Source organism: Ranitomeya imitator, chromosome 2, assembly GCF_032444005.1.
Source record: "Ranitomeya imitator isolate aRanImi1 chromosome 2, aRanImi1.pri, whole genome shotgun sequence".
Classification (NCBI taxonomy): Eukaryota; Metazoa; Chordata; class Amphibia; order Anura; family Dendrobatidae; genus Ranitomeya; species Ranitomeya imitator.
Genome location: NC_091283.1, coordinates 149,361,277 through 149,472,094, shown reverse-complemented (window position 1 = coordinate 149,472,094; position 110,818 = coordinate 149,361,277). Strand labels below are relative to the sequence as shown.

General features: G+C 45.9%; 1 protein-coding gene across 7 annotated transcripts; it reads left to right on the top strand.

The window, feature by feature from the left end:
- The first annotated feature begins 39,515 nt into the window (after positions 1–39,515).
- SEC16A (SEC16 homolog A, endoplasmic reticulum export factor) lies at positions 39,516–100,835 on the top strand. Of its 7 annotated transcripts, none has more exons than XM_069747470.1 (33): positions 39,516–39,652; positions 51,956–54,372; positions 55,069–55,500; positions 55,769–55,905; positions 56,385–56,446; positions 56,530–56,665; positions 56,758–56,953; positions 57,036–57,213; positions 57,281–57,423; positions 57,738–57,799; positions 58,426–58,564; positions 60,452–60,691; positions 60,897–60,994; positions 61,403–61,484; positions 62,686–62,803; positions 71,559–71,670; positions 75,880–75,985; positions 76,070–76,210; positions 78,072–78,185; positions 78,282–78,483; positions 86,956–87,189; positions 87,334–87,419; positions 88,130–88,177; positions 88,267–88,416; positions 88,809–88,886; positions 90,409–90,468; positions 90,588–90,708; positions 90,932–91,069; positions 91,400–91,491; positions 92,315–92,374; positions 93,725–93,784; positions 98,591–98,677; positions 99,971–100,178. In XM_069747470.1, the coding sequence occupies exons 2-33, from the start codon at positions 52,003–52,005 to the stop codon at positions 100,037–100,039; spliced, it is 6,351 nt and encodes a 2,116-aa protein (XP_069603571.1). In that variant the 5' UTR covers positions 39,516–39,652; positions 51,956–52,002; the 3' UTR covers positions 100,040–100,178. The 7 variants fall into 7 exon arrangements, with proteins under 7 accessions (XP_069603571.1, XP_069603570.1, XP_069603564.1 ...); XM_069747469.1 differs by having other exon boundaries at positions 55,066–55,500; XM_069747463.1 differs by having other exon boundaries at positions 51,956–55,500; positions 99,971–100,835.
- Positions 100,836–110,818: the final 9,983 nt, after the last annotated feature.

Sequence of the window (110,818 nt, the reverse complement as noted above, 5' to 3'; positions counted from 1 at the left end):
ATGATTCATTATACTTTATGATAACGGTAAATTTAGATCAATATGTTTTGTGTTTCTAAAAAAAAAAATCAGAAGTTTGACAAATGTAAAAAAAAAAAAAAATTGCAATTTTCAAACTTTGAATGATTACCCCTTTAACCCAGATAGTCATCCCATACCAAAACATTAATAAATAACATTTTCCTCATGTTTTCTGTAAATCAGCACCATTTGTAAAATGTTATTTTATTTTTATCAGTGTTTTAGGTTTCAAAATGTAGCAGCAATTTTTCATTTTCCCAAGGAAATTTACAAAATTATTTTTTTAGGAATCTATCCATGTTTGAAGTGATTTTGGGGGTCCTATATATTGGAAAACCTCCAAAAGTGATACCATTTTAAAAACAGCACCCTTTGACATATTGAAAACTGAAGTCAGGTAGTTTATTAACCATTGAGGTGCTTTTCAGGAATTAATGCAAAGTGACATGGCTGGAATGAAAAAAATATTTTTACCACCTAAATGTCAGTAACTTCTGAACAGATTACTACAGCCAGCAGACTCCAAGGCCATTATTTGGTCGTGAACAGCCATGGCAAACATCAGGACCACACAATTATGTTCTCAGGATGCTGATGGGGATCAAGAGGAAGCCCCCACACTGTTAACCATTTATGTGATGTAGTCACTATTGACAACAGCAGCTAAGGGGTTAAACATATGGACGGTGCCAACACTGATGGTGGCTAATACAGCAAGTTGTCAGCTATAATGTACAGTCAACAACTGCTGGATTGTCTCCTGTTTGGGGATGCTAGTCTCTTATAGCTCAGGTCACTAAAAAGACGTATTGGCAGTTAAGGGGTTAAGAAGCCCTCCTACTCTGCACTCATCTGTATTAAGTGCACCTGTTTGAACTCACTTATTTGTATAAAAGACACCTGTCCACACAATCACATTCCCACCTATCCATCATTGTCGAGACCAAAGGGCTATCTAAGGACAAAATTGTAGACCTGCACAAGGCTGGGATGGTCTCCAGGACAATAGGCAAGAGGGTTGGTGAGAAGGCAATAACTGTTGGCACAATTATAAGAAAATGGAAGAAACACAAGATGACTGTCAATCTTACTCGGTTTGGGGCTCCATGCAAGATTTTGCCTCGTGAAGTAAGGATGATTCTAAGAAAGGTCAGGAATCAACCCAAAATCATGCAGGGCACACATCTCCCTGATCATGCCAGCACATGTCCAGGCCGGATTGAAGTTTGCCCTTGACCAACTAGTTGATCCAGAGGAGGCCTAGGAGAAGGTCATGGGGTCAGATGAGACCAAAAAAGAACTTTTTGGTCTCAAATCCACTCGCCGTGATTGGAGGAAGACGCAACATGAGTAAAACCCCAATAACACAGTACCAACCGTGAAACATGGTGGGTAAAACATCATACTTTTTGGGTACTTTTTTCTGCAAATTGGATAGGATGACTGCATTGTATTGTAGGGAGTATGGATGGGGCCATGTATTGCAAGATTTTTGCTAACAACTTTGTTCCCACAGTAAGAGCATTGAAGCCGTCTTGGCTGGGTTTTCCAGCATGACAATGACCCAAAACACAGCCAATTCAACCGTAAGAAGCATTTCAAGTTCCTGGAGTGGCTTTAGCCAGTCTTATCCAGGATGGCACATCAATGCGAGCTGTGGCAAGAAGGTTTACTGTGTCAGCGTAGTGTCCAGAGGCGCTACCAGGAGATGTGGAGGAGGCCGTAGGAGGGCAACAACCCAGCAGCAGGACCGCTACCTCAGCCTTTGAGCAAGGAGGAACAGGAGGAGCACTGCCAGAGCCCTACAAAATGACCTCCAGCAGGCCACAAACGTGCACGTCTGCACAAACTGTTAGAAACCGACTCCATGAGGATGGTCTGAGTGCCTGACGTTCACAGATGGAGGTTGTGCTCCCAGCCCAACACCATGCAGGACGATTGACATTTACCACAGAACTCCAGGATTGGCAAATTCGCCACTGGCGCCCTGTGCTCTTCACAGATGAAAGCAGGTTCACACTGAGCACATGTGACAGACGTGACAGTCTGGAAACACCGTGGAGAGCGATCTGCTTGCAACATCCTTCAGCATGACCGTTTTGGCAGTGGGTCAGTAATGGTGTGGGGTGGCATTTCTTTGGAGGGCCGCACAGCCCTCCATGTGCTCGCCAGAGGTAGCCTGACTGCCATTAGGTACCGAGATGAGATTCTCAGACCCCTTGTGAGACCATATGCTGGTGCGGTTGGCCCTGGGTTCCTCCTAATGCCGGACAATGCCAACCTCATGTGGCTGGAGTGTGTCAGCAGTTCCTGCAAGGTGTAGGCAATGAAGCTATGGACTGGTCCGCCCATTCCCCAGACCTGAATCCGATTGAACACATCTGGGACATCATGTCTCGCACCATCCACCAACGTCACGTTGCACCACAGACTGTCCAGGAGTTGGCGGATGCTTTAGTCCAGGTCAGGGAGGAGATCCCTCAGGAGACCATCCGCTGCCTCATCAGGACCATGCCCAGGCATTAAAGGGAGGTCATACATGCACATGGAGGCAACACACACAACTGAACATCATTTCCTTGTCTTGAGGCATTTCCACTGAAGTTGGATCAGCCAGTAATTTGATTTTCCACTTTGATTTTGAGGATCATTCCAAATTCCAGATCTCCATGGGATATTCATTTTGATTTACATTGATAATTTTTATGTTTTATTGTTCTCAACACATTCCACTATGTAATGAATAAAGATTTGCAACTGAAATATCTCTTTCAGTGATATCTAGGATGTGGTATTTTAGTGTTCCCTTTATTTTTTTGAGCAGTGTATAATACAGGATGTAACTCAGGATAAGTACAGGATAAGTAATAATATACCATATTTTCTGGTGTATAAGACGACTGGGCGTATAAGACGACCCCCAACTTTTCCATATAAAATATGGAATTTGGGATATGCCCGCCGTATAAGACGGGGGGTCATCTTATACGCCCAGTCATCTTATACGGAGTGTGGTTCCCAGGGTGTGGAGGAGAGGAGACTCTCCTTCAGGCCCTGGGATCCATATTCATGTAAAAAATAAAGAATAAAAATAAAAAACATGGATATACTCACCCTCGGACGGCCCCTGGCTGACAGCGCTGCTAGCGTCTCCCTCCGTTCCTGAGAATGCAGTGAGTGAAGGACCTTTGATGATGTCGTTGGTCAGGTGACCGGTCACCTGACCGCTCAATGACCGCGACGTCATCAAAGGTCCTTCACTCACTGCATGAATATGGATCCCAGGATCCTTTTACATGAATATGGATCCCAGGGCCTGAAGGAGAGTCTCCTCTCCTCCAGACCCTGGGAACCACATGCCGACATCCAGGATCGCTCCCTGCACACGCCATACTCGGCGTATCAGACGACCCCCGACTTTTGGGACAATTTTTAGGGGTCAAAAAGTCTTATACGCCGGAAAATACGGTATTTACACAGTGACTGCACCAGCAGAATAGTAAGTGCAGCTTTGGAGTATAACGCAGAATGTAACCAGGGCTGGCGTTGGGGGCAGGCAGCCACCTAGAGCCCCAGCACCTCCAGGGCTCACAGCTGCAATGGAGCCACTGAGCAAAAGGGGCCCGACTCTGTCGCCACCCCCCATCACGCATTCAACTAATAGGCATCACAGATGCCGATACAGTTGAAAGCAGTGATGGAGGAGAGAGCTGTGACGCTCCCTAACTCATCACTCCCCCTCTGCCTCCGCGTGTGTCAGCAGTGGAGCTGTTGAGACGCTGAGATGCTCTGCAGAAGTCAGAGCAGCAAGAAGACAAGGAGGAGAAGTATTTGTGTGTGTGCTGCACGATACTGTGTGTGGGGGGACTGCACTATATTGCGTTGTGAGTGTGTCTGCTACACTACACTGTGTGTGTTTGTGGGGGGTGCTGAATTATACTGCGTGTGTGTGTAGTGGGCTGCATTATGCTCCGAGATGCTCTGCAGAAGCCAGAGCAGCAGGACAAGGAGGAGAGGTATGTGTGTGTGTGTGTCTGCTGCATGATACTGTGTGTGTATCGACTGCATTAGACTGTGTGGGGGCTGCACTATACACTCAACCACGTAGACGGACATGTGGTGCGTCTCTTCAGACCACAGCATGTCTATTTATCTTGCAGAGATGTGAGTCTCCGCAAGGTAAATTTCACCTATGTATTGGACACGGTGAATCCACACGGTTCAGTGATCACATGCGGATTCACCTGCGTTCAATAGGCGGCAGCAGACATGTGCTTCTCCCAAACCGCTACCAATTACTGAATGTGTGCACCTACCCTAGAGAGGCTGGGAAACGAGTCGAACAACTTCAATATTGTCGATCACACTCATTTACTGGCCTGAACTTAGCGCTTGTAAATACAACAGAAAAGTTTCTGTGTGATGGTGCAATATGTGACCATTTGGAGCCCCACTTTAATCTTTTGCCCAGGGCCTCACTTTGTGTAAAACCGACCCTGGATGTAACTCAGGATCAGTTCAGGTTTAGTAATGTATGTACACAGAGAATGCACCAGCAGAATAGTGAGTGCAGCTCTGGAATATAATGCAGCATGTACCTCAGGATCAGTACAGGATAAGTAATGTCATGTCAGTAGGGTCTTATTTAATATGGGTTTTACAACTTCAGGGGGAGATTCTTTGTGAAGTTGGTATTATATTCTGCACTTGTTGCATACTTTTTCCTTTTTTGTTGTGTTGACCGTTCGTTGCTCACTGACCACTTCCTGCTTTTTGATCGATGGGGTGAGCGATGGGTTGGGATTTAATTTTTTACAGCACTAATATGCTTTCTAAGCAGTGTTGTTTTATGTCAGATTTATATCTATTGCTCTTGCGAAACATTAAGAAATCCATGCCTTTCTATACATCCATTAAGAGCAGATTCTGATCTATTTTTTGCTTACGGGATGTAACAACTGTTTGTGGGGGCCATCAGTGACCTGGAGCCCCCAGCTCCCTAACCCAAGCTGTGAGTTTTGCCTGGCTGGTTATCAAAAATACAGGGGATTCCACGCTGGATTTTTTATTTATAGCACAGGCAGCGGGTGATGAATACTCCCATAAACCACTGCCTGAACTCACTGTTATTAGCAGCAGCAGGTGTAGGCTGATGGGAGTAATAGTCCCATCAGCCGCCGCCATCAGATGACTATAATTCATCTTTCTCCTCACGCTGATCGCCGGCAGAACACGGGAGAATTATGAGAGCCGTCTTCGGCACCGGGGAACAGCGCTTACTGGACCGCTGTTTCTCAGGCGCCGATGCATGTGGTACTGATGCGGAACATGGGCGCCACATGTGTGCTGCAAGTATTGGGCTACTTTCACACTAGCGTCGGTACGGACCCGTCGCAGTGTGTCGTACCGACGCATACTGTGAAATAAAATCACAACGGGGGCAGCGGATGCAGTTTTTCAACGCATCCGCTGCCCCATTGTAAGGTCTGGGGAGGAGGGGGCGGAGTTCCGGCCACGCATGCGCGGTCGGAAAAAGCGGAACCGACGGACAAAAAAACGTTGCATGGAACTTTTTTTTGTCCCGACGGACTGCAAAAACACGACGCATCCGTCACACGACGGATGCGACGTGTGACAATGCGTCGCTAATGAAAGTCTATGGAGAAAAAACGCATCCTGCGGGCAACTTTGCGGGATGCGTTTTTTCTCCAAAACGACGCTAGTGTGAAAGTAGCCTAATACAGACACTGACATCTCCGGTACCATTGTTTTCCGGTAATGGAAAAAAAAGGACGAGTTATTACACTGCATGCAATCATTCCAGGTGTTAAGCACTGTTAACTCTACCCTGCTCCTGGATAAATGGGCTAAATCTCCTTGCAGGGATGCAACAAAGTTTATACCATGTGATTCATTACATGTATGATGCGCTTTCGCCCTCTAGTGGCCCCAGTTAGTTCTGCACTTCTACCAGGAACCAAGGATGATCCTGTTGCGATTTGATGGTTTATGATGTCCCTGCAGGGAAGAATGAGCATATGAGTCCTGCTGATGCCCTGGATGCAGCTGCAATACAAAAGGCCGTCAGCTGCATGTAGTGTTTCAGGAGAAGAGTGTGATGATCTTGTGGGAGAAAGTGACCTGGCTGTTGAAGTTATCCAGAAAGCCTGATGTAGTAAAGGTGGGTCACACATCCATGTCATATAGACCAAGCATCTGACCTCATGTAATTGCTGAATTTTCCTTTTATGTTCAGCCCTTTTGCCCCCCCCCCCCCCCCCCCTCCCCGAAGTATTACACTGGGAGCAATAGGGCCATAAGTATCACTTCTGGCCCCTTCCCCAGTGTATAACCTCCAGCCCCCCGCCATGCCATCTGTCTTTACTAATATGACAGAATAACCGGTGGTGCAGAGCTCACTGATATCAGCAGGTCTTGTAATAGAAGCCACCAGGGTAACATGTCTGTTAATGACATAATTATTGGCCTGATTCTTCCGCCATCACCTATGAGTGATATTAGTTAGAGGTGGAAGGAACCACAGCAACTCTGCCACAAACTCGACACCATGTAACATTACAGAGCAGGGGGCCGAGAGCTGAGGAGCAGAGCGTAGAATAATCACCAAAGCTCTGCTGACCCCATGACTTCAGAGTCCAGACCTCCTCTGGGATTAACATTAGCACAGACACTGCCCTCCCGCCAGGAGCTGCACGCAGCCATACATCACCAAGCACAAGGCCGAGCATCAAATGGAGAGATGTAAAGCCGCCACCCCTGGACTCTGGAGGAAACGCATTCTGTGTAGTGAATCACACTTCTCTATCAGCGTATGGTGGACAAGATTAGGAGAACATTACCCGCCTGACTATATTTTGCCTGCTGCTCAGTTTGGTGGAAGAGGGATATTGCTTTGCGGTGTTATCAGGGATTGGCCCCGGCCGCTTAGTTCCAGTGATGGGAAATCTTAATCTTCAGCCCAAAACATTATGAACAATTATAGCTTCTGGTTTTGTGGGAACATCTGATAGGAGGCCCTGTTCCCCATAACTATGCCCTGTGCACAAGCTCCATACTGACATGAATGGTGGAAGATCATGAGTGGACGCACAGAGTCTGGACCTCAGGCCGTCCAAGAATGGAGATTGTGAGCCTGGCCTCCCCCAACATCAGGGTCTCACCTCACAAATGCTCTTCTGCTTGAAGTGAATTTGTGTCCCCATAAACACCTCTAGGATCTTGTAGAAAACCTTCCCAGAAGAGTGGGGGGAACTGCGATATCTGCAGATGGAGACTCCATATTTCGTGATTCCTTAAGGTACCGTCACACATAGCGACGCTGCAGCGATACCGACAACGATCCGGATCGCTGCAGCGTCGCTGTTTGGTCGCTGGAGAGCTGTCACACAGACAGCTCTCCAGCGACCAACGATCCCGAGGTCCCCGGTAACCAGGGTAAACATCGGGTAACTAAGCGCAGGGCCGCGCTTAGTAACCCGATGTTTACCCTGGTTACCATCCTAAAAAGTAAAAAAACAAACGCTACATACTTACCTTCTGCTGTCTGTCCTCGGCGCTCTGCACTCCTCCTGTACTGGCTGTGAGCGCCGGGCAGCCAGAAAGCAGAGCGGTGACGTCACCACTCTGCTTTCCGGCTGACCGACGCTCACAGCCAGAGCAGGAGGAGAGCAGAGCACAGCGCTGGAGGACAGACGGCTGTAGGTAAGTATGTAGTGTTTGTTTTTTTACTTTTAGGATGGTAACCAGGGTAAACATCGGGTTACTAAGCGCGGCCCTGCGCTTAGTTACCCGATGTTTACCCTGGTTACCAGCAAAGACATCGCTGAATCAGTGTCACACACGCCGATTCAGCGATGTCTACGGGTAGTCCAGCGACGAAATAAAGTTCTGGACTTTCTTCCCCGACCAGCGATCTCCCAGCAGGGGTCTGATCGCTGCTGCCTGTCACACTGGACGATATCGCTAGCGAGGACGCTGCAACGTCACGGATCGCTAGCGATATCGTCTAGTGTGACAGTACCTTTACCCACACATGAGGACAGAGGGCGCACACATGGCACACAATCACATTTATATGATGCCGAAGTTGGTTTCTTATTTGTCTAGTTTCATTAGTTTCATATTCTGCAATTTTTTGTGTTTGTTACAGGTTTAACAACAAAAATCAAAATTCACAATAATAAAATACAATGCAGTGGGGTGCCCTGGTGTGAATACACTTAAAGAGAATCTGTCACCCCCAAAATTCTCTTATCATCTGTGGCCACCGGCATCAGGGGCTTATCTACAGCATTCTGCAGTAATTTGCTCTGCCCTCAACAGGGCAGATAAAGTACGTCTGCGAAGGAGCCGTGGCAGGAAGAGGACGTCATCGTATGAAGATGGGGGGCGCTGGACTGGACCGCAGCAGGACCACCCCTGGGTGAGTATAATATAACCTGTTTTTCTTATCTTTCAGGTGACATCGGGGGCTTATCTACAGTATTACAGAATGCTGTAGATAAGCCCCTGATGGCGGTGGAAGCAGCTTATAGGCGAAATTTGGGGTGACAGATTCCCTTTAACCCCTTAATCCCATTGGACGTACTATCCCGTCAAGGTGACCTGGGACTTAATTCCCAGTGATGGGATAGCACGTCCAGCGCGATCAGCTGCGCTGACGGGGAAGCGCGACCGATCGCAGCCGGGTGTCAGCTGACTATCGCAGCTGCCATCCGGCACTATGTGCCAGGAGCGCGGTCACGGACCGCCCCCGGCACATTAACCCCCGGCACACTGTGATCAAACATGATCGCAGTCATCCGGCGGCATAGGGAAGCATCGCGCAGGGAGGGGGCTCCCTGCAGGCTTCCCTGAGACCCTCGGAGCAATGCGATATGATCACGTTGCTCCAAGGGTCTCCTACCTTCTTCTCCCTGCAGGCCCCGGATCCAAAATGGCCGCGGGGCTGCATCCGGGTCCTGCAGGGAGGTGGCTTACCAAGCGCCTGCTCAGAGTAGGCGCTGGTAAGCCAGGAGCCCTGCTTGTCAGATCGCTGATCTGACACAGTGCTCTGCAAAGTGTCAGATCGGCGATCTGACCTTATAACATGATGCCCTCCCCCCCGGGGCAATGTTATAAAGTACAAAAAAAAAATATTTAGTTGTGTAAAAAAAAAAAAAAAAAAATATTTAGTTGTGTAAAAAAAAAAAAAAAAAGAAATTCCTAAATAAAGAAAAAAAAAATATTGTTCCCATTATTATCATACCGCCGAACAAAAAGTGGAATAGCACACGATCAAAAAGACAGATATAAATAACTATGGCACCGCTGAAAACGTCATCTTGTCCCGCAAAAAATGAGCTGCCATACAGAGTCATCAGCGAAAATATAAAAAAGTTATAGTCCTCAGAATAAAGCGATGCAAAAATAATTATTTTTTCTATAAAATAGTTTTTATTGTATAAAAGCGGCAAAACATAAAAAAATATAAATGAGGTATCGCTGTAATCGTACTGACCCGAAGAATAAAACGGCTTTATTCATTTTACCAAAAGCGAAACGGTATAAACTCCCCCCCCCCCCCACCACAAAAAAAAATAAAAAATTCATGAATAGCTGGTTTTTGGTCACACTGCCTCACAAAAATCAGAATAAAAAACAATCAAAAAATGTCACGTGCCCGTAAATGTTACCAATAAAAATGTCAACTCGTCCCGCAAAAAAACAAGACCTCACATGACTCTGTGGACCAAAATATGCAGAAATTATAGCTCTCAAAATGTGGTAACGCAAAAAAATATTTTTTGCAATAAAAAGCGTCTTTTAGTCTGCGACGGCTGCCAGTCATAAAAATCAGCTAAAAAACCCACTATAAATGTACATCAAACCCCCCCTTCATCACCACCTTAGTTAGGGAAAAATAAAAAAAATGTATTTATTTCCATTTTCCCATTAGGGTTAGGGCTAGGGTTAGGGTTAAGGCTAGGGTTAGGATTACATTTACGGTTGGGATTAGGGTTAGGGATGTGTCAGGGTTAGGGGTGTGGTTAGGGTTATGGTTGGGATTAGGGTTAGGGGTGTGGTTGGGATTAGGGTTAGGGGTGTGTTTAGAGTTACCGTTGGGATTAGGGGTGTGTTTTGGTTAGGGTTTCAGTTAGAATTGGGGGTTTCCACTGTTTAGGCACATCAGGGCTCACCAAACGCGACATGGCGTCCGATCTCAATTCCAGCCAATTCTGCGTTGAAAAAGTAAAGCAGTGCTCCTTCGCTTCCGAGCTCTCCCGTGCTCCCAAACAGGGGTTTACCATAACATATAGGGTATAAGCGTACTCAGGACAAATTGAACAACAACTTTTGGGGTCCAATTTCTCTTGTTACCCTTGTGAAAAAAAATTCTGGGGGCTAAAAAAAACATTTTTGTAGGAAAAAATGATTTTTTATTTTCATGGCTCTGCGTTATAAACTGTAGTGAAATACTAGGGGGTTCAAAGTTCTCACAACACATCTAGATAAGTTCCTTGCGGGGTCTAGTTTTCAATATGGGGTCACTTGTGGGGGTTTTTACTGTTTAGGTACATTAGGGGCTCTGCAAACGCAATGTGATGCCTGCAGACCATTCCATCTAAGTCTACATTCTAAATGGTGCTCCTTCCCTTCCGAGCCCTGCCATGCGCCCAAACGGTGGTTACCCCCCACATATGGGGTATCAGTGTACTCAGGACAAATTGGGCAACAACTTTTGGGGTCCAATTTCTTCTGTTACCCTTGGGAAAATACAAAACTGGGGGCTAAAAAATAATTTTTGTGGAAAAAAAAGGAATTTTTATTTTCACAGCTCTGCGTCATAAACTGTAGTGAAACACTTGGGGGTTCAAAGATATCACAACACATCTAGATAAGATCCTTAGGGGGTCTACTTTCCAAAATGGTGTCACTTGTGGGGGGTTTCAATGTTTAGGCACATCAGGGGCTCTCCAAACGCGACATGGCGTCCTATCTCAATTCCAGTAAATTTTGCATTGGAAAGTCAAACGACGCTCCTTTCCTTCCGAGCTCTGCCATGCTCCAAAACAGTGGTTTACCCCCACATATGGGTATCAGCGTACTGAGGACAAATTGCACAACAACTTTTGGGGTACAATTTCTTCTGGTACCCTTGGGAAAATTAAAAATTGGGGGCGAAAGTTAATTTTTGTGAAAAAATATATTTTATTTTTACGGCTCTAGATTACAAACTTCTGTGAAGCACTTGGTGGGTCAAAGTGCACACCACACATCTAGATAAGTTCCTTAGGGGGTCTACTTTCCAAAATGGTGTCACTTGTGGGGGGTTGGTTTCAATGTTTAGGCACATCAGGGGCTCCCCAAAGCAACATGGCGTCCCATCTCAATTCCAGCCAATTTTGCATTGAAAAGTCAAACGGCGCTCCTTCCCTTCCGAGCTCTGCCATGCACCCAAACAGTGGTTTTCCTCCACATTTGGGGTATCAGCGTACTCAGGACAAATTGCACAACAACTTTTTGGGGTCCAATTTCTTCTCTTACCCTTGGGAAAATAAAAAATTGGGGGCGAAAAGTTCATTTTTGTGAAATAATATAATTTTTTATTTTTTACGGCTCTACATTATAAACTTCTGTGAAGCACTTTTTGGGTCAAAGTGCTCACCACACATCTAGATAAGTTTCTTAGGGGGTCTAATTTCCAAAATGGTGTCACTTGTGGGAGGGTTTCAATGTTTAGGCACATTAGTGGCTCTCCAAAAGGCTTCACCCCACCCCGTGGCTACGATCGCTCTGATTGGCTGTTGAAAGTGAAACTGCCAATCAGAGCGATTTGTAATATTTCACCTATTATAACTGATGAAATATTACAATCCAGCCATGGCTGATGCTGCAATATCATCGGCCATGGCTGGAAACACTGATGTGCCCCCCCCCCCCCCAAGCCACCGATCAGTCCTGCACACTGCCCCGCTCCCCTCCGTCCTGTGCTCCGCTCCCCCCGTGCTCTTGTCCACTCCCCCTGTGCTCCAAACCCCCTGTGCTCCGATCCAACCCCCCTGCACTCCGATCCACCCCCGTGCTCCGATCCACCCCCCGTGCACCGATCCACCCCCCCATGCTCCGATACAACCCCCCATGCTCCGATCCACCCCCCCGTGCTCCCCCCCACCCCATCATACTTACCGATCCTCCCGGGGTCCGTCAGTCTTCTCCATGGGATCCATGGCGGGCGCATGCGCAGTGCGCCCGCCGAATCTGCCGGCCGGCAGATTCGTTCGAAAGTGCATTTTGATCACTGAGATATAACCTATCACAGTGATCAAAATAAAAAAAATAGTAAATGACCCCCCCCTTTGTCACCCCCATAGATAGGGACAATAATAAAATAAAGATTTTTTTTTTTTTCCACTAAGGTTGGGGTTAGAACTAGGGTTAGGGTTAGGGTTTCGATATGTGCACATGTATTCTGGTCCTCTGCGGATTTTTCCGCAGCGGATTGGATAAATCCGCAGTGCTAAACCGCTGTGGATTTATGGCGGATTTACCGTGTTTTTTCTGCGCATTTCACTGCGGTTTTACAACTGCGGTTTTCTATTGGAGTAGTTGTAAAACCGCTGCGGAATCCGCAGAAAGAAGTGACATGCTGCGGAATGTAAACCGCTGTGTTTCCGTGCAGTTTTTCTGCAGCATGTGTACAGCGATTTTTGTTTCCCATAGGTTTACATTGAACTGTAAACTCATGGGAAACTGCTGCGAATCCACAGCGTTTTCCACAGCGTGTGCACATACCTTTAGAATTAGGCTATGTGCACACGGTGCGGATTTGGCTGCTGATCCACAGCGGATTGGCCGCTGCGGATTCGCAGCAGTTTTCCATCACGTTTACAGTACCATGTAAACCTATGGAAAACCAAATCCGCTGTGCCCATGGTGCGGAAAATACCGCGCGGAAACGCTGCGTTGTATTTTCCGCAGCATGTTAATTCTTTGTGCGGATTCCGCAGCGTTTTACACCTGTTCCTCAATTGGAATCCACAGGTGAAATCCGCACAAAAAACACTGGAAATCCGCGGTAAATCCGCAGGTAAAAAGCAGTGCCTTTTACCTGCGGATTTTTCAAAAATGGTGTGTAAAAATCTCACACGAATCTGCAACGTGGGCACATAGCCTTAGGGTTAGTGTTGTGAATTCTGTGGCAGAGCTCCCTCCTGTGGTCACAAGTGGTACTTCGGCTGATTCTCTCTGTGAGCTTCCGTTGGTGGAGGAAAGTGGTACTGCGGCTTCTGAGTTTCCTTCCTCAGGTGATGTGGTGAAGTCGTTAGGTGCTTCTCTATTTAACTCCACCTAGTGCTTTGATCCTGGCTTCCAGTCAATGTTCTAGTATTGGACCTGTTTCCTCCTGGATCGTTCCTGTGGCCTGCTGCTCTGCATAACTAAGTTCCTCTTTGCTATTGATTGCTGTTTTTTTCTGTCCAGCTTGTCAATTTGTTTTTTTCTGCTTGCTGGAAGCTCTGGGACGCAGAGGGTGTACCTCCGTGCCGTTAGTTCGGTACGGAGGGTCTTTTTGCCCCCTTTGCGTGGTTTTTGTAGGGTTTTGTGTTGACCGCAAAGTTATCTTTCCTATCCTCGCTCTGTTCAGAAAGTTGGGCCTCACTTTGCTAAATCTATTTCATCTCTACGTTTGTCTTTTCATCTTCACTCACAGTCATTATATGTGGGGGCTGCCTTTTCCTTTGGGGTATTTCTCTGAGGCAAGGTAGGCTTATTTTCTATCTTCAGGCTAGCTAGTTTCTCAGGCCGTGCCGACTTGCATAGGCAGCGTTAGGCGCAATCCACGGCTGCCTTTAGTGTGGTTGGAGAGGATTAGGGATTGCGGTCAACAGAGTTCCCACGTCTCAGAGCTCGTGCTTGTTTTTTGGGTTATTGCCAGGTCACTGTATGTGCGCTGACCTCTATGTCCATTGTGGTACTGAATTACCTTCCATAACAGGTTAGGGTTAGAATTAGGGTTGTGGTTAGAATTGTGATTAGGGTTATGGCTACAGTTGGGAGTAGGGTTAGGGGTGTGGGGGGGGGTTAGTGTTGGAGGTAGAATTGACGGGTTTCCACTGTTTAGGCACATCAGGGGTCTCCAAACGCAACATGGCGCCACCATTGATTCCAGCCAATCTTGTATTCAAAAAGTCAAATGGTGCTCCCTCACTTCCGAGCCCCGAAGTGTGCCCAAACAGTGGTTTACCCCCACATATGGGGTATCAGTGTACTCAGCACAAACTGCGCAAGAATTACCGGGGTCCAATTTCTCCTGTTACCCTTGTGAAAATAAATTGCTTGGTAAAACATCATTTTTGAGGAAAGAAAAATGATTTTTTATTTTCACAGCTCTGCATTGTGTTATGAAAGGTAATTCAGTACCACAATGGACATAGAGGTCAGCGCACATACAGTGACCTGGCAATAACCCAAAAAACAAGAACGAGCTCTGAGACGTGGAAACTCTGTTGACCGCAATCCCTAATCCTCTCCAACCACACTAAAGGCAGCCGTGGATTGCGCCTAACGCTCCCTATGCAACTCGGCACGGCCTGAGAAACTAGCTAGCCTGAAGATAGAAAATAAGCCTACCTTGCCTGAGAGAAATATCCCCAAAGGAAAAGGCAGCCCCCACATAAAATGACTGAGTTAAGATGAAAAGACAACCGTAGAGATGAAATAGATTTAGCAAAGCGAGGCCCAACTTTCTGAACAGAGCGAGGATAGGAAAGGTAACTTTGCGGTCAACACAAAACCCTACAAAAACCACGCAAAGGGGGCAAAAAGACCCTCCGTACCGAACTAACGGCACGGAGGTACACCCTCTGCATCCCAGAGCTTCCAGCAAGCAGGAAAAAACAAATAGACAAGCTGGACAGAAAAAAAACAGCAACAAATAGCAAAGAATAACTTAGCTATGCAGAGCAGCAGGCCACAGGAACGATCCAGGAGGAGACAGGTCCAATACTAGAACATTGACTGGAGGCCAGGATCAAAGCACTAGGTGGAGTTAAATAGAGCAGCACCTAACGACTTCACCACATCACCTGAGGAAGGAAACTCAGAAGCCGCAGTACCACTTTCCTCCACCAACGGAAGCTCACAGAGAGAATCAGCCGAAGTACCACTTGTGACCACAAGAGGGAGCTCTGCCACAGAATTCACAACAGTACCCCCCCCTTGAGGAGGGGTCACCGAACCCTCACCAGAGCTCCCAGGACGACCAGGATGAGCCATATGAAAGGCACGAACAAGATCGGGAGCATGGACATCAGAGGCAAAGACCCAGGAATTATCCTCCTGAGCATAACCCTTCCACTTAACCAGATACTGGAGTTTCCGTCTAGAAACACGAGAATCCAAAATCTTCTCCACAATATACTCCAACTCCCCCTCCACCAAAACCGGGGCAGGAGGATCAACAGATGGAACCACGGGTGCCACGTATCTCCGCAACAATGACCTATGGAATACGTTATGTATGGAAAAAGAATCTGGAAGGGTCAGACGAAAAGACACAGGATTAAGAACCTCAGAAATCCTATACGGACCAATAAAACGAGGTTTAAACTTAGGAGAGGAAACCTTCATAGGAATATGACGAGAAGATAACCAAACCAAGTCCCCAACCCGAAGTCGGGGACCCACACAGCGTCTGCGATTAGTGAAACGTTGAGCCTTCTCCTGGGACAAGGTCAAATTGTCCACTACATGAGTCCAAATCTGCTGCAACCTGTCCACCACAGTATCCACACCAGGACAGTCCGAAGACTCAACCTGCCCTGAAGAGAAACGAGGATGGAACCCAGAGTTGCAGAAAAACGGTGAAACCAAGGTAGCCGAGCTGGCCCGATTATTAAGGGCGAACTCAGCCAAAGGCAAAAAGGACACCCAGTCATCCTGATCAGCAGAAACAAAGCATCTCAGATATGTTTCCAAGGTCTGATTGATTCGTTCGGTCTGGCCATTAGTCTGAGGATGGAAAGCCGAGGAAAAAGACAAGTCAATGCCCATCCTACCACAAAAGGCTCGCCAAAACCTCGAAACAAACTGGGAACCTCTGTCAGAAACGATATTCTCTGGAATGCCATGTAAACGAACCACATGCTGGAAAAACAATGGCACCAAATCAGAGGAGGAAGGCAATTTAGACAAGGGTACCAAATGGACCATCTTAGAGAAGCGATCACAGACCACCCAAATGACTGACATCTTTTGAGAGACGGGAAGATCTGAAATAAAATCCATAGAGATATGTGTCCAAGGTCTCTTCGGGACCGGCAAGGGCAAAAGCAACCCACTGGCACGAGAACAGCAGGGCTTAGCCCGAGCACAAATCCCACAGGACTGCACAAAAGTACGCACATCCCACGACAGAGATGGCCACCAAAAGGATCTAGCCACTAACTCTCTGGTACCAAAGATTCCAGGATGACCAGCCAACACCGAACAATGAACCTCAGAGATAACTTTATTCATCCACCTATCAGGGACAAACAGTTTCTCCGCTGGGCAACGATCAGGTTTATCAGCCTGAAATTTTTGCAGCACCCGCCGCAAATCAGGGGAGATGGCAGACACAATTACTCCCTCTTTGAGGATACCCGCCGGCTCAGATACACCCGGAGAGTCGGGCACAAAACTCCTAGACAGAGCATCCGCCTTCACATTTTTAGAGCCCGGAAGATATGAAATCACAAAGTCAAAACGGGCAAAAAATAACGACCAACGAGCTTGTCTAGGATTCAACCGCTTGGCGGACTCGAGATAAGTCAAGTTCTTATGATCAGTCAAGACCACCACGCGATGCTTAGCTCCTTCAAGCCAATGACGCCACTCCTCGAATGCCCACTTCATGGCCAGCAACTCTCGATTGCCCACATCATAATTTCGCTCAGCAGGCGAAAACTTCCTGGAAAAGAAGGCGCATGGTTTCATCACCGAGCAATCAGAACTTCTCTGCGACAAAACAGCCCCTGCTCCAATCTCAGAAGCATCAACCTCGACCTGGAACGGAAGCGAAACATCTGGTTGACACAACACAGGGGCAGAAGAAAAACGACGCTTCAACTCTTGAAAAGCTTCCACAGCAGCAGAAGACCAATTGACCACATCAGCACCTTTCTTGGTCAAATCGGTCAATGGTTTAGCAATACTAGAAAAATTGCAGATGAAGCGACGATAAAAATTAGCAAAGCCCAGGAACTTTTGCAGACTTTTCAGAGATGTCGGCTGAGTCCAATTATGGATGGCTTGGACCTTAACAGGGTCCATCTCGATAGTAGAAGGGGAAAAGATGAACCCCAAAAATGAAACCTTCTGGACACCAAAGAGACACTTTGATCCCTTCACAAACAAAGAATTAGCACGCAGGACCTGAAACACCGTTCTGACCTGCTTCACATGAGACTCCCAATCATCCGAGAAGATCAAAATGTCATCTAAGTACACAATCAGGAATTTATCCAGGTACTCTCGGAAGATGTCATGCATAAAGGACTGAAACACTGATGGAGCATTGGCAAGTCCGAATGGCATTACTAGATACTCAAAATGGCCCTCGGGCGTATTAAATGCAGTTTTCCACTCATCGCCTCGCTTAATACGCACAAGATTATACGCACCACGAAGATCTATCTTGGTGAACCAACTAGCCCCCTTAATGCGAGCAAACAAATCAGATAATAATGGCAAAGGGTACTGAAATTTAACCGTGATCTTATTTAGAAGGCGGTAATCTATACAAGGTCTCAGTGAACCATCCTTCTTGGCTACAAAAAAGAACCCTGCTCCTAATGGCGACGATGACGGGCGAATATGCCCCTTCTCCAAAGACTCCTTCACATAACTCCGCATAGCGGCGTGCTCAGGCACAGATAAATTAAACAGTCGACCTTTTGGGAATTTACTACCAGGAATCAAATCGATAGCACAATCACAATCCCTATGCGGAGGTAGGGTATCGGACTTGGGCTCATCAAATAAATCCCGGTAATCAGACAAGAACTCAGGAACCTCAGAAGGGGTGGATGACGAAATAGTCAGAAATGGGACATCACCATGTACCCCCTGACAACCCCAGCTGGACACAGACATGGATTTCCAATCTAATACTGGATTATGGACTTGTAGCCATGGCAACCCCAACACGACCACATCATGCAGATTATGCAACACTAGAAAGCGAATAACCTCCTGATGTGCAGGAGCCATGCACATGGTCAGCTGGGTCCAGTACTGAGGCTTATTCTTGGCCAAAGGCGTAGCATCAATTCCTCTCAATGGAATAGGACACTGCAAGGGCTCCAAGAAAAACCCACAACGCCTAGCATACTCCAAGTCCATCAAATTCAGAGCAGCGCCTGAGTCCACAAATGCCATGACAGAATACGATGACAAAGAGCAGATCAAGGTAACGGACAGAAGAAATTTTGACTGTACCGTACCAATGGTGGCAGACCTAGCGAACCGCTTAGTGCGCTTAGGACAATCGGAGATAGCATGAGTGGAATCACCACAGTAGAAACACAGCCCATTCAGACGTCTGTGTTCTTGCCGTTCAACTCTGGTCAAAGTCCTATCGCACTGCATAGGCTCAGGTTTAAGCTCAGGTAATACCGCCAAATGGTGCACAGATTTACGCTCGCGCAAGCGTCGACCGATCTGAATGGCCAAAGACATAGACTCATTCAGACCAGCAGGCATAGGAAATCCCACCATGACATCCTTAAGGGCTTCAGAGAGACCTCTTCTGAAAATAGCCGCGAGCGCACCTTCATTCCACTGAGTGAGTACAGACCACTTTCTAAATTTCTGACAATATACCTCTATCTCATCCTGACCCTGACACAGAGCCAGCAAATTCTTCTCTGCCTGATCCACTGAATTAGGCTCATCGTACAGCAATCCGAGCGCCAGGAAAAACGCATCAATATTACTTAATGCAGGATCCCCTGGCGCAAGGGAAAATGCCCAGTCCTGAGGATCGCCACGCAAAAAAGAAATAACAATTCTCACTTGTTGAACTGGATCACCAGAGGAGCGGGGTTTCAAGGCCAGAAACAGTTTGCAATTATTTTTGAAATTCACAAACTTGGCTTTATCACCATAAAACAAATCAGGAATAGGAATTCTTGGTTCTAACATAGGCTTCTGAACCACCAAATCTTGAATCTTTTGTACATTTATAACGAGATTATCCAATGAAGAGCACAGACCCTGAATATCCATGTCCACACCTGTGTCCTGAACTACCCAAATGTCTAGGGGAAAAAAAAAGGCAAAACACAGTGCAGAGGAAAAAAAATGGTCTCAGAACTTCTTTTTTCCCTCTATTGAGAATTATTAGTACTTTTGGCCTCCAATACTGTTATGAAAGGTAATTCAGTACCACAATGGACATAGAGGTCAGCGCACATACAGTGACCTGGCAATAACCCAAAAAACAAGAACGAGCTCTGAGACGTGGAAACTCTGTTGACCGCAATCCCTAATCCTCTCCAACCACACTAAAGGCAGCCGTGGATTGCGCCTAACGCTCCCTATGCAACTCGGCACGGCCTGAGAAACTAGCTAGCCTGAAGATAGAAAATAAGCCTACCTTGCCTCAGAGAAATATCCCCAAAGGAAAAGGCAGCCCCCACATATAATGACTGTGAGTTAAGATGAAAAGACAAAAGTAGAGATGAAATAGATTTAGCAAAGCGAGGCCCAACTTTCTGAACAGAGCGAGGATAGGAAAGGTAACTTTGCGGTCAACACAAAACCCTACAAAAACCACGCAAAGGGGGCAAAAAGACCCTCCGTACCGAACTAACGGCACGGAGGTACACCCTCTGCGTCCCAGAGCTTCCAGCAAGCAGGAAAAAACAAATAGACAAGCTGGACAGAAAAAAAACAGCAACAAATAGCAAAGAATAACTTAGCTATGCAGAGCAGCAGGCCACAGGAACGATCCAGGAGGAGACAGGTCCAATACTAGAACACTGACTGGAGGCCAGGATCAAAGCACTAGGTGGAGTTAAATAGAGCAGCACCTAACGACTTCACCACATCACCTGAGGAAGGAAGCTCAGAAGCCGCAGTACCACTTTCCTCCACCAACGGAAGCTCACAGAGAGAATCAGCCGAAGTACCACTTGTGACCACAAGAGGGAGCTCTGCCACAGAATTCACAACAGTGTTGTAAACGTCTGTGAAGCACTTGGGGGTTCAAAGTGCTCACCACATATCTAGATAAGTTCCTTGGGGGGTCTAGTTTACAAAATGGGGTCACTTGTGGGGGGTTTCTACTGTTTAGCCACATCAGGGTCTCTGCAAACGCAACGTGACGCCCGCAGAGCATTCCATCATAGTCTGCATTTCAAAACGTCACTACTTCACTTCCGAGCCCCGGCATGTGCCCAAACAGTAGTTTACCCCCACATATGGGGTATCACCGTACTCAGGAGAAACTGGACAACAAATATTGGGGTCAAATTTCTCCTGTTACCCTTGGGAAAATTAAAACATTCTGGGCTAAATAATTATTTTTGAGGAAAGAAAACGTATTTATTATTTTCACAGCTCTGCGTTATAAACTTCTGTGAAGCACTTGGGGGTTCAAAGTGCTCGCCACACATCTAGATAAGTTCCTTTCGGGGTCTAGTCTCCAAAATGGGGTCACTTGTGGGGGGGTTTCTACTGTTTAGCCACATCAGGGGCTCTGCAAAAGCAACGTGACGCCCGCAGAGCATTCCATCAAAGTCTGCATTTCAAAAGTCACTACTTCCCTTCTGAGCCCCGACGTGTGCCCAAACAGTGGTTTACCCCCACACATGGGGTATCAGCGTACTCAGGAGAAACTGTACAACAACTTTTGGGGTCCAATTTCTCCTGTAACCCTTGGGAAAATAAAAAATTCTGGGCTAAAAAATTATTTTTGAGGAAAGAAAACATTTATTATTTTCACGGCTCTGCGTTATAAACTTCTGTGAAGCACTTGGGGGTTCAAAGTGCTCACCACATATCTAGATAAGTTCCTTTCGGGGTCTAGTTTACAAAATGGGGTCACTTGTGGGCGGTTTCTACTGTTTAGCCACATCAGGGTCTATGCAAACGCAACGTGACGCCCGCAGAGCATTCCATCATAGTCTGCATTTCAAAACGTCACTACTTCACTTCCGAGCCCCGGCATGTGCCCAAACAGTAGTTTACCCCCACATATGGGGTATCACCGTACTCAGGAGAAACTGGACAACAAATATTGGGGTCAAATTTCTCCTGTTACCCTTGGGAAAATTAAAACATTCTGGGCTAAATAATTATTTTTGAGGAAAGAAAACGTATTTATTATTTTCACAGCTCTGCGTTATAAACTTCTGTGAAGCACTTGGGGGTTCAAAGTGCTCGCCACACATCTAGATAAGTTCCTTTCGGGGTCTAGTCTCCAAAATGGGGTCACTTGTGGGGGGTTTCTACTGTTTAGCCACATCAGGGGCTCTGCAAAAGCAACGTGACACCCGCAGACCATTCCATCAAAGTCTGCATTTCAAAACGTCACTACTTCACTTCCGAGCCCCGGCATGTGCCCAAACAGTGGTTTATCCCCACATGTGGGGTATCAGCGTACTCAGGAGAAACTGGACAACAACTTTTGGGGTCAAATTTCTCCTGTTACCCTTGGGAAAATAAAAAATTGCGGGCTAAAAAATCATTTTTGAGAAAAGAAATTTTTTTTTTATTTTCACTGCTCTGCATTATAAACTTCTGTGAAGCAGTTGGGGGTTCAAAGTCCTCACCACACATCTAGATTAGTTCCTTTGGGGGTCTAGTTTCCAAAATGGGGTCATTTGTGGGGGATCTCCAATGTTTAGGCACACAGGGGCTCTCCAAACGTGACATGGTGTCCGCAAATTATTGGAGCTAATCTTCCATTTAAAAAGCCAAATGGCGTGCCTTCCCTTCTGAGCCCTGCCGTGCGCCCAAACAGTGGTTTACCCCCACATATGGGGCATCAGCGTACTGAGGACAAACTGGACAACAACATTTGGGGTCCAATTTCTCCTATTACCCTTTTCAAAATAGGAAATTCCAGGCTAAAAAATCATTTTTGAGGAAAGGAAAATTATTTTTTATTTTCATGGCTCTGCGTTATAAACTTCTGTGAAGCACCTGGGGGTTTAAAGTGCTCAATATGCATCTATATAAGTTCCTTGGGGGGTCTAGTTTCCAAAATGGGGTCACTTGTGGGGGAGCTCCAATGTTTAGGCACACAGGGGCTCTCCAAACGCGACATGGTGTCCGCTAACAATTGGAGCTAATTTTCCATTCAAAAAGTCAAATGGCGCGCCTTCCCTTCCGAGCCCTGCCGTGTGCCCAAACAGTAGTTTACCCCCACATATGAGGTATCGGCGTACTCGGGAGAAATTGCCCAACAAACTTTAGGAACCATTTTATCCTATTGCCCATGTGAAAATGAAAAAATTGAGGCAAAAAGAAATTTTTTGTGAAAAAAGAAGTATTTTTTTTCATTTTTACGGATCAATTTGTGAAGCACCTGAGGGTTTAAAGTGCTCATTAGGTATCTAGATAAGTTCCTTGGGAGGTCCAGTTTCCAAAATGGGGTCACTTGTGGGGGAGCTCCAATTTTTAGGCACACGGGGGGCTCTCCAAACGTGACATGGTGTCCGCTAAAGAGTGGAGCCAATTTTTGATTCAAAAAGTCAAATGGCGCTCCTTCCCTTCCAAGCCCTGCCGTGCGCCCAAACAGTGGTTTACCCCCACATATGAGGTATCAGCGTACTCAGGACAAATTGGACAACAACTTTCGTGGTTCAGTTTCTCCTTTAACCATTGGGAAAATAAAAAAATTGTTGATAAAAGATCATTTTTGTGACTAAAAAGTTAAATGTTCATTTTTTTCCTTCCATGTTGCTTCTGCTGCTGTGAAGCCCTGAAGGGTTAATAAACTTCTTGAATGTGGTTTTGAGCACCTTGAGGGGTGCAGTTTTTAGAATGGTGTGACTTTTGGGTATTTTCACCTATATAGACCCCTCAAACTGACTTCAAATGTGCGGTGGTCCCTAAAAAAAATGGTTTTGTAAATTTCGTTGTAAAAATGAGAAATCACTGGTCAAATTTTAACCCTTATAACTTCCTAGCAAAAAAAAATTTTGTTTCCAAAATTGTGCTAATGTAAAGTAGACATGTGGGAAATGTTATTTATTAACTATTTTGTCACATAACTCTCTGGTTTAACCCCTTATTGGCATCGGACGTACTATACCGTCCGATGCCGGCTCCCCTGCTTTGATGCAGGGCTCCGCGGTGAGCCCGCACCAAAGCCAGGACATGTCAGCTGTTTTGAACAGCTGACATGTGCCCGTAATAGGTGCGGGCAGAATCGCGATCTGCCCGCACCTATTAACTAGTTAAATGCCGCTGTCAAACGCAGACAGCGGCATTTAACTACTGCTTCCGGCCGGGCGGCCGGAAATGACGTCATCGCCGACCCCCGTCACATGATCGGGGGTCGGCGATGCGTCTCCATTGTAACCATAGAGGTCCTAGAGACCTCTATGGTTACTGATTGCCCGTCGCTGTGAGCGCCACCCTGTGGTCGGCGCTCACAGCACACGTGCAATTCTGCTACATAGCAGCGATCAGCAGATCGCTGCTATGTAGCAGAGCCGATCGTGCTGTGCCTGCTTCTAGCCTCCCATGGAGGCTATTGAAGCATGGCAAAAGTTTAAAAAAAAAGTTTAAAAAAATGTGAAAAAAATAAAAAAAACATAAAAGTTTAAATCACCCCCCTTTCGCCCCAATCAAAATAAATCAATAAAAAAAATATCAAATCTACGCATATTTGGTATCGCCGCGCTCAGAATCGCCCGATCTATCAATTAAAAAAAAGTATTAACCTGATCGCTAAACAGCGTAGCGGGAAAAAAATTCAAAACGCCAGAATTACGTTTTTTTTGTCGCCGCGACATTGCATTAAAATGCAATAACGGGCGATCAAAAGAACGTATCTGCACCGAAATGCTATCATTAAAAACGTCATCTCGGCACGCAAAAAATAAGCCCTCAACCGACCCCAGATCATGAAAAATGGAGACGCTACGAGTATCGGAAAATGGCGCAATTTTTTTTTTTTTTTAGCAAAGTTTGGAATTTTTTTTCACCACTTAGATAAAAAATAACCTAGTCATGTTTGGTGTCTATGAACTCGTAATGACCTGGAGAATCATAATGGCAGGTCAGTTTTAGCATTTAGTGAACCTAGCAAAAAAGCCAAACAAAAAACAAGTGTGTGATTGCACTTTTTTTGCAATTTCACCGCACTTGGAATTTTTTTCCCGTTTTCTAGTACACGACATGCTAAAACCAATGATGTCGTTCAAAAGTACAACTCGTCCCGCAAAAAAATAAGCCCTCACATGGCCAAATTGACAGAAAAATAAAAAAAGTTATGGCTCTGGGAAGGAGGGGAGCGAAAAACGAACACGGAAAAACGAAAAATCCCCGGTCATGAAGGGGTTAATAGAATAAAAATTCAAAATGTGAAAATTGCAAAATTTTCACCAAATTTCCGTTTTTATCACAAATAAACACAGAATTTATTGACCTAAATTTACCACTAACATGAAGCCCAATATGTCACGAAAAAACAATCTCAGAACCGCTAGGATCCGTTGAAGCGTTCCCAAGTTATTACCTCATAAAGGGACACTGGTCAAAATTGCAAAAAACAGCCAGGTCATTGAGGTCAAAATAGGCTGGGTCATGAAGGGGTTAAGTAATTTGTGTGACATATCTCTGTGATTTAAGGGCATAAAAATTCAAATTTGGAAAATTGCAAAATTTTCAAAATTTTCCCCAAATTTCCATTTTTTTTCACAAATAAACGCAGGTAATATCAAAGAAATTTTACCACTGTCATTAAATACAATATGTCTCGAGAAAACAATTTCAGAATCACCGGGATCCGTTGAGGCGTTCCAGAGTTATAACCTAATAAAGGGACAGTGGTCAGAATTGTAAAAATTGGCCCGGTCATTAACGTGCAAACCACCATCGGGGCTTAAGGGGTTAAAAGCAGCTAAAAAAAAAAAAATAATACAACTGCCATGAAAATGGACATCAAAGTGGGCACCGAAGGGCATTATTGAAAGGGTTAAATGACTTTGGGCCACTGATTTTACAATGCAGACACAAAGATATTGAAGCCCCGCATCTACTTCATTTCAATAAGTAACTGGTGCCGGCGCCAGGGACGTCAGGCTTGTGACCGCAAGTATGTGATTTGCAAACATGCAGTCACGTGCTGCATAAATGGAAGAGGCCGTGCTCAATTCAAGTGCATAGAACGAGGCCGGACACGTCTTGTCAGAATGTGGCCGCAAGTATGCAAATCACATACTGGCACCGGCACTGGAAAATGCTCTCAGTGAGCAGTACGAGTGATGGGAGGATTCATAAATCTGTAGTCACATAAAGTAGCTTAAGACCGGACAATCCCCTTTAGACCTTAAAACAAACTAGTGGGCTATTTTCTCACTTTCATGATAGATCTAATGCCCAGAACTAATTTGGACCAGGCTGCAGTGACCTAAGTTTGATGTGGGGCATAACTATGTAATCGTGGTGTGAGATCAGTGGCCCAAAGTCATCTAACCCCTTAAAAACACCAGTTACTTATTCAAATCTGGGAGAATTGGCTTTTTGCCCACTATGATGCAAGTTCTCATGCCCAGAACGCATTTAGGAGCCAGGCTGCAGTGACTTTATTTGATGCGGAATACCACTATTTTTGTCATGGTCATGTGAGACCAGTGGCCCAAAGTCATTTAACCCTTTAGAAAAACAAGTTACTTATTCAGATCTGGGGAAATTTACTATTTGGCAACTTAAATGTCAGCTCTAATGCCCAAAACAGTTGAGCCAGGCTGGAGTGACATGAATTGGATGCGTGGCATGTAATGTGAATTCAGTGGCCCAAAGTCATTTAACCCCTTGTAATGTGACTGCCGGACACAAAATAGATGGGAGATACGTATCACAGAGGTGCATGTCCTCTGAGATATAAACCTGGAGTAATGCTCTAGTACACATAGTACTAAGAGGGGTTAATCGGCCATGTTAGGGTGAGGTGTTATTGTGAGCAGCCAATGAGTTAGGATGGAATGGCTGCTTAAAATATCTTCACCCCTGGGTGTGGTTTACATTGTAAAATGGGACGTGTTTATCACACACATGGTTCTGTGTGTGGAGGTGTGTAGACCTCCAGCACTGAATGCCTTTACTAAAGGACTAAGAAGTTGAACTCTAACTCAAGCCGACAACCCCGCATTATTGAATGGACTTTTTACTTTATGTTTCACTTTGTGAAGGGTTTTATTTTAGTCTTCCTGTGATGTGGTTTATGAGGACTGAAATAAACCAGCCGGACTTTTAACTCCTTTCTGACATATGACGTACTATTCCGTCGAGGTGGTATGGGCCCGTATGACCACCGACGAGATAGTACGTCTAACGCGATCAGCCGCGGCCGATCGGGGCCGGGTGTCAGCTGACTGTCGCAGCTGCCATCACGGACCGCTCCTGACACATTAACCCCCAAAACACTGCGATCAAACATGATCGCAGCGTTCCGACCGCACAGGGAAGCATCGCGCAGGGAGGGGACTCCCTGAGATCCTCGCAACAACGCGATGTGATCACGTTGCTCCGAGGGTCTCCTACCTTCTTCTCCCTGCAGGCCCCGGATCCAAAATGGCCACGGGGCTGCATCCGGATCCTGTAGGGAGGTGGCTTACCAAGCTCCTGCTCAGAGCAGGCGCTGGTAAGCCAGGAGCCCTGCTTGTCAGATCACTGATCTGGCACAGTGCTCTGCAAATTGTCAGATCAGCGATCTGACCTTATAACATGATGCCCCTCCCCCCCCCCCCCCAACGGGGGAATGTTATAAAGTGCAAAAAAAATATTTAGTTTTGTAAAAAAAAAAAAAAAAAATTCCTAAAGAAAAAAAAAATATTGTTCCTATTATTATCATACCGCCAAACAAAAAGTGGAATAGCACGCAATCAAAAAGACAGATATAAATAACCATGGTACCGCTGAAAACGTTATCTTGTCCCGCAAAAAATGAGCAGCCATACAGCGTCATCAGCAAAAAAATAAAAAAAGTTATAGTCCTCAGAATAAAGCAATGCAAAAATAATTATTTTTTCTATAAAATAGTTTTTAAATATTTACACGTGTAAAAAATAAAGAAAAATTTTTTTTGTTCCAATAAATACATTTGTCTAAATAAAAAAAAATCAATAAAAGTACACATAATTAGTATCGCCGCGTACCTAACGACCAAACCTATAAAGCTGTCCCACTAGTTAACCCCTTCAGTGATCACCGTAAAAAAAAACGAGGCAAAAAACAACGCTTTATTATCATACCGCCAAACAAATAACACGTGATCAAAAAGAGGGATATAAAAAAACATGGTACCGCTGAAAACGTCTTCTTGTCCCGCAGAAAACGAGCCGCCATACAGCATTATCAGCGATAAAATAAAGTTATAGTCCTCAGAATAAAGCGATGCAAAAATAATTTTTATTATATAAAATAGATTTTATCGTATAAAAAGCACTAAAACATAAAGAAATATGAATGAGGTATCGCTGTAATCGTACTGACCCGAAGAATAAAACTGCTTTATCAATTTCATCAAACGTGGAACGGTATAAACACCCCCTCAAAAGAAATTCACAAATTGCTGGTTTTTGTTCATTCTGACTCACAAAAATCGGAATAAAAAGCGACCAAAAATGTCACGTTCCCGAAAATGGTACCATTAACCCCTTTCTGACCTTTGACATACTATCCCGTCGAGGTGACCTGGGCCTATCTGACCCTCGATGGGATAGTACGTCACAGCGATCGGCTGCGCTCACGGGGGGAGCGCGGCCGGGTGTCAGCTGCCTATCGCAGCTGACATCCGGCACTATGTGCCAGGAGCGGTCACGGACCGCTCCCGGCACATTAACCCAAGGCACACTGTGATGAAACATGATCGCAGTGTGCCGGTGGTATAGGGAAGCATCGCGCAGGGAGGGGGCTCCCTGCGGGCTTCCCTGAGACCCCCAGAGCAACGCGAGGGTCTCTTACCTCTCCTCCCTGCAGCAGGCACGGATCAAAAATGGCCGCGGCATCCGGGTCCTGCAGGGAGGGAGGTGGCTTACGAAGTGCCTGCTCAGAGCAGGCACTGTGAAGCCTGCAGTGCTGTAAGTCAGATCGCTGATCTGACAGAGTGCTGTGCAAACTTGTCAGATCAGCGATCTGTGATGTCCCCCCCGTGGGACAAAGTAAAAAAGTAAAAAAAAAAAATTCCTAAATAAAGAAAAAAAAATTATTCCCATAAATACATTTTTTTACCTAAATAAAAACAAACAAACAATAAAAGTACACATATTTAGTATCGCCGCGTCCGTAACGACCCAACCTATAAAACTGTCCGACTAGTTAACCCCTTCAGTAAACACCGTAAGAAAAAAAAAAAAGCTTTATTATCATATTGCCGAACAAAAAGTGGAATAGCACGAGATCAAAAAGACAGACATAAATAACCATGGTATCGCTGAAAACGTCATCTTGTCCCGCAAAAAACGAGCCACCATACAGCATCATCAGCAAAAAAATAAAAAAGTTATAGTCCTCAGAATAAAGCAATACAAAAATAATTATTTTTTCTATAAAATAGTTTTTATCGTATAAAAGCGCCAAAACATAAAAAAATTATATAAATGAGGTATCGCTGTAATCGTACTGACCCCAAGAATAAAACTGCTTTATCCATTTTACCAAACGCGGAATGGTATAAACGCCTCCCCCAAAAGAAATTCATGAATAGCTGGTTTTTGGTCATACTGCCTCACAAAAATCGAAATAAAAAGCGATCAAAAAATGTCACGTGCCCGAAAATGTTACCAATAAAAACGTCAACTCGTCCCGCAAAAAAACAAGACCTCACATGACTCTGTGGACTCAAATATGGAAAAATTATAGCTCTCAAAATGTGGTAACGCAAAAAAATATTTTTTGCAATAAAAAGCGTCTTTCAGTGTGTGACGGCTGCCAATCATAAAAATCTGCTAAAAAACCCACTATAGAAGTAAATCAAACCCCCCTTCATCACCCCCTTAGTTAGGGAAAAATTAAAACATTAAAAAAAATGTATTTATTTCCATTTTCCCATTAGGGTTAGGGCTAGGGTTAAGGCTACAGTTAGGGTTGGGGCTAAAGTTAGGATTAGGGTTGGGGCTAAAGTTAGGGTTTGGATTACATTTACGGTTGGGAATAGGGTTGGGATTAGGGTTAGGGGTGTGTCTGGGTTAGAGGTGTGGTTAGGGTTACTGTTGGGATTAGGGTTAGGGGTGTGTTTGGATTAGGGTTTCAGTTATAATTGGGGGGTTTCCACTGTTTAGGCACATCAGGGGCTCTCCAAACGCGACATGGCGTCCGATCTCAATTCCAGCCAATTCTGCGTTGAAAAAGTAAAACAGTGCTCCTTCCCTTCCAAGCTCTCCCGTGTGCCCAAACAGGGGTTTACCCCAACATATGGGGTATAAGCGTACTCAGGACAAATTGGACAACAACTTTTGGGGTCCAATTTCTCCTGTTACCCTTGGGAAAATACAAAACTGGGGGCTAAAAAATAATTTTTTGTGGGAAAAAAAAAGATTTTCTATTTTCACGGCTCTGCGTTATAAACTGTAGTGAAACACTTGGGGATTCAAAGTTCTCACAACACATCTAGATAAGTTCCTTGGGGGGTCTAGTTTCCAATATGGGGGTCACTTGTGGGGGGTTTCTACTGTTTAGGTACATTAGGGGCTCTGCAAACGCAATGTGACGCCTGCAGACCATTCCATCTAAGTCTGCATTCCAAATGGCGCTCCTTCCCTTCCGAGCCCTCCCATGCGCCCAAACAATGGTTCCCCCCCACATATGGGGTATCAGCGTACTCAGGACAAATTGGACAACAACTTTTGGTGTCCAATTTCTCCTGTTACCCTTGGGAAAATACAAGTCTGAGGGCTAAAAAATAATTTTTGTGGGAAAAAATGTTTGTTTTATTTTTACGGCTCTGCATTATAAACTTCTGTGAAGCACTTGGTGGGTCAAAGTGCTCACCACACCTCTATATAAGTTCCTTAGTGGGTCTACTTTCCAAAATGGTGTCACTTGTGGGGGGTTTCAATGTTTAGGCACATCAGTGGCTCTCCAAACGCAACATGGCGTCCCATCTCAATTCCTGTCAATTTAGCATTGAAAAGACAAATTGCCCTCCTTCGCTTCCGAGCTCTGTCATGCGCCCAAACAGTGGTTTACCCCCACATATCGGGTATCAGCGTACTCAGGACAAATTGCACAACAACTTTTGGGGTCCAATTTCTTCTGTTACCCTTGGGAAAATAAAAAATTGGGGGCGAAAAGCTCATTTTAGTGAAAAAATATGATTTTTTATTTTTACAGCTCTACATTATAAACTTCTGTGAAGCACTTGGTGGGTCAAAGTGCTTACTACACATCTAGATAAGTTCCTTAAAGGGTCTACTTTCCAAAATGGTGTCACTTGTGGGGGTTTCAATGTTTAGGCACATCAGGGGCTCTCCAAATGAGACATGGTGTCCCATCTCAATTCCAGTCAATTTTGCATTGAAAAGTCAAACAGCGCTCCTTCCCTTCCGATCTCTGCCATGCGCCCAAACAGTGGTTTACCCACACAAATGGGGTATCAGTGTACTCAGGACAAATTGCACAACAACTTTTGGGGTCCAATTTCTCCTGTTACTCTTGGTAAAATAAAACAAAATTGGAGCTAAAGTAAATGTTTTGTCAAAAAAAGTTAAATGTTATTTTTTTTTTTTAAACATTCCAAAATTCCTGTGAAACACCTGAAGGGTTAATAAACTTCTTGAATGTGGTTTTGAGCAACTTGAGGGGTGCAGTTTTTAGAATGGTGTCACACATGGGTATTTTCTATCATATACACCCCTCAAAGTGACTTCAAATGTGATGTGGTCCCTAAAAAATGGTTTTGTAAAATTTGTTGAAAAAATTAGAAATCACTGGTCAACTTTTAACCCTTATAACTTTCTAACTAAATAAATTTTGGTTCCAAAATTGTGCTGATGTAAAGTAGACATGTGGGAAATATTATTTATTAACTATTTTGTGTGATATCACTATCTGATTTAAATTAAAAGTTTGAAAATTGTGAAATTTTCTAATTTATTGCCAAATTTCAATTTTTTTCACAAATAAACGCAAGTCATTGGCTCTGTCCTAGGACCCTTACTCTTCTCAATCTATACACTCGGCCTGGGACAACTCATAATGACACTCAGATCTACCTCTCTGGCCCAGATGTCACCTCTCTGCTCTCCAGAATCCCAGAGTGTCTATCGGCCATATCTTCCTTCTCCTCTCGCTTCCTCAAGCTCAATGTGGACAAATCTGAACTCATTATCTTTCCTCCATCACGCATATCTTCCCTACCTGATCTATCTATCAAAATAAATGAAATCACAATTTCCCCTGTCCTCAAAATCCGCTGCCTTGGAGTAACCCTTGACTCTGCCCTGTCCTTCAAACCGCATATCTAAGCTCTCGCCATTTCCTGTCGCCTCCAGCTCAAAAATATTTCCAGAATCCGTCCTTTACTCAACCCACACTCTACCAAAATGCTCGTGCATGCCCTCATCATCTCCCGCCTCGACTACTGCAACATACTCCTCTGTGGCCTACCTTCTAACACTCTCGCACCCCTCCAGTCCATCCTTAACTCTGCTGCCCGCCTAATTAATCTCTCTCCTCACTACACTCCTGCTTCACCTCTTTGCAAATCCCTTCACTGGCTCCCAATTTCCCAAGGTATCCAGTTTAAATTACTAACACCGACCTACAAAGCCATCCATAACCTTTCTTCTCCGTATATTTCCACACTAATCTCTCAATATCTTCCCTCACATAATCTCCGGTCCTCCCAAGATCTCCTCCTTTCCTCCACGCTTATTCGCTCCTCACTCAATCGCCTCCAAGACTTCTCCCGAATATCACCCATCCTCTGGAATTCAGTGCCCCAACACATCCGGTTATCCACTACTTTTGGATCCTTCAAAAGAAACCAGAAAACCTACCTCTTCAAGGAAGCTAACAGCCTGTAAAGACCACACGGCCACCTCAACACCATTGGACCTACTGCAACCCTCGACCTACTGTCTCCTTCCCCATAATCCTGTAGAATGTAAGCCCCCAAGGGCAGGGTCCTCTTCCCTCTGTACCAGTCTGTCATTGTTAGTACTGTAAGTGATATTCGTATTTTGATGTAACCCCTTAATGGTGCTATATAAATAAATAATAATAAAAAAGGTCATATCAAAGATATTTTACCACTAACATGAAGTACAATACGTCACGAGAAAACAATGTCAGAATCATCAAGATCCGTTGAAGCGTTCCAGAGTTATTACCTCATAAAGTGACAGTGGTCAGAAGTGTAAAAATTGGCAGGGTCAGAAAGGAGAAAACAGGCTGGGTCTTGAAGGGGTTAAATACATTAACATTTGACCAGCTTGATTTTCCAGAAATTATCTGCGCCTCCAACAACCAATGTGCGAAAATTTTGAACGGACCAACTAGTAGTATATTAATGGTGGGTACATATCTGTATTCGGGGGAGACATGTATGTATACAATATATGTGACCTTCTTATTTTCAGGGCTGCGACGATCATTGTGACAAGAGTGGTGGCTGGGAGATGTCGACATGAAGGTCTGACCAGATGGAGAAGAAACAGGAGAAAGCGGCTCTAATCAGACGAGACATCAGCGGTAAGTGCCTGGAGTTAGATATTATTCTATATCTGCACTGTGTGAGGTGGAGTGATGTTTTTTTGTTAATTCCTTTATTCTACACTAGATGGTGGCCCGATTCTAACGCATCGGATATTCTAGAATATGCATGTCCACGTAGTATATTGCACAGCCAACGTAGTATATTGCCCAGCCACGTAGTATATTGCCCAGCCACGTAGTATATTGCCCAGCCACGTAGTATATTGCCCAGCCACGTAGTATATTGCCCAGTGACGTAGTATACTGTTATGATCCGGTGGTTAGGACAAATAATGGACGAGCTCTGGGACGTGGGAACTCTGCTGACCGCAATCCCTAAACCTATCAAAACACACTAGAAATAGCCGTGGATTGCGCCTAACGCTCCCTATGCAACTCGGCACAGCCTAAGAAACTAGCTAGCCCTGAAGATAGAAAAATAAGCCTACCTTGCCACAGAGAAATTCCCCAAAGGAAAAGGCAGCCCCCCACATATAATGACTGTGAGTAAAGACGAAAATACAAACACAGAGATGAAATAGATTTAGCAAAGTGAGGCCCGACTTACTGAACAGACCGAGGTTAGTAAAGGTTAGTTTGCGGTCAGCACAAAAACCTACAAAAGACCACGCAGAGAGTGCAGGGAAAAATACCTTCCGCACCGACTCACGGTGCGGGAGGCGCCCCTCTGCGTCCCAGAGCTTCCAGCAAGCAAGGCAATATTGACAAAAGCAAGCTGGACAGAAAATATAGCAAACAAGCAAAATAGCACAGAGGAACTTAGCTTCTGCTGGAGCAACAGGAACTCAGAACGATCCAGGAGCGAACTAGAGCCATAGTACAACATTGACAGCTGGCATGGGGCAAAGATCTAAGTGGAGTTAAATAGAGCAGCCCACTAACGAATTAGCCTCGTCACCTGTGGAAGGAAACTCAGAAACACCCACAGGCACCAGAGAAAGTCCATGGACAGAACCAGCCGAAGTACCATTCATGACCACAGGAGGGAGACTGACAACAGAATTCACAACAGTATACAGCACAGAGCCACGTAGTATATTGCACAGCGACATAGTATACAGCACAGAGCCACGTAGTATATTGCCCAGCCACGTAGTATATTGGCCAGTCACGTAGTATATTGCCCAGCCACGTAGTATATTGCCCAGCCACGTAGTATATTGCCCAGCCACGTAGTATATTGGCCAGTCACGTAGTATATTGGCCAGTCACGTAGTATATTGCCCAGCCACGTATGTCACAGGTTAAAAAATAAAAAATATACTCACCTTCCGAGGGAGCCCTTGTAGTCATGTCGCCTGTGTGCAGTGCACTCGGCAGCTTCTGGTCCCAGGGTTGGTAGCGCAGGACCCGTGATGACGTCGCGGTCACATGATGTGATAAGGTTGCGATCACATGACCGTGACGTCATGGCAGGTCCTTGTTGCATACCATCCTTGCCACCGGAACCTGCCACTTGCATGGAGCGGTTACCGGAGCGTCGCGAGGAGCGGGAAAGGCGGTGGAAAGTGAGTATATAATGATTTTTTATTTTTTTAATTATTTTTAACATTAGATCCTTTTACTATTGACGCTGCATAGGCAGCATCAATAGTAAAAACTTGGTCACACAGGGTTAATAGCGGCGGTAACGGAGTGAGTTACCCGCGGCTTAACTCGGTCCGTTACCGCTGGCATTAACCCTGTGTGAGCGGTGACTGTGGGAAGTATTGAGCAGGCGCCGGGCACTGACTGCAGGGGAGTAGGGAGGGACTAATCGGACTGTGGCTGTCGCTGATTGGTCGCGGCAGCCATGACAGGCAGCTGGCGAGACCAATCAGCGACTTGGATTCCATGACAGACAGAGGCCACGACCAATGAATAACAGGGACAGAGAGAAGGACAGAAAGACGGGAGTGACCAATAGACAATTATATAGTAGATTCTCACACTTGTGCGAAATGTCTGTGTGCTTCCAGGATTTTTTTATCAGATGGCACACTTACTCAGAGTTTTATAAGTCCATTCACACATACATGAAAATCATGGATCTGAGAATGAGATCTGTGAGGGTCAGAGAATGTTTTGTTCTGATCCGATTTTGAGGATCAAAATAGGACATGCTCAATGCATCTGTAAAAGCATCAATACATATTGGTTGTCCTTGACTATGCTACGTGGTACCCAGAAGCGGTTCCCCTAAGAAACTCCTCAGCCAAAAGTATAGCCAGTGAGTTGATCCACATCTTTGCCTGAGCAGAAATACCAAGAGAGATCCTGACAGACCAAGGAACACCCTTTATGAGTAATGTGATGCGGGAACTGTGTAAGGCCTTGCAAATTATAAAACTGAAGATGTCAGTTTACCATCTGGCTAATCGTTACTCGGACGTGTCCGCTCTTTGCCAGTCGTTACACTGGCTGCCCATTCATTACAGGATACAATTCAAAGTACTTGTCCTCACCCACAAAGCTCTCCACAGTGCGGCACCCCCATACATCTCCTCCCTCATTTCTGTCTATCGGCCTAACCGACCACTGCGCTCTGCAAACGACTTTCGACTAACCTCTGCACTAATCTGTACCTCCCACTCCCGACTCCAAGACTTCTCCCGTGCTGCGCCAATCCTCTGGAATGCTCTACCCCAAGATATTAGGACCATACACAACTTGCATAGTTTTAGGCGCTCGCTCAAAACTCATTTGTTCAGAGCGGCCTATCACGTTCCCTAATCAAACTCATTTTATGTTTGTGTGTGTAGCCCATTCAGTATCTCCATCTACCCCCCACTCCCTGAAGATGGCTGGACCATCATTGTAAATACATCATTGTAAATACACACCTGTACTTTGTATCTCCCCACCTCATTGTAGATTGTAAGCTCTCACGAGCAGGGTCATCTTATTTTGTCTTATTTTGCTTTATTACTGTATTGTTAACATTGTTACCTATGACTGTTGTGTTTGAAACTGTTAAACTGTAAAGCGCTGCGGAATATGTTGGCGCTATATAAATAAAGATTATTATTATTATTATTACCATCCATAGACAGATGGCCTTGTGGAGGTTTAATAAAACCTTGAAGAGTATGTTTAAGAAGGTCATAAAAAAGGATAGTCAAGACTGAGACTGTCTCCTCCCATATCTGTTATTCTCTATCCGAGAGGTGCCATAAGCCTTTACCGGATTTTTTCAGTCTTATCTCCTATATGGCTGACATCCGCGGGGGCTCCTTGATATAGCGAAAGAAACCTGGGAAGTCGAAGTCACGCCCTACCAAAGCATCATTGAGCTTGTCACCTAGATGCAGGAGACGGTTGCGACTGTAATGCCCATCATAAGACAACATCTCCTCCAGGCCCTAAAGACTCTATTCCGGGTCTATAAGTGGTCAGCCAGGGTGAGGCAGTTCTGCCACTGTGGCCGAGTCCTCACACTTATTCCAACGGTAGAGAGTACGTTTTTGGACAAATGGCAAGGACCCTATGAAGGAGGTAGAAAAGCTGGGTAAAGTGAACTACAAGGTTAATCAACCGGGAAGGCGTAAGCCGCACCACGTCTACCACTTTAATCTTATCAAACCATGGCACGACAGAAGGGTCAAGCCAGAAGGGAACATTAAAGGTGTCACAACAGCAGAGACGCTGTTGAATGCCCAAAAACAGCAGTGTCGGGAATTCTTGTAGCAGAACCGGGACACATTCCCATATTTGCCGGGGTATACAGATGTCATAGAACACGAGGTTTTGACTGAACCCCATGTGCGGGTGAACGTGAAGCCCTACCGAATTCCTGAAGCCTGCGAGAACTGATCTCCAAGGAAATGAAGCATATACTGAATCTCAGAGTCATTGAGAAATCTAAGAGCGGGTGGTCTAGCCCAATTGTCCTTGTTCCAAAAAACAATGGAGAATAGAGATTCTGTAATGATTATCGGAAGCTGAACGAATTCTTCAAGTTCGAGGCATATCCGATATCGCGTGTCGATTATCTGATCGAGAGACTTAGAAGTTGGACTCTAACTCAAGCTGGCAAACCCACACCATGGTATGGACTGTTTACTTTATGTATCACTTTGTGCTAGACAAAGGCTGTATTTGAGTTTTCCTGTGATGTGTTTTATGAGTAGAGATGGGCAACCCGAAAAGTAAAGTTCGGCATCCGTACTGAACACCTACTGATCGGGCATGGACACTGAACATGGACTTCACCAGGCAGTCCATATTACTGTTCGGGTTCAGACCCCTGAACACCGAGTGTCTGTCGCGCTGTCATATGCATGACAGCGTGGCAAACACTGCATCTGATTGGTGGTAAAATAATCACCACCAGACAACCGTGGTTCCCACACTGTCAAATTACAGCGTGAGCCCGCAAATATGATCAGAGGTATAAAGTTTACCTCCTGTCACTGGTGTCGGATGATGAAACTACTGCTCCCATCAGCCAACACCTGCTGCCACTAATAACAGTAAGAGCAGGCAGCAGCTGATGGGAGTATTCATCAGCCGACGCCTAAGCTGTAATTAAATAATAAAAAAGGCATGGGTTCCCCTGTTTTGTTTTTATAACCAGCCAGGAAAAATTCACAGCTGGGGGTTGAAACTTTCAGCTGTCAGCAAGCCTGGTTATCAAGAATAGAGGTGTCCCCATGCTGTATTTTTTAATTATTTAAATAAATAATATTAAAAAATGGCATGTGGTCCCGCTCATTTTTGACAACCAGACAAGCTAAAGCAGACAGCAGGGGGCTGGTATTCTCAGGGTGGTAAGAGACCATGAATATTGGATCCCCCCCAGCCAATAAATAGCAGGTCACAGATGCCCTGAAAAGGCGCATCCATTAGATGTGCCAATGCTGGCGCTTTGCCCGGCTCTTCCCACTTATAATGTAGCGGTGGTAAGTGGGGCTCATATTTGTTAGGTTGATGACACCTTTGTATTTTCAGGTGACATCAAGCCAACAAATTACTATTGGAGAAGTGTCTATAAGACACCCATCCATTACTAATCCTATAGTTACAGTATATGGTAAATAAAGACAGAGCTAGAATAAAGTATTTTATGTGAAATAATACAAACACTTTTACTTTTTTTAATTAAAAATAAAAAACACAGTTATACTCACCTAAAGCCTAATTCCACTGAATTATAAGACACCCATCCATTACTAATCCTATAGTTACAGTATATGGTAAATAAAGACAGAGCTAGAATAAAGTATTTTATGTGAAATAATACAAACACTTTTACTTTTTTTAATTAAAAATAAAAAACACAGTTATACTCACCTAAAGCCTAATTCCACTGAATCCCAAGTCTCCTGTAATAAAACAAAAGTAAAAAACAAGAATATCCCTCACCTGTCCGTTGTTATGTCTCATGCTGTAATCCATGTCTTGGGGGTAAACAGTTTTCAACCTGGATGGTGCCAAGATGCGATCGTCCAGGCTGAGAACCACTGGCGAATGATCTGTTGCGAGCGCAGCATCAGTGGCTAGCTGTGACGTCATCAAGATTACTGACGATCCCTGAGGCTGCGTTCCCAGCCGGGCTGAACTGCGGTGACCTTGATGAGATCTCTGCTAGAACCGTCAGAAAGTCTCATGGTGCAGAGGCGAGTTCACTGGGAGACTTTCTCACCGAGGTCACCGTATTTCGGCCTGGTTAGGAAAGCAGCCTCAGTGACCAGCAGTAACCTTGATGACACCACCGCTAGTCGCTGATGCTGCGGTCGCAGCAGCTCATTCACCAGTGCTCCTCAGCCTGAATGGTCATGTACATGACAGTGTCCCCCATTCAAGTGAATAAGGTATGGGTTAGGGCCCGTGTACTGTTCTGGTACCCACACCTGAAGTTTTTGTAACTGATCGGCCGAACACGAACATCCAGGTGTCCGCCCATCTCTATTTATGAGGACTGAAATAAAACAGCCACACTTTTAAATAGAAAAGGTGAACCTCATATTGTTCCCAAGTGAGTAGCATTGTTACACCCTGAAAAACACCAGTTACTAAGTAACTGGTGTTTTTCAGGGTGTAACAATGCTAGTCAAATCTGGGGAAATGGGCTATTTGCCCACTTTGGTGCCAGTTCTGATGCCAGAACCTGTTTGGGCCAGGCTCCCGGGTCCTGAAATAGATGCATCGTTATCTGTGTCTGCAGTGTGAGATCAGTGGCCCAAAGCCATCGAACCCCTTCAATAACTGATGAATAAGAAACCAGCTTTAGCCCCGAATAAAAAAAAACTTCAGCGTCGTCACATAATTCATTCGATATTTTAATATGATTTTTCCTGACAAAAATACAGATTGTACTGAATATTGTGTAGCATGATCTAACCTTGCCGGACGAGGTGGACATATTCACGTCTTATCGTGCTGGAACTTGAAGTTCTAATCTTTAGCAGCGAAAAAGCGCAGCTCAAGACGGCGATTACCTCAGAAACCGACGCCAACAACATGGCCGCCGGCCGCTGAGTGGCGACACAATGTAGATGTGGACGACACCCACCTCCTCGCCCAGATCTCAGTCATGTTCCGGAGTCTGGTGACGTCATAACGTAACGTGTTCTGACGTAGGAATGTACACGTCGGCGAGCCGGATATCCAAGATGGCGGCTCTGCCGACTTCAGCTTAGTTCGTTCGCTGCCGGTAGACGGTGAGCGGAGCCGTTGACCTGTGCCGGCCGAGCTGAGGCCGCTGGGACTACAGGTGAGGGGGAGCGGGGAGCGCAGCGCGAATATGGTCTGTGTGCGGTGCCGGGTATAAATATTGGAGGGGGGGGGCTCTGTGTGATGTGTGGTCCCGGTTATGAATATTGGAGGGGGGGACCTATGTGTGATGTGTGGTCCCGGTTATGAATATTGGAGGGGGGGGGGCTCTGTGTGATGTGTGGTCCCGGTTATGAATATTGGAGGGCGGGCTCTGTGTGATGTGTGGTCCCGGTTATGAATATTGGAGGGGGGGACCTATGTGTGATGTGTGGTCCCGGTTATGAATATTGGAGGGGGGGGGGCTCTGTGTGATGTGTGGTCCCGGTTATGAATATTGGAGGGGGGGGGCTCTGTGTGATGTGTGGTCCCGGTTATGAATATTGGAGGGGGGGCCTCTGTGTGATGTGTGGTCCCGGTTATGAATATTGGAGGGGGGGACCTATGTGTGATGTGTGGTCCCGGTTATGAATATTGGAGGGGGGCCTCTGTGTGATGTGTGGTCCCGGTTATGAATATTGGAGGGGGGGACCTATGTGTGATGTGTGGTCCCGGATATGAATATTGGAGGGGGGGGGCTCTGTGTGATGTGTGGTCCCGGTTATGAATATTGGAGGGGGGGCCTCTGTGTGATGTGTGGTCCCGGTTATGAATATTGGAGGGGGGGGGGGCTCTGTGTGATGTGCGGTCCCGGTTATGAATCTTGGAGGGGGGGACCAATGTGTGATGTGGTCCTGGTTATAAATATTGGAGGGGGGGGGGGCCCTCTGTGTGATGTGGTCCCGGTTATAATTATTGGAGGGGGGGGGCTCTGTGTGATGTGCGGTCCCGGTTATGAATGTTGGGGGGGGATTTCTGTGTGATGTGTGGTCCCGGTTATGAATATTGGAGGGGGGCCTCCGTGTGATGTGCGGTCCCGGTTATGAATATTGGAGGGGGGGGGGCTCTGTGTGATGTGGTCCCAGTTATGAATATTGGAGGGGGGGGGGGCCTCTGTGTGATGTGTGGTCCCGGTTATGAATGTTGGGGGGGGATTTCTGTGTGATGTGTGGTCCCGGTTATGAATATTGGAGGGGGGCCTCCGTGTGATGTGCGGTCCCGGTTATGAATATTGGAGGGGGGGGGGGGCTCTGTGTGATGTGTGGTCCCGGTTATGAATATTGGAGGGGAGGTTCTGTGTGATGTGTGGTCCCGGCTATAAATCTTGGAGGGGGGCTCCGTGTGATGTGTGGTCCCGGATATGAATATTGAAGGGGGGGGGCTCCGTGTGATGTGTGGTCCTAGTTTTGAATATTGGAGGGGGGGCTCTGTGTGATGTGTGATCCCGGTTATAAATATTGGAGGGGGGGCTCTGTGTGATGTGTGATCCCGGTTATAAATATTGGAGGGGGGGCCTCTGTGTGATGTGGTCCCGGTTATAAATATTGGAGGGGGGGGGGGGCCTCTGTGTGATGTGGTCCCGGTTATAAATATTGGAGGGGGGGCTCTGTGTGATGTGTGGTCCCGGTTATGAATAATGGAGGGGGGCCTCTGTGTGATGTGCGGTCCCGGTTATGAATATTGGAGGGGGGCCTCTGTGTGATGTGTGGTCCCGGTTATGAATATTGGAGGGGGGGCTCTGTGTGATGTGCGGTCCTGGTTATGAATATTGGAGGGGGGGACCTATGTGTGATGTGTGGTCCCGGTTATGAATATTGGAGGGGGGGGGCTCTGTGTGATGTGTGGTCCCGGTTATGAATATTGGAGGGGGGGCCTCTGTGTGATGTGTGGTCCCGGTTATGAATATTGGAGGGGGGGCCTCTGTGTGATGTGTGGTTCCGGTTATGAATATTGGAGGGGGGGACCTATGTGTGATGTGTGGTCCCGGTTATGAATATTGGAGGGGGGCCTCTGTGTGATGTGTGGTCCCGGTTATGAATATTGGAGGGGGGGACCTATGTGTGATGTGTGGTCCCGGTTATGAATATTGGAGGGGGGCCTCTGTGTGATGTGTGGTCCCGGTTATGAATATTGGAGGGGGGGACCTATGTGTGATGTGTGGTCCCGGATATGAATATTGGAGGGGGGGGGCTCTGTGTGATGTGTGGTCCCGGTTATGAATATTGGAGGGGGGGCCTCTGTGTGATGTGTGGTCCCGGTTATGAATATTGGAGGGGGGGGCTCTGTGTGATGTGCGGTCCCGGTTATGAATCTTGGAGGGGGGGACCAATGTGTGATGTGGTCCTGGTTATAAATATTGGAGGGGGGGGGGGGCCCTCTGTGTGATGTGGTCCCGGTTATAATTATTGGAGGGGGGGGGCTCTGTGTGATGTGCGGTCCCGGTTATGAATGTTGGGGGGGGATTTCTGTGTGATGTGTGGTCCCGGTTATGAATATTGGAGGGGGGCCTCCGTGTGATGTGCGGTCCCGGTTATGAATATTGGAGGGGGGGGGGCTCTGTGTGATGTGGTCCCAGTTATGAATATTGGAGGGGGGGGGGGGGCCTCTGTGTGATGTGTGGTCCCGGTTATGAATGTTGGGGGGGGATTTCTGTGTGATGTGTGGTCCCGGTTATGAATATTGGAGGGGGGCCTCCGTGTGATGTGCGGTCCCGGTTATGAATATTGGAGGGGGGGGGCTCTGTGTGATGTGTGGTCCCGGTTATGAATATTGGAGGGGAGGTTCTGTGTGATGTGTGGTCCCGGCTATAAATCTTGGAGGGGGGCTCCGTGTGATGTGTGGTCCCGGATATGAATATTGAAGGGGGGGGGCTCCGTGTGATGTGTGGTCCTAGTTTTGAATATTGGAGGGGGGGCTCTGTGTGATGTGTGATCCCGGTTATAAATATTGGAGGGGGGGCTCTGTGTGATGTGTGATCCCGGTTATAAATATTGGAGGGGGGGCCTCTGTGTGATGTGGTCCCGGTTATAAATATTGGAGGGGGGGGGGGCCTCTGTGTGATGTGGTCCCGGTTATAAATATTGGAGGGGGGGCTCTGTGTGATGTGTGGTCCCGGTTATGAATAATGGAGGGGGGCCTCTGTGTGATGTGCGGTCCCGGTTATGAATATTGGAGGGGGGCCTCTGTGTGATGTGCGGTCCCGGTTATGAATATTGGAGGGGGGGCTCTTTGTGATGTGCGGTCCTGGTTATGAATATTGGAGGGGGGGGCTCTGTGTGATGTGTGGTCCCGGTTATGAATATTGGAGGGGGGGCTCTGTGTGATGTGCGGTCCTGGTTATGAATATTGGAGGGGGGGACTCTGTGTGATGTGTGGTCCCGGTTATGAATATTGGAGGGGGGGCTCTGTGTGATGTGTGGTCCCGGTTATGAATATTGGAGGGGGGGCTCTGTGTGATGTGCGGTCCTGGTTATGAATATTGGAGGGGGGGACTCTGTGTGATGTGTGGTCCCGGTTATGAATATTGGAGGGGGGGCTCTGTGTGATGTGCGGTCCTGGTTATGAATATTGGAGGGGGGGCTCTGTGTGATGTGCGGTCCTGGTTATGAATATTGGAGGGGGGGGCTCTGGTGATGTGTGGTCCCGGTTATGAATATTGGAGGGGGGCTCTCTGTGATGTGTGATCCCGGTTATGAATATTGGAGGGGGGGCTCTGTGTGATGTGCGGTCCTGGTTATGAATATTGGAGGGGGGGACTCTGTGTGATGTGCGGTCCTGGTTATGAATATTGGAGGGGGGGCTCTGTGTGATGTGCGGTCCTGGTTATGAATATTGGAGGGGGGGACTCTGTGTGATGTGCGGTCCTGGTTATTAATATTGGAGGGGGGGCTCTGTGTGATGTGCGGTCCTGGTTATGAATATTGGAGGGGGGGGCTCTGGTGATGTGTGGTCCCGGTTATGAATATTGGAGGGGGGCTCTCTGTGATGTGTGATCCCGGTTATAAATGTTTGAGTGGAGGGTCTCTGGTGTAATCTGTGGTCCTGGGTATAAATCTTAGGGGAGTTTGTGTGTGTGATGTGTGGTCCCAATTATAAAACTCAGGGGGTCTGTGTGTGTGAGATGTACGTTCTTGGATAAAAATCTTCATGGGTCTGTGTGTGTGAGTGATGTGCGGTCCTGAGTATAAATCTGGGGGAAAGCTCTGTGTGGTCCTGGGTGTAAACCATTACCCGGGTTTGTGCATGTGATTTGTGGTCCTTGATGTAAATCTTAGGGGGGTTTGTGCGTGTCATGTGTGGTCCCGGGTGTAAATCTTGGAGGGGGGTCTCTGTGTGATTTGTGGTCCCTGGTGTAAATCTTAGGGGGGTTTGTGCGTGTCATGTGTGGTCCCGGGTGTAAATCTTGGAGGGGGGGTCTCTGTGTGATTTGTGGTCCCTGGTGTAAATCTTAGGGGGGTTTGTGCGTGTCATGTGTGGTCCTGGGTGTAAATCTTCGGTGGGGTGTGTGTGTGGAGTTTCAGGTATAAATTTCAGGTTGTTGTCTGTGTGTGATGTGTGGTCCCAGATGTAAACCTCAGGGTCTGTGGTCCCGGGCGTAAATCTCACTTGGGGCAGAGGTCTGTCTGTGTGTGATGTGTGGTTCCAGGTATAAATCTGAGGGGGTCTGTGTGTGATGTGTGGTCCCAGGTATAAATCTGAGGGGGTCTGTGTGTGATGTGTGGTCCCAGGTATAAATCTGAGGGGGTCCGTGTGTGATGCGTGGTCCCAGGTATAAATCTGAGGGGGTCCGTGTGTGATGTGTGGTCCCAGGTATAAACCTTAAGCTATGTGCCCACGATTCTCTGCGTTCCATTGAACGAAGGTAAATCCGCGTGTGTTCACTGAATCGTGCAGATTTATTGCATTCAATACATTCTATTGATGAAATTTCTGTTGACTAGGGACATGAGAAATTGACATGCTGCCGTATGGAAAGTCACGCCGCTTGTCAGTTTCTGCGGGTGATCCGCAAGCGCGCATAGTGGGCATGGGATTTCTTGAACTGTTGACCCCCCCCCATATTTACTGATGCTTCATCAGGGCTGTGGCCTTAAGATCAGGATGATATTGTTGCAAATGGGACTTTTCAACTAATCTGTCATGTCCTGTTAACTCATTAGTGGCTTGTGTCCTTGCAGGATGCTTTGTAGTTTACATCTGGGAGATGAGAACCTGACCTGACTTCTCCCAGCTGAGGGTCTGTCACAGTGTAGACGATCCTCTGTCACCTGAAGGCGTCTTGTCATGATTGTTTCTTACAGTGTATCAGTATAGACCATCATTTTTTATCTCACTGGAAACAATTGTAACAAACCCTCAACTATGAGATGCATGAAGTGGAAACCATGCAAAATCTCCATTAACTGACAGTCAGCAGAGATCTTTAACATTTAGTTAAAAATAAAGTTGAAAATGACAATTTTTTTATTTTATTTTCCCTTTAAAGTTTGTGCGCCCCTAAAAATACATTTTGCATATAATTTTTGGTATATCTGGTTTACTCTACAAAGACCTCTAAAATACAAATGCTTTTCCTTCCGGGAAGTGGGCGCTTGTCTAACAGTCCTTAGAGTGGAGAACAGAACATGCTGGTACATGTAGTCCTGGTGACAGTCTGGGGGTCATGTGATCTGCTCTGGCTGTGCGTCCTCTCAAGCTGATATGATCTCTGGCTGTTTGCTCGTTGACGTTTGCTGTTCCACGTCAGTTGCAGCTCCTTTATTTGCTTTCTACATTTCATTTCATCTGCAGAATTCGTGCTTGTGTTGCTTTTCTGCAGGCGATGTCCTTGATGTCTGCAGTCGATGGTTTCCCTGGTGTTAGGTGGCACTATGGGAAGACCATGTAATGAGGCCTGGTGATCGGTGTCACATCCTGGTCGGATAAGGAATCGCGGGGAGTGATTGTTTGCACAGTGGGGCCAATGCTGCTCTGTTCTGCTTCCCTCACTCCTGGACTCTCGCGCTGTGGCTTGTGTAAAGGTACCGTCACACTAGACGATATCGCTAGCGATCCGTGACGTTGCAGCGTCCTGGCTAGCGATATCGTCCAGTGTGACAGGCAGCAGCGATCAGGATCCTGCTGTGATATCGCTGGTCGGGGAAGAAAGTCCAGAACTTTGTTTTACCCCTCGCCACGACAGCACCCTACAGGAGAGAGGGATCCGCCCCACAGGAACAGGAAACCTACAGAAAGATAAAAGGGGGCGGTCCGCCTTTCCTCCTCAGTTTAGGTTTCCTGTTCCTGCGGGAACGACAGTACGCTAAGAAGCTACAGACATACCTAGGCATGTACGCCGCCTGTGCAGTATCTGCGGAACGGCAGGGGCTGCAGCCTGGAAGCAGCGTCGGGGGAGTTCCGCTAGACGGCTCCCTCCTCTTCTGGGAGGCATACAGATGGCCGGGTCCGGAGAAAGCCGCCCGGCATCTGCATTATGCGGCGGCTCCAGCGTGATCCTCGCCCGGCGGAGGGTGAGTGGCAGGAGTTCCCTGCATGGCGGTCCGGAGAAGGCCGCACCGCGAGCGCTGTCCGCTATTAGTAAGTTCACCCCGGAAGTAGATGCTAAACTTCCGGGGTAAGCAGGCCGAGATCAGCGGTGGGGGTGGCGCGAGTTCGCGCATGCGCAGCACCGCTACAAAAAAAAAAAAAAATGGCGCTCTATTTAAGCTGGCTAACCACTGTTACCTGCGATGCAAGATGTCATCTCCAGGTGCCATGGATCTTGCAGCAGGAGAACCAGTTCCTACCAAGGACCGCTCCAGCAGAGGATCATCAGATGCCGATCGAAAGAGCGACACTGTGGATAAATCCAAAGGATCTCGGCCGTCTGATCCGGTAATAAAAAGCTTCACTGGGTGAGTTTATAAACTCTGCCTATTAAGCTGACGCTGTCTCCCTCCTTTCTCTCTCTTTCTCCTTCTCTCGCTATGTCTTAATTTTGACCAGGCCAAAAAACGGCAAAAAACTAAACATAAGGAATGCGCCTTATGCAGCCAGCCCCTACCAGACACATACCCCAAAAAACTCTGCAAAGATTGTATAGCAGAAACCATACAAGGAGCAGCGGTGTCCATTACGGACTTACGCGCCATTATAAGGGAAGAGTTAAAAACTATGTCACAGGATAAATCACAAAAAAGTAAATCCAAAAGGCCAACGCCCTCATCAGACTCTGATAGTGAACAAGCTGTACTCTCAGATATCTCTATAGCCTCTTCATCATCATCATCATCATCATCATCATCATCATCATCAGCTTCGGAAATTGAGGGACGTTCATGTTTCCCCTTAGAAAGTGTGGATAATCTAGTGAAATCAATAAGAGACACTATGGGGTGTGAGGAGACAAAGGGCGCACAAACCACGCAGGATATAATGTTTGCGGGTTTGGCGGAGAGAAAAAGGAAATGCTTTCCAGTTATTTCAGCAGTAAAAGCATTAATAAAAAGAGAGTGGGAGAAACAAGATCAGAGAAGTTTTTTGCCCTCTGCGTCAAAACGGAAATACCCGTTTAGTGACGATGAGTTACTTACGTGGACCAAAATCCCTAAGGTTGACGCAGCTGTTGCCTCTACCTCTAAGCCATCCACATTGCCTGTTGAAGACGCGGGATTACTCTCAAACCCTCTAGATCGCAAAGCCGAGTCGTCCCTTAAAAGATCCTGGGAGGCAACTACAGGCATATTTAAGCCAGCAATAGCAAGCACTTGCACCGCCAGGTCAATGCTCATCTGGATTGACCAGCTAGACCAAAGCATTGAGAATAAAATGTCACGGGAAAAATTACGAGCAGCTATTCCCTTAATACGAGGTGCAGCAGCCTTTATGGCGGACGCGTCTGCAGATTCTCTCCGCCTAGCGGCTAGATCCGCAGGTCTGGTAAACAATGCAAGAAGGGCATTATGGATGAAGAGCTGGAAAGGGGACGCACAATCAAAATCTAAGATATGCGCAATCGCATGTGAGGGTGAGTTCCTCTTTGGCAAAACCTTAGACGACATACTCAAAAAGGCAAAAGACAGGAAAAAGGCTTTTCCTGATACATCTATTCCCTTTTATAGGAGAGCCTTTAAGAGAAGGCCATTCGGCAAGAGAAGGCAGACGGACAGGTCGACAACATGGTTCCCTAAAGAAGATAAACAAAGAGGTACCATGTTCAGAAGACCCAACCCCCCAAAAGACAGCAAATACTAAGGATATAACCATTCCAGTAGGGGGCAGATTAAAATTTTTCACTCCCCAGTGGGAAAATATTACAACTAGTTCGTGGATTTTAAATATAATCAGAGATGGAATAAAATTACAATTCTCTCGCTTTCCCCACGAATCGTATATTATAACATCTCTCAGCTCGCCTATACAACAAGAGGCCCTGGAGAGTGAAATCCAAACCCTATTATCAAAAGGGGTTTTAGTCCAAGTTCCGAAAGGACAGGAGACTAGAGGATTCTATTCTCCTCTATTCTTAATTTCCAAACCCGATGGTTCATTCAGAACAATCCTAAACCTCAAAAAGCTTAATTCATTTATTAAAAATGATACATTTAAAATGGAGTCTATAAAATCCACCATAAAATTACTTTTTCCAAACTGTATGATGGGGGGCATTGATCTAAAAGATGCTTACTACCATCTCCCTATCCATGACAGATACCAGAAGTTCTTCAGGGTAGCGGTGGCAATCAAAGGCAAGATTTGTCATTTTCGGTATGCAGCCATGCCCTTTGGCCTTTCTACAGCGCCAAGGATTTTCACCAAAGTGATTCTAGAGGTGATGGCTTATCTTCGTCAAAAAGAGACATTAATTGTGCCCTACCTGGATGACTTTTTAGTCATCAGGAACTCATTTTCTCAATGTGCTGACCGTTTAGCTCATGCAGTTTCATCTCTACAGGATCTAGGTTGGATAATCAATATCGACAAATCCAGACTGACTCCACTATCACTTCAAGCGTTTCTGGGGTTCCATCTAGACTCCATAACTCAAAAATGTCTGCTCCCTCAGGTAAAAATCTCACTCATCAGACATAAAGTCACAACAGCAATAAATAATCCACAAATGACCCTAAGAAAAGCCATGTCATTACTGGGATCTCTTATTTCCTGTATACCTGCAGTCCAGTGGGCACAATACCATACCCGGACACTGCAGCACCAAATCCTCCAAGAGGAAAGACGGTTACTTAGCTTAAATGTAAGGATAACATTGTCCCAGGAAGTTTTATCTTCTTTAACGTGGTGGCTGGATTCTAACCATTTGATGAGTGGTTTTCCATGGGTAATAACACCATCTCATATTATAACCACTGACGCCAGTCCTCATGGATGGGGCGCTCATATGGGGAATGATTTTTGCCAAGGGTTATGGGACACTGAAGAATGCCACAACTCATCTAATCTGAAAGAACTAAATGCAGTAAGATACGCCTTATGTCATTTTCTCCCACAGCTCCGGGGAAAAGACGTTCGAATCCTTTCAGACAACACCACCACAGTGGCTTATATAAACAGACAAGGAGGTACTCAATCAGAGACTCTGATGTCTTCCGCTGGGAAAATTCTGGATTTGGCAGAAAAACATCTATTATCCCTCACTGCAGTTCACATAAGGGGGAAAAACAACCAGCAGGCAGACTTCTTAAGTCGACATACCCTAAGGCAGGGAGAGTGGTGCCTAAGCCATCATATCTTCAAACGGATAGTATCCCTATGGGGTTGTCCGCAAATAGATCTCTTCGCCACGAGACAAAACAGGCAAGTCCAGAAATTTGCATCCCTATCGTTAGCAGATCATCCGGACGTTCTAGACGCTTTCCAAATCCCTTGGCAATACAGTCTAGCATACGCCTTCCCTCCGATAATATTGTTACCACAGGTCATTCGGAAGATCAGGGAGGATGGAGCGAGAGTTGTGCTAGTAGCACCATTCTGGCCCAAAAGGCCATGGTTCTCATGCCTACAAGCCATGTCGGTTTCGGACCCTTGGGTCCTCCCCTCGACACCCAATCATCTCTTCCAGGGTCCGTTTCTCCACCCCCAGGTGGACAATCTCCATCTGACGGCCTGGAATTTGAGAGGCAGATGCTAAAATTAAGGGGGTTTTCCGAGGGACTAATTGACACACTCCTCCAAAGTAGAAAACGCTCTACTACGAAAATTTATACAAAAATCTGGAAAAAATTCCTACAGTTCCATAAATCTCCCAACACATCAGAAATTCCGATACAGTCTATCCTGGAATTCCTTCAAAAAGGGAGGGAACTAGGTTTAGCTGTAAATACGTTAAAAGTTCACGTATCAGCACTAGGAGCCCTCTATGGCCATAACATTGCAGGAAATAGATGGGTATCCCGATTTATCACGGCTTGTGAAAGGATAAATCCTGTTAATATACCTAGAATTCCACCCTGGGATCTAAATCTAGTTCTACAAGCCCTAACAGATCCTCCATTTGAACCAATAGATTCAGTATCCATTAAATATTTATCACTTAAAACTGTCCTTTTGGTAGCACTGACTTCAGCTAGGAGAATCAGTGACATCCAAGCTCTTTCTATAGATCCACCTTTCCTGCTAACTTTTCAGGATAAGTTGATTCTTAAATTAGACCCTTCCTATCTTCCCAAGGTAGCGAAGAAATTCCATAGGTCACAAGAAATAGTCCTACCCACCTTTTTCAGTAACCCTTCCACTCCTGAGGAATGTAAATATCACACTCTAGATGTTAAAAGAGTAGTTTTAAAATACATTGAAAGGACCAGTAGCTGGCGACAGTGTAGGGCTCTGTTTATATCCTTTCAGGGTCACAAGAAGGGTCATGCAGTCACAAAGAGCACCCTATCCCGGTGGATCAGGGAGTCTATCACATTGGCTTACTCCGCGAGGAAAGAAAACCCTCCGGAAGGCATAACAGCGCACTCTACCAGAGCTATGGCATCCTCCTGGGCCGAAAGAGGAGACGTCCCAATAGAAACCATATGTAAGGCGGCAACTTGGTCAGATCCTTCTACCTTCTATAACCACTATAGGCTTGACCTATCGTCAACTTCTGACCTAGACTTTGGCAGGACTGTCCTCAGCACGGTGGTCCCCCCCCTAGGTGATGGTCTCTGAAAGATCTCCTGTAGGGTGCTGTCGTGGCGAGGGGTAAAAAGCCGGATTACTCACCGGTAATACTCTTTTAGTGAGTCCACGACAGCACCCTCTTACATCCCTCCCTAGGTTAATATAGTACTAACTATTGAGTAAAATTCTTTTAATCATACATGAGCAAATGAGTTTGAAAATGAAATAAATTATATTTGCCTAATACTGGCGGTCCTCCAGGTACTCTGAAATCAAAACTGAGGAGGAAAGGCGGACCGCCCCCTTTTATCTTTCTGTAGGTTTCCTGTTCCTGTGGGGCGGATCCCTCTCTCCTGTAGGGTGCTGTTGTGGACTCACTAAAAGAGTATTACCGGTGAGTAATCCGGCTTTTCGTCGCTGGATCTCCCGCTGACATCGCTGAATGGGCGTGTGTGACGCCGATTCAGCGATGTCTTCGCTGGTAACCAGGGTAAACATCGGGTTACTAAGCGCAGGGCCGCGCTTAGTAACCCGATGTTTACCCTGGTTACCATCGTTAAAGTAAAAAAAACAACCACTACATACTTACCTTCCGCTGTCTGTCCTCGGCGCTCTGCTTCTCTGCTCTGGCTGTGAGCACAGCGGCCGGAAAGCAGAGCGGTGACGTCACCGCTCTGCTTTCCGGCTGCCCGGCGCTCACAGCCAGAGCAGAGAAGCAGAGCGCCGGGGACAGACAGCGGTAGGTAAGTATGTAGTGGTTGTTTTTTTTACTTTAACGATGGTAACCAGGGTCAACATCGGGTTACTAAGCGCGGCCCTGCGCTTAGTAACCCGATGTTTACCCTGGTTACCAGCGAAGACATCGCTGAATCGGCGTCACACACGCCCATTCAGCGATGTCAGCGGGAGATCCAGCGACGAAACAAAGTTCTGGACTTTCTTCCCCGACCAGCGATATCACAGCAGGGGCCTGATCGCTGCTGCCTGTCACACTGGACGATATCGCTAGCCAGGACGCTGCAACGTCACGGATCGCTAGCGATATCGTCTAGTGTGACGGTACCTTTAGTCGTGGACGAAACCGTTCTCTTTCCAGATAGTCATGGCAGACACGATATGTTTACTGACCATACAGGCCTGGCCACAGATTGGTGCTCCAGTCCACATCTTGCCCACTACCCGGCCTTCATCTTGAACTCATAATTCTCAGAGATGGGTCTGGTATAATCCTGTAATGACAGGTCAAAGAGGCCTCGCCCTTCGTGTGTGCCGCGCATGAGCCATCATTACTGTACTATTTACCATCTTGTCTTCTCCACAGGGCAGTATCCTGACATTTCCATTAGAAGATCATTACTAGAGAGGAAAATGCAGCCGCCACCTCCTCAAGCTGGTCCTCCGGGGATGGGGGGACCTCCTCGCATTGGAATGACCACTACCAATCAATACTGGCGTAGGAGAACTCCTACTCCGTCAACAGTAGCGCCCCCACCAGTGCAACCAGTCACAGACCCTTTTGCTTTCGGCAGAATGACCCCCCAAAATATTCCACCAACAAATACACCTAATGCTACCATTATGTCAGCACCAAATCCACCAACGTCGCTGTACCCCCAGTCTGCTGCTCCTCTGAACTCATCTCTTGGTGACGGAGGTCAAGTGTTACCGGTGTCTTCATCTCAATCCTTGGGAGCTGTTGCCATGTATAGCAATGTGTCTGCTCCTTCAGTACCAATTGGGCATTTTACAAATAACCTGGCTTCACCCCCTATCAGTCATCCTGCTGTTTCATCCCTGCAGAACACAAACAGTGGACTAGATAACACCAATGCTCCTGCACCGGGCCGATCTCACAGTATCCAAGGCGTTCATATGGAAATGAATAGCAGCAGTAATGCTCCTCAATTACAGTCTCAGCAAACCACTGTACCATGGTCCTCGTCCCCGGCCACCCCACCTACCTCCACACAGAATGTCCCTGCTACTCAGCAATCGACTCACACTGCGCCCTATTACTCCCCTCCATACTTAGAAGTTTCACACTTGCCTCCCCAGACCAGTGACCCTGGATATTTTTCTGCACCACAACGGACACCAACAGTAACTTATCCTCTTGGAGGTGGATCAGGTCAAGTACAGCAACATAACATACCGCCATACGGAAGCCTCATGCCAACGGATTACACACATAACCAGAATCCAGAACACAACAGCTGGTACAGCCGTTCATATCCGGATCCACTTAATCAAGCTCCTCTGCCCAATCCCAACACCATACAGACTGGAGCACCATTCTCTGCACCAGAAAACAGACCCCAGAGCGAGCCGGCAAGACCTATAGGGCAAATCAGCAGTGAGACAGATTCTGGGACCATATCCATGTTCTTCAAAGGAGATGAAGCTGAAAATGTGGAGATCCCTTCCACAGACAAGCAGCACAGGCCTGGACAGCAAGCTGTGGATGCAACTTGCTACCAGAGCCCCGGCTACCAGGGGAGCTTGCATCCATTTACTGTCCCACCAGGTGTCCCTAGTGTTGCCTCACCTTTACATCCTAGTGCTCCTAACCCTCAGCAAACTTCATTATCCCAAAGTGCCAGTGGTTTTCATGATCCTCCTGTCCCGTGGAAACCCGAGAATCAACCTGCAGAGGCCAAAGCGCCTCCAGAGCTCCCGTATGATAATGTGGAGAACATAGAATGTGTACAGAACCTGGAAGTTCTTCCCAATGAGGCCCCTAATAGCAGCCTATTTTCTACTGGCGTAAGCCCCGACACCTTTAGATACGGACCTGTACTTGGTTATGCTCTACCCAAGAATCCGGTGAACCACACTGAAGGAGGCACAAACCTGGAGGCTCCTGGCGCGACACCTCGTCCTGTCAGATCGGATAGCGTATCTTCTAGTTACAGTAACTTAAGTCATAGAAGTTTGCCTGCTTCGGCAAGACCTCAGGAGCCAGAGGGCACCTTTATTCAGAAGGAGAGTGGAAGGCTTGAGAATGAAAACAATAGTTTCTTCAAGCAGATCGATTCCTCACCGTTGTCTGGAGATGTTTCTGTTCATGGAATGTCGCAAAATGCCCACCATGGAAATCTATCTCAGCCGCTCACACCAAGTCCACCAAAACCTACCGGGATCTTTCAGGCGAGTGTCAACAGCTCCTTCGAGCCCGTCCGTTCTCATTCAGGCGTTAAAGCTACAGATATCAACAAGTCGAAAGTAGTCAGCGATGTCAAAGAGAACCAAAAGCTGCCGCCAGCTTCTTCTCACAATGCAGGGCTGGCCGCTTCTCCTGGGAATTTGGAACTACCACCCGATAATCTGGAAACCATATTTTCGGGTAAAACTAACGCTGAGGTTTGTGCTGTAAACAGTGGACACCAATTTCCAGGAGGATCCGCGCTGGATAACATATCACTACTGCTAGAGAAACGCCCATCCTCCAGAGCACATGGCTCAAATAAGAAGTGTGAGAGTCCCGCTACCACACTGTGGGCACAAGGAGAGCTGCCCAATTTTGGAGGGAATGTCCTTCTGGCCCCTCCAGCTCCTGCTGTTTATGTACCTCCTAAATCTCAGACTGAAGTCATTCAACCCCCAGAGGAAGGGTCATTGGAGGTTCAACATGGCAAGCCCGACCCGAGCCAGTTCTCGGTTTCACCCAAGGAGCACGTTTCTTCTGAAAATCTAGAGAACCCTCCAAAGATCGGGGACGATGAACATTCTCAGTCCCAGGCAAGTTCCGGCTATGCCAGCCTGTTGTCCTCTCCACCTACTGAAACCTTACAGAATCAGCCTGTTTTGATTGCTCCACCTAGTAAAAGCTATAATCTGGCGCAGCCTGTTAATTTTTCTCTATCTTTACCCAATCAAGTAAAAAGCCTTAATTCTGCTAAAGACTACTCCGCTGACAAGCTGCTTCCTGCTGGCGGTTTTGCTGCAGATCAAAGTGCTGTATCTTCTCTCGTTCCTCCTCTTAAGCCGCCCCCATCCTCTAATCCAGCTCATAAATTCCCAGCCGGTATTGAGCCTTTCTCTGCCTCTCTCCCCAATCATCATCAGAACGTGCTGCTTTCTTCACCATCTAATCAAATCCCTCTTAATTTAGCAACTGAAAATCATAAAATTAAGACTGAAAGTGTCACTGAGCCAACATGTAAGGGTCCGCTCCCCAGCTCTGGGTCACATTTACGCATGGGTAATGAAGCTGGAATGTATGTGCCTCCGGTCAGTAGTAATGGCTTCAAATTAGAAAATGCTGGTGCACTTGATTTCACCGTTCCACGCACACCTGCCAATCACAGCATAAATGGGCCGACATCCTTACCAAGTAGACCTCCAATAGCAGGGCCCCTCTATCCCGGTCAGACCACTGTTCTCCCAAATTTTCAGCCCGGGTCTGATTATAACAAACAGGTTTTTTACCAGCAGGTTACTAAAGATGTTCAGCCCCAAGCTGCAGTTGAGATGTCGCAAACTGGACCAGGGTCTCCTCCTGAATACATGACTCCTGCGTCACAGCCCCAAGCGCAGACCATCGCAGGTAAACCTGCTTACCCCCAGCAAACAGATGCTCATGTGCCGGGTCCTCCAAACGCTGCCGGCCTTCCTTACAGCGGGCCTGCAGAGCCGGGAGCAAAATATGGTCCTCCTGAACAGCCACCATATCCTAGTCAGCCTGCGACTGGCATATCTGCACCTGTCAACTTTGCCGGGTATCCCGATCCATCAAGACCTCCCGCCTCTCATACTCCTCAGCAAGCAGATCCATACTATTATTACAGAGGTTATGGCACATACCCCACACCGTACCAGCAGCCTTACCCACCTGCGGATCCCCGAGCTCCTCATCTGTACTACCAGGTAAAACTCTAGGCAATGTGCGGCATTTCAAGGGATGGCCTACTTTATGTGAATGCATTTTATAGTATATCCAGGGTATAATATACCAGGTAGATGGGTCTATATATACATGTATAGAGATACTCACGAGAGCAGCACCCTGTAAGCCATGGACCTATATCACGACTTCTATGATAGTATCAGTCAGTTACCCTGTTATATTACGCTGATAACTGTATATGAATTAAGAGTAAAAGTGGCACTCTTATTCAATCATTTCTCCATGCAGGACCCCTACGGAGCTTATGACTCAGCATACAGACAGTACAGCAACTCCAGCTTTGCAAACTCCGGAAAGTACCCATACCAGGAACCTGAGCGGCCCAGCTCTAGGTCCAGTCACTGCTCAGATCGGCCATCTTCAAGGTTTGTTTCTTATTTTTTTTTTTTCTACAATTCATGTAATTTAGATTGTGAGCCCCATCAGGGACAGCGATGATAATGTGTGCAAACTGTAAAGCGCTGCGGAATATGTTAGCGCTATATAAAAATAAAGATTATTATTATTAAAAGTGGTATCCGCAGGATATGCCATAAATGTCTGGTAAGTGCCACCCACATCTGTCTGAAGAACGGGGTCTCCTTACCCAACATGCATGTAGAGGGGGCGCATGTGCGCAACTTTCTGCAATGACTTATACTGGAATTACTAAAATGGTGGAGCAAGCCACCATTAGCTATTTTCTGAGCTCCATAGAAGTCACTGGGGAGACCTGCAATGCCGTATTTGTGTTTATGGTGGAACGAGACTGCCCCTTTACTCCTCCATCTGATATCTATGGCGTTCCACTTGTGAGAAATAATGACACTTGCTATATCACCATTTTCTCATTTCTGGCTTTCAGGCAGGGCTACAATGCTCCAGCCAGTTACTATGATTATTACCAGAGTCAATATGAATATGGAGGTGAGTGGTGTAATCTCATTTATAATGACTGTATTCTAGATACCAGAAACTAAACAGGTTTTTTTTTTTGGTTTTTTTTACAGACCCTACCAGATGGGATCGGTATCCTGGAGCCTATGACCCTGGATACAGGGACCCTCAAAGTAGTTACTGGAGCTATATGTACGGTAGCCGTGAGGATACCTATAACAGGAAGGTTCCTTATGCGTACCCAAGCAGGTAGATACCACTCTAAGGACAGCAATATGGACTCCATGAGGTTCTGCTGCATCTACTGATGGACAGCTCTCACCCACCCCTGTCCCCTATAGATATGCGTATGAGGATCGCTGGCAGTACGACCCTCGCTATGTTGGTGGATTTGATGATGAGCCTGATGCTCAGAGAGATCTTACAAAGGATGACTTTGATCGGCGCAGTGTGCACAGTGATCATTCATCTCGCAGCATACACAGCGAGCGCAGCGCCCACAGCCGCCGCAGCAGCTTCAGTTCTCGCTCACAGCAGGTGACCTTCCATGAATACTTCCTTTTCCTCTTCCGGTAAAGCACCCAAGCTTTGAATATTTAATGTGACTGTCTTTCTCCAGAGCCAAGTCTACAAAAGCGAACAGGACTTAACAGCTAATGCCTACGGGGGCCAAATGCCCAATCCCCCACTCGATGATTACTCCTATGGCATGTATCCTAATGACTACACCCAGCAGTCACTGGAGAGCTACAAGTACGGTTACCCGGCCAATAGTGAGTGGCAGCCAGTGGAACAAGGTGAGCGCTCCCTATACCTCTACACCCTGACCTCAAACAAGTGGGATTAACCCTTGTCTGTCCACAGTCCCTTCCAGGTCATTGACTCCAGAGAAGTTCGGGAGCCCTCATGTATGTGCAAGGTTTGGTTCTGGTGGACATTTAATTAAAGTGCTTCCCAATTTACCCTCTGACGGGCAGCCAACATTGGTGGAGATCCACAATATGGAGGTGAGAGGTCAAACAAGAAAATTCATTTCATCTGATGTAATCATTGAATGGGAATTCTATAACAAAATCCTGAATGCCAAACCTTGGCTGAATGGAAAGTTCTGCTATAGACTATAGTTTTAAGTCCTTGCTATTTTCAAAATATCTGCTTGCTGTCAATGATTGGAAAACACAGAACTGGATACAGTAGAGAGACGACAATGTGATAGACATGTTTCCATCTTGGATCCACTTCTGACCAGTTACTAACTTTCCACCAGCAGTCTGCTCCTATATACTAATGGGATTTTCTTCTTTTTTTTTTTTAATCCCAGATTATCATGCAGAACAGCCCGGAGCAGGAGCACATGAGGGCTTTCCCTGGACCTTTGGTGAAGTAAGAATCTTGTCACCTCCATTAAAGAAGTTGTCCCTTCTTTTTCTTTGATGACTTATCCCTAGGATAGGTCATCAGTGTCTGATCTACCGGAGTCCGACACCCGATAACCCCGCGGATTAGCTGTTATCGGTGATGGCGACCACTAACCGGAAGTGCTCGCTTGCGGAGCTGGCCCTCTTCTGATAGTGGCCACCACAGTGTACTGCACATGCACCTATTGATTTGAATAGGGGGCGGATGTGCAATACCAGTCCTCAGCCACTATCAGAAGACAGAGCAGCTCGGCAAGTGAGTACTGGCGGTCGCCGACACCGATATCGGCTGATCAGGGGGGTGCCGGGTGTTGACCCCAGCCGATCAGACATTGATGACCTATCTTTATGATAGGTCATTAATGTAAAACTATTGTGCAACCTCTGAAATGAATCTTTGACAAATGCTTGTAGAATAAAGGGATTAAAAAATGAACTTCAGCGGCATAGGTCAGCCGTTAGCCATGAATAAGATCATCAGGACGGAGAGGGTAAACTTGTGTCGGCCCCTTGCCTTATATGCAGGTGGTTATATCCGTTTGTGCCTGTTGTTTGGAAAGTTACCGCTCACAGATCTTTCTTAATCTGCAGAGATGAAACTCACAAAGTTGATGTCATCAATTTTGCACAAAATAAAGCCAAAGATTGTTCCCAAAATGAGAACTTGCTAGACCAGGAGTCTGCGCGTCTGTTGTGGGACTTTATTGTTCTCATGTGCCGGCAAAATGGGGTGAGTAGTTCTGACGTTGCAAGTCAGCACGAAGGCTTCAATGATGCATCATGTGTAGCTGCACCTATCTCTGCACGGTCTGCGTTGGGCATGTGGCTGCACATCTCCCTGCCCAGTCTCCTTGGCCCGTGGGGACTGCGTGTACCCCATGCACGGTCTCCGTGGGGGCTTCGCGTACCTCGTGCACTGTCTCTGTGGGGGCTGCGCATACAGGGGTCGCGCTCCCATGCTGAGCTTTATGCTGTGCATTTTCTGCATGATCCTAGCTGATTGATGAAGAGTATTTGTTGATGTTGAACTGCAAGTCCCAGCATGCTCTGAAGACCAGCACACTTCTAACAACCCCTGTATGTAGTCGTGATAGAGATGGGCTCTATTGTATCCATGATGAATGTAGCTCTGTGTCGGAGTCGTGGCTACGGTACAGCTATGCTAACCAAGCTGATGGCAGAGACAGAATATCACTGTAGACTGTAATCCTGGGAGGGCAGGGTGCTCTCCCCTTTGGTCACTGTTATTTTGTTTATTGTAATTTCTATTTTATATGTAAATCCCTTTTCACATGTACAGCAGATGGGAATCAATAGTACTCTAAAAATCTATATATATATGTATCTATGTGTGTGTGTATATGTGTATAAATATATATATTTATTTATATTATGTCTAAGGGGTACTTCTGTCTGTAATGGAAATCCCGCGTCGTTCATTGGTCTAGGCCGCGACCAGTCAGCAACGGGCACAGTCCGGCCGAGAATTAGTCCCTCCCTACTTCCGTCCAGTCAGTGCCCTGCACCCGCTCCATACTCCCCTCCAGTCAGCACTGACACAGGGTTAATGGCAGCGTTAACGGACCGCGTTATGCCGCGGGTAACGCACTCCGTTAACGCTGCTATTAACCCTGTGTGACCAAATTTTTACTATTGATGCTGCCTATGCAGCATCAATAGTAAAAAGATCTAATGTTAAAATAATAAAACAAAAAAACCTGCTATTCTCACCTTCCGTCGTCTGCCAATGCGCGCACGGCTGCCGCCAGCTTCAGTTTCCAGATATGCATTGCGAAATTACTCAGAAGGCTTAGCGGTCTTGCGAGACCGCTAAGTCATCTGGGTAATTTCGCAATGCATCGCTGGGGACGGAAGCTGGCGGCAGCAGCGCGCGCATCGGGACAGCTTTGCTGGATGCCAGCGGGTGAGTATATAACTATTTTTTATTTTAATTTTTTTTTAACAGGGATATGGTGCCCACACTGCGATATACTACGTGGACAGTGTTATATACTACGTGGGCAATGTTATATACTGCGTGGGCAGTGTTATTTACAGCGTGGCCTGTGTTATATACTACGTGGCCTGTGTTATATACTGCGTGGCCACTGTTTTATACTGCGTGGCTGCTATATACTGCGTGGGCAGTGTTGTATACTGCATGGCCTGTGTTATATACTGCGTGGCCACTGTTATAGACTGCGTGGCCTGTTATAGACTGCGTGGCCACTACATACATACATACGCTAGAATACCCGATGCGTTAGAATCGGGCCACCATCTAGTAAATAATAATCGGGGGTGCATGATGGGTGTCATTGATTCTGCCTTTTTCCTTTTCTGAACCGATGCCTACAACCTGCACAGCCTACATCACACACAACCCAGTGAAGGTGTAGTTCATTCACATTGCATCATTAATGGGGTTGTCTGATGCCGCTCACTTTCTCTGCACCGGGGGATAATGCTGCATCCTGGACGGCTCCCATTGCAATCAATAGAACTGGTGGTAATACCTGCTGGCTGCGCACCTTCCATTGCAGGCGTGTGCCACATAACCTATTTGTAGTATTGTTCTTGCTGTCTCATGTTTTGATCTGCAGTCTGTGTCTTGTAGACCGTTGTAGGGACAGACATCGCAGAGCTTCTCCTCCAGGACCACAAAACTGTCTGGCTTCCAGGGAAGTCGCCGAACGAAGCCAATCTGATCGATTTCACCAATGAGCCTCTAGAGCAGCAGGAGGAGTCCGGGGCGTCTCAGCTCTCCTTCCTCACAGACACCTTTCCTGACTCTGGGGTTGTTCTGGAGAAGGAGACAGAGCGATTCAGGGAGCTGCTGCTTTTCGGACGTAAAAAGGTTAATGTCCTGTTAATTATTGACGCCTCATGCAGATTTTCTTTTCTCCTGTCTTGTTACCACTGTGGAGTCCTATGCGCAGTTTCTCACTTTTCTTGGGACATATGATTCCTTTGCTTTCTGAATATTTCATGTGTCTATTTGTGAGTGACAGTGGATCAGCAGCGCCTGTACTGAATTTCCATGTGAATCTCTTCTTTCATAGGATGCTCTGGAGTCTGCCATGAAGCACGGGCTGTGGGGCCACGCTCTGCTGCTCGCCAGTAAGATGGATAGTCGCACACACGCCCGAGTAATGACCAGGTAACGCGTACTAGAAATGATGTGTTATGTAATTGATGCCCTGCTGGTTTATTTCACAACATGTCGCTTACTGCTCCGTGCGCTCACCACATGTCCTATTACTCGAAGGTCAGACTCTTCCCTTCCCGTACGTGCCGTAGGAGCTTTTACATCACTGTTTGCAATGCCTCATTTATGCTCAGTACACACTTGAAATACTTTGTGCTCTTGTTTAAAGTTTTTTTTCTTTTTCATGCCCTACCCTATTCCCTGTTTTATCTGATACATTTTGAGTTCAGCAGTCTGTGGAGATAACCATGAGATCAGCTGTAGGAAGCTAGAGAGGATAGTGTACATCAGTCACCCACTTCTATGACCGCTCCTTCTGGTAATTATCCAGAGCCATAATTTCTGTTGTTTGGTTTCTAGATTTGCAAACAGTCTCCCGATTAATGATCCCCTGCAGACTGTGTATCAGCTCCTCTCTGGCAGGATGCCGGCAGCCGCCACGGTGAGTGTCGGGGACTGGTAAGGGAGACCTTCTGCACTCTCACAGTGCGATTGTGCAGCTCCTGATGCTGTATGCCTTTATACTTACATACAGGGGTTGGACAAAATAATGGAAACACCTAACGTTTTAGCATCATAATCTTCGAACATGTTATATACATGCAAACGGTGACATATGGTAATGTTTTGTAGTTGATTAGTTGTGTTGTGATATGCGTATGTAAATTAACTGTTTTGCCGAATTGTAAGAACACTGATGAAAACCTGATACCAATGGCAGACCTCTCGGATTTTCAAAGAGGCCAAATTGTTGGTGCTCGTATGGCAGGCGCTAGTGTAACAGAAAGTGCCCGAATGCCTGGCGTGTCAGGAGGTAATGTCTCCAAAGTAATGGCTGCTTTTGAAAGAGAAGGAAAAACGTCCGCTGCAAAGCACAGGTCCGGCCGAAAGTCGAAGTTGACTGAGAGAGACCGTCGGACTCTACAGCGAATTGTGAGAGAGGATCGCAAGATCACGGCTCCGCAAATCACTGCTGAGCTCAATGAACACTCCGAACTGACCTCCGGCCGAGTGTACGCTTGGAGACAGCCGAAAGAAGCATTCCATCCAGACTGCCTTCTCCCAACCGTAAAACATGGCGGAGGTTCTGTGATGATCTGGGGTACTATTTCGTGGAGATCTGCTGGGCCAATGATATCCCTTCATGGAAGAATTAACAGCCGAGATTTTTTAGGCATTTTTGGCAACCAGGTGCATCCAATGGTTCAAGCACTGTTCCCAGAGGGGAACGCCATCTTTCAGGATGATAATGCACCAATTCATACAGCTAGAATCGTTAAAGCATGGCACGAGGAACATTGTAATGAAGTTGAGCATCTCATCTGGCCCCCACAATCCCCAGACCTCAACATTGAGCATTTATGGTCGATTTTAGAGATTCAAGTTAGACGTCGTTTTCCGCCGCCATCGTCGCTCAAAGAACTGGAGGGTGTTTTAACTGCAGAATGGGCTAAAATTCCTTTGGAAACAATTCACATCTGGTATGAATCCATACCTCAGAGAATTGAGGCTGTAATTGCCGCAAAAGGTGGACCTTCACCATATTAAACTAACCTTTGTTGACGTTTCCGGGTGTTTCCGTTATTTGGTCCAACCCCTGTATTTGCATTGGAGAATGTAACAATATAAAATGCTCATTGCAGTGTTGTGGAGATGAGAAATGGGGCGACTGGCGACCACATCTAGCTATGGTGCTTTCCAACGTAACCAATAATGTGGATGTACCAACCCGGACCATCGTGACTATGGGAGATACTCTGGGTGAGTCCGACTAGTGGTGGTCTGCACTGCAGATACTGTACATAAAAGGAAACCTGTTAGCAGGGCTGTGCTCTGTAACCTACAGACCGTGTCAGGTCAGCACCATTATACTGATTAAGGCTGTGTGCACACATTACAGAATTGCCGCTGAAATTTCCGCGGCAATTTTGCAACTCCCTGCCGTGAGTATAACGCATTCAGAATTGGCATTCGTATTCCCGCTTGTCACGGATCCCTTCTCCGTGGTGTCACTGATTCGTCACGTGCCTGCGGTCACACGTGACTTGGGGTTGTGCCTGCAAGGGTTAATCTATCTCAGAATCACTGGGATATGTTGAAGCGTTCCAGAGTTATTGCCACATAAAGTGACACTGGTCAGATTTAAAAAGAAAAAAAATTGTCCAGTCACTAAGGGGTTAATTCATCGCGAGATCGCCTGCAATCAGACTGATCGCCACCAGGTGTCAACTGATTCTGGCAGTTGACACCCGTCACTAAGTGGCAGGAGTCACATGCTGCTCCCAGCACTTTAACCGCCCTAAATGTTGCGATTGAATGCGATCACAGCATTCTGGGTCACGGCAGAGGGCCGAAAGCCCCTCTGCCTTCGGATCGGAGACTCTGCGACATGACGCAGGGTCCCGATTGTTGCCATGGTGAACCGAAGTCGTCATGATGACATCCTGGTCACCAGAGCTAGGAAAGTTTGTGGTCATGCGCAGTCCAACCTTCTCAGTCAGTGCAGAGCTGACCGTTTATACAGCATGGGGATGCTGCTGAATCCCCATGCTGTACAAGCGATCCGCCTGCAAAAAATGATAGTCCCATAGTGGAACAAAGTGAAAAAAATTATATTAAATAATTTAAAAAAATTAATACTAAAATAATTAAAAAATCATGATATTGTATCTATACTGTCCCACTAATTAACCCCTTTAGTGAACACCATAAAAAGAAAGCAAAAAACAATGCTTTATTATACCACAGAACAAAAAGTGGAATAAAACGCGATAAAAAAAACAATAAAAATGAAGTATCCCTGTTTTCGTCCTGACCCTAAGAATAAAACTGCCTTATCAACATTACCACACACAGAACGGTATAAACCCTGCCTCCTCTTAAAATAAATAAAATAAATAATCCTGAATTGCTGATTTTTGTTCATTCTGCCTCTTAAAAATCGTAATTGAAAGCGATCAAAAAATGTCATGTGCCTGAAAATTGTACCAATAAAAATGTCAACTCGTCCCGCAAAAAACAATCCCTCACATGAGTCTGTGGGCCAGAATATGGAAAAATTATAGCTCTCAAAATTATGGCGATGCAAAAACTATTTTTTGCAATAAAGTGTCTTTTAGTGTGTGACAGCAGCCAAACATAAAAACCCAGTATAAATCTGGTATTGCTGTAATCGCACCAACCCGAAGAATAAAGTCGCCTAATCACTTATGCCGAACGAGGAACGGCGTAAAAAATAAACCGAATTCTTCACCTGCTTTTTTTTTTTTTCATTCTTCCTCCCAAAGATCGCACTAAGGCTGGGCGCACATTTATCCTGTGTTCTGCGCTGAGCGCTTGCACCAGGGTTTCCATGTAAGTCTCTGAAATACGTGATTCAGATAGCACCTCTGGCAGAAGATTCCAAATGAGGCAGATGGAGGCACTGTGGTTGCTGTCTGACCTGTGATCCGGCGTTGTCTGTCTTTTTAGAATTGCATAAAAGTGCTGAACAGGGGCCAGACAGAGTCCAGAGTAACTCTGTTGCCTCATTATAGGAAATGGATCCCTCAAGGGTCTCAGCTAAATCAAGTCACTCAGGTTTAGATGGAAACCCCAAAGTAAGTGCTCAGCATAGAGCGCCGGATAAATGTAATCCCAAACGTTATGTAAAGTGTTCCCAATAAAAGCTTCAACTCAGACCACAAAAAAAAGCAAGTCCTCACTCAGATCTGTCATCTGTTAAAGGAACTCCACGTTACTGGTACTAAAAAGGCTCCGGAAAAGCGAAATGGCTCCTCGCCCGCCAAAAGAAATTCAGCAAATTCTCCGCTCCTAAATCCAAATGCCCCCCTCCCTTCTGAGCCCCACAGTATACCTAAACCACATGTATCGTCCACATTTGGCATTTCTGAAGTGATGAGAGCCCGCCTAACTTACGGGTGCATGCCTCCAGTAGCATGGGCTGGGCATAACGTACTGGTGAATGCAACAAACTGGTGACTGCCACGGTAGTTTGCAATTTTCACTCTGCAACATTCATTGCTGCTTGTTTCTGGAAAATATCCATGAGGTCAAGTCACTACACCTGTAGATAAATTCCCCAAAGGGTATAATTTCCAAGCTGGGGTCACTTGAGGGAGGATGCTGCTCTTCTAGATATTAGGGGCTCTGTATATGGAGTCCGCAAACTGTTCTAGGAAAATCTTCTCTTCAGGAGGCAAATAGCGCTCCGTTCCTCCCAAATCTCTCTGTATGGCTAAGTAGTACTGTACAGACACATATGGGGTACTGCCACATTCAGTAGAAATTGTGGGACACATTTTGGTGCCATTTTTACCCACTTGTTTGAAAATGTAAGATCAGGGGCTAAAACAAAATTTTGGTGGTAAAAATGTAGTTATTTTTTTCTTCACTGCCCAATGGTATAAAATTCCGTGACACACCCGTGGTGTCAGTATGATCAGTGCACCCCTAGATGAATTCATTGAGAGGTGTAGTTTTGTAAAATGAGGTCACGTATGGGGGGGGGGTTTCTTCTGTTCTTGCACTTTATGGCTCTCCCAGTGGGTCATGGCACTTGCAAACTATAACAGTAAAATGTAGCCTTTCCTCCCCCCTGAGCTTTGCTCTGTGCCTGAAAAATGTCCCAATTACATGTAGGGTATTGGGACACTCAGGGAAAAAATGGACCTCAGTTTGTTGTACAACATTTCCTATTAGCCCTTAGAAAAATTAAAAACTTGGGGCTAAAACAACATTTTAGTGGTAAAAATGTAATTTATTCTTTCTTCACCGCTCAGTGGTATAAAATTTTGTGAGGCACATGTGGTGTCAATATGTTCACTGTACCCCTAGATGAATTCATTGGGGAGTGTAGTTTGTAAAATGAATTCACATATAGGGGTTTCTGTTGTTCTGGCACCTCAGGGGCTCTGCCAATGTGACATGGCACCCTCAAACCATTCCAGCAAAATGTGAACTCCGATATAGCGCCTCTTCCCTTTTGATTTTTGCACTGTGCCTCAAAAGTAGTATTCCCCCACATATGGGGTATCAGCGTACTCAGGAGAAATTGCACAACAAATTGTATGGTGCAGTATCTCCCATCACCCTTATAAAAATGCACAATTTGGGTGTAAAATAACATTTTTGTGGGGAAATTTTTATTTTTTTTATTTTATTTATTTATTTTTTCACGTCTCCACATTATAAACTTCTGTGAAGCTGCTCACCACACACCTAAATATATTCCTTCAGGGGTCTAATTTCCAAAATGGGGTCACTTGTGGGGAGTTTCCACTGTTCAGGCAAATCAGAGGCTCTCCAAATGGGACATGAAGTCCTCTAATGATTCCAGGAAATATTACATTCAAATAGTCAAATGGTGCTTCTTCCCTTCTGAGCTCTGCCGTGTGCCCAAATAGTTTTTTTTTCCCCGCCTGTTCAGGAGAAATTACACAACAAATTTTGGGGTCCATTTTTTCCTGTTACCCTTGTCCAAAAAAATTGGATCTGAAGTAAAAAATAAAAAGTTCATTTTTTTTCCCCCACATTCCAATAATTCCTGTGAAGCACCTGAAAAGTTAATTAACTTCTTGAATGTGTTTTTTTAGAACCTTGAGGGTTTTTAGAATGGTGTCACTTTTGGATATCCTCTATCATATAGACCCCGTCCAAGTGACTTCAAATGTGAGGTGGTCTCTAAAAAAAAAAAAAAAAAAGTTTCGTAATTCTTGTTGTAAAAATGAGAAATCGCTGGTTAACCCTTATAACTTCCTAAGAAAAAAAAAATTTGGTTACAAAATTGTGCTGATGTAAAGTAGACATGTGGGAAATGTTACTGATTATGTATTTTGTGTGACACATCTCTGTGATTTAAGGGCATCAATATTCAAATTTGGAAAGCTGTGAAATTTTTGCAAAATTTTCGTTTTTTTTCACAAATAAACACAAGTCATATCAAAGAAGTTTTACCACTATTATGAATTTCCAAGCAAAAGCGTATAACAAGCGTCCAGACACAGTCAAAAAGAACAATAATGAAAAGGTAGATTAAAATAAATGAGTTTTTTATTGAACAAATTGCACATTAAAATTTGAATAGAAAACATGAATCAAAATATTACCATGATACATGTATGAGTAATCAAAAAAATTGACGGAATAATCAAGTCATCATGATTGGTGAAGCGGAACAGAATCGGGCTGCAGGTATTTAAATATAATAGTGCAAAGACTTCATGTGGCCAGAAATACAGTACAGACCAAACGTTTGGACACACCTTCTCATATAAAGATTTTTCTGTATTTTCATGACTATGAAAATTGTACATTCACACTGAAGGCATCAAAACTATGAATTAATACATGTGGAATTATAAACTTCATTTCAGTTGTTTCACACTTTATGTCTTAGGCTACTTTCACACTGGCGTTTTTTTTTAATACGTCGCAATGCGTCGTTTAGGGGAAAAAACGCATCCTGCAAAGTTGTTTGCAGGATGCGTTTTTGCCCCATAGAGTTACATTACCGACGCATTGCGACGTATTGACACACGTCGCAACCGTCTTGCGACGGTTGCACCGTGTTGTGGCGGACCGCCGGGAGCAAAAAACTTTAAATGTAACGTTTTTTTGCAGCCGAAGGACCGCTTTTTCCGACAGCGCATGCGCGGCCGGAACTCCACCCCCATCTCCCCACACTTCACAATGGGGCAGCGGATGCGCCGGAGAAATGCATCCGCTGCACCCGTTGTGCGGCACAACAAACGATAGCGTCGGAATCTCGGCCCGACGCAATGCGACGGGCCGAAACCGACGCTAGTGTGAAAGTAGCCTTATATTCTAGGTTCTACAAAGTAGCCACATTTTGCTTTGATGACTGCTTCGCACACTCTTGGCATTCTTTTGATGAGCTTCAAGAGGTAGTCACCGGAAATGATTTTCACTTCACAGGTGTGCCCTGTCAGGTTTAAAAAGTGGGATTTCTTGCTTTATAAATGGGGTTGGGACCATCAGTTGTGTTCTGCAGAAGTCTGGTGGATACACAGCTGATCGTCCTACTGAATAGACTGTTAGCTGCTTTTTTCTTGCCATAATACAAATTCTAAGTAAAGAAAAACGAGTGGCCATCATTACTTTAAGAAATGAAGGTCAGTCAGTCTGAAAAATTGGGCAAACTTTGAAAGTGTCCCCAAGTGCAGTTGCAAAAACCATCAAGCGCTACAAAGAAACTGGATCACATCGGGACCGCCCCAGGAAAGGAAGACCGAGAGTCACCTCTGCTTCTGAGGATAAGTTTATCCGAGTCACCAGCCTCAGAAATCGCAGGTTAACAGCAGTTCAGATTAGAGACCAGGTCAATGCCACACAGAGTTCTAGCAGCAGACACATCTCTACAACAACTGTTAAGAGGAGACTTTGTGCAGCAGGCCTTCATGGTAAAATAGCTGCTAGGAAACCACTGCTAAGGACAGGCAACAAGCAGAAGAGACTTGTTTGGGCTAAAGAACACAAGGAATGGACATCAGACCAGTGGAAATCTGTGCTTTGGTCTGATGAGTCCAAATTTGAGATCTATTGGTTCCAACCACCGTGTCTTTGTGCGACGCAGAAAAGGTGAACGGATGGACTCTACATGCCTGGTTCCCACCGTGAAGCATGGAGGAGGAGGTGTGGGGGTGCTTTGCTGGTGACACTGCTGGGGATTTATTCAAAATTGAAGGCATACTGAACCTGCATGGCTACCACAGCATCTTGCAGTGGCATCCGGTTTGCGTTTAGTTGGACCATCATTTAATTTTCAACAGGACAATGACCCCAAACACACCTCCAGGCTGTGTAAGGGCTATTTGACCAAGAAGGAGAGTGATGGGGTTCTACGCCAGATGACCTGACCTCCACAGTCACCAGACCTGAACCCAATCAAGATGATTTGGGGTGAGCTGGACCGCAGAGTGAAGGCAAAAGGGCCAACAAGTGCTAAGCATCTCAGGGAACTCCTTCAAGATTGTTGGAAGACCATTTCTGGTGACTACCTCTTGAAGCTCATCAAGAGAATGGCAAGAGTGTGCAAAGCAATCATCAAAGCAAAATGTGGCTACTTTGAAGAACCTAGAATATAAGGCTATGTTCACACGTTCCTGATTTCCCTGCTGTTTTTTCTGCACTAAAAACCGCAGCTCTTGGCAGAAAACGCAGGTGCGTTTTTTTATGCGTTTTTTTATGCGGTTTTTAGTGCGGTTTTTTATGCAGTTTTCTCTGCAGATTGTGTGTTTTCTAGGAAGTTTTTTAGGGTTAAAATGGCTGAAAATACCCTGCCCCTAACCCTACCCCTAACTCTACCCCTAACCCTAGTTCTAACTGTAGTGGGGGGAAATAAATTCTTTATTTTATTATTGTTACTACCTATGGGGGTGATAAAGGGGGGGGGGGTCATTGGGTCATTTACTTTTTTTTTTATTTTGATCACTGTGAGGTTATCACAGTGATCAAAATATGCCTGGAACGAATCTGCCGGCCGGCAGATTCGGCGGGCGCACTGCGCATGCGCCCGCCATTTTGGAAGATGGCGGCGCCCAGGGAGAAGACGGACGGACGGACACCGGGAGGCCCGGTAAGTATAAGGGGGGGAGATGAGGGCACGGGGGGGAACGTCGGAGCACGGGGGTGTGGCATCGGAGCATGGGGGGTGGGATTGGGGCACGGGGGGACAGCCACACTCCGCCCACGTACTTCCTGCTGCAGCGGTTCTGCACCACAAACCGCAGAAAACCCGCAGATATTTTTTTCGTCTGCGGGTTTTACTGCGGGTTTGACCCTCACAATGGAGGTCAATGGGTGCAGAACCGCTGCAGTTCCGCACAAAGAAGTGACATGGTCCTTCTTTTTTACCGCAGCAATTCAGCGTGGCTTTTTTAGTGAATTTCCGCAATGTGGGCACAGCGGTTCCTGTTTTCCATAGGGTACATTGTAATGTACCCTGCATGGAAAACAGCTGCGGACCCGCAGCGGCAAAATCGCGGCGGTTCCGCAGTAAAAAAACGCATTGTGTGAACATGGCCTAAGACATATTTTCAGTTGTTTCACACTTTTTTAAGTATATAATTCCACATGTGTTAATTCATAGTTTTGATGCCTTCAGTGTGAATGTACAATTTTCATAGTCATGAAAATACAGAAAAATCTTTAAATGAGGTGTCCAAACTTTTGGTCTGTACTGTATGTGAGTTAATAGGCAAGTGCACATGAAAATAGCATATATAACCTGACCTAATGAAAAAAGGATGCAATGTATAGCTTACCAAAGGGAGAAAACATTCTCAGAATCACAGGGATCCATTGAAGCGTTCCAGAGTTGTAAAGTCCCAGTGGTCAGATTTGTTAGAATTGGCCTGGTCATTAATGTGCAAAGCACCTTCGGAGATAAAGGGGTTAATCTTTATTTGTAGGTTTCAGTTAATGAGATTCTTGTGCTGTGGGGGTCTTTATCTGGTACTCTGCTTCCATATTCATCTGTGTGGCTTCTGACAGGTCATTGATCCCTCACTGACTTGCCCCCAAATGTTACATACTAAATATTTGTATTGAAAAAAATAAATAAATCACATTCAGCAGGCAAGCGCCACCTGCGCTGCAGCATGATCGCATTTATAATATACATTAAATTATTTTATTTAGTGATATACATTTATTATGAATAAAAAACCTGTCTAAAAATGGCGCCGGCCGTGCCTGCGCAGTAGCATCTGTCGGCGATCCAATAGATGCTACTGCGCAGGCGCCACGGGATCCATTTTGCTACAGGGAAAAAAATCTCCACCAAGATGGCACCAGTGGATCACTGATAGATGTTACTGCGCAGGCGCCGCCGGCGCTATCTTGGTGGAGACATTTTTTTTTTTTTCATCCTCTAGCGAAATGGCGCCTGCTACTTGGCAGGCACAGCCGGCGACTTTTTTTTACACATTTTTTTTTTTTCCAGAATAAATGTATATCACTATATTAAATAATTAAATTCAAATTATAGATGCAATCATTCTGCAGCACAGGCGGCGCTTGCCTGCTGAATGTGATTTCCCCCTTTCCCAATACATATTATATTCAATATGCAAAATAGGGGGCAGGTCACTGAGGGATCAGTGATCTGTCCTAAACCATATAGATGCATATGTAAGCAGAGCACCACATGAATACCACCCCCCACCCCCCTTCCCCAACAGGCCGCCCCGGAACACGAGGATATCATTAACTGAAATCTGAAAATAAAGATTTAACAACAACCACAAGACGAATTTCATCAACCAAGGTATCATTTCAATAAGTATAGCGTCAGCAACCCAACACTGTAGGTTACTGTGCACAATCCTGCTGGCAGGTTCCCTTTATTGTAAGCTTGCTGCCTGGAGGTCCATGATTACTTGTGTACTGATGCATTCCCTATAAATAATGCTTTGGTGAAGAATTCTACAAAGTTTTGTAACTTTACATTTTGTCTGACCGATTTCTTAACATTAAATAATTTCCCATCTCCCAGCGTCCCGAGGGCTCTTAGAAGCTGCTCATTTCTGCTATTTAATGGCGCAGGTCGGTTTTGGCGTATTCACCAAGAAAACAACCAAGTTAGTTCTCATCGGCACCAACCACAGGTGAGAACACGGCATGAAAATACTTTAATAGCCAATGACATTAACCTGCACCCACTGTACACACAGGAATTTCAATATCGCTTCATTGGGGCCACAGGAAACCATGGGTGTATGCTGTTGCCACTGGGATGCTGACACTATACACAAAAAAATTAGCTTCTCCCAAGCAGTGTACACCCCACCGACCAGCATCAAGTTAATCAGTATAGCCTAGTATGAGCAGGAGCCGGACATAGGTCTGTCACTAGACCCTTATCTACCTCAGTTTTTTTATTTTTTCGGTAATGACTTTCCCTTTTTCAGAAGGTTTCTTCTATCACTTGGCGGGAAACAGTGTAAACAATCACACTGTTATCCCACGTAGAGACACAGTACGGCGTGGGCTGACATCCCATATCCTCATCTGTCTATCCTGCACCTAACACACAAGATGTGTTCAAGTGATCCAAGCATTGGTGCTGGCCCCTTCTGCATGCATGGCGTGGGAAACTGCGCTCTATTTTCTCTCAGGAGGCCCGCCTCTTCTTCCCCGCATTAAACATTTTCCGGCATCCGGACCCAGCATCACAGGATCCTCTCTCAGCCAAGCTCTACTCTGCAGACTGACACTTTCCTCAGTAATCTTTTTTTCTCTCCCCTAACCTCTGTCACTTGTTAGTGAGCCTGTGTCTCTCTTCTATCATGCCTAATTCTAAAGGAGAGCGTTCTCCGGCCTCTACTTTGTTTGTTCTTCCTGTAAATGCAGACTCCATTCAGGTCCGTCCTCTCCCCTCTGTCTGGATTGCAACAATAGCAATCCCTCTGTGCTTACTACCTAGGAGTCATCCACCACTACTGGAGAGTGCGCCCCTTCACCCATCCAAGGTGCCTCAGACCCTGGTGTCCGTGCTTGACAGATTGCGCATTCCTCTCTCTGCGGATGCCGACGGATCCCATAACCCTTCTTCACATCCTTCTTCTGATATCGGCATTGTCCATAAGAGGGCTGGGCGGGAGAGTCACTCCAGTTCCTCTTCTCTCTTCCCAGTTGTCCTCCCCAGATGCTCCCGCAGTACCCGAGTTGGGCTCTGGTTCCGAAGTGGATTTATGCCTGGATTCTGACCAGGCCTCTAACGTGAGACATGGGTGAGAGACTTATGTAGCGGTCTATGAGACCGTTACTGTTAAGTATGCCCCTTCGGAGCCCTCTGATCAGGGAGGGTCCTTCAGACGGTGAAGGCGAACTCCTATAGCTTTTGCCCCACATAAGGAATTTGAAGGGGTCCTTTCAAGGGAAAGGGAAAATCTGGCCAAATACTTCCAGAGAGGGAAGCAGCTAGGTATTTTGTATCCATTTGCCTCAGATGTTATGGAAAATTGGACCGTCTCTCCGGTAGTAGACTCCCCTGTTTCAAGACTGTCCAACAACACGGCCCTTCCCCTTACAGATGGGGCATCCCTTAAGGACTACAATGACAGACTTATGGGAGTCATTTGCCAAATCGGCCTTTGCAGTAGCTGGTTCCTCCTTATGCCCTGCCTTTGCTACCACGTGGGTGCTGAAATCTATATCTGCATGGGCTAACCAACTCTGTCCTGGCAGTAGCTGCACCTCGCGAGTTAGCTGACTTAGCGGATCAGATCTTGCAAGCGGGAGAATATGTAGTACCTGCCTACTGCCTCCTGTGCAGCTCAAGCGTCTAGTAATATAGTGGTCATCCGCAGAACCATATGGCTAAAGTCATGGCAGGTGGACTTGTCCTCCAAGAAGCCATCTTGTTCCTCGTCCTCCAAACAGGCGTCCTCGTTGCTTTCCCACCTCAGAAACTTTTTACAAGTTTCCATTCAAACCTCTTTGTAGTTCGAAAGAAGGATGATACGGTTCAACTCATCCTAGATCTCAAGTTACTGAACAAAAGGGTCCGTCTTCATCATTATGGAATGGAATCCCTTCTCTGTCATAGCTTCCATGGAATTTCAAAGTGTTTCTTGGATATGGATATGGTGGATATCCAAGACACCCATCTCCATATCCCGATTTTTCCGAGTCATCAGAGATTCCTGCGCTTTGCTGTACAGCAGGACCACTTTCAATTAGTCGTCCTACCATTCGGCCTGGCAACCGCAACAAGGGTCTTTACAAAGATAATGGCTGTGGTGAAGGCCATTCTACGGACACGGGGTCTAGTGGTCCTGCCTTACCTCGATGATATCCTCATAAAGGCCCCATCCTTCTCTCTAGCCCAGGAAAGCCTGTCCATCACTCGACACCCTGTCTCGACTGGGCTGGATAATCAACAGGTCAAAATCTTGTCTAGTACCTACTCAGCGGTTTTTTATTTTACTGGGCGTGTGCTGTTAAATACCCTTTAGGAGAGGGTTTTCAGAGGGGGGATTTGCTCTCTTCAGGTCCCTCACTCTCCATCCCTTCGCTCAGCCATGGTGGTTTTGGGTAGGATGGTGGCGGCTGCAATTCCCTTCACTCCATTTCACACCAGGCCCCTTCAACAGAGCGCCCTATCACAATGGAACAGGTCTGTTCTCTCCCTCTATTGTCCAGTCTGGATCTGATCCCGAATCAGAGCATCCCTGGTGGCTGTCCTCCCCCCTCCCCTACTATTCATCATTCGATCCTTCCTCCGTATCCACTGGCAGGTGATTACGAGTGCCAGCCTCCTCTGCTGGGGAACTGTATTCTGCAATCTCTTGATCCAGCGTAGTTGGACACCAGAAGAGTCTTCGCTGCCAATCAATATTCTGAAGATCAGAGCCATTCTTCTTTCCCTCCTCTACTGGCAGGACCTTCTCTGGGACCTACTAGTTCGAGTCCAGACAAACCATACTACGGCGGTGGTATATGTCAATCACCAGGGAGGAACTCTCTGAGTTCTCAGGCCATGGCTGAAGTCTGTAAAATTTCTTCTTTAGGCAAAGAACAAGATTCCAGCAATATGTGCAGTGCACATCCCCAGCGTAATTCCAGCAATATGTGCAGTGCACATCCCCAGCGTAGACAATGGGGTCACCGACTTTCTCAGTCCGGTCGGCTATCTTGGAGGTGTACCGGTTAAGAACAGAACGCTTCCCCCTGGGATAAAGGCCCACTACTAAACCCGTGTGGTGGATGCCTCCTGGGCTGTTTGCCATCGGGCATCCGCCTTACAGCTTTGCAAAGCGGCACATGGTCTTCTATTTACACATTCGCCAAGTTCTACAGGGTCTATACCTACACCTCGGCCGATGCCAGCCTAGGTAGAGTCTTGCAAGTGGCAGTGGTTAGACCTGATTTGAGTTTGTGCGGTTTCCCTCCCAGAGACTGCTTTGGAACGTCCTATGGTTTTCTGTGTCCCTCAATGAAGCAATAGAGAAAAACAGGATTTTTGGTTACTCACCATAGAATCTATTTCTCTGAGCCTTCGTTGGGGGACACAGCACCCTCCAATGTTTGACAACTGTGTTGATTCTTTCTACTGTTACAGTTTGGTATTGTGATATTTCTCTCTTATATTGTTTATTTACATGTTAGGCTACGTTCACATTAGCGTTTTGCGCGGTTGCGTCGGGCGCACCCGCGGCGACACATGCGTCATGCGCCCCTATATTTAACATGGGGAGCGCATGGACATGCGTTGTGCTGCGTTTTGCGACGCATGTGTTTTTTTGGCCGCAAGCGTAGGGCGCAGAGGACGCAGCAAGTTGCATTTTTTTTGTGTCCATTTTTCGGCAAAAAGACGCATGCGTCGCAAAACGCAGCGTTTTAGCGTGCGTTTTGCGTTTTTGTTTGCGTTGTGTGGTGCGTCGCCGACGCATCCCCGCACAACGCAAATGTGAACGTAGCCTTACTTATCCTACTTCTTTCTTACGAACTGGTTAACTTGGTACCAGTCGGTGGGATGTACACTGCTGGAGAGGAGCTATTTTTTTTTGTGTGCATGATATCAGCCTCCTAGTGGCAACAGCATACACCCATGGTTTCCTCTGTTCCCCAATGAAGGCTCAGAGAAACAGATTTTACGGTGAGTAACCAACAATCCTGTTTTCCCTTCCATACATACATAAAAATTGTTTTACACACTCACCACCAATTACTGTCTTCTGTTGTCCACCACTACTTGATAGTACGCACTAATGATTTAGTAGCATAAGTAAACATCAGGTGCTCAGTGTTTTTGTGGTTGTGGATTTACTTAAATTTTACGTTCTGTGATTTTTTTTTTTTTTTTTCCTTAGTTTGCCTTTTGCTAAGTTTGCCTCTAATGAAGCAATCCAGAGGACAGAAGCCTATGAGTATGCCCAGTCACTGGGGGCTCAGACCATCTCCCTCCCCAATTTTCAGGTTAGAGGCTGTCGGAGTAGATAGGATCAGCAGTGTTCTGCAATGTGACCAAGCTCGGCGATTACAGTAGATTTTCTCTCCCAGGTTTTTAAGTTCATCTATGCTTGTCGCCTTGCTGAATATGGCCTCTCCGCTCAGGCCTTCCATTATTGTGAAGTCATCTCCAAGACCATTACCAAGCACCCATCCTACTACTCTTCTGTGCTGGTGGGCCAGCTGCTTGAGGTGAATATTTCCTACCCCGTTTATTACAGCAGAATAACACTTACTCTGTGGATTTTTTCACCATTATGTCCCCTTGATTCCTCATGTGAAAACTTCCAGATTTACACCATTAAATAGCAGTGGGGTGTAGCATCGTGTGTGTTCCCTAGCACATCTACGATTCAAATCCGTGTCGGACCTACTTATGCCAGGGTAATATTTGCTCACACCTGAGGTTTTGCTACAGCTTTACCTGGACTGGGTAATATTAGCCTGAGTCCTTGCTGGATACATTTTTTTTCTTCCATGATACATATAAAGAAAAACCTTACTGTGGAGACATGGGGGGCTGTCAGTGGGAGCTCTTGTCCGATGGCCGAGTCCCATCCCACTGAAAGCCCGTTCTCCTTTTTCCATAGACATAATACTACTCGGACAACACAGGGTGAGGGTAAAACAGTGTGGCAATATTTTACTGTACCACCACCAAACGATTGCACATAGAACAGTCCCAACAAAATACCCAAGATGGTGCCAAATTAGTCTCGCACTTCCGCTGGCTCGCCGAGATTAGAGCATCTGCAAGTTGAAGGCTGACTACCCCCACCTGTGGGACCCTGCTTTTGGTGGGGATCCACAGAGAGGCAGTAACGACAAGCTTAGAAAGCTGACAGGCCTTTGAGGCACGTGACCAGATGGTCCCAACCTGGCTTCTCTGCACGTCTTAATGGAGCCACGTGACTGGATGGTACCAACCTGGCTTCTCCAAATGTATCCATGGAGGTCAGGTGACCGGATGGTCCCAACCTGGTTTCCCCAAACATCTCCATGGGGCCAAGTGACCGGAGGGTCACAATCCTAGCTTTTTCTCAAATGCATACACAGGTGACCAGACGGTCAAAGCCTGGATTTTTCAGACATTTCCATGGAGCCAAGTGACTGTATGGTCCCAATCTGGCTTCTCCAAACGTATACAGAGGTTCGGTAATAGTAAAAGGAGCAGATCTGTATTCTTCCAGCTAGGGCCGTGGTTCTTAAGCTGGTATCCTGTTGAATGTCAAATCTGTGTCCTTCTTGATGAAGCCATGATGTCCTAGTTGTTTTTCTGTCAAGTCACATTCGATTCAGAGGCAAGCCCCCCTTCCTTACATAGTTTGCAATGGTCCTTCAAGCCATCATCCACAAGTCAATGGGAAGGTGTGATGAGATTAACTCACATTGTGTGAGTATTTAATCAGTATGCCAAGTTTGTCCTCCTCTGTTTTGCCGGTCAACACACTAGCTGGCCTGGTAAAATGTGTAATCAACATATTAACAAATATAAATTGTGTAATTACCCTATGTCCCTGTCCTTTAAAGATAGCAGACAATGAGTGACAGCAACTCAAAAGTCAACATCTAGGCTAATAAGAACAATAGGCTGTGCTTCTTGACCAACCCCAAAAAACACCTACATTAAAAAGTAAACATAAAGCTAAAAGCCTATGTCTGCAGGCTGACTGAAAATAGACTGGATAATAAAAATTAAATGATGGGTCGTTACATTTACCATGTGTCAAAGTGACATCAATGTGAATAAAGGCCAAGTGGGACTGGTGCCAAATATGATTACCCAGCAAATGGGAAGCTATATAAACACAATATCCAGCTCAAAGAAAGGGAGACCACACCCTTAACTGCACAGTGCAGGAACCTGAAACTTAACCGAAAAGAACGAACTGGAGTACAAGTTGCTATGCATGCAAAATTGGAGCATGTTTACTCTGTATGTACAGTATGTGCAGCTGTGATATTTGGGAACTCAGTTGGGTCTTTTACACTGATTGTCATTCCTGCATGGAGCCCTAGTGATAACGTTGTGTATGCTGCTGCTTTTTTTCAGGTGTCTTCACATTTGAGGTTTTTCGATCCTCAGTTAAAGGAGAAACCTGAGCAGGAGTTATTTGTAGAGCCGCCCTGGCTTCTTAGGTTGCGCCACTTGGACATGCAGATGAAAGTAAGCTTACAGCTATTCAAGAAGATGTTTCTGATTGAGTAGGACGGTTTGAATCAATGTTTCCTGTGTTGTATTACACCTTTTTTTTTTTTTTAGCAAGGTACTGTGGTATACAACACTGGCAGGACGACTCCGCAGCAGTACGCCTGTAGCACGCCAAGCTCTGAGCAAGATCATGTCAGCCAGTCTGAGGGCATCGCTGCTACACACGATGTGCCCGTCATGACAGATAATCCGCTCCTGACCAACTTCCTCCCCAATATGACATCCACTCAGGGGGTTCAGCTGGCGCTGCCAGGTAAGGACACAATCCATGACATTTTACTTCATTAATGGGAGGCAGACAAGCAGCGTTTGTTTCTTTGTCATGTAATGGGATGTTTTACTCACTGTCTTAATGGTGTCACAAACCCAGGGCTGTGGAGTCGGTAAGCCACAGTTGCGACTCCGACTCCTGGATTTTATCAGGTTTCGACTCCGGCTCCGACTCCTTCATAAATGGCCAATTCGTAACAATAAATTTACTGTTGTCGAATATTAACATCGTGCTTATTCACTTTCTCACCATCATATAAGTAATCAGACCACTTAGAGCAAAAACTATATTTATTAGAATACAATTAAAATATAGCAAATAACTTTTATAAACTTTATAAACTCTTGTAAGTTAATATGCAATAAACACTGTTATGCAGTTAATAAGAAATCTATAAATTTGTCCTCAGAAAAAGTATTGCCTCTGTCAGATCCTCCTTCATGGATGCCCTCAAATCTGATCTAATTATTTTGAGAGCAGAGAACAACCTCTCTACACTAACTTGGGTTGGTGGCAAAGCAGTAACCACTCGGGCAACATCTCTGACAATGTCAGGATACAGAGGAACGGCTTGTTGCACTGTTATTTTTGATGAACAGTCAAATTTCTTTTAGTGCACATGAAAAATTCTGCTGAAATGTACTGGCTGTGTTCTTTGATTTTCATTTTCACTTTCAGTTTAATACATTGTAAGTAGGGGGGTTGGGGCAGCATGAGGTTAACCAATTATAAGATTAGATAAGGGCAGTGGAAAACAGTGTCACACAAGAAGTAAGGGTACTGTCACACATAACGATATCGTTGACGATATCGTTGCTTTTTGTGACGTAGCAACGATATCGTTAACTAAATCGTTATGTGTGACAGCGACCAACGATCAGGCCCCTGCTGGGAGATCGTTGGTCGCTGGGGGAAGTCCAGCACTTTATTTTGTCGCTGGATCTCCCGCTGACATCGCTGAATCGGCGTGTGTGACGCCGATTCAGCGATGTCGTCACTGGTAACCAGGGTAAACATCGGGTTACTAAGCGCAGGGCCGCGCTTAGTAACCCGATGTTTACCCTGGTTACCGTTGTAAATGTAAAAAAACAAACACTACATACTTACATTCCCGGTGTCTGGTCATGTCCCTCGCCTTCAGCTTCCCGCACTGACTGGTGAGCGCCGGCCAGCCGTAAAGCAGAGCACAGCGGTGACGTCACCGCTGTTCTTTACGGCCGGCGCTCAGGGCAGAGAGGGCTATGAGGGCTCCTGAGGCGCGCATCATACCGGGGGTCTGGAGGGCAGGTCTGCTCTGCGGGCACCTCGCTTTCTTGGGGCTGGCGATGCTGCGGATGGCAGCGCCGAGGTTTTTTTCTTGCTGGCGGCACCGCAATCTCCTTGTTTCTAGCAGCGCCGCACTGTGGACCGCCGGCGTCACTTCCGGGGCGGTCGATGATTTAGTCCCCGACTTCTGTCAGGAAGTAGGCCGCGGGCGGAAGTCCCGCCCCTTCCGGCCGCTTCATTTCCCGACGGCTCCGCCCCCTCTCTTTCGCCGAAAGCTAAATCTAGGCCACAGAAACCGCCGTCTCCGGTTCCGCCCACTAGTGAGGGTGCTCTTTTTCAAAAGGCAGCTCGGATTCTTCGCGCTGGGACAAGTTCCACAGGACGAACGGGGACACAGGACTGGGGTAAGTGCTACTCCCCCCCCCCCCCCCCCAGCCTGACAACAGATCTCCTGTTTATAGCATTTGCAGGGCACCATGTCTAGAAGGGCCAAATCTCACACTGTGCTATATACCGCATGTGTAGTCTGTCGGTCCGCTTTTCCGCATGCCCAGAGTAATCGTCTCTGTGAGGCCTGCGACTCCGAATGCGCTCAGGAGCCCTCCCCTGCGACTCAGGTAGAAGCCGTGGTTTCCCCCCCGGAATGGGTCACGTCTTTGTCAAGAGTCTATGGCATCCCTAACTAAGGCAATCGAGTCCATGCAGACCCCGGCTGGGGCCAGGGACAGCGGTTCACCTGCCGTGGAGAGGTCCTCCCACTCTCAGGAGCCTTCGGCCTGCAGGGGCCACGCTCGCACTAGGCAGACGCGGGGAAAGCGAACCCACACAGCGTCTCCCGGTCCTTCAGGGGCATCTGCGTCCTGGAGTTCTGCCTCTCGTTCACCTTCTCCAGCGGAGAGCAGTGAACTCGGTGCGGACTACGATTTCTGAGGGATCCCTCATTCTAGAGGTGCCTGATTAGCAGGAGTCAGTAGACAGTCTAATTGAGGCCGTCAACCAAACTCTGGGTATAGAGGACGAATCTACCTTGACCTCTGGTCATAAGGTATCATTCAAGAGGGCCAAGCAGTCTCATAGGTTGTTCGCTTCTCACCCTGAGTTTGAGGACTTGGTCCAACGTCACAAGAAGCATCCAGACAGACGTTTTGCGGGACAAAAGGCTCTGAATGCTAGATACCCTTTTGCTCCTGAACTGCGTAAGAAATGGGCAGAATCTCTTTCGGTAGATCCTCCGGTTTCTCGTTTGGCCTTTAACACACTGTTATCCCTGCCCAAAGGCTCATCTATTAAAGATCATACAGATCAGCTTATTGATAGTTTGGCTCGTTCAGTTTTTGAGGCTTCAGGTTCAGCCCTCTCGCCCTCTTTTGCGGCGATGTGGGTAGCTAAGGCCATGATGTATTGGTCAGAATCTTTGACCGAAGCTCTTCAGGAGAGGGATCAACCAGTGGAGTTGACAGAGATGTCAAATCAAATAGCACTAGCTGATCTACCTGATCAATGCGTCTTTAGAAGCACTGAACTTTGCGGCTTCAGCGGCAGCAAACACTATTGCCATCAGAAGGGCTCTTTGGTTGAGAACATCGCTGGCAGATTCTACCTCTAAAAAATCTCTTACAACCCTTCCTTATCAGGGTGGCCGATAATTTGGAGAAAAATTGAATCCGCTCATTTCTGATACCACAGGAGGGAAAAGCAATTTTCTTCCACAGCAGATGATTAAGCAGCCTTTTCGTCGCCAGTTCCAGGCTCGCTTTAAGTCCTTTCGTAATACCAGGTGGACCCCAACGTTAAATCCCGCTGCTCCAGGGCGACCCAATCAGGACAGAGATCATCAGATCTCCTACAGGGCTAACCCGTTGGGAAGAATGCGATCCCAGGGGAGGGGAAAGGGGATCTAGGTCCCATAGGTTTTCAGCCAAATGACTGGAGTCGGTCTCTGGTCTCCGCCGACAGAGTAGGCGGCCGCCTACTCTCTTTTCACCAGCCCTGGCTCACTGTGGTTCACGACAGGTGGGTAAGAGAACTGGTGTCTTCAAGGTACAAGATAGTTCGTCAACCACCCCCCCGTGCTGGTTCTTGCCTTTCCACCTTCCCAGCTCAAAATCCCGGGTACAGGTTCTGTTCAATTCTATAGAGTCCCTTCAGCTCCGTGGGGTCATCATTCTAGTTCCAAAGGAAGAAAGATTTCAGGGGTTCTATTCCAACCTGTTCATAGTTCCCAAAAAGACGGAACGGTTATAAGGCCCAATTTGGACCTGAAACATTTAAACAGGTTTATCAACATTCGTCGCTTTCGAATGGAATCTCTCCCATCAGTCATTGCGTCAATGGAAAAGGGAGAATTCTTAGCTTCAATAGATATTCAAGATGCCTATCTGCATATTCCCATATTTCCTGCGCATCAAAGATTCCTACGTTTCGCCGTAGGCAACCTGCATTTCCAGTTTATGGCCTTACCTTTCGGGCTAGCCAGTGCACCCAGAGTGTTCACAAAGGTCATGGTGGCTGTTGTGTCCATCCTGCATTCCCGGGGCATACTCGTTTTACCATATCTAGACGATCTCGTCATCAAGGGGCCTTCTTTTGGGGCCTGTGAGGAAAATGTCACCATTACTCTAGACACGCTTTCTCGTCTGGGGTGGCTGGTGAACCAAGAAAAGTCGTCTCTTGTACCATCCCGTAGAATTTCTTTTCTAGGGATGATCTTCGACACCTTACAATGCTTGACAATCCTACCCCAGGACAAGGTCCTGAATCTTCGGCAAGAGGTGTGAGGATCCTTGCCGGCCTCTCTATCATACGATCCGGTTTTGCATGAGGGTCTTAGGAAGGATGGTTGCGGCAATGGAAGCAGTGCCATTTGCGCAACTCTATCTTCGTCCTCTCCAACATGCACTGTTAGCAGTATGGGACAAAAATCAATTCTCTCTCGACCTCAGGTGCCGTCTATCTTTCCAGGTCAGACAGGCTCTCTCATGGTGGTCAACGAGTCCGTCTCTACAACAGGGGAAACCCTTTCACCCAGTCCATTGGCTAGTAGTCACGACAAATGCCAGCCTTCTAGGTTGGGGAGCAGTGTTTTACCGCCACACAGCCCAGGGACTCTGGTCCTCTCGGGAGTCAGGTCTCCCGATCAATCTTTTGGAGATTCGGGCTGTTCGGCTGGCTCTGCAGCATTTTCATCATATCCTGGCAGGCCGCCCTGTCCGGATTCAATCGGACAATGCCACAACTGTAGCATACATAAATCATCAAGGGAGTACCTGCAGCAGGGCGGCCATGTACGAGGTAAAGCAGGTCCTCTGCTGGGCCGAGAGGAATCACTCGGTGATTTCGGCAGTCAACATCCCGGGCGAGAAAAACTGGGCTGCGGATTTTCTCAGTCAACAGGGCCTTGCGTCCGGGGAGTGGTCTCTCCATCCTGAAGTATTTCAACAGATCTGTCAACGCTGGGGGAACCCCGGACGTGGACCTGATGGCTTCCGGGAGGAATGCCAAGGTACTCTGGTTTGTCGCCCGGTATCGAGATCCACAGGCGATTGCTGTGGACGCGTTAATTTTGCCTTGGGACCAGTTTCGTCTCCCATATCTGTTCCCCCCTTTAGCACTACTCCCGAAGGTAATCAGAAAGGTCAAGACAGAAGGAGTTCCAGCTATCCTGGTCGCCCCAGATTGGCCTCGTCAGTCGTGGTACGCAGACCTAGTGCAGCTGGAGGAGCTAAACTTTTGTCAGCCTCCTGGCGGCAGTAGGATACACCCACAGTCCTGTGTCCCACAGTCCTGTGTGCCCCAATGAGCGTCTCGGAGAAAAGGATTTTATGGTGAGTAACACAAAAATCCCTATTTCTGAAAGGCCACAGAGGCTTGAAAAACCACTTGTGCCGAACCAACACAGCTCCTCACCCAAGAACACTATGCCCATAGTGCAACATTGTGATGGAAGCATCATGCTGTGGGATGTTTATCATCAGCAGAGACAGGGAAAATGGTCCAAGTCGATTTGAAAATGGATGATGTGAAATACAGGGATAATCTGGAGCAAAAGCTGTTTGTCAGTGATTTGAGACTGGGACGGAGGTTCCCCTTCCAAAAGATATGACCCAAAGCAAATTTCTAAAGCAACACTCGAGTGGTTTAAAGGGAAACATGTAAATGTTTTGGAGTGGCCTAATCAAAGCCCAGATCTTAATCTAATTGAGAATCTGTGGTCCGACTTGAAGATTGCTGTCCACCAGATGAAACCATCTAACTTCAAGGAGCTGGAGCAGTTTTGCCTTGAGGAATGGGAAAAAGTCCCAGTGGCAAGATGTGGAAAGCTCATAGAGACTCATCCAAAGCGACTTGCAGTTGTGATTGCTACAAAAGGAAGCTATAGAAAGTACTGACTCTAGTGTGTGAATAGTTATGCATACTGAAGTTTTTAGTTATTTTGTCCTATTTGTTTGCTTCGCAATACAAAGAAACCCAAATATTCACAGTTGTAGGCATACTCTCAAGCCACTGTAGATGTTGTCTGATCACGCGCTCCATCCCGATTTGCTATATCTAAGTAGTTTTGTTATATTCCACTACACATAGTCATGTCCTAAAGTGTTGGCACCGTGGAAATTGTTCCAGAAAATGAAATATTTCTCCCAGAAATGTGTATCAAATACATGTTTCAAGTTGGACATGATTTCACACAAAAGAAAAAAAAATGGACCTGACAAAATTGTTGGCACCTATCCGAAATTGCTGGTAAACAACTTTGTTTCAAGTATGTGTTGCTCATTCAAGCTAGTCCCTGGAAAGGAATAGGTGGGGACAGTATGAAAATCACACCTGAAATCAGATAAAAAGGGGAAAAGTTAACTCTATCTTTGCAATGTGTGTGTCTGTGCCACACTATGGAGAACAGAAAGGGGAGAAGAGAACTGTCTGAGAACTTGAAAAAAACCAAAATTGTTGAAAAATATCAACAATCAGAGGGTTACAAGTCCATCTCCAGAGATCTTGATGTTCCTTTGTCCATGATGCACAACATAATCAAGAAGTTCACAACCCATGGCACTGTAACTAATCTCCCTGGACGTAGACGGCAGAGAACAATTGATCGAAGGTTATAATGCTGTATAGTCTAGATGGTTGAGAAGCAGCCTCAATCAAGTTCCAAAGAAATTAAATTTTTCCTGCAGGCTCAGGGTGCATCAGTGTCAACGCTGACTATCCATTGACATTTGAAACAAATGAAAAGCTATAGCAGAAGACCTAGGAGGACCCCACTGCTGACACAGAGACATAAAAAAGCTAGATGGCAGTTTACCAAAATGTACGGGAGTAATTCAAAATCTTTCTTTGAAAGCTTCTTGCAGACAGATGAGACAGACAGAGCTTTTTGGTAAAGCACAACTTTGTACTTTTTACTGAAAACATAATGATGCCTTCAAAGAAAAGAACACAGTACCTACAGTCAAATATTGTGGAGGCTCAGATGTTTTGGGGTGGTTTTGCTGCCTCCGGCACTGGGTGCCTTGACTGTGCCCAAGGCATCATGAAATCTGAAGATTACCAAAGGATTTTGGGTCGCAATGTAGTGCCCAGAGTCAGAAATCTGGGTTTGCACCATAGGTTCTTTGTCTTCCAGCAGGACAATGACTCCAAACATACTTAAAGAAGCACCCAGAAATGGATGGAAACGAAGCACTGGAGAGGTCTGAAGTAACATACATAGTAACATAGTTAGTAAGGCCGAAAAAAGACATTTGTCCATCCAGTTCAGCCTATATTCCATCATAATAAATACCCAGATCTACGTCCTTCTACAGAACCTAATAATTGTATGATACAATATTGTTCTGCTCCAGGAAGACATCCAGGCCTCTCTTGAACCCCTCGACTGAGTTCGCCATCACCACCTCCTCAGGCAAGCAATTCCAGATTCTCACTGCCCTAACAGTAAAGAATCCTCTTCTATGTTGGTGGAAAAACCTTCTCTCCTCCAGACGCAAAGAATGCCCCCTTGTGCCCGTCACCTTCCTTGGTATAAACAGATCCTCAGCGAGATATTTGTATTGTCCCCTTATATACTTATACATGGTTATTAGATCGCCCCTCAGTCGTCTTTTTTCTAGACTAAATAATCCTAATTTCGCTAATCTATCTGGGTATTGTAGTACCAGCAGTGGCCAGCAATGAGTCCGATCTAAATCCCATTAAACACCTGTGGAGAGATCTTACAATTGCTCTTGGGAGAAGGCACCCTTCAGAGTCCTGGAGCAGTTTTCAAAAGAAAAGTGGTCCAAAATTTCACTTGAAGGGTGTAAGAAGCTTAGTGATGGTTATAGGAAGCGATTGCAGTTATTTATTCCAAAGGGCGTGCAATCAAATACTAATTTGAGGGTACCAACAATTTTGTCTGGCCCATTTGTGGGGTTTTGGGTGAAATTATGTCCAGTTTGCTGTGTTTATAACAAAATGTGTGATTACAATAATTTTCTAGGATAAATAAGTAGGTTTTGGAGCAATTTCAAGGGTGCCAACACTTTCGGCCATAACTGCACAAAAGCACACTGAGATGTCATGTCTGTGATTAGTTGGTGACTAGAGTATTCATCTCTTGCCGTTACGAGAAAAGATAAGCGAATTTGCTCGGGCTCCCTCTTATTCAGCAAGCTATAGTGCTTGCCGAGTAAGCTGCAGAAGAAACCCAGCTTCCTGGATTGTGCCGGCTGATTGGCGCCATAGCTGCATTTGTCGCGGCTGTGTGACAGGCACGACACATGCATGCAGAGCCTGTTTATTGGGCTCGCTATACATGTCGTGCGTGTCAAAGTCGCGACACAGGCAGCAGTGGCCAGCTGATTGGCCGGCGTGATCCAGAAAGCCGGGATTAGTCTTGGTCTTCGCAGTGCTGTGAGGAGTAGTAGATGAACTGTGACCTGATCGGAGTGATAGTCGCCGACATGTCCTGCTATGTGTAGCTGACAGGTGATTGACGTAAGGTAGATGATGTGTCCTGGTGATGGCACCACATAACCTGCTATAAGGGCATGTACACCAGGATTTGTCTCCTTGGCTTCTGTCCCAGTGACCTTTCATTATAATATTTGTACCAGGGGCCCATTGTAGATTTTAATGTAAGGCTGTTCATAATTTTTTTTTTTTTTATATTTTTAATTTTATTTTATTTTTTAAAAATATTTCCAGGTCCTGATAACACTGCCACTCTTTATCCACCACCTCTTCCTCCAGTCAGTGATATGCCGAGCACTGTCCCACCCCATGCATTTATACCTGCACCCATGCCAGCACCTGGACCAGGGTTTGTACCTGTAAGCAGTGAACAGGTGCCCACGTATACCCCAGCTCCCATGGAAACGGTACCAAGCCCTCCTCACTCTGCGGGATTCACTCCTCCGGAGCAGTGGAACCATGATCCAGGTGAGTTGATTACTCAGAATCCTCACCACATGGGACAGATAGTCTCTTCCGTGGCCTCGTCGTCTTTTTACATGTATGTGCTATGGTGACCGCTGATCCATAGAACATGTGAAAAAAGCTTTATTCATTCTTATTTGTCTTAAGCCATACAGAGACCCCCTACAAACTCCCCCACCAAAACCACCTTCCATGACTCTGGATTTGACTTCTATGGTGAAATGGCAAAAATGGTAAGTATCCAAGTATCCTGAGTAATCTAAAGAATCATGAAGATTGATCATACAGGGTAAAACTTAGCCAAAATCCTGTGTCTAAAGGCATACACAAAATTGTATAACCAAGAGAGGGGAGGAGAAAATGTCAGACACCAATGCTATATAAATATATCTCCATGTGATGGGTAACTATCTTGAAAATGGCTCTAATTTGATTTAATTATTCTGTGACTGTGCCAGTTGTTTTTTTTTCGTAGTAGCTGAGTTATGTTCTAGCTAAATGGCTAACTTTTACATTCATGCTAGTGGTTTACATTCATATACTTATGGGTAAATTTATCTGTAGCACTGTTGTAAATACTCCATAATTTTTATCACTCATTTTGTTGTGACTATCTTTATTACTACTTCCTAGATGTATTTCCATATACTTTCACATGCATATGAGAACTCGGTAACTGAGATCTGCTATAGTTGCTCATCAAAATTACCTTCTATGCTTTCGACAGCACGTCATTTTTTTACTAATGCCTTAACATGTCAGCTCTGTCTTTGTTCCCCCCTTTTTTTAAAAGTGTTTTTAACACATTGACTATTTAATTTAATAAAGGATATATTTATATTGCATCGGTGTTTGGCATTTTTTCCTCCCCCCTCTTCGTCATAGAATCACATGCAGGGTTAATGCTGCGGTCGGTGATTATTGCCCATTGCTGTTCTCTCAGGCTCCAGGACCGAGGTCCAGAACGGTGTCTCAGTCGTCATCTCATGTGGTGAGCTGCTACCTACTGTATGTTTTATGGAGATTCACCTTCTGCTCCACATCGTCCCTCTCACTGTATAATCGTGTTCTTATGTACAGAGACGGACCAGGACCACCTCTGAATCCTCTACCCATTCAGTCGGGTCCAACCGCAGGAGTTCCATCGGTTTGCAGCCATCACCTCCACCCATTCTTGAAATGAAAAAACCTGAGCCCAAGAAAGAAGCGAAGGCCACTGCTTCACATGGGGTGAGCGGAGTTCTACTGCTGCTGGTCATAGAGACCAAGTGGTCACATTAGTAACGTTCTATTGCTATACAAAGCTGTAGGTTTGGAGCATTACAGCAGCTTTGTAATGCCCTATGCAATATTGTCTCACCGCCTTATAAGCTGGAAGGTAAGCGGCACTTTATGGAATTTCTGTACGAGCCGTCCTCTGGGCACCAGTAGAGTCTAGATGCACTATGTCAGTACAGGATCTCGCTACTGAACAATGTCTGCCGAATCGTTTTCTAAGGGCCTGACCGTGAGTACATCAAAACTCACTGATAAGCTGCTTAACTGACCCTTATGTGTTGTACATTGTAACGGAAGCTCAGCATTTAGTCCTTATACTTGTCTCTCTTCAAACCATTTTGTAGAGCGGTAGAAGTTGGTTTGGCTGGCTGATGAGGAAAGGAAAGAACGAAGCTCACCTGCCAGATGACAGGAATAAATCTGTAAGGATGAGCAGCTTGTATTCTGCTTTCTGTGCTGTAGGGAAACATTGTCCGCCTGCGTCTCTATTGCCACCTCTTCCCGAGACAGTCACCAGGTTATGTCTGACCCTCTTCTGGCACTTGTAGATGTAGTTCTCATAAGGTCATTGTTTACCTCCTGCATCATGAGCGGAGCCCTGTATTCCTCCCCGTGATGTGCACGCCTGTGGAGCCCTCCATATTCAGGAGCTGGCCCACCCCTCCATCGCTGATTGACAGCTTCTCAACTATGTGTGATGTAGGATAAAACTGCCGGAGGACTGAGCTCATGAATGTGGACCACTCAGCTGTAGGGGATAAACTGATCTTCTGCAGTTACTGAATATTTCAAGTGATGGTGCCTGCGTCTGGGGCGTGGTCATTTTTGGTAGGCCAACATACACCCTGTGACAGATTTCCTTTAAGGCTATGTGCACACGGTGTGGATTTGACACTGCTGATTCACAGCAGTTTTCCATCAGGTTTACAGTACCATGTAAATCTATGGAAAACCAAATCCGCAGTGCCCATGGTGCAGAAGATTCCGCGTGGAAACGCTGCGTTGTATTTTCCGCAGCATGTCAATTCTTTGTGCGGATTCTGCAACGTTTTACACCTTTTCCTCAATAGGAATCCGCAGGTGAAATCCGCACATAAAACGCAGGAAATCCACGGTAAATCCGCAGGTAAAACGCAGTGCATTTTACCTGCGGATTTAAAAAAAACGGTGCGGAAAAATCCACACACAAATCCGGAACGTGGGCACATAGCCTAAAAGTGTTTTCCAGTTTTTTTCTTATATTACTCTTAAGGCTTAGATATGTATAAAATAACGCAGAGCCTTTACTCTCCTCTCTGGGTCCAGAAATGACTCTTTGCCCTATGCTCCATGTATTGGCTGCAGCAGTAATATCTAGACTACAGCACTTGTGATCGGTTGCATAGGTTTCTGGATTGAACTTTCCTGTCATTGTCGACCACACAAGTTGCTGAGCCCAGTGATAGGTCAACGTCTCTTTTGCTGCTCGTTAAGGACCAGAATAGCGGCAGTGTTGGCTCCGGGGAGGGTGAGCAAAAGCTCTCTATGATAATTTGTACATCTCTGAGCCTTTGGAGTAATAACACTTAAAACAGAACGACCCCTTCTAAACATTGATACTCATCACTGTACCAATAAATTTTGACTCCCAAGAATCAATTGGTTATCCACATTTTCTCCTACTGCTTTGCTGGGAAAGCTGTCCCCCTTTCTTACTCCCATAGGACTTGTCTTCTGAAAGGCAAATCATCCCCGGCTTGATGAACAGTCCATGTTTGGCTGCCATAATCGCCCATGATCTACATCTGTTCTGAGGGAGCTTGGCTGCTTTGTATGATGATCAGCGCAGTATTGTGTGGCAGTGTTTGCTAATTTGCTTCCCTGGTGCCTGCAGATCATCATCCCCAGTGTTTGACTCCTTGACGTTTTGCCAGTCACTTGCTGAAGGCTTTTTTTATGTTGTAGATTGTTTGGGATGAAGCACGACAGCGATGGATTAACCTGGATGAGCCGGAGGGAGAGGATGTGAGTATCCAGCTGCCAGCGTTTGCTCTTCGGGCCCAGCTGTGTCTCGTTCTCATTGGAGGATGAATGGTGGGTATTCTGTACTTCTGTTTGATCCAAATGATATATTTTTATTCCAGAACAAGCCGCTACCCCCACCGCCATCCAGCATGCCTAAAAGATCTATGGCTGTTCCTTCAGGCCCAGGAATACTGAGTGCTCCTCCCAATCCTTCAGTTAACATGTTCTCCATAAAAGCAGGTACAAGTAACGCTTCTTTCATTCCAGATCAGTGGCATAGGGAACCCATTGATGTGACTCCTGATATCATAATCTACAGATAGGCTATTGCTCTGGGTCCAGACTACCCTTACATTAGTTGCTACTGGCATTTGGCTACAGGAGACCTGATTTTCTATTTACTTTCCACGTGTAGCACTGACATATTCTGCGTGCACTCATTCTTCTTGTCCTCCTCTGCCAGGTGGAGCGCGTGCCCGATATGTGGATGTGTTAAACCCGGGAGGCAACAAACCTACGAACTCTGTGCCGCCACCAGCTGATCTGTTTGCTCCCTTGACCCCGATGCCGATCCCTACAAATCTCTTTGTCCCAAACGCAGGTATCTGATGCTGTTAGTCTCCTCTAGTGTTTCTATGTATCCTGTAAGTGTTTTATCCTGCATGTTTAATTTTTTCTTGTAACTTACTGAGCAGCATTTATTCCAATGCATAAACTGATCCCAAATTATTATAAATCAGAATTTATATCTATAAATATTATGTGCTGTCCAATGAAATCCATCATCCAGATGCTCCGCAGTAGGAGCTGCTCTCTGCACCCACACTCTCTGATCTTGATAATCACAGACGGTCCTTGGGGTCCTGTGATCTCGGTGGACGGCTGCTGTGATGTTTGCATGATCCAAATATATTTCCATTGTTTCTGACAGTCCCAGAAGAGGTTCACCCCCCCATAGGTTCTGAGGCAGAAATGGTACAGCCGTCTGATCAACCTGGCATTGACGGCTCGGCACAGACACAGGTGAGACGCCACATTCACTCGTGATGTTTGGATTGAAGGATTAGTGGAGCGGTTGCTGAGCGGCCAAATACAGCACTGATTTGCAGATAAACAAAATTGACTTTTTCGTATTTAATCATAACTCTCTTGCCCCACATGATCTAAACTTTCAGCCAAATAATGAACATTATCTAGCAAGATGTTATTATCTTGTTCCCCTGCCTCCTGGATTCGTGTTTGCCAGGGGTGCTTCTAATGATTGACAGTTCGGCACAGCGGTATGGTTGTTATGGTTGTGCCTATTCCGAACTGTTCACTCTCGGATGCTTAAAGCGCAGATAGGTTTGTTTCTGCAACATTGGAGGAGCTGGCTGGAATCTGGAGCCAATAGCTAGCTGTTGGCTCCAGCAAATACAGTCCGCCACAGAGCTGCGCTTACAAGCTCAAATGAAAGTGACAATCCGCCTCTGATAACACAGCAGTGGTGGCTGGTAGCCTAGAAGGAAGGGCTTCCATAATTTATCCCAGGACCTGATGAAATTCATTTACTTCCAGGAGTCTCCAGGTATCGTCCAGTGGGGCCTAACTGCTTTCACATTTCAGAGTCATTCAGTATTATAATATCACAACGCAGATTATTGCAAACATTTTGCGCTATCCCATCAGAAATTCCCATATGAGACATTGGTAAATGGAAATTTCTGCTGGATCTGCCACCTGTGGCTGACACGTAGTAGCTGCATTCCAGGTGATTGAGAGTCAGACTGTTCTCGGCAGCAATGTTTAGTGCTTCTACTTCATCAGCACCTGATAAACATTTTTTCTATCACTTCTTTTCTTTCAGTTTTTAGCACCTGGACTGGATCTCCCAGCAACTAATCATGAAGACGTCCCCTCTGGAGAGGTAAGGTCCAGCGCAATCAGATGGTCACCCCTGATCTGCATCGTGTCATTTCTCATCATCGTTCATTATTACTTGTGACATAACTGATATGGGGGAGCATGCAGTTGCTGTGGGTAATACGGCGGCGCCACTCAATATACAGTGGGGACAATAAGTATTTGATACACTGCCAATTTTGTAAGCTTTCCCACCTACAAAGAATGGAGAGGTCTGTAACTTATCGTAGGTACACTTCAACTATGAGAGACAGAATCTAAAAATAAAAAAACAAAATCACATTATATGATTTTTAAGTGATTAAATTTCATTGCATGAAATAAGTATTTGATCACCTACCAACCAGCAATAATTCTGGATCTCACAGACCTGTTAGTTTTTCTGTGATAAACCCTCCTACTCTGCCCTCATTACCTGTATTAATTGCACCTATTTAAACACATTACCTCTATAAAAGACACCTGTCCACACACTCAATCACACTCCAACCTCTCCAACATGGCCAAGACCAAAGAGCCGTCTAAGAACACCAGGGACAAAATTGTAGACCTGCACAAGAATGGGATGGGCTATAGGACAATAGGCAAGCAGCTTGGTAAGAAGGCAATAACTCGCAAACTTATTAGAAAATGAAAGAAACACAAGATTTCTGTCAATATTCCTCGGTCTGGGACTCCAAGGTCTCACCTCGTGGGGTAAGGATGTAAATCGGCAGTGCATAAAATATTTATTTTCCCCACTGCACCTGTAAGTGGTAGAGCTCTATTTGCCGTCACTGTTCTTGAACAGGGCAGAGGATCGGCATGCGACAGTGTGCAGCAGCTTGTGATTCCTATAAAGCTGCTACTTTTTGGGTCCGTTCGGGAGGTTAACTCTCCCAGTAGACTCTTCTTCTATGGGTAAAGCTTCGATCTTCTAGTGCCAAGAGTTTCACTTGACGTCTGAGTCAGATTTACGTTTTTGAGGCCTTTGGGCTGAGGTTACAGATTGGGTTTGGTGCTGCGGCCGCCAAGAAGCAGCTTCCTATATGTAATATATCTGTGCGGCCATTACCGATAAACAAGCCGTGTCTAATTAACCTCCAGCACTGCTGTGATGTTTAGGAATCGGCTTCTTAGCGGCCTCACCTCTGACGATCACTAAAATGTCCGTGTGACCCTGGCCTAAGACCCCCTCCCCAACCTTCGCTCTCCACACTTTCAGGCACTGTTGGCATCCGGCTGTTGTTTTATCTGCTTTTCCCCTGCATTTGCGATATTTCGGTTGGACTACTGCAGGATGTGATGCACCATGATTTGCATGATTTCTTATTTCTTTTTTTTTGTGTGTGGATTTTGCTTTTTTTCTTTGTAGCTTTCTCGGTCTAGTTCTCTGAGTTCCTTGTCTCGTGAAGTAAGCCAGCATTTTCATCAGGTACATGCTGCTGGCTGCCATTGTTGTTATTGTTCTTTTTACCACCCTCATTTTTCTTTTTTACACGTTTCATGTACTAATTTTGCTTGCCTTTTATGCTACCTTTGCCCTAACCCTGTTGAAGTGGCAGGAATTGCTCTGCACACTCGTTGCTTCACTTCTTGCACTTTGGGTTACTCAAGCTATGGCCCCCGGCAGTCGCTCCAGTTTCTACAGTGCCCACCCTCTCTTCTGGAGATGGAGCTTCTGTTTTGCTCATCTCTATTGCACTCCAATTAATCTCCTCCCTGTATACATCTCTGCTTGCTGTCAATGAATACAACAGTCCCGTCATGGTCTTGTACTTCTCACGTAGGTGCTCGACTAATTACAGCGAGGGCTGTCCTGTTGAGATGTGAACCCACAGGACTAAGTCACCCCGTGACCATTCATTGACAGCAAGCTGGTCTTTTGGAAGTGGAGGGGTGCTATAGCACAAGGTATATTAGATGTTATACTTTCAGGACACAGTACAGGTCAGAATTGGAAGTTGGCTCTTATGCTCCTGTCACTTCCAAAGCCGTTGTGGCCTTTTGATTGCAGCTTTGGGTGTGAATAGAGTATAAGCCATGATTTGTATTGTGTTCCCTTCATTCACACTTTTTTTTTTTTTTTTATTGCGGACTCCTTGGCTGCTTCCAGTGCTGCTGTCTGCACACTCGCAACAGACATTGAGCTTGAGTTTGTGTCTTGGGCTTTGGTTCCTGACTAATATATTAACAACACAGTGTGTGTTTACCCCGGAGCCTGCATGGTGCATGCAGCATGATCCGTCTGCCAGTCCCTGGACCTTTTCTTCACGGCTGTGGTCTCCTGGATCATCTGCTGTGCTGTGAAGGAGTTTCCCTGCAGAGCTGTAGACGTGGGTTATGGAAAACAGAAGGGAGAGGTCTCTGCATAATGAAAAGCTCCAGGGCTGATTCCATTCCTCACCAGTACTCTGCTTGCTGTCAGCGACTTGAATTAGTTTTAAAACAAGAAGCTGAAGACTCCGTTCTGCCCTCTCCCTACAACAGCTGAGGATTTGTGTCCAGTCTGGACAATCTGCTCTGAGGTGAACAGAAGAGTCAGAATCGAATGGTACAGCTTGCCGCTTCTGGATGAAACTTCCCTCATTTCGTGGCCAGTTACCACATGACTGTTTCACAGTTGCGTGACCATTGTTCCCTCAAGGGTGGGTAGAGCTTTGTCTACTCGGAGGCCTTCCTGCCGCTGTTTTGAACTTATATTTCCCACCCCGATACTTTATAATTAGCCATATTTTCAATTTGCCCTATTCCACAGTGGTTAATCTCAAAAATCCAACAACTTAAATGCTCCACAGGGTTAGCTGAAGAAAAATCATGTAAATACCCAAATAATCTTTATTATTAAAACCAAGGCACACAATGCCACCAACAGTGACCAAACTAAAACAACAAAACAGTGTCCAACCCAATAAAAACTATGGGATTCCACTAGAAATCCCTACCTAGGACCCTAGATACACCCTACCTGCCAGCGGAGGTTGGCACCCTAGGGGGGAGCGTATTGGCGCCCCCGCTCCACGATGGCTGACCCTGGGGGCCCTATTACACCCTACAGCCGCTAGTGAGCCCTTCTACCCACAGGCTACAGGACCTCTATTGCTAGACAGGCAAGTACTGTCCTAAGGGGAAGACTAGAACCCAAAAAGCATAAAAACAATATGAACACAAGCAGGGCAAGACTGGTGTAATATATAGCAGATGTGAGCAGATGCTGGTAACCACTCTGGTGGCTGATGTTAGATATCCATCTCCACCATATCCCAGATTTATGTATAGCTAGAGAGGTTTCCTTAGACCTTAGAGATCAAAAGGTCTGTTTTAGCATACGGCACAATATGGCCTTATGGTATACATACACATATCCCAGATATTAACTTGCTTAACATCTGATACCATCAGGATACAAGCCATAAATGCACATTATCAATTCAATGCACGTGTTCTATATCAGTGCTAGCTTTCTTTTAAGCAAGTACATCACATGCACCCTATACATATATACCCGGTATGATATCTCATAAGAACATGGAAACCATTGATACTCATCTGTGTGTCAGAGTAGATTGTGAGCCCTCGCGGGCAGGGTCCTCATTCCTCCTGTACCAGTTATGACTTGTATTGTTTAAGATTATTGTACTTGTTTTCATTATGTATACCCCTCCTCACATGTAAAGCGCCATGGAATAAATGGCGCTATAACAATAAATAATAATAATAATAATAGAGAACGTCCTACACCATCTGCCCTTAAGAACTTAGCGCCTCAATGTGTTTCGCCTGCTTTGGCTCATCAGGAGGCCTGATGTAATGATATATTGTGTCACCGATATAGCTAAATGCCGACTGATACCAACCTCCTTTTATGCCCCCCACCGAATGTGCCAAGTATACGCTCCTCCCCTCAACTTCCTGCAGCGTGTGACCGTCATTCTAAGCGCCGTCCTCTTATGCGCATATGCATGGTGGAACGCACCATCTCTCCACACTTTGCCGGCACATAACACTGACCACTTCCGGTTTAGCGGCATACTCCTTCCTGTCCAGCGTGTACACCAATGCTCGCCACGCCGATACACAACTCCTCCCCTCCAATTCCTACAGCGTGTGACCGTAATACTAGGCGCCATTCTATTATGCGCATGTGCATGATGGAACACACCATCTCTCCACGCTTTGCCGGCACACATCACTGACCACTTCCGGTTTTTGGGATACTGCTTCCTGTCTGGCGTATACACCAGCGCTCACCGCGCCGACACGTGCACAGTTGCATAGCAACCACAACGCTACTGGCCCCACAGCCCTTTACCAGGCACTAGGTATAGCTTCTCTTTAAGGTAGCGCAAAAGGCAGTTCAGAATCAAATAAGTAATTCTGCCCAGCGCACACTTCTCACTACATTGCTGCTAGAAAAAATATTTATTATGGAGGGATAAAAAATGTGCCCATCAAACTGAGTCTGAGATGAAACCCTCCTATCCATATGACAGTACTGCCCGTGTCCAGACACATATTGTTATAGAATTACCTCTATCATAAGAATTGAGAGACGCTGTAAATGCTTATATCCCATTATATGATTACAGCAAGTAGTACCCCCAATAGCACCCCAGAATTCCGGGATACCATGTTGGGACTTTCACGTGTGTCTACATCAGCATTAAATTGGCACTTGGGGAGGTATCACAAAAGGAAAATGTACGATATCATATAAATACATCATATCAATATATGTGATTCCTACATAGGGAATCTGTCAACCATTTAGCATAGTCAATAAACCCTGGACTCCGCAAACTCGTTCTCTAAAGAAATAGTATAGAAGGAAAAAATAACCAAATTACATATGACTACAAGAAACAGGCAAATGACATCTGTTCGTTAATTCCGTGTGGTTCCCGGGATTCCATTCTGAATATCCATTCGCATTCGCGACGAAGGATCTGTTTGTCCGTATTTCTCCCCCTGGGGTTTGTCTTAACAACCTCTATCACGGTGAATCTGACTCCTGTTATATCCTCACTGTGGAATGTGCGCATATGTTTGGCCAATGGGGTATCCCTATTATTTTTGATGTCCCCCATATGCTCCCCCACTCTTCTCCTAAATTCTCTTTTTGTTTTGCCCACATAGTCTTTTGGGCAGGGGCAAGACGCCAGATATACCACACCCGTCGTTTTACAATTCGAGAACTCCCGTTGATAGAAGGTTTCCCTGTGGCGGAGCTCTGAAAGTACTTACAGGGTTTCATCCACTTACAGAGACTGCAGTCACCACATTTAAAAAAACCACAGGGTCTCCTATCTAGCCATGTGCCACTGACTTTAGGTCTCTGGTACTGGCTATGTACCAGCATATCTTTAATTGACCTGCCCTTCCTGAATGTAATGTTAGGGCGCTCTCCCACAATCTCCTTCAAGTCAGGGTCAAATCTTAGGACGTCCCAGTGTTTCGCAAAAATCCGTCTTATATCATTCCGTGCGTCAAAGGTCCCGATGATCCTCACAATATCCCCAGGGTCATCCTTAGTGCGTTTCTGTAGCAGACTCTGACGATCCGCTTTTTTAGCCACATTAAATGCTGTATTAATGACCTGTCTCGGATATCCCTTTTCCTCGAACCTATTCGACATATCCACTGCCTGACTTTTAAACATTTCAAATCTCGAACAGTTACGTCGCAACCTAAGAAACTGCCCCTTAGGGATCCCTTTCTTAAGTGGGATCGGATGATGGCTCTGCCAATGTAGAAGATTATTAGTACTCGTCGGCTTCCTGAAGATACTAGTAGACACTCCTCCATGTGCCTCCTTCTTGATTTTAATATCCAAAAAGGCCAATTCTTCCTCATTAATCTCTGATGTAAATCTGAGACCAATATCATTGACATTAAGGACTCGAATGAACTCTAAGAACTCCTTCAGCTGTGTAAGTTGGGCTAGGTCAGGTAGGGCTGGCTTAATACTGCTGAATGGAAAAATAAGTGCTCTCGTGTAATGACATCAAGCAGAGGTCTTTTATAATAATGAGAAATACAAAGTCTGTTAAGTTGTCGCAACACCCGTCATGTGTGGAGACATCTGGTGCCCGGCTGATGTTACAATAAACATGAGGTAATGGGGTGACTGCCCGGTTGGTTGGGGTCACCTAGTCACCACTGTCCAGCTCTGTGTGCAGGCTCCTTCACTGGCATTGTGAAATAAGTTGTAGATTTGACCCTACTATGCCGCTTCTTCCAGGTATCTAGTAACATGGCTCCCAGCGGTGGAGGTCCTCCCCCTACTGGTGCCGCCGTTCCCTTCTATAATCCTGCAAGTTTTGCACAAGTAAGTAATGACAGAATAGTGGCCACAGCTCTGAAGGAATAGACCTGATGTAACAGCAGAATAGTGGCCACAGCTCTGAAGGAATAGACCGGATGTAACAGCAAAATAGTGGCCACAGCTCTGAAGGAATAGACTGGATGTAACAGCAGAATAGTGGCCACAGCTCTGAAGGAATAGACCTGATGTAACAGCAGAATAGTGGCCACAGCTCTGAAGGAATAGACTGGATGTAACAGCAGAATAGTGGCCACAGCTCTGAAGGAATAGACCTGATGTAACAGCAGAATAGTGGCCACAGCGGAATAGACTGGATGCAACAGCAGAATAGTGGCCACAGCTCTGAAGGAATAGACTGGATGTAACAGCAGAATAGTGGCCACAGCTCTGAAGGAATAGACTGGATGTAACAGCAGAATAGTGGCCACAGCTCTGAAGGAATAGACCTGATGTAACTGCAGAACAGTGGCCACAGCTCTGAAGGAATAGACCTGATGTAACAGCAGCATAGTGGCCACAGCTCTGAAGGAATAGACTGGATGTAACAGCAGAATAGTGGCCACAGCTCTGAAGGAATAGACCTGATGTAACTGCAGAATAGTGACCCCAGCTCTGAAGGAATAGACCTGATGTAACAGCAGCATAGTGGCCACAGCTCTGAAGGAATAGACTGGATGTAACAGCAGAATAGTGGCCACAGCTCTGAAGGAATAGACTGGATGTAACAGCAGAATAGTGGCCACAGCTCTGAAGGAATAGACCTGATGTAACAGCAGAATAGTGGCCACAGCGGAATAGACTGGATGCAACAGCAGAATAGTGGCCACAGCTCTGAAGGAATAGACTGGATGTAACAGCAGAATAGTGGCCACAGCTCTGAAGGAATAGACTGGATGTAACAGCAGAATAGTGGCCACAGCTCTGAAGGAATAGACCTGATGTAACTGCAGAACAGTGGCCACAGCTCTGAAGGAATAGACCTGATGTAACAGCAGCATAGTGGCCACAGCTCTGAAGGAATAGACTGGATGTAACAGCAGAATAGTGGCCACAGCTCTGAAGGAATAGACCTGATGTAACTGCAGAATAGTGACCCCAGCTCTGAAGGAATAGACCTGATGTAACAGCAGAATAGTGACCGCAGATTTGGAGGTGACTGGAAGATAAGACACAATGTAATGGCAGAATGACCTCAGCTTTGGGGGTGTCTGGAGAATAGGATGTGATTTATCATTGCAGATCCTTCTTTTATCGCATGTAATACATCTGACCTGACTCTTCCTCTTGTACCCACAGCCTCCTGCCTCATCTGGTGTAGCGCGGCCTGGACGACTTGGTCAGCGGAAATATCCATCTTTGAAGTAGATCCGCCATCTTTTGCGAATCCTCACAAACATTTCACAAGTCCTGACTGCATTTTCCAGCAACTCTGTGCAGGAGACATGGATTCATCTTCTGGGGGATGAGATTGTGATCAGAGAGTTCTGGTTTGCATTGAATGCCCCTCCCCCTCGGCCCCCAGGGGCCCAGAACATTCTAGAACAAATCTATAGAGAGCATAATTGTCGCTCCTTGTGGCCTTTCCCTTCTTGTCGCCATTAACGCTGTACAGGACGAGTGCTAAGGTCATGCATAAAATAGTACGGCCATGGTGAGGCAGCGCTCATCCCCTTCCCCACCCAGAGAATGGTAATATATTAAGACTGTGATTAATGAAAGTCAGATTTCACCCCGTATTCGAACTGTAGGCGACGTCTCCCTGGAATCTGCCTCTTGTATAGCCTTTTGTAACATAGGTCCTGGTGGGCGGGGGGCTCAGTGGCAGCACTTCTGCTGTAGACCTCTCCTCCTCCTGTAGAGTACGTCCTCATTTTTCCTATTTTCTGATCTGTGATTTTTTTTTTTTTTTTTTTTTAAAGTGCAATATAATTAATTCTCTGATTAAACTAATCCTGGAAATAAATCAAGGAAATCTCTGCCGCCTGCTTGAAGCAAAGACTTAGTTCTCACCGCCCCTCCCCTGTCTTCCTGTGTCTTAAAGAGACTCCGTGCTCTGCTTCTAAGAGACCCGCAGGACGTCCGCGTGACGGAGACTGAACGCTTTTAAATGTTTTTTAAAATTATTTAAATAAAAAAATTCACAAAAGCTTTGATTTCATAACATGCGGAGCGATCACTGAGCTGGGGGGGAATCGCTGGGAGCGCGTGGGGAGTGTATCACTAGCAGAATAGTGAGTGCAGCTCTGCAGTTTAATACAGGAGGTAACACAGGATCAATAATGTAATGTAAGTACACAGTATTGCCCCAGCAGAATAGTGAGCGCAGCTCTGGAGTATAATATTGATTTGTGTCTCTGCTGTATTTGGTTTATGGTGATATGTGGCAGTATTATCTCCTGGCTCGTTCACCCTTGCTTCTGATTGCTTTGTGGATAGAAGCGGCCATATGGGTTCAGCAGTACTACACCCCCAGAGGGATCGGGCTGGGCAGTAATGGATCATTATGCAGTGAAGTAGAAAACTTGGAAGATGTCAGATGCTGTGACCAAAAGACTATTCCATCTATTGAGCATTGTCTCCTCTTTCTTCCAACTGGAGATGAGTAGATTTGTCTTGTATCTGTGGTTTCTTTAATACTTAGCAGCGGACAATGAGGCTTTAGAAAGAAGTAGCCCTATAATATTGGGGGTCTCTTGTCTGACACAACTTAAAATTGACCTCATTGGTCCCATCTCCGCTGACAGCCAATATTCTGCACAGCCAATCTGATCCCCCCGGAAGAGGACATTTCTGTACAGTGGCACTAGGCAGATCTGAAATGTGACCAATGGCAAAGCTGAAAACTAAGGGTACCACTGCCCCCACTGTAGGGAACGTCCAGTGGGAGCTGGACTGGCCATGGAGGGTGAAGTTGCAGCAATAAGCAGATTCATAAATCCAGACTACAGGGTGTTAACCCCACCTGAGGGTACTGTAGGGCGTGAAGGAATTCATTAAGGCCGTGGATGTGAAGAGGTAGGGGCCTGTGACCACCTAGTACAGGGTCAAAAATCTACCAACTGGCTCTGGAACTGAGCGCTGTTTCCTCCTGGAGTCTTGGGGGATTCACATGAGTGCTGCAGCCAATTATTTGCCGGTGATTGTCTGCAGTGGTTTAATTTCCACCTCATCTAGTAGAAATGTGGAAAATTTACCTGAAATTTGTGTCATCAGGCAGCACACAAAAGGGTTATTGACACTTTGTCTGCCCAGCTTGAAACATATTAATTAGTTCAATATAATTAAGCCAATTATCCAATCATTTCCCTCTTCATCTACACTACCAAAGCAAGGGTGATACACATGGTGTGTAGCAGTGAATAAAACATGAGGGATGTTGTGCTGCCTGAGGACTCGAGGAAATTAAATTTTCAGGTAAATTTTCCACTTCCTCATCGTCCTCAGGCAGAGCATGAAAGAAAGTGAAAGCAGTACAAATATAAAAAGGGCAGGGCTAATGGTTAGATGCCCCTATTAACATTCTTTGCCGAATGCCCAAAAGCTAAGGCATGAAGCCTGTAGTATTTCACAAAAGGTGAATGCCGCTGACCAAGTAGCTGTCCTGCATATGTGGCATGCATGCATATTTGATGTAAAGGAACATAACTTCTCTCTGCACCAGAGAAAGCTATGGAACGGTTAGCATGAAGATCTTCTGGAAGCTCCAGACCTTATAGAAGTTAACAGCCCTTAAATACGCCACTCTTTTCTATTAAAAAAGGGGGGGGGGGGTGGATATACCATCTTTATCACGGGGTTACCACAACGGAGCGGAGCCAGAAGACCGCAGTGTCTGGTTGCTCCTACTCCACCTCTGAGAAGAAGCACTTCTCCAGTATGTTAAACGTGTTTATTTCTTCCAGCTGGACAGGGGTTAATCGGCCATGTTGAAAATCCCTTTGTTCAGCTGGGCTCTGTTAGCCACTCCTTTTCCCTATAAAATCTGAGCTCTATTAGCAAATCCTTGCCAGAGATAGCTCTTGTTTCATGACAAAAGGAGGGAGAGAAGTTGGTATGAGGAGTGCTGGAGGAATTATAAGCGACTGGTTTGTATGCTTGATAATTCCTTATCCTTCCCTGTTTTTCTTTCTTCCCATTCCTACACACCCTGGTAGATTCCTCTTATATGTGAATGAATATTTTGTGTGTATGTAGTTTTCGGTTTTCCCCTTGTCTTTGTTGCCCTGTTTGTCGTGTTGGTGTACTGCGGTGCACAGTAGCGCACCCCCTCTTCCCTGAGTGGGGGAAGGGAACAGAGAAGGGCTAACTTAGGAGATAAGGCAAGACGGAGACCCCGACGTCTTTGCCATCTGAAGTATCCCGGGGAACAGAGCAAGCTAGGGTGCCCCCAAGAGTTAGGGCCAGAAAAGGAGCCCCTGGTCCCAGGTCACTCGACAGCTGTGTCATGACAGTCTTCAAGTATGCAGAGTCCAGATTTCAGCACTGACCATCTGTTATGACTATCTGTTGGCAAACAATCACTGGGTCGTTATATTTTCTAAAGCAATTAACAGATGGAGACCCACAATTAGTAAATCAGTACTCCCGTTGGACTTAATCCTAGTTCTAAATGGTCTATGTAGGTCTTCTTATGAACCCCAGACTGACATTAGCATCAAAATGCTTTCCCTGAAGACCAGTTTCTTGGTAGCCATCACTTTGGCAAAAAGAGTAGTGGAAATTCATGCCCTGTCTGTTACAATCTTCCAGTATGCGTAGATAAGGATCTCTATCATACTTGGACTAGACCCACTGTTTCTTCTGAAAGTGGTGTCCAGTGCCAACTTGAATCAGCAGATTATCTTACCCTCCTTTTTGCCAACGTCTAAATAAACTGAAGGTACAAATGTTTCATTCACTCGATGTAAGACAGGCGGTTCTACAGTATGGGGAGGCTCCCTAAGGTTGCGGGCAGGATTCAAACCTCTTCATCCAATTTGCGTGGTAAAATAAAGGCAAGAAGACTTCAATGGTGACATTGGACATGTTAAAGCGCATTCAACGAGTGCGATCTCCTCTTCGTTCGTTGAACAGGCAGGCGTCTTGGAGGAACAGATTTGTAGGGCCACATCGTTCTCCAGCCTGAACATCTTTTTTAGACATTACAAGTTGGATGTGTTATCTGGGCAACAGATGGCCTATGGAAGGAAAGTCCTTCAGGTATTAGACCCTCCCTAAATCCACTTATTTGGTATTTCTCTTTGTGTGCTATCAGTAGGGACGTCCTGGAAAGTAGGAATTTGTTCTACCGGTAATTGTATTTCCAGAAGTCCATTATGACAGCACCGCTGCGTTCCCTCCCTTGAATTCTTTGTACTTTATGTGAAGTTAACATTTGTGTAACGGAATTCAATAAAATTGAGTTGCATCCATCCTGGTGTGGTGATTGGTAAAGACACTGAGGGTGAAGTAAGGTGGGGGGGGGACTTTTAATCTCTCGTTGTGTTTTCTGTCCCTAGAGGATAAGGACTACCTCCTAGTGTGCTGTCATGATAGACTCCTGGAAATACAATTACCGGTAGGACTAATTCCTACTTTCGCCTAGACCGGTCTCCACTGGGTTTGAGAGATAACAAGTTGGCATTATTTTGTCTTTACTCCGTGGGGATCCACTCGCTTGGTCATTTGCTTTGCCTGAGGATTCCCTGGTGTTTTCCTCTGAGGCATTTTTCTCAGTTGTTGGCCTCATTTATCAGAACAATGACAAAAGAATTTGACAACCATGAATCTAGGATCAGTAAGTTTGTTCAGGGAGACCGTAAAGCTGAGGGCTCCTGCTCTGAGTTAAGATGCTGGGCAGTGAGTCGGTGAAGTCATGGAGTCCAAGGTCAAAAGCTTCCTTAAACAGAAGGAAGGGACAAAGGTATAGTCAAGGTCACAGTCACTCAAGGCAAAAGGGGGGAATACCAACGGGTAGTCGAAAGGCAAATCCAAGGTTTGGCAACAATGATCAGAACATTGAGCAGCACAACACTGACCTGAAATTTACGACTAGCAATAGCCCAGGCATAGCCAGCCAGCCAGCTAGCTAAATAGCCAAGCAATACCTGGAAGATTTCCAGAAGTGCCGACCTAATTGGGCTGTATAGAAATCCATACACAAAACAAAGTCTAGTACGCCTCTGCATACTATAAGGCGGCTGAGCTGTCACTGACAATGCTGACAGCCCGGCATGTCCCTGCAATCCATAGGACAGCTGAGCTGTCACTCACTGTGGCCTTAGGGCACAGGGAGCAGTGGGATTGTGATAGTACCCCCTCTTCTTGAGGGCTCCAGAAATTTCAAATGGAATGCCCTAACTAACTGATTGGTATTTACACCTCAGCCTGGGGACCATAATCTCTTCAAGTCTGCATCCCCTCAAGTGGATGAGGTATTGGAGGGAATTTGGGACCCTTCAAGAATACATGATCCTCTGGACCTCATTCTTTAAGCCACCATTGACTGAAACCGTAGGAGGGAGACCCTGCCGGGACAAACTCCTTTATTAGGGATCTATAGAAAACATTAGGAATCCGATGAGACAGAGAAAGCGTCAATCTACATGTCACCATGTTGACCACCACCAGAATCTTGTATGGAACAAGCTTTGGACCCAACTTTGCCATTGGCACTTTTAAGTTTAATATTTTCAGATAACAATAAAAACCTACTTACCTTTAAAGACAGAACACGCTGAACATTTTCTGTTTGCCTTCATTTTTTGGCATATCTGAGCCGTCACAATATTTTTTTCTTAAGCTCTCTCAAGCCATTCCCAAGATTCCGTATGGTGACGTCCACCCCAGAACATTCAGAACTAATTCTAGAAAATGCCCCAAAATGGAGATAAAAACCATAATTGCAGAAAAACGACGAGGTTACAGTAGACTAACTGACCCAACTGTTAAAGGCGAATGCAGCAGGAGTTAAAAATGAGGACCAGTCCTCATACTGATCCGCCACAAATCACCTTAAAATTTGTTCCAAAGCATGACTTGTCATAACGTTGCTTTCAGGGTGGTAGGCAGAGGAAAATGACAAGTCAATTCCATATTTACTACAAAAAGCTCTCTCCCATCAGACACAAATTTAAGATGGATCCCATGTAACCTTACAATATGAGAAATCAACAACCTGGAGAGTGTTTCTGCATAATAATAATTTTATTTCTATAGCGCCAACATATTCCGCAGCGCTTTACAAATTATAGAGGGGGTTTTTACAGACAATAGACATTACAGTATAACAAAAATCACAGTTCAAAACCGATACCAAGAGGAGTGAGGGCCCTGCTCGCAAGCTTACAAACTATGAGGAAAAAGGGGATACATGAGAGGTGGATGGTAACAATTGCGTTCGTTGTTCGGACCAGCCATAGTGTAAGGATCGGGTGTTCATGTAAAGCTGCATGAACCAGTTAAGTATGTAGCAGTACAGACACAGAGGGCTATTAACTGCATAAATTGTATGAGAACATGATGAGAGGAACCTGATTTTGGTTTAACTTATGAATAGGCCACACATGGATAATTAGGTTATTGCGTTGAGGCGGTTGGCCAGTCTGAACAAATGCGTTTTTAGGGCACGTTTAAAACTGTGGGGATTTATCATATTATCCTGGGTAGTGCATTCCAAAGAATTGACGAAGCACGTGAAAAGTCTTGGAAACTGGAGTGGGAGGTTCTGATTATTGAGGATGCTAACCTCAGGTCAATAAGGCTACTTTCACACTAGCGTTTTTTTAATCTGTCGTTTTGGGCAAAAAACGGATCCTGCAAATGTGCCCGCAGGATGCGTTTTTTGCCCATAGACTTGTATTAGTGAGGGATCGCGACACGTCGCGTTCGTCGTGCAACGGATCCATCGTGTTTTGGCGGACCGTCGGCACGAAAAAACTTTCAAGTGAACTATTTTTGTCCGTCGCGTCCGCCATTTTCTACCGCGCATGCATGGCCAAAACTCCGCCCTCTCCTCCCCGGACTTCAGAATGGGCAACGGATGCGTTGAAAAACTGCATTCGCTGCCCACGTCGTGCATAAATTTCACAACGTGCGTCGGTACGACGTATAGCAACGGACCCGTGCCGACGCTAGTGTGCAAGTAGCCTAACAGAACGGAAAGCACAGGTAGGGTGGTAGGCTGAGACCAGGGAGGAGATGTAGGGTGGTGCTGAGGCATGGAGCGCTTTGTGAATGAGGGTAATCGTTTTGTACTGGATTCTGAAGTGGATGGGTAACCAGTGTTATGACTGGCACAGGGTAGAGGCATCGGAGGAATATAATCCTGGCAGCAGCATTCAGTACAGATTGGAGCGGGGAGAGTTTGGTAAGAGGGAGGCCGTTTAGGAGAGAGTTACAATAGTCCAGACAAGAATGAATGAGTGAAACAGTAAGAGTTTTTGCAGAGTCGAAAGTAAGAAAAAGGCGAATTCTAGAAATGTTTTAGAGATGTAGATAAGAAGAGCGAGCCAATGATGCCATTTCTGCATTAGGTAATCCTGACAAATAAATATAATGAGTCTGTTTGCTGAATCGGTCAATCACCACCCAAATAACAGTTTTCCCACCTGACAGACTCAAATAAGTGTTGAAATCATTGGACAGATGAGTCCATGGTCTTTCTGGAATTGGCAATGAAGTCCTTTCCCCAGCCAGTTATGACAAGAGTTTAGCACATGTACAAACTTTACAAGCGGATACAAAAACATTTCATTAGTCACAGACTGCCATCAAATAGTTTAGCAATGGCTTTCAGTGTATGACCACTCAAGACGAAATCATGAAACTCCTATAACCGATACAATCTTAGATACACAGGCACAAATAAATAGGTCCCTGGAGTAGTAGGAGGTGCCAATGACTGGACTTAACAGATTTCCGCTTCCAACTACGAGGATACCATGGGAGCCACTATGCCCTGAGGAAGAATGGAGGACAGAGGGTCTGGAGGAGAAACTGAATCAAGACTGCAAGATATGTCAGCGTTCACATTTTTCGACCCTGGCTTGAATGTGATAAATTGAACCTAGGTAAAATCCAGGACTGCCTGGGCTGTCTGGGAGTTGTTTAACTGATTCAGTGCAAGCTAAATTATGATCAGTGACCACAGTAACTTGAGGCCAGTAGAACAGAAAGTAATTCACGATTCCCAGCATTATAATTTATTACAGCAGATGAGAATTTTTTTTAGAAAAAAATGCACATAGACATAGATTTGATAAGAGTTTTAGTCCCCTGTGATAATAATGCTCCTAGCCTGACCTCTGAAGCATCCAACTCCAAAGACTTGGAGATTGGGTTGAATGAGAACACGAGTAGACATTAATCTTTCAATCTTTGAAGAGCCTTAATGGCATCCGGCGACCAAACTTTGAGATCTGCGACCTTACATGTAAGGTCAGTTTGAGCTTTAGTAATTTGAGAAAAACCCTTGATGAATTTTATATAATAGATGGCAAATCCAAGAAAATATTGCAATGCTTTAAGATCACGAGGTTGAACCCAATCAATTATGGCCTGCACCTTCCCAGTGTTCCATCTTTTTAAACCCTTCTGTTGATAACTGAACCCCAGGAACAAAATTTCCTGAACAGAAAACGCATTTCTCTAATTTAGCAAACAGAGTTTTCCCTCAACCTTTGTAATACTACATGGACATGTTTCTGGTGAGTCTAAATTGAACAAGAAAATTTGAATATCATCCAGCAAAATCACAAGAAATCTTCCAATGCAGTCAGAGAAAATATAATTCATAAAATTTTGAAATCCAGCAGGTGCATTGGATAACCCAAATGGCATGACAAGATTTTCAAATAAACCCTCAGACTTTAAAAAACACAGCTTTTCCTATTCCACAAGACACCACCATGGAGAAAGAGGATCTGACCCCCCCCCAAGGACATGAAACCCTACAACATTAAAAGATGGAGCCCTCCAGTACGCTTCAGCAGTTTACTGTCCTTGAAGGAAACCCTACAGCTCTCCGGTGCTGCGGGGGAGTGAAGATCCTACCTGCGGCCAAGATCCCAGCATTGCTGAGTTAGGTCGGCATCCAGAGGTCCCTGACGTCAACAACCGTGAACGCAGGAAGCAGGGTCATTCTCCTGGGAACACTGCCTGACAGGGCACGGTGCATTCCTTGGAGCTGGCAAAGCGAGTGACGTCCGTTTCGGGGGCAAGGCCAATATGGCTCAGAGTGTACCTGGATAGGAGCAGCATTATCCAGAATAGAGGAGCGGGGTGGGAGCAGGACACATTCCTAGCCTACTCCTGAATCGATCCGGGATGGACCCAGAGAGGTGATGAAGAATAAAACCTCCCCTTACCTCAAAACCATGCTGCAAGAGGTATTCCAAATGGAGGACAACAGCCAGCCTGGAGAACATACAGAAGCAACCCCTCCGACCTCTGTAGTCAAGTGGGGTGAGTCTGGGTTGATCACTGGATAAATTGTCCTAAATGCCTGTATTTTTGTTTTATAGGATAGGCCTAGGAAAGCGCATTCAAAGTCTAAGCACAAGGAATGTGCGTTATGCAAGTGTAGATTAGCGCTCGCTTACACTAAAATGCTATGCAAATTGTTCATCGAAAGAACCCTAGCAGAAGAATCCCCTTCCCTCATGGAAAATATGAAAATGTTTAAAGGAGATTAACGCCACCACCTCGGCAAGAAAGACCAGTGTGAACTGTTGCACAGAGGAAGAAATAGAGAAATGAGAACTAGGCGGTTCCTATTCAGATGCCTCATCATCCTCTTCCGACAGCTGCGGAAATCAATGTTGTTTTCCAGCAGAAGACATGAGCAAACTGGTGAAGGCAGTTAGGGCAACAATGAAGGTAGAAGAGATTATGCACCAAGATCTGTGCAGGATTTAATGGTCGGGGGACTAGAGATCAGGATGCATACAATGCCTACAAGTACAGGTCCTTCTCAAAAAATTAGCATATAGTGTTAAATTTCATTATTTACCATAATGTAATGATTACAATTAAACTTTCATATATTATAGATTCATTATCCACCAACTGAAATTTGTCAGGTCTTTTATTGTTTTAATACTGATGATTTTGGCATACAACTCCTGATAACCCAAACAACCTGTCTCAATAAATTAGCATATTTCACCCATCCAATCAAATAAAAGTGTTTTTTAATAACAAACAAAAAAAACAACAAATAATAATGTTCAGTTATGCACTCAATACTTGGTCGGGAATCCTTTGGCAGAAATGACTGCTTCAATGCGGCGTGGCATGGAGGCAATCAGCCTGTGACACTGCTGAGATGTTATGGAGGCCCAGGATGCTTCAATAGCGGCCTTAAGCTCATCCAGAGTGTTGGGTCTTGCGTCTCTCAACTTTCTCTTCACAATATCTCACAGATTCTCTATGGGGTTCAGGTCAGGAGAGTTGGCAGGCCAATTGAGCACAGTAATACCATGGTCAGTAAACCATTTACCAGTGGTTTTGGCACTGTGAGCAGGTGCCAGGTCGTGCTGAAAAATGAAATCTTCATCTCCATAAAGCATTTCAGCCGATGGAAGCATGAAGTGCTCCAAAATCTCCTGATAGCTAGCTGCATTGACCCTGCCCTTGATGAAACACAGTGGACCAACACCAGCAGCTGACATGGCACCCCACACCATCACTGACTGTGGGTACTTGACACTGGACTTCAGGCATTTTGGCATTTCCTTCTCCCCAGTCTTCCTCCAGACTCTGGCACCTTGATTTCCGAATGACATGCAAAATTTGCTTTCATCAGAAAAAAGTACTTGGGACCACTTAGCAACAGTCCAGTGCTGCTTCTCTGTAGCTCAAAAGTGGCTTTACCTGGGGAATGCGGCACCTGTAGCCCATTTCCTGCACACGCCTGTGCACGGTGGCTCTGGATGTTTCCACACCAGACTCAGTCCACTGCTTCCTCAGGTTCCCCAAGGTCTGGAATCGGTCCTTCTCCACAATCTTCCTCAGGGTCCGGTCTCCTCTTCTCGTTGTACAGCGTTTTCTGCCACATTGTTTCCTTCCAACAGACTTACCATTGAGGTGCCTCTGCAGCACTCTGGGAACAGCCTATTTGTTGAGAAATTTCTTTCTGGGTCTTACCCTCTTGCTTGAGGGTGT

Bases quoted from the DNA above. Each gene is read 5' to 3' on its own strand.
- SEC16A (XM_069747463.1), top strand. From the start codon at position 52,003: ATGCAGCCGCCACCTCCTCAAGCTGGTCCTCCGGGGATGGGGGGACCT. The intron at 91,492-92,314 runs GTGAGACGCCAC...CTTTTCTTTCAG, and splicing joins ACGGCTCGGCACAGACACAG to TTTTTAGCACCTGGACTGGA. The intron at 98,678-99,970 runs GTAAGTAATGAC...TTGTACCCACAG, and splicing joins ATCCTGCAAGTTTTGCACAA to CCTCCTGCCTCATCTGGTGT.